This window comes from Anabrus simplex, chromosome 6, assembly GCF_040414725.1.
Source record: "Anabrus simplex isolate iqAnaSimp1 chromosome 6, ASM4041472v1, whole genome shotgun sequence".
In the NCBI taxonomy this organism is placed as follows: domain Eukaryota; kingdom Metazoa; phylum Arthropoda; class Insecta; order Orthoptera; family Tettigoniidae; genus Anabrus; species Anabrus simplex.
In genome coordinates this window covers 164,299,215-164,443,393 of record NC_090270.1, presented here as the reverse complement: position 1 = coordinate 164,443,393, position 144,179 = coordinate 164,299,215, and the positions used below count along the sequence as shown (strand labels likewise).

General features: G+C 39.8%; 1 long non-coding RNA gene across 3 annotated transcripts; it reads left to right on the top strand.

Moving 5' to 3' along the window:
* The first annotated feature begins 50,870 nt into the window (after nt 1-50,870).
* LOC136875608 (uncharacterized) lies at nt 50,871-135,639 on the top strand. Of its 3 annotated transcripts, XR_011018416.1 has the most exons (7): nt 50,871-51,125; nt 53,448-54,140; nt 76,013-76,125; nt 89,705-89,816; nt 89,904-90,002; nt 106,413-106,527; nt 135,528-135,639. It is a non-coding gene; the product is annotated as an uncharacterized lncRNA (long non-coding RNA). The 3 variants fall into 3 exon arrangements; XR_010860490.2 differs by having other exon boundaries at nt 50,871-54,140; XR_010860492.2 differs by lacking the exon at nt 89,904-90,002 and having other exon boundaries at nt 50,871-54,140.
* The last annotated feature ends 8,540 nt before the right edge of the window (nt 135,640-144,179 follow it).

Genomic DNA, 144,179 nt, shown 5'->3' with positions numbered 1-144,179 from the left:
CACATATGAGAACTGTGCTTATAAATTTGACATTAACACCAAAAGATACCGAAATGTTGGATGCCTTCGAAGGAAAGATACTTGGAGAACCATCGGCCCAATCTCTGAAAGAGGAACGGGGGTGATCTACGGAGCGGTGATAAGGGTACGGGGATCAGGAAGTCAACTAGGGAAGACATTAAAATGTTAGTGTTGAACTGTAGAAGTATTGTAAAGAAAGGAATGGAATTAAATAATTTAATAGATATATATTTACCAGAGTAATAGGAGTTGAATCATGGCTGAGAAATGACATAATGGATGCAGAAATTTTCTCACGGAACTGGAGTGTGTATCGTAGAGATAGGATAGGAATGGTGGGAGGGGGAGTATTCATTCTGGTGAAAGAAGAATGTGTAAGCTACGAAAAAGCTAAATATGACAAACATGAAATTCTAGGTGTGAGGCTCATTTCTAAAGATAATAGACAAATTGATATCTTTGGAGTGTACAGACCGGGAAAGGTAGCGCTGACGCTGATTCAGAATTATTTGATAAAATAATCAGCTATGTGGGAAACGACATGGAAAGGAATGTGATTATAGCGCGTGATCTGAATTTACCAAATGTCAACTGGGAAGGCAATGCGAACGACAGGAAGCATGACCAGCAAATGGCAAATAAGCTAATATGGGAAGGACAGCTGATTCAGAAAGTGATAGAACCAACTAGAGGAAAAATTATACTGGACGTGGTGCTGATAAAACCAGGTGAGCTCTATAGAGAAACCGAAGTAATTGATGGTATTAGTGACCATGAAGCTATATTTTGTCGTAGTTAAAAGTAAATGTCATAGAAAGGAAGGCCTTAAAAGTAGGTAAAAGTAGGACTATTAGACAGTACCATAAGGCTGATAAAAAAGGACATGAGGGAGTTTTTAAAAAGTAACTATGATCGGTTGAAAACGGTAAATAAAAATGTAAACAGACTCTGGGATGGTTTTAAAGCAATTGTTGAGGAATGTGAAAATAGGTTTGTACCTTTAAAGGGGATAAGGAATGTTAAAGACTCACCTTATTATAGTAGAGAAGTAAAGAGACTAAGAAGGATTTGCAGACTGGAAAGAAATAGAACTAGAAATGGCTGTAGAAGCAAGGAGAAATTAATGGAACTTACTAGGAAATTGAATCTAGCAAAGAAGTCAGCTAAGGATATCATGATGGCAAGCATAATTGGCAGTCATACACATTTTAGTGAGAAAAAAGGAAGGGTATGTATAGGTACTTCAAGGAAAAAACAGGTTCCAAGAAGAACATTCCACCGAGCTCGATAGCTCCAGTCGCTTAAGTGCGGCCAGTATCCAGTAATCGGGAGATAGTGGGTTCGAGCCCCACTGTCGGCAGCCCTGGAGATGGTTTTCCGTGGTTTCCCATTTTCACACCAGGAAAATGCCGGGGCAGTACCTTAATTAAGGCCACGGCCGCATCCTTCCAATTCCTAGGCCTTTCCTATCCCATCGTCGCCGTAAGAGATATCTGTGTCGGTGAGACGTAAAGCAAATAGCAAAAAAGAAGGACATTCCATGAATCATTAATGAACAAGGGAAGTGTGTATGTGAGGATCTTCAAAAGGCAGAAGCATTCAGTCAGCAGTATGTGAAGATAGTTGGTAAAAAGGATAATACCCAGATATAGGAGGTGACTAATGCTAAAGAAGTATTAAAATTTACATATGATAAAAATGACATTTACAATAAGATACAAAAGTTGAAAACTAGAAAAACGGCTGGAATTGATAAGATTTCTGGGGATATACTAAAGACAATGGGTTCCGATATAGTATCACATCTGAAGTACTTATTTGATTATTGTTTGCATGAAGGAGCTACACCAAATGAATGGAGAGTTGCTATAGTAGTCCCTGTGTATAAAGGAAAGGGTGATAGACATAAAGCTGAAAATTACAGGCCGGTAAGTTTGACATTCGTTGCATGTAAGCTTTTGGAAGGCATTATTTATGATTATATTAGACATGTTTGCAAAATGAATAACTGGTTCGATAGAAGGCAGTTCGGGTATAGGAAAGGTTATTCCACTGAAGCTCAACGTGTAGGATTCCAGCAAGATATAGCAGATATCTTGGATTCAGGAGGTCAAATGGACTGTATCGCGAATTACCTGTCTAAAGCATTTGATACGGTGGATCATGGTAGACTGCTGACAAAAATGAGTGCAGCTGGAGTAGACAATAGAGTGACTGAATGGGTAGTATCTAGTTGTTAATATAAGGAAAGATTTTCATTGGGGTAATCACATAAATGGGATTGTAAATAAAGGGTACAGATCTCTGCACATGGTTATGAGGGTTTGGGTGTGTTGTAGTAAGGATGTAAAGGAGAGGGCATATAAGTCTCTGGTAAGACCCCATCTAGAACATCGTTCTAGTTTGTGGGGCCCTCACCAGGATTAGTTGATTCAAGAACAGGAAAAAATCCAAATAAAAGCAGAATTAGAGTAGGCGAAGCTTTATCTGACCTTGTAGGAATTAAGAGGGGAATTCCACAAGGCAGTATTATTGGACCTTTATGTTTTCTTATATATATAAATGATATGAGTAAAGAAGTGAAATCAGAGGTAAGGCTTTTGCAGATGGTGTTATTCTGTATAGAGTAATAAATAAGTTACAAAATTGTGAGCAACTACAAAATGACCTCGATAATGTTGTGAGATGGACAGCAGGCAATGGTATGATGATAAACGGGGTTAAAAGTCGGGTTGTGAGTTTCACAAATAGGAAAAAATCCTCTCAGTTCCTTTAGGGGATCATTGTAAGTATCTAGTTGTTAATATAAGGAAAGATCATCATTGGGGTAATCACATAAATGGGATTGGAAATAAAGGGTACAGATCTCTGCACATGGTTATGAGGGTTTGCGGGGGTTTGTAGTAAGGATGTAAAGGAGTGGGCATATAAGTCTCTGGTAAGCCTCCAACTAGAACATGGTTCTAGTGTATGGGACCCTCGCAAGGATTACTTGATTCAAGAACAGGAAAAAAACAAATAAAAACAGCTCGATTTGTTCTGGGCGATTTCCGACAAAAGTGTAGCGTTAAAAAATATTGCAAAGTTTGGGCTGGGAAGACTTGGGAGAAAGAAGTCGAGCTGCTCGACTAAGTGGTATGTTTCGAGCGGAGAGGTCATATGGAATGTCATTATTAGACGAATAAGTTTAAGTGGTGTATTTAAACGTAGGAAAGATCACACTATGAAAATAAAGTTTGAATTCAAGAGGACAAATTGGGGCAAATATTCGTTTATAGGAAGGGGAGTTAGGGATTGGAAACAAAGGGAGATGTTCAATAAATTTCCAATTTCTTTGAAATCATTTAAGAAATGGCTAAGGAAACAACAGACAGGGAATCTGTCACCTGGGTAGCTACACTAAATGCAGATCGGGATTGATTGATTGATTGATTGATTGATTGATTGATTGATTGATTGATTGATTGATTGATTGATTGATTGATTGATTGATTGATTGATTGATTGATTGATTGATTGATTGATTGATTGATTGATTGATTGATTGATTGATTGATTGATTGAAGGTACAACCGTGAATTGTACACCATTTACAAGTTTCGCCTATTAGAAGACTAGTGAAATCAACCAGATTTGGGTGGGCCGGTTACGTAACACGGATGAGTGATACGGAAATACCACGTGTATGCATCAGATTTTTCCAGTTTTTGTGGTAAAGATAGCATCTAATTTTCAAGGGAAATTCATTTTTGTTTATTCGGCTTGTAGGCCTACAGACTTCACCCGTCATTCAGCTAATTTACGAATACCATGCCAGAAAAACAGCTTGTCTTTTGCGGAAAACCATTCGTCGAGCCATTTTCCAACTTCCTCGAAATTGCTGAAGTACTGCTTTGCGAGTGCGTGCCCCATTGATGCTAGGAGGTGATATATGGCGCGAGGTCTGGGCAGTACGGCGGGTGCGGAAGGATGTCCCATCCAAGCGATTTCAAGGTGTCTTTCATTGGTTTTGCTGTGTGAGACGGCGCATTGTAACAATATAACTTTGCCATGTCTTCTGGCCCATTCCGGTCGTCTTTGGATCAATGCGTGATTTAAATTAATCATTTGTTGGCGATAGCGTTGTGCATTAACAGTTTCGCCGGCAATTGCTCGTCTTCGCGCTTTTGTGGTCTACCAGTGCACGCACTCCCTTTCACAACGAAATCACCGCATTTACATTCTCTAAACCATGTCTCACATGTTCTAATCGATGGAGCGTATTCATCACATTATGTTTCTACCAGCAAACGATGACTTTCCACAGCCTTTTTCTTTTGATAAAATAAGAAAAGCAATCCGTGCTGCAAATGTCTTTTTTTAGGCACGAACTTCGACATGATCACTGAACGATGCAACAGAGACGCTAGTGTTTGGCGAACTCAATCTTCTTCTTCTTCTTCTTCTTTTTTTGGCTTTACGTCGCACCGACACAGATAGGTCTTATGGCGACGATGGAACAGGGAGGGGCTAGGAGTGGGAAGGAAGCGGCCGTGGCCTTAATTAAGGTACAGCCCCAGCATTTGCCTGGTGTGAAAATGGGAAACCACGGAAAACCATTTTCAGGGCTGCCGACAGAGGGTTTCGAACCTACTATCTCCCGAATACTGGATACTGGCCGCACTTAAGCGACTGCAGCTATCGAGTTCGGTAGGACTCAAATCTAATGTCAGACGAACAAACTGACGTACGTGTCAAATTCATACGCTGCGTACTGTTCGCTGGCGCCATATCATAAGTGAAACCGGAAAAGACTTATCCATACACCTGGTACACTCGAAATCTTTAGCATCGTGGCCAGATATATTCATTTCAGGCAAGAGATCAGTACAGCCCTCAGAACACCCAGTACCTGCTTACACACTCTCTCTCATTGGTCAAATCCATCAGAGGCGTTAGCACATGCACACATCTGCAAAAGTGAGGGGAGGTGAAGATGACGGAAGTACGAGGACATCTAACATGAATGAAACACACACGGAGGGGAAGGTACCTGCTTCCCCGCCTGCCCACACGTCCCACTGGCTCGACAATGAGGGTTGAAGGAAATGAAGGGAGGAACCACACGCCTCCTTCAAGATAACAGACGTAATGTGTATGTCAACTCATTGAGGGTCAAATTCTCCGGTTTCTGTGTAATTCTTGCGTGCGAGGTCTGGCTGAAATGTTAGCGGTCTCATTATCAAATGGCATCGCGCTCAACCACTGTAAGAAAGAATGACCCTTATTTTTGTCAATATAGGCCCCGTAAAATACTACTACAACAACAACTAATAATAATAATAATAATAATAATAATAATAATAATAATAATAATAATAATAATAATAATTGTTATCCTCAAAAACCAAAGTAAAAATAACGTGGCATTAAATAATTATGATTATCAGAGACGCAAGGGCGTTTGGAAAATCGTTCCTATGAAGTTATTGTCAGCGCTAATCAAACAATGAAATGCCATATATCGGGGTGGGATTACATCGTGCACATTTCATCGCAATTAAATTACAGGTAATTAATTGTTTTCCTTGATCAGGAAAAGTTAGTTTAGCCAGAATGTTTAACCATAGAAGCATCTTAATCACTACCCGAAAAAATGGAGTCACACCTCCTGGAAGGCGAACACATGTAACGTGGTCTTGGTTACTTCTCCTTCATTCTCAGGTTTGGCCAAAATCTTCGCCCTAACGTTACCTGTTTCCGCTTTCCACCCAGAATTCTTGTGATCGAGATTGTACCTCAAAAGATATTGAATGGAAATCTAGGAGGTCAAAGAGGACAAGGTCGACCAAGAACTAGGTGAATGGATGGAGTCGTTGAAGATCTCCGGTAAATGGGCTATAGAAATTGGAAAGCTTCCGCGTTGGATCGAGATAAATGGCGGAAGATTGTTGAAAAGCCCAAAGTTTACAATGAACTGTAGAGCCATAGAGAAAGAAGATACCTCTTTCAATCCCATGGTAATACAGTGTGATGTGAGAAGACAATGAGAGAATAAAACAATTTCAGAACGATACACAACTAAAGCCATACCGTATCGTATCCGTTTTTCATATACTCATATCCCTTCCCACATTCCTAACAGCGATACTGTAAATAGTCTATTCGATAGTCGGTTGTTAACATTGCTGCATCAGGAGCTATGGACAGTTGTGAATCTTGATAACTTACATATATGGCTCTGGAATAGTTCTAAGCTGGAAGTATCGTCGAGATTCTCGTCAACAAACCTGGATCTATCCGTTGTTAAAAGTCTTTTGAGCTCGAGTAATGAAACTGCGTAGAAACTAAGATCAGTGTTTGGTAAGTTAATGGAAACAAAGTGAATACAATTCATCGGAAACATTTAAAAAAGTAATGATACCTAGTACCATCATCTTCCTAGCATTTTACCCGCATTGGCGCAGGGTCCACTGTTCGGCTCGCTCATCTCCACTTGATTCTATCCAGTGCGTCATTCTGGTTCAGGTGCGCATAACGCAGGTCTTCTTGCATGCCATTAACCCAGCGTTTCTCGTGCCGACCGCATGATCGATTCCAGGCACAGAGAGATGCAGCGCCATCTTTATAACAGAAATTTCTTCGGTGCGGAGAGTCATACCAATGGAGCCTAGCTTCGCGCATTTTGTCCATGATCGGAGCAACCTCCAAGCTTTCCCGAATGTGCATATCTCTGTGTGGAATAGTTCCCGGGCATTTTTATGGTGACCGAATGATACGTAAAATGTACTGTACGTGCGAAGAAATTTATGAGTATATGGCTTTATAACTACATGTCGTTTTGTTTTGTTTAGAATTTGCTTTACGCAACAACGACACAGATAGGTCTTATGGCGACGATGGGATAGGAAAGGCGCAGGAGTGGGAAGGAAGCGGTCGAGGCCTTAATTAAGGTACAGCCCCAGCATGTGCCTGGTATAACTACAAATAAACCGTATTATACAGAGTTAGGAAGTAACTGAGTACTGAGTAAAACACCCAATTATTTGCAACGAATACCTTTTTTAAAAAGTAATTATTATTTGTATTCATTACTTTTCACAAAAAATAATTTTTACTAGTAATTTTCTTTCTTTCTTTCCCCACCAGTGTTGGTTTTTCTCACGAACTCAGCGAGGGTTCCCCCCCCTACAGCCTCAAGGGCAGTGTCCTGGAGCGTGAGGCTTTAGGTCTGGGGATGAAACTGGGAAGGAAGACCAGTACCTCACCCAGGCGCCCTCGCCTGCTATGCTTGTGGGGGGATGGGAAGATCGAAATTGATAAACAAGGAAGAGGAAAGATAACGGCCGTGTCCTTAAGTTAGGTACCATCCCAGCATTTGCCTGGAGGAGGAGTGGGGAAACCACGTCAAACCACTTCGAGGATGGCTGAGGTGGGAATTGAACACCCCTCTACTCAATTGACCTCCTGAGGCTAAGAGGATCCCGTTCCAGTTCTCGTACCGCTTTCGAAATTTCGTGACAGAACCAGGAATCGAATGCGAGCCTCCGGGGATAGCAGCTAATCATACTAACCAGTAGGCTACACCACAGAGGCGGACTACTCGTAATTTATTTCTTGAAATAAAATTGTAATCATTATATTGTACTTCTCATCGAGTTTGGCAACTTTTGGAGCCCAATCACTCTTAAGAGACCACGCTAAGGATACGTTGCTTACTCGCAGCTTCTCATGGCTCCTGACTGAGATTTAGGTAACCGAGTCTCCACATGACCGATAACGGAGCCGGAAGTAACATATGACGGCGAAGGGGTTAAAGTTCTCCATTCTCCTATTAGAATAAATGTTTTGAGTTAGTTGGCCCTCATAGTAATGAGAACATGAGTGAGAAATACAAATTTAGTTTGGGAGCAGTCATTTTGAAAGTCCCAAGGTATCATGTTCAGTCACACCTGGTGATGACAGTCATTTTATCTCTTTATGCTAAAAACACTCAAAATGAATACATGTGCTTTTATTTGCAAACGTTGATACCACTCCAGCCTCATGTGAAGAACGATGTCACTGATTTCCTGTGAGGTAATCGTAATTTTACAAATTAAAAAATTACTTTGTAAGTAAAATATTTCTCTGGTAACTGTAATTCAAAGTCCGCCTCTGTGGTGAAGTGGTTAGTGTGATTACTTACCACCCCCGAAGGCCCGAGTTCAATTCCCGGCTCTGCCAAAAAATTTGAAAAGTGGTTCGAGGGCTGGAACGGGGTCCACTTGGCCTTGGGAGGTCAATTGAGTAGAGGGGTGTTCGATTTTCTCCTCAATCTTGTTCAGCATAGCAGGTGAGGGCGCCTGGGTGAGGTCTTGGTCCTCCTTCCCAGTTGTATCCCGCGACCCAAAAGTCTCACGCTCCAAGTCACTGCCCTTGAGGCGGTAGAGGTAGGATCCCTCGCTGAGTCCGAGGAAAAACCAACACTGGAGGGTAAACGGATTAAGAAAGAAAGAAACTGTAATTCAGCCCAGTTATTTTGTACTTTTCCCATCACTGGTGTTATATTAGACAACCAGTTTAACCGTGACCTCTTGTTTTTGGCTGTCTGCGAGTTCCCCTCACGCACTCAGTTCATTCTGTAACAGACACATATTGTTCTTAATATGATCAGTGAATGCTGTACTCTTAATTTTTTTTTTTTTTTTTCCAGAAAGTGAATCAATGGAACAATGGATGCAGCAGAATGGTGGAGGGTAAGCAACTTCTTATTATATTTTAGACTGGCTGTAGTTTTTTACAAATGCAGCAGTAATGCCGTCTATTGGAAATAAGTGGCAGCCGAAGAGAAAGAGCGTAGCTCAATTAACAACAGTCAATGTAATATTATTGTTGTTTAGTTTTATAGACTTACGACATTGTAGGCCACCGCATTTAGGGTTTTGTCGGTGCAGCAGTATTAGGAGACCCGCGTCCTTTATTTCCATCTCTCTTCATGTTCGCCTTCATAGCTTTTGGCTTTTTTTTTACAGGAGTCCCGGGTTCGATTCCCGGCAGGGTCCGGAATTTTAACCATAATTGATTAATTCCCCTGGCATGGGGACTGGGTGTATTTGTTGTCTTCATCATCATTTCATCCTCATCACGATGCGCAGGTCGCCTACGGGGGTCAAATCAAAAGACCTGCACCAGGCCTCTTCGGAGATCACACGCCATTTCCCCTTTCTGGTATTACTTTTCTTCGTATTTTCTTCGCGATAGTTATCTTTATTATCTTCCTGATCAATATGGGCTGATGATCACGTAGTTATAAAGACAGTCTCACGACAATCATTGCCATTTAATTCGGTACAATGACAATTGAATAATATTTCCTTGCCAGCGATTTTCGGCATTGATAGCCTTCGCACTAATCGGAAGTATCTCTTTTCACAGCCCGCATGATCAAGACCAACTCCAATCCTCAGACCTTTTAATGCTACTCTCGATCGTTCAAAGATGGCGAATCGAGTAGCCGGATATGTTGGAAATGTGGGTTTGTTTTGGTTTGTTGTTATCGTATGTAGTCGGTGTAATTTTATTAAAGTTGACGATAAATATTAGTTTCTTTGTAGAATATAAGCGTGCAACTGTATTTATATGAGCCAGTGGACACTTAAAATGTGTAATTATACGCCGTAATGTGAGAATGTATTCGTTTTGATCGTGTTGTGAACCAGGTTTAAGTCTACTGGCAATGCCTCTCATAAACTGTTCTTAAATTTTCTGCGGAATAAAACATTAAGAGAAATGGATTAGGAATATATATCGTGATTATTTTGAAGTCGATGACAAAACTGCAGTGTGCATACATCATTTTGAGAATAAGTATGAGGTTAGGAAATATTTTTCTCTAATTCCAAACGGTGAACCTATTCGTGTTCTTCTAAAAAATTAATTTACATAGAATATAATTGAAATTGTGATATTCCATCAATGTCTATGTGCTTCAAAGTGTCGATTGATTTAGATGCAAGTGTATTTTACAATAATCTATGTTTACCTGAGGAAATGTTTGGCTGGATCTTGGAACATAACTTATAAGTGTGACAGATGGAGCAATCTGTATACTGTTGCACAGAAGAAATATTGACTTGAAGGGATTAGCTGGGTTTGTAACGCAGAGTTTTACACTACCAACACCTTCCGATTCATGCTGTGGTTATCTGTTATCAAGCAGACTACACCGAACTGAAGCTCGTCCATGTAGTTAAATATCAATATTTAGAGTCAATAGAGATTTTGTACTCATGTTCTTTAATGGGTAAAATCCTATTATAACTTTAGTGTCTGAACGTTTCATTACTAAGGTTACCGGTACCATCATTGTGTGAAGTGTAGCTATGCCATATGTCAACATTATGTTAGCGTTACAATTCTGGGTTAACATAATTATTTCGGGTGTGGGTCAGACGGTTAAGGTGCTGGCCTTTTATCCCAAGTTGGCAGGTTCGATCCTGGCTCAGTCCGGTGGTATTTGAAGGTGCTCAAATACGTCAGCCTCGTGTCGGCAGATTTACTGGGTCGTAAAAGAACTCCTGCGGGTTCTAAAATGAAAGCTGCTTTTATTTCTCCATTGCTAGCAATTTATTGGAGCTTTTTTACTTTCTTGTCTAATTCCGATATGTATTTATTGTTTAGTCAATTATTTCCCCCTTTAATTTACTTATCGTTGCTTCTTAATGTTCGATTTATTGTTCTTAATTGTTTAATACTTCCTTTGCCTAAGGAAGGAAATGAACATTGGGTATTTATCTCACGAGTATTGAACTAACTGGCTGTGCACTATCGAACAGTATCTCAGCCAGTGGCGGCTGCTCTTTAAGGGCACAATGGTCACGTGCTCCCACTCCCGTCCTCTTATAAGATATGAGCCTCCTTGCTTTTCATGTAGAAATTAAAATGAGGAAATAATCGAAATGTATTTACGTCATCATGGCATAAATACAGCCAATTACATGTATCATATGCTTCTATTCTGCTAGTCCCAGTGCTAAATTCAGCAGCAGAGCATAACCCCTCTGTGACTGAAGGAGCAATGTATAAAGAAACCTTTCCGCTATTTTGCCGCTGGCGATGTGGTCGAGGGAGAACACTATCAATATTACAGGAGCCTCGGTCACAAGCTCGATGTGTCCGGAGCTCACTGCTGGCACCGTAGGTGTTGGCGGATTGGGGGTTTCTAAGGGTACTATCTCTTCACCCAGGAGTGCTTTTCGAAGGCTGCAAACTTGCTGTTGTAGTCAATGTGTTAGTAATTGCGAAAGCGCTGTGATAACATACCCATGTACAGCAAAAAATGGTGTCTGTGCATTCCCAGCTCAAGTAATCTGCAGCCATCACTATGTTGTCTAATGTGTAGGTTACTCCATTTTCGACAAATAAATATCGCTATATATTATGGTATATCATAAATTTCGCATTTCGTTCATTCATTCATTCATTCAGATTCTGATAGTTTTGTGAACTTTTTTTTGATGTTTTATTACCATATAACTCCATGTGGACACATTTTATACCTTTCTTAGCAAACATACAACGAAACGTCACTGCATGAGTCAAACATGGATGATTTGCGTGACGCCATTATGCCTTTCAGTGCATAGTTTGCAAGCCTCTGTGAAGTTACTAACCACAACTATAATCCTCTGTTTGTAACTACTCGTAGTACAATAGCCTTATCTTTAAATCGTTAGAAACTATCTAACAAATACTCGTGATTCTTATATTTTTCACAGACTTCGAAATGTCTCCGACAATATTTGTTCTTGGTCTCCCTCTATTTCTCTTTTACAATCTGCTTGCCTTAATTAAGGTGCAGCCCCAGCATTTGCCTGGTGTGAAAATGGGAAACCACGGAAAACCATCTTCAGTGCTACCAATTGTGGGGTTTGAACCCACTATCTTCCGAATGCAGGTTAATAGTTACGTGGACCAAACCGCACAGCCACTTGCTCGGTCCATTATTCTCCATGGTAACCTGTCGTTCTCCATCCGCTTCACATGACCCCACCACCGAAGCCGGCTAATGCGTACAACTTCGTCAATTGAGTTCATTCCTAACTTAGCCTTCATCTCCTACCAGTGTTCCAGCCTGTTTGTAGCAGTGATTAGTCTCGCTGCTTTCATATCTGTTACTTCTAACTTACCAATAAGATATTCTGATTCCACCCATCTTTCACTCCCGTAAACCAAAGTTAGTCTGAAAACAGGCCGGTGTAAAGATGGTTTCGTCCGGGAGTTGACTTCTTTCTAACATAATACTGTTGATGGTAAATAGCCCGCCTGATGGCCATGATCATTAAGACATTGAAGTCTAAACGGTCTGACATTGAGGTTAGCCGGTTCAAGTCCCGTTGGTCGAAAAAAATTCACCATCAGAATGTTGGCCGGCAGAGTGGCTTGCGTGCCAAAAGCCTGGATTAAATTTCAAACCTCTCCGCAGTGCTCGTATGGATGGGGACGTTAATCCTTGAGCAGACCCCGTGGTGCTATTCGACATTTGCTATTTTACGTGCCGGCACCGGGTTTCACCCTCCCCCTTCCTAGTGTCATATATCACATTCATTCATTTCATCTCATTAACTCCTCTGAGGTTGACGTCACGAAGGGCATCCGGTCATAAAAACCCGCCACGACAGATTCATCTCACCTCACCTCATACCCGACCCCGTACAGAAACTGGACAAGGGTTGGACAAACAAACTGTTGATGGCAAATGCAATTAGCAACAAAATTCCGTTTATTCTAACATGATCTTTGAATTTCTTGACGCTTTTGTGTTGAAGATAGTTTTCTTGGTGAGTTATGTTCTCAGATATTTCATTCCTTTCAACTTTTCTCTATTCGTGTAATGTACATTGCATTATGTTTATGAAGCGACAGCTTCTTTTTCTCAGATTATACATCCTGTGCAGTTAAATGTTGTAAGATCAGTATGCTATCTATATCTTGTCTTCCACACTTCTGTAATTATTTGTATCTTGTTTCAGGTCTGTTACAACACCAGTTGGTAAGTATTCATTTTACATCAAATTTATTATAAGATGGCACGAGAGAGAATCAAGTGAGCATTTACTGTAATTAAAGTTGATTCAAGATATAATGGCGCTTCAAGAAAAAGGTAACAAGAACTCGCTTGGAGATATAAGCAGATGTAAAAGTTTCAAACAAATTTATTTAAAAACCACCATTCCAATACTTTAAAATCTCTAAATCTAAGATACAAATACTACATACATGTTAAAATGGGACATGTTTCGTTTAGGCTTTGTAAGCATCTTCAGCCATACTTAATCTAAAGCTAAGTCAGGGCCCTGAACTGGGTTTCTCATTAAAGTATAATAATACAAGATAAAACAGTCATAAAGTCTAGTTTGTGGAAAAAGCAATACTTAAATGCAAATAAAATTAAATAATGAAATTGTCATAGTATTATATGTACATGGAAAGAATACTAGTGTTCATCTAAAAATGTACACGTTAGTTATTTGTAGAACTAGACAGTCATCTGATCTGACATACATTTGGATTGTACAGATCGCTTGACATTAATGAAGCGTGGATTAATTAAAAATGTCGAAAAATAAAACCTCGAGCGTTGTTGACTGAGAATCAGGTACCTAGAATACAGTAGAGTTGTGACTCCAAGTGGTTGCGTAATAAGGTCAAAAGGCGCTTGAAGCATCAGTATAGAAGTGTTGTGTCTCCTTCTAGAATAATCTTTATAATAGATTGTAGTCGCGAGCTGTCTAGCGTAGATTCAACAAATAGGGTGTTCAATAAAGCCTTAGATGTGGGAGAATTCGCAATGTAGCGCGTGTTGAAAACTGAAATGTGTAAGAAAATAAATGTAAGTTTTGAAGCATAGAGAACATTCTATTAATGAGTGGAAGTTTAACAACTCCAGCACAGCCAGAATGTTTAACCATAGTAACATCTTAATCAGTTCCCGAAAAAATGGAATGTGGGTGTGACCTCTTGAGTGCGTATCGTCGCAGGCCACACCTCCTGGAAGACGAACACGTGCGACGTTGCCTTGGTTACTTCTCCGGTTGGACACTCATGATCACAATAATTCTGGGTGGAAAGGGAAACGGTAACGTTTGGGCGTAGACTTTGGCGTTAAGTCTAGACTGTATGGAGGATTTTGCCATACCTCCCACTGCAGCAGTTCGAATGTTGGTGGGCCGTGTGAGGTATTGCACCATGCGATTATCATGCGTTCGGTAAGCTGAAAAGGATCTCGGTAGACGACGATTCCGAAACGATCAGGAGGTGAAAGCAGCTATCTCCAGGTGGTTACATAGCGCATACGCCTCCGGAATAGAAACGTTGGTTGACCGTCCCAAGAAATGTTTTCAGTCTCTTGGGAAATACGTGGAAAAGTGAACTTACGTTGTATGTTGTCATAGCCGTGTTAACCTATGTGTAAGTGGTTCCATAAATGGCCATATCTTGGAAGTGTAACTTACTTTTCGATTCGCCCTCGTAGCTAGCCTCTAAATGCCAAGAGAGAGTTTCATCGCAAGTAAGGACATAGATGTTTACTATCAAAGATTAAAGTACAACAACAATGTAAATACATCTAGCAGGTAAATACACAATATGCCTTCAGATGAATAACATAATTGATATTATTCCCCGTAAGCATGATTGGATTGTTGGTGAGTTTATCAGATAATGTAAACCCAAACAACCACAAGGCACAGCTTATCCGCCTTAACTCCGTATTATATTACAAATGTTTCTGAAGCACCACTTGAATTGTAATAGTGAAAACTCTAATTCATTACGTACATTATACAAGTATTTGAGGTTGTAGGCATGACTCTTTGTTGTATCCGGTTAAATATATATAAATTGCAATGAACATAAATCACTTATTTCTAACAACGTAAATTGAAAATGAAGTGGATTTCTGCCCTCTCTCTTCCATTATTTTCTATCTCCATCTCAAACTCGGATATCGCAGCAATGATCGCGAGTGACTGGGAGAACTTCGCCCAGCCTTCACGGCCTGTGACGTAGTCACGTCACTGTGGTTGAATAGCATACGTCCATCGTCTGCCTGCCCGCCCGCTTAGAGTGCTGGGCGCCCGCGAGACGAAATCCCCAGTGTGAGCACCTCTGAGCTATTATGCATGTGCCCACTGTTCCATTTCTGCCACTTGTCATAGAAATATGGACCGAACGTATTCACATGTATATACTGTCATATAAAAACGTAATACATTGGCTATGTAGCACAGTCAGCACAAGTACTTTATTGTTAAAATATATACTAGAATAATACTTACATTTTTTTACTGTCATTGTCTAGAATATCACAATATTCAATATCTTACTGCTTCATGGAAACGAGATTAAAACACTTAAAAATGCTTGATCTGTTGGGCAGGTATGTTTGCTTGACATTTTCCTGCGCATTGCCTGCCTACTGTTGAAAATAAACATTTCCAAAAGTTTCTTTGTACGTTCGGGTTTAGGAACAGTGGAACAAAACCGGTTAAAAAAGACTAGTAAGAATTTTGTTAAGAGGGACAGATAATCAGTATATTAGACTTTAGATATTGCATACCTTTTTACCCGTTGTTGTTTCAGTGTGCTCTACATATATATTTTAATTTTAGTTCCAGGTACGGCGTACGGATACGTTGCTCCATCGTAAGTAACTGGTAGTCTGTTGAGGTATGTACAGTCCCTCAAAAAAGAGCACACTCATGGTACTGTGTTAAGTCCTTCGCAGGTACTCTTTTATCAGAAACAATTGATCCTATAGATATAATGTCCTTTGTGGGTATCCACAGGGTTTGTATTTACATGGGAGCTGAATTATATTTTGATAATAACTAAAATTAAGTCTGATAAAATATTAAATGCGAGGAACACACATCATCATGCGCTCATTCTTTCTTTGAGTGATTCTAATGGCAAGACATAGTGCTGGGAACGGAGCGACGACAACCGGCCTTCTAGATCCTTCTCTATAATTCGCTGACACTGTAATTCTTCGAAGGATCGAAATTTTTCCTCGTTTTCCTTCGTTTGCGCCAAGAGGGGATCTTCATTCAGTAGTGTATCACCTCAAAACGATGATCACCACCTTCTCCTCCAGAATTTTATTTGGCATTGATATGTATATTGGTACAGCTCATATCACCCCCTTTTTTAAGGTGTTAGTGGTATCAGAAAGTAAGTCTGTGCTTTCAAACACACAATTAATATTTGCTCTTTCTTTTTCAGGTTGACCTTGGATGTTCGATGAAATAGATTTTTTTGCGCCTATGTTATATTTTAACCATCATCAATTGACCTCAAGAATGACCGTTTTCGTAAAGCAGATTCTGTTATATTTTACATAATGAAATAACTCTTTTTCGGTGTGCCCATGTTACATTTTGACCATTAACAAGTTACCTCAGGACCGATCATTTTTCGTAAACCTGATTCTGTTATATTTTATAAAATGAAATGAAATAAAAAGGAAAAATAGTTTAGACCATGAAGTCTTGTAATTATTGTATGTGGGAAAAGGCTGACTTCACTGCCTTCTAGGATGACACACCAAGCAACTTTTGTAGTTTTACCACGTTTTATCCTTAAAACAATAATACCTATAGCCTCTTAGGTTGCTCCCAAACAAACAGGAAAAAACATTGATGTAAATATTTCCTCACAAGGTTCATAAAATCTATGTTCGTTATTAAATTCTCGTTGAATTCTTTTGAAGGAAACTGTATGGAAATACAAGTTTGCATAGATAAACTATTGCGTTTAAAGACTGTAATATTGCAGAAAAATAATACGTTTCCCTTTGCGAAGAGCTAATGATAGTGAATATGTTGTCAATAAATGAAACTCAATGTTATACCAAGGGGAACTGCAACTCTCCCACAAAGTCACTTGAATGTTCTTCAGAATAGTTCAGTTCAGATCAGTTAGTTCGTCTGAACTACTCGATGCATGAAGCTGGAGTACGCCATTCGGAAAGCTTCGGCTTGCTCCGTAAGGCCTCGGAATGGAGCCGTAGTACGTCCCGTCAGCGGCTAACGTCGAGTAGGAACTTCTAGCCTCAGCATCTTTGACGATCAAGACCTACGATAACGAGGTTAACTTTCTATTTCATCGCTATATATTTAAATCCACAGTAGTAGCATCTTTGGCGACCAAGGCCTACGATAACGATGGGTAACGACTACTGTGACGTCGTGATGTAACGTCACTTCCGTCACACATTTTGTCGCGTTACGTTACACATGTTTTCGGATGACCCTCAGCCATAAGACATACTCATGTCAATATGAGAAGAAAGTTATACACCAAAAACAGACATGTCTTTGTGCCGCAACCTAGGTTTATAATATGTGCATGATAAAGGAGCGTTTTAAATTACAAACTATGCAGTGGAAACACTCGATCTCATACTAGTCAATGTCGAAACTACTGCTGATCTCCTTATTCGCTTTATGGGGAAGTGTGGTCTGATTAAGATTTTGTTTCATTAATCATATGTTTATTACAGCCGAACTGGCCATTTCGTGTGTGAAGTACATGAATTTACAAATCTTATTTACAGGTCTTATTCAGTACAGAATTTCACCAGCGACTCTGTTCTCATCTTACAGTTTGGCACGTGGTATCTCTCACATTGGGCCGGCACCGTGGTGTAGGGGTAGCGTGCCTGCCTCTCACCCGGAGGCCCCGGGTTCGATTCCCGGCCAGGTCAGGGATTTTTACCTGGACCTGAGGGCTGGTTCGAGGTCCACTCAGCCTACGTGATTAGAATTGAGGAGCTATCTGACGGTGAGATAGCGGCCCCGGTCTAGAAAACTAAGAATAACGGCCGAGAGGATTCGTCGTGCTGACCCCACGACACCTCGTAATCTGCAGGCCTTCGTGCTGAGCAGCGGTCGCTTGGTAGGCCATGGCCCTTCAAGGGCTGTAGTGCCATGGGGTTTAATCTCTCACATTGGTCACCGCACCTTGTGCATGTACATTTCGTGCCGACCTCGTAAAAACTCTGGATGTTGCACAGCTTGTGATGAAAGCTGTCCACTGAGAGTCTTGTCACGGTGTGGCGGAGTTCGTATCCTCCCTGCGTCCATTCACGGCTTGTCATAGCGACAGTAACGTAGAATTCCTCCCATATCGTGCGTTTCTTCTCATGCAGTTCCCTCAGTAAGTCCTGGTAGGCTAACGTCGCTGGTAGTAAGAGCTTCAGTCGTAGTTGTTCTATAAAGAAGGGCTCTCTGGTTAGTTCATACACGAGCCGAGAGGGTGTGTATTTGGAGAGACGAGCACCCTTTTCAAGCATGTTGCCTTCAGCTTCTCTATAATTTCGAAGTTTGTATTCTTCAGACGTGTCCATATGTTTTCAAGTCCGTATATTACGACAGGTTCAACTTTGAGTTCGAACAGTCGTAGGGCTGTTTCCAGAGAGAGTTTACCTATTGACTTGATGTCACTTATGGCTTTCGTCGCGGCGCTAACTCTGTCGTTTATGTGACGTGTGAATACGGTTCCCTGTGCCTAAGGCTGCTCGTCCGCTGGAAGCGACTACGCGCGATTACGAGATGGAACCGCGTCCACTGCAAGCGATCTCGAGCGGCCGACTCACGCGATTATAGGCGATAACAGGCGACAAGCGATGGATCCCACTCGAATGGGATTTGCCGCGTGTAGTCGCCTGTACTCCACGGTTCTTGCAAGCATCTGGTTGTCTGCGGTCGTCATATGCAACATTATTTTCATCATTACTACATTTGTCATGGATGTAGATAGTGAAAAGTTGATAAGTGCGGTTTGTGGAAGAACACCACTATGGAATATGAAAGATAAACGCTATCATTCTCGAGATATACAACGCAAACTATGGTCGAAGGTTGCAGAGGAAGTGGGCGTTGATAATGGTAAGTACTCTAATTAAATTATTTATTTATTTATTTATTTATTTATTTATTTATTTATTTATTTATTTATTTATTTATTTATTTATTTATTTCATTTATTTAATTTATATAATATGCTGGACTGAATAGCTCAGACTGTAGAGCGCTGGCCTTCTGAGTCCAACTTGACAGGTTCGATCCTGGCTCATTCCTGTGGTATTTCAAGCAGTGGCGGTTCGTGACATTTTACTCTGGCAGGGCTGTGTTGTCATCTATTTCCCCTCCCCAATCGGTCCTGTTTTCACTGACCAACACCACGATACTTTTATATGAATAATAATAACAATAATCCGATGACACCGGCTGAATATAAATCTGCTTTCACTACATTAATTAATTAATTAATTAATTAGGTACACTACAATGGCATTTATGAACACACAGTAATGAACAGGCTAACAGCTAATGCAATTCCGACTATTATAGCACTGCACTGTTTCACTGATCACAATCACAACTGATAATAACAACATTCTTGAAAACAAATAAACAGTGCACTCCCTAACTTCTATCTCCTTGCTCAAATTTCAAAGCATGGCCACGTATTTAACAATTTGACCACCTTACAAATAGTGCCGTCACGTTGCGGTTATGTTCTGAATCTTTATTTTAGCTTCTTTATAGAAGTGAATTGATTGAATAGTCAGTATAATGGAATTCATTGTTTTGTAAAATGTTTTGGAATGAACCTCTAACATCAATTAATATAAGACGTGGGGGAAAAAAGCCTAGGTACATTTTAAAGTGTAATAATTTACAGAGTGAAATAACGTTAAATGTTTCTAAAAGGCGGCGGAGTGGCGCCCGAAAACCCTTCAGGCACGAACCGCCACTGATTTCAAGGTGCTCAAATACGTCAGCCTCGTGTTGGTAGATTTACTGGCACGTAAAAGAACTCGTGCAGGACAAATTCCTGGACATCGGCGTCTCCAAAAACCATAACAATGTAGTTACTGGTACATAAAACAAATAACTTTATCATTATTTATATTATTTTTATAATTTCAATACGGGAACATATGCAGTTTCTGTTGTAATATAAAATGAAATGAAAAAGAAATGAAAAAAGCAAATTTAAGTAGTAACATTACCTAAACATTTTCAATTATTCTGTTCGTGTTCACAAAAGTATGCTACAAATTTGTCTCTGATCACATAAGCAGTGGTAACACTTCTATTTCGCCTAGTGAAGCAAATCTGGTGGGTGCACCACTGGTTTCCGATTGCGACTGTTGATGTAATACTGTCACAGCTTGTTGTTCACCTTCTTTATCGATGACAATATTATGCAGCAAGCATATACACTTAACAATCGCATCGACGAAATCGGGCTCAACCTCAATACATTTCTGCAGTATTCGCCACTTGGTGCTGATAATACCAAATGCACACTCTATAACTTGTCGTGCTTTGCAAAGACGTCTATTAAAAACTCCTTGTGATGGCCCTAGTTGTGATGCTGGAAATGGTCTCATCAAGTACGTTGTCAGTGGATACGCTTCATCCGCCAAAAGAACATGTGGAACTTTAATATTCGTTCCAGGAAGTGGAGCAAGCTGTTGATTGCGTAGCTCACCTCTTTCAAGTTCCGTAAAGTTTGGAATTGGAAAAAATACCACCGTCACTCTCTTTGCCGTACGCGCCCACGTCAATAGTAATGAATTTGTAATCGGGCCCAGCAACGCCTTGTAACACAATGGAGAAGTACTGTTTGTAATTTCTGTACATGCTGCCGGCATTATATGGATTTCGTATGCGGACGTGTTTCCCATCGATACAGCCAACACAATTCGGGAATTTCCACTTACTCCAAAACCGTCCCACCGTGGATTTCAGTTGGTCATCTGTAGGGGGGAATGGCATATGTGCAGCGACTAACTGTTCCCAAATTACCTTGCATGTTTCTAGAACTATTCTGCCCACCGTTACATCTGAGATTCTAAATGAATAACCCAACGTCTTGAATGAAGATCCTGTTGCCAAGTACCTGTAACAAAAAATAAATAAATATACATTATATAAAAATATAACAACATATTTACCTGATAAATAATTTATTTTTTCTGTAAAAATTAAGGCCACATACCCTTCTCTTGCATCTAATCAGACTAAGATAAGGCTACCTAAATTTATAGAAACTATAACAAAATTATTCATAGTTATTATACCATTGAAATAGTGTATACATAATTAGTAGTAAATAACTAACATACAGTACATAGGATAAAACATACAAATTAATGCAGTTATTGGTGTTTGTAGTTCTTGTCTTATGGCAATCCCTGAATGGGAAAAGCATATTGTTTGTTATCAACGAGTAAAAATAAATAAATAAATAATAAATAAATAAATAAATAAATAAATAAATAAATAAATAAATGGTCCATTTAAATAGACGGAGGTTGCCCAGTTGTACTTCCCATGAAAACATTACTCATCACTATTCCATTTAAACCTGTTCTCCTATAAAAATAGTGATTACATGTCGATAACAGAAAATAATCAAGAATAGAATGAAAATTGTATTTATCTGTTTATCAGCGCATTGACCAAAAATGGTCCTGTTTCTCTTTGTTTTAGTGGCAGAGGTAAAGAAGAAATGGAAGGGGCTCCGTGATACATTTCGGCGAGAGTACAGAAAGGCCTACAAGTCTGGAGATGAAGCACCGGAAGATCGTTCCTCTTCTTGGCCGTTCTTCAATCAAATGTTGTTCCTGCGCGATATACTGGAACAAAGAGATCTCAAAGGAAACATTGGGTCTCCACAACAAGTGGCTTCGCCTGAGAAAAATGACACCCTCAAAGATGTAGACGATTTTGCTTCACCGTCTCTTGAAGAAGAAGACGATCAAACACCTACTTCACAAGAAACAAACTCAAGTGGAATTGATCCGGAGCAGCGTAGCTTATCTGCTGAACAACCAAAACCGGGGCCTTCAACAGCCAACATCAAACAGAGGAAGCGCAGGAAAACGAATGATAAGAAATTTGATGACAACGACGAGAAGTTCCTTGAAATAGAGAGAGCGAAATTACAGTTATTTGTTGAAAGTAAAGCCGTTGACAGCGATTACCAATTTTTGGTAAGCCTCCTTCCATATATGAAGAAGGTTCCTGAGAATCGCAAACTCACTGTGAGAAATAAACTCCAGCAAGTTTTTATAGATGAGGATGAATTACGTAACACTTCTCCGCATACATACACACCATCCCCGTCGTCCTGGACCATTGAACCAATACCCGAAACAAGCTCACCCAACGACACTCTCCAAGCGGGATCCGGCTCCGTAGATGTGGGCTTACGACAATTGTTTGGCCACTTTTCCGGTGCATCATAACAGACTTCGTGTTAAAGTGTTTAAAGTGATATGTGGTGTGGAGGTACAACAAACTAAAAAGAGAGTATGATTGAAAACAACAGAGACTTTTCAAATTAGATTTAAAGGTTTCATATTTCTGTTTAACCCTTTTTACTTTTTTCTTATAGATTGTGTGCTTTTTCTCTCGTTTTTGTATGCTACACTGATAAATTAAATTGCATACTTAATTCGATATTTGATTCTTTAATAAATATAAATAAAATAAAAAATAAAAAGCAAAAATAAATATAAAATAAAAAATAAATATCAACACTTTTTAATAACTATTCATATCACTTACCTTAGAGTCACAGTTAAACGTTCCTGAGGTGTTATTGTCTCCCTGAAGTTTGACGTTTTGGCTATTTTGGGCTATATTGCATTCAAAATATAGTGAAACGTTTCTGGACGCATCCGATAATCAAAGAACTTCTGGGGGTCTTTGTCCAAATCATTGTGCAGATGATGGAATTCTCCCATTGGCTTCCTTTTAGCTAGTATTGGGTTTACCCAGCACCGATGTCTTCTTTTGCGATTTTTCCTCCGACGCCTCGTCAGGTAGGGACTCTCCAGAATGTAAACTAAATCATCATCATCCATCTCACAGACTATTTAATACGTTTAATAACTTGACAAACGGAAACACACACAGACCTGTACGGAGTACAGATGCCAACTGACAGCCGCGCGTAGTCGCCTCTAGTGGACGACCCCAGTCACGTGTAGTCGCTTGATCAAAATCGCCTGTAATCGCCTGTAGTCGCCTCATCACGTAATCGCGCGTAGTCGCTTCCAGTGGACGAGCAGCCTAAAGGGAAACTCCCAGGTACTGAAAGCTGGTGACTGACTGGTGTCTCGCCAGTGTAGAAAGTGCCAGGTATTCCTCCTCTTCTCAAGGTCATGGAGACTCTCTTCCCTTCATTCAATGCCAGGTCGTTTTCTTGTGCACACTCCACCAGCTGGTTGAAGGTTTCATTCCAATGAAATAAATGTTTCCATTTGGGGATAGCCACCTCTTTAAGGGAATCACGAAAATACGGAATGAGAGAATAACATAGGCCTATATTTAATTCAAAATGATATTCAACATTGTTTGCGAAAACGAGTTATGAGATGGTATCTTCACGGCAACCCTTAAGTTATACGAGGACAGCAGTCCTTTCTTTTATTTTTTGGATTTTCTCTCTCTCTCTCTTTATTTTTCTTTTGTTTGCTAGTGGCTTTACGTCGCACCGACACAGATAGGTCTTATGGCGACAATGGGATAGTCCTAGGAGTTGGAAGGAAGTGACCGTGGCCTTAATTAAGGTACAGCCCCAGCATTTGCCTGGTGTGAAAATGGGAAACCACGGAAAACTAGGGCTGCCAACTATCTCCCGGATGCAAGCTCACAGCCGCGCGCCCCTAACCGCACGGCCAACTCGCCCGGTCACTTTCTTTTCCCAAATACCGACTTTGAATATATATATCAGATGTTTATTTATATTTCCATTTAATTTCTCAAAGGGGGTGATAATAACTGTGCTTTGACCATTTTAAGACAACAATTGCCGGACTGAGTGGCCCAGACGGTTGAGGCGCTGGCCTTCTGACCCCAACTTGGGAGGTTAGATCCTGGCTCAGTCCGATGGTGTGTGAAAACACCTCAGATTCATGTCGTTAGATTTACTGGCACGTAAAAGGTTTCTTGCGGGACAAAATTCCGACACCTCAGCGTCTACGAAAACTGTCAAGAAATTAGTCAATGAAACGTAGAAACAATAACAGTCACAGCAGCACCGCCGCAATATATGATACTATACCAGAGTCAGACCTCTTCCATTTCTATCTCCGATTAGGTTTAGAGAGTACGGTTGCGTAGCTGTACGTCCTTATAAAACAATAATCACCGTGCCAGCATTTTCCGGGCTTGTAGGCCGTGGTCCAGGAGCGAGTGACTGTCCCGACGTTTCACCGAAGACTGCGTTCTGCATTGTCAAGTTTTCCGACTGACTTCGATAGCAGCGAAGCTTTCAGTGGAATGAAGTGCTATTTTCTTCCGGGGGGATGGGGGGGGGGGGCAAATCAGCTCCCCCGCGTGGCAATCAGCTTAACCTACATTGCCTCCGACATGCTATTAGTTTCTAAGAAGAAAAGATATAGCAGGGAAGAGTGGGGAAGATACTGCAATAGTACCTGCCTGTTTGCACGTCAGAGGTAAGACCCCTACAAGAAACAAAAAGCAGGTTAAGCCCACGCAAGGCACCCCGTCTTCCTGTTTGACCCCTGTCTTGATCTCAGGCTCTTCTGATAGTACATTTCTGAATTTCATCCTTGCCTTTGTGTCTGTTAGTACCTGACTTATCAGACTTAGTGTGGTTTTGTCTAACCAGCTGCTCTTGAGGATCATCTCCAGCGTCTCTCTGTCTCCAGAGTCGTATAGCTTCTTAAAGTCCAGAAGGTTACTGCCGTCTGTTCTTCTAGACCCTGTGTTCTAAAAGTTATTTTAGAGTGAAGATAGTCCTTTCCTGAAACCCGCTTGGTAATCTCTTACTGTACTTTCTAGCCCATTTTGCTGCTCTTTCCAAGAGAAGTCTTGACAGCACTTTGTAGCGGACTTCTATTAACGATATCCCTCTGTATTTGTTTGCGTCTCTCTTATCCCCTTTCTTTCGTACTAGTACTATGACAGTATTCTTCCATCCTTCGGGTAATTTCTTCGTCCTGCAGATCTGGTTAATGATCTCTGTCAAGTGGTCTATCGCCTTGTCGGACATTTATATAATTTTGAATTTTATCAGTCAATGTTCAATACAACGAAAAGGATCGAGGCAAGAATATGATTAGTACGATACCAGATTTTTTTTGCAAGCTGCTTTACGTCGCACCGACACAGATAGGTCTTATAGCGACGATGGAATAAGAAAGGGCTAGGAGTGGGAAGGAAGCGGACCAAAGTACTAAACTGTGGCCAAAGTCCAGACGCTAGTGAACCCGAGCCGCACCAGGCAGTGACAAGGACTGATCCCCGTAATAACTGACAAACGCAAGGAAAATGGTTATGACTGCATGACACATATTCCTAACTAATACAATCTCTGGAATTTTCCAGCCCACACCCTTACATGTGTTATCAAAAGATGTCAGGTTTTACATGTAGACTTTTTCTCCGCCTATGTGGTTTTTCCCTGACCCTTAATACCACGCCTTAACAGCACTTTACCAACACAATCCTTGCCTGGTGGTGGGGGTGGCTGGGCTGAGGGCCCTGGGGGGGGGGGGTTCATCCTCAGTCCGTGGGGGTTGCGAATTTCGTTTGCCTCCGCCTGATGGGCCTTGCTTTTAGCCCTTTTTGCCTGAAGGGCATGCGGGACCTGAAGGGTCCTTTTTGCCTGAGGGACCTGTTCCTGAGGGACCTGCTTGGGCTTTAGGGTCCCCACGCTTGTCACTCTTTTGTCGTTTGCCTTGAAACGCGGCTGCGAATTCCCTGCGGCTGGGACATTCGTTATAGTTAGCTGCATGTTTCCCTCCGCAGTTGGCACACTTAGAGTAAGTGGGTCGCTGCCGTGGGGGCAGTCGCGAGATAAGTGGGAGGCGGCGCATATGCGGCATCTGATATTCAGTCGGCAGGCCGCCCCTGAATGCCCGCGCCTCAGACACACTCCACATTGGGGGCCATTGGCTGGAGGTCGTTACGACTCGACCGACACCAGCATATTCGAGAGCACCCGCATTCTCCTCAGGTTGTCTGCTCCTGGGGTGTCCACCACGGCAACCAGTAAAAGGCAGCCTTTGGCTGGCTTATTTCCTGTTTGCACCCGCAACACTGTTAGAGCGTGGATAACCTGGGCTTGCATCCTCCGACTCATATGTGTTAATTACAAATCCCTTCACTGTAGCGTTGGACAATATCCTTACAAAGTTGATATTTAGCCCGTTCAGCACTCTGATAGCGATTTCGTAGCTGTTGAAGCTGGACATGTGTAGCCGGACTGCTTCGTGGGCATCTACTCTCGGCCTGGAACAGTAATAATTTCTCTGCTCATGTTTCATCTTTTTGATAAGCGTGTTGTTAGTGTATACCGTTAGGGGTTTGGGGGGTTAACCCTTTACGGGTGCTTGCTTTTGTTGGTTGTGGTGGTTGAGTCAGTTTCTGCTGTGTCTGCCTCGTGCGTGTTGTGTTCTCTGGCTTGGTGGGTGGCGGCTGAATGGAGCCGATAGATGTATCGGTAGAGCTATCGGCTCGTGTATTCGGTGTTTGAGCTCCGCCTGTATGGGCCTGGCGGCTCAGGGCCTTGGGGTCTTTCCCTTTCCCCTTTCCCCTTCCTCCTCTCCCCCTTCCCTTAGCTTCCCTGAAAACGTCACCCTGGTTTCCCGGCTGGGTCCCGTGCGCGCGTAGCTCCTCTCCCTGAGAGCTTTCACAGTCGGCCTCCCGGGATGTACCTGAGAGGCCAATCACCAGTTGAGCCTCGTCAAAGTCTAAGTCCAAGTTGCCCGCTTGCTTGGGGGGAGGGGTTGGATTGTAGATGGTGCCATCCGCTGAGTCCGTCTCTTTTTGCCCTCCTTCCTTTCCCTGTGCGCCGCCTCTTCTCTTGGGTTGGTGGAACTAGGTCCCGCATTAGCGGCGTCCGGCTGGCTGACCACTAGGTTGGGTATGAGGGTGCGGTTTGTACTGGGGGAGAGGTAGTCTCCTATTTGTGTTTCCCTTCCTCAGTCACTGACTCAGAGGAGTCATGTGACTGCTCCTTCCCATGTGTGAGCTCCGCCTCTTCGGGACTTAGCCCTGCGAACTAAACCCATAACACATTGCTGTGGAGAGTGTCTACACAATAACATATTGCTATGTAGGATGCAATAGTGTAAGCAGACGGTGTCTGTTCTTTAAACACGCGGCATGTCTCTTCCGGCCTGGTACGTTACTCAGCACAATCTTTTCTGAACACTGACCTTCCTGTATTTCTACTTACATTGCAAACCCAGCTATCTTGTTACCTCCATTGCCGTGTCCTTGAGCACACTTCCTCCCGTTTCATTGTTACCTCCACTGCCGTGTCGCTGTGCACTTTTTCTCCTTACGTTTCATTGCTATTGTCCGTTCTTGAATTCCACTGCCTCGCTACACTTATTTACTTTTATCCACACACAGTTCACCTCCTGCTAATTTAATACTTGATCACTCTTATTTTAACTGCAAATAATACACATCCTCGACTATTCCCTTTAGCTTAAACAATATACTTGCTGCTACTGCTTGTTTTTTTTTTTTTTTTTACTTCTTGTCATTACACCTACGTCCAGGTTACTCGTCTTCTCCCACATTTCTTTCAGGCTCAAGCTCCTCCCTTTTACCAAGCCACCTCGTGCTTCTGTCTTCTCCCTTTCACTCCGTTTATGTGCACTCGCCACGTCTTGTGGTTTCTCCCCCCCCATTCACTCCGTGTTTCTTCCTTTCGTATCTGGCACCGAACTCCGACCTCATCTCCTCAATCATCGTCTTGTACTCCCTCCTCATCTCTTCACCGATAACCTGTATGATCTTCTCTACCGTGATGTCTCCTTCTCGTTGCGAGCTCTTTTCTAATGCCCTATTTTCCTTGGTTTTTCCTTTGTTTCCATGCCCGTTTTCACCAACTATACTATCTGTAGTTCGCATTTCTTCCACTCTCTTCCCCATTACCACTTCCTTCTCATTCTGCTCCATTTCACGTAATTTCGTTACTGTCCAATATTTGGTCCATTGACCATTGGTTACCAACCGTTGATGTAGGCTCTTAACCCTTGCAATCGAGCCCGGACCAAATGTCTTTTCAGGGTGTTTATATTCTTGATCCCATCTCTTCCCATATCTCTTTTAATCCAAATTTTTGCTCCCTGTATACAACCCGCTCCTCTTATCACTATTTCCGCCATCAGGGTGGAAAACAACTTCATTTTTATCGGTCTGTTACCCCGTGCTTTACCTACCCTTCCCACATCGTCAATATCAGCTTCGCTAAAATTGATTTTCATCATTTTTTGGATAACTTCCACCACTTTGTATATAGTCAGCACTTTGTCCTCACCTTTTTCTTCCGGCACCCCATATATGAATAAGCATTTATTCCTGCGTTCTTGGTTACCATCTTCTACTGCTGACTTCAACTTTACCATCTCTTCCTCCATCTTCCTTTTTTTCGTCTTGAGTGATGTAATTTCTCTCTCGTTAGTTTCCACTTTGGTCATTGTTTCCTCCGTTTTTCCCTGTATCCATCGCCTTATATTTTCAAGTTCTTTTACTTGTTCCTTCATCACATTTTTAATCTGTTCAAACGGGCAAACTTTTTCTACAACTTCTTTGACCACTTTTCTTATGACCTCCACGTCTTCCCAGTTCATGTTGCCACTGTGAGTCGGACCGGGATTTGTTTCCACACCCCCTATAATTAACAGTAGCATAATCACCGCTGCCACCTGTATTATCTCACCCATCATTCTCGTTTCTACTTTACCTCCTTCACTCCAGGCTGTTTCCATCTTCCATCTTCCCTGCCATCTTCCAATAACCACCCGATATTGTTCCACACCAATCATCTTCCTCTTCCCTCCCGTCTTTCTTCCCACTCACCGCACACACTGCGCTCCCGCTCTACCGGCACTGTCAGCTCCGAACGTCTGCTTCCGCCCGCTGCTGCTTAGGTAAGACTGACACCAGATATTATGTTGGACCTAATTAAAATTTAAAATGCTTATAGAAAAAGTTGGCAAAGGTTTTGGGACCCAACTGATCGAGCCGAATACCGCGAACTGGCTCGTGAAGTCCGCAAACGCTTGCTGGAGCGTAAAATTGAAAAATGGGAGGAATTCTGCCGCAGCCTAACTGAAAATGAATCAGACCACGATTTCTGGAGGGTTAATCGTGGTCTGAATCGCCCTACCGCCCCCCCTCCCGCGTGCAAGTCATGGCCGCAATGGATTAGCGTTCTCCCCTTACGATAAAGCTGAGGCTTTCGCTGATACCATTGGAAGTCAGAGTGTGCCTCACGATCATTCTGACGATGACGATGACGATAACGAACGACGGACCCGTGAGGTACACAGGAAGGTCTCAACTTTTAAACAACAATGGACACCTGACAGTGACATTAACGACGTAACTCCTGCAGAGGTAAGCAGAGTAATTAAATACCTCAAGGAGAATAAGTCCCCCGGGGATGACAGAATCTCTAATAAAGAAATTAAATCACTGCCATATAAAGCAGTTCTAGTTTTGGCTACTATTTTTTCGGCTTGCTTCCAAACGGGTTACTTCCCCAAGGCTTGAAAGGTCGGCAAGGTTGTCATTCTTCCCAAACCGGGGAAGGACAGATTATTCCCGAAAAATTATAGACCAGGTACTCTGTTATCCCACATTTCAAAATTATCCGAGAGACTTAATCTCAATCGCCTCAATGCATACCTCTGGTCACGTGACATACTGCGACTGGAACAGTTCGGGTTCCGGTCGAGACGCAGTGCTCCACCAGCGGCGCTGCGCCTTGTCCAGTATTCTACAAGGTCATTTAATTTACGACGTACCGAGCCAGCGGTATTTTTTGATAAAGGAAATGCTTTTGACACCGTCTGGCTCGAAAATTTAATAAATAAACTCCTTGATTTGTACATTGTTCCAGGTTATATGGTCAAAATTATATCTTCAAATTTATCTAATAGAAAGTTTTACGTCTATATTGACGGAGAGAAATCCACCCTTCGGAGGCTCCGGGCCAGAGTTCCACGGGGTGGAGAAATTTCACCAATTCTGTACACCCTATATGTAAATGACCTTCCATATCGCCAGGGAGAAGAAGTACAACAGTACGCGGATGAAATAGCTGTTTACACCTCTCGAAGGAGAAACAGAGATGCCGTCTCCGCATTGAACTCGTGGATTTCGTTGTTGTGAAGTGGTGAAATCAGAATAAAATCAAAATAAATCCAGACAAGACCAGGCGATTGTATTCTCAAAGAAAAGCCCTACAGTTGATCACCTTACTATCAGCAATGTCCCACTAACCTGGACCAATAAGATAAAGTATATCGGCCTAAAAATGGACAAAAGTCTCACATGGAGGAGGAATATTGAACAGGCCCTGCAACGAGCACCAGCTCGCGTGGACGCCCTAAAAGATGTCAAGATGACAGCTGTCAAAAGCATGTGGCTTTGTTTACAAACAATAGCACGTCGCTGCTTTATAATAAATATATCTCTTCCACCATCAAGAGAAATATTTAACAAGCATGTATTAGGCCCATGCTGCTGTATGGGTGTGAGGCCTGGTGCTATATCCCTAAAATTCTCTTTTCAAAATTAGAAACTTTGGATAGGGACTGTCAAGATGGCAGCAGTGAGGTTAGGCGCTGTTAAGATGGCAGCGATGAGGTTAGCGACGTCCCTTGTCCGAAAAAGTGAGGTTAGGATCGTCAAGATGACAGCTGTCAAAAGCATGTGGCTTTGTTTACAAACAATAGCACGTGGCCGGTCACGTGGTCAATGGGGTCAATGACCTTTGGCCGGGGTCAATGACCTCGGGTGCTGACTCAGCAGAAAAAATGCTCACGAGGTGGCTCTCAATTCCCGTTGCGCATACTAAACCTTACTTTGAGCCTGTTACGGTTGACTGTAGTGCTGTCTCCGATTCATCATTTTCCGGCTCGGACACGTTTTTGATACTCGTCGAGTATTTCTCCTGTTGCGCACTCCACAGTTAAATCTGCTTCGTCACAACCTTCGAGCACCGTAACGAGTCCTGTAACACCAAGACGATTTCGTCATTCTCGATAGGCTTACCTGGCGAATACAGCAATCCGACCACTTCCATGATAGCATCAGGGCCGTCGCGTGGTATGTAGGCGCATTCTATGATTTTTCATTATTTGTTCTTGTCTTTGGTGCTTTTTTATCGTCTTTAAACGAACTTCAAACATTCAAAGGCATTCGCGTGGGTTTTGCATGAGCAAATAGTGTCAGAATTTCTCTAAAGACTAAGTTTTTTGCAGTGTCATTTTATTTTGCTAGAATGGCGAGAGTGTTCAGCCTTTTCTGTGCCATTGTAGAGCGCAAATAAGTTTTTATAAGCTTAAGCTTACTAAAGCTTCGTTCGGCACTAGCAGCTGTCACGGGTATTGTTAGTAACACTCTTAATGCGACCCACAAGTTTGTATACAAATCTTTACTGTTTGTGTTTCTTATCATAAACAATGCTTCTCTTGGTGTGACTGTGTTCTTTCCATGATCCAAAATCGAACTTACATGTCAAAGTTCAAGATACAGTTCAATGCCGTTGGTATCAGACACTTTGGTTGTTTTGTCAGTTAAATGTCTTTCAAGGTCCAAATAACTTTGTTTTTGATCTTCTTTTCCTGAAAGTTGAGCATTATTTCTCAAAAATCCCCACACTTGTTGGTGTTCTTTCAACGCAGTTGACCTCTTCTTAAGTGAGTTCAAAACTTTATCCACTAATGGATAAAAAGCTTCTGTCATAAAGGTTTCTTCAGGTGACGGTTGCACTTCCTCAGAAGACTCATACAAAAAACGCGTTTTCGTTTACGAATCCTTTTCTTGGTAAAAACAGGTTCGATTCCAAGTTCAGCAACTATTTCTTTAGCGGAGATTACTGCGTTCACATATCCATTCTCTCTAAACCTGTTCTAAAACTCCAAACACTTATTGAACTTTTCAGAACAGTCACTGATGTCTACCTCTTTCCCTTGAATGCTTTTACTGATCAAATTAATTTCAAAAAGAATGTCATTCCACAAGATCAAAGTTACGATGAAGGAAATGTCTTCCATCTGATTAGTCAAAGATTGAGCTTCAGAGGCAGTTTGGGGGTCATGAATTTTGTCGCCTAACTCAACAAATGCATCCCTAACTTCCGCGTATTGGTATCTAACAGCCGGAATAGCACTTATGAGAGATTCCCAACGCGTTTCACACACTTGCTAAGTAAGTCGCGTATTACACACCAGCGTTTCGTTGAACTAGAGAAGATGGTAAAGAGTCGTTGTAAAATACCAAATAAAGATGTAGACTTAAGTGATGATTTTGCTCCATCAGCAATTACTAGGTCTAGGCTATGGTATCCACAAGGAATGAACACAGCCAAAGGGAAGTTGGCCAGTACACCGGCTTGAACTCCTTTATGTAGGCCTACACCTGCCATGTTGGCGCCGTTGTCGTATCCTTGACCACGAACGTTTGTCATGTTCAAACCACACTCTTCAATTTCTTTGAACAGCAAGTCAGCGAGAGCTTCTCCAGTGGTTTCTTTGGCAACTCGATAGGCTATAAAGCTTTGTTCTACGTTGATCTTCCCATCATCATATTCAGTGACGTAGCGAATCGTTAATGAAACCTGCTCCTTGTGACTTCTGTGTGGAGTACAATCAAGGATAACGGAAAAATATCTGGCTTCCTTTATTTTCGTCAAGATACTTTGCTTTAATGAGTCGCCTAGTATAGTTATTAGGTCATTTGGTATTGACACACTTAATAAATGAAATTGTGTTTCTTTGTTAGTTATACGTCGTAAGTGTTCCATTACAACACTATCAAATTTTCCTAAAAGTTGCACAGTCCAAGAAAGTTTCCATTATTTCTTGTGAAATCTTTGGAAGATGACCCACGAAAAGCCATATTGTGCTCTGCTAGATACAAAGTAATTTCCACTAACCGTCGCAATACTTCTTCTGAACGCTGACCCTCAGTTTCAATTTGCTTCATAATGTGCTGGTTGATTGATGTGTCTCTTTTAATTTTTTTTTTCTGTTTCAAACAATGTAGCCATATATTTGAATTGGTCTAGTGACAACTCATGGGATTTTAAACGGTCTGCCAATTATTTCCAGTTGTTAAAACCCATTGCTTGACCAAAATGTGACTTTGATGAGGCATTAAACAATCTACAACAGAAACAATAGAGAGAATCTGACTTTTCTGAATTGATATTTTTCTCCATTTTCCAAAACATGATACCGAAATTGGTTTGAAAAGTGGCTATTTTCGTAATTTTTTGGGTAATCACGGTCTTCTTTAGAATATTCAGTGGGCCCTTTCAAAACAAACTCATCACGCTGAATGTGCATAATATGCGCTGGCCATGTTGCAGGATCTAAAGTAATCACCGGCACCTGCTCCGATTCGGAAATATTTTCAGTTTCAGTTTCAGTGTCTGTTGACAGTTCCATCACTATTTTATTGCTATTATCTCTGTCACGACCACTGTGGTCACGATCACTTGTAACTGTATCATCAGTAGGGGAAGGTACAGGTACAAATTCAGTGTCTTTGGCCTCTTGACTGATACTTTGTGAGGAGGAACTACAGCTAGGTGCAGACGCAGACTACTGGTCTCAGCCGCGGCAACATTTTGTGTTGTATTAGTTTTATAAACCGGTCGAGCTGGCCGTGCGGTTAGGGGCGCGCGGCTGTGAGCTTGCATCCGGGAGATAGCGGGTTCGATTCCCACTGTCGGTAGCCCTGAAGATGGTTTTCCGTGGTTTCCCATTTTCGCACCAGGCAAATGCTGGCGCTGTACCTTAATTAAGGCCACGGCTGCTTCCTTCCAACTCCTAGACCTTTCCTATCCCATCGTCGCCATAAGACCGATCTGTGTCGGTGCAACGTAAAGCTACTAGCAAAAAAAGTTTTAAAAATTAGTTAGTTTTGGTACTTTGCTTAATAAAGCCTCATTCGCTAACTCACTTTCCTTGTACAATGTCTTCCTTTGCGCCCCTGACAAATGTTTCGACATAATACTCGAGTTTTCCACTAATTACTATCACTATGCGCTTCACAAGAACATCGTTCAGTATTCATAAAGCTCGTAACGCACGGAAGAATAAACTATTAGCAATTGACGCAAACAGCGACGGCGTGTCTATATCAATGTCACTATAAAACCAAGTAACCAAGACAAGTGTGAACTGTGTCCGACGCGCACTGCGGGTGGGGAGGGGTGTTGATGTCGACTCGCCGGCGCCGATAAGTCACGATCCTACTCCCACCCTCACCACCTGCTACAACAGCGGACAGCGCTGCTCAGTATTCACAGTTACTACTGTACATTGTGCATAGAGAGAATTTGTGCGCACTCAGCCATGCATCCATTGGGTTATTGTATAACACAGAGACCAATACATTCATCTATAGAATTAGACTACAAACGCATAAAATATATATTTTTTACCCACGGCGGCGCCCCTCCGATCGCGGCGCCCAAGGCGACCGCCTCGGTCACCCCACCCACGCGGCGGCCCTGCATAGCATCGATATGCTTCTTCATCGAGCCGCCACGATTGTGTATTACATACGACTTACCGTGATGTGAGTATAATGGTGTGTCAGTGCGCATCCAGTCTACTGCAGTGACGTTAGGGTACGTCCAAGATGCACGCTGGTCTTCTGAGTCAGACAGTCGGCGCCGAGTCGACATAAGTATGACCTGTGTTTTTAAGCGGGACTGGCCATAATGCACCTGCGCGCAGGAAGCCTGCGTACTGGTAGTCTGACTCAGATATTTACCGGAATGATTCGTTCATTCTGGTTTCAGACAACCTGCCGCGCAGGCTGTTGATTTTCGTGTTGAGTGTGGTAATTTGCCCAGTTCTTCGTAAGCCTGTGTTCAAATTTTAATAAAATAAAACAAAACGTATCCGAACTCATTCTGAAATATTCAAAAATCTGTTTTCGTCGACAAGTAACTGTGGAAAAAGGTGTTTGTACTCCCCGTAAATATATCTTAATTCATTTATTGGATGTATATCAGTTCTCATTCGTTTTAACTTGGTTGTAACATTGTCACTTAGCAGCAATAGAGCTGCAGCCTGTTCTCTTGTTAGTTCCATGCTACACTGATCAGTTGTATTCCATATCTTTTCTTTTGTGGCAGCTCTGTCTGCGCTGACAACCAGCTTTCATAATGGCCACATCCCACCTGCCACTCGGAGTCAGACATTCAGCGCCGACTGTCTGACTCAGAAAACCAGCGTGCATCTTGGACATACCCTTACGCTGGGAGCAAAGTAGGGAAGGCGGTAACATTTCTCGCGCTGTGAAGAGAGCGCATCGTTCAAAATGTATTTATTTGCAATCGAGAGACCTCAAATATGTTACTACTGTCAATTTATGTAATGAATGCCTTATACATAAGCGTTATAACTCTAGCAGTTTGTAATTTTTGACATTTTCTTGGACGTTTTTCTACGTGAATGTAAGAGAATGTTCTTCTTGTTTAATTGTTTTAAGCGAATTTAAGATCTTGTGCGCGCTAAGGTTAAAATCACTTCTCGAGGAATTTTCACTGCTGGCGGTAATTGCTTCATGATTCTCTCTGTCAGTTTGTCAAACATGCAGGGTTCCCCGCAAAGTTAATTACCGTGGAGGTCATTAAATTCTTTTTCCAGTATATTTGTAACTTCCAGTAAATCGTCACTGGGACTCATTAAATTTCCTCTTGACACACATTGGAGCCAGTCTGGTTGTTTGTGTGTTGCTTCTGGCTGCTGAACAATTGTGCCTAAGTAGGATTACTTGTTGCGAAACTGGTGAGCGATATAGCCAGCAATGTATTTCAAGCCTTCCTGAGTAATTGTTCCTTTTGGTAGCATATCTTCAAAAGCATCAAGCACATTTGCGTGTTCTGGAGTCATATTAAAATATGCCATGTCCATTTCGTTTACACTCTGATATTCAGACTGAACGAAAATATTAGCATTAATTTCATCTTCTTCGTATCTCTGTCCGTTTTCATCATCCAAGCTTTTGCTTAGCTGAGCCAGCATGGTTTGTGTAAAGCAACAATCGCCGTCGTTGCCATCATCATTACGTAAATTGTCACAATCATGAAGTGGTTTAATTAAACACGATTCGTTGTTGTCCACGGTGTTCTTATTCTGAGTAAACACAGCAGCAGAATGCTTACTCAGAATGTACCACTTTAATCTATGTTTGAAGTCCAAGGGACTTGGATGATCATGAGGACCTCCCATTCCTCTTATATATGAAAAGAAATTTTCAACAACGTCCTGTTTCAAGCGATATGATAATATATACTCCAGGCTGTATTTAGAGACCAGGTACCGATACATTTCTATCAGGGACGCATTGTTCAGTAGGATTCCTATCTGGAAGGGTAACAAAGACTTATGCTTTACAACAATCATTGCTAACACTTGTTCCGTCACCTTGCTTAAAAGAGCAGTCTGGTTTGTCAAATTTGTGCCAAAAGCATTAACACCCGAATGGGCTCCAAATTTTGCCCACGAATTGAAAAGATCGAACCAGTCATTGAACAGCTGTACCAGGAGAGCAACTTGTTTCCAGTTAATATCTGGCATCAAGCCGTGGCTGCCACAATATTCTATCGCTTTTAAGACTGTCCTAGACAATAACTGAGCATCAGGTCGTACCTTTTGTCTCTGAGATCCAGACACGTCTAAATGGTACCTAGTAACCTTGTGAGCAAGTGTTATTTCACTACTTGATGGACACAGCAATTTTTCAAAAGGTGATCTGTCTATTACTGCGCCATCCACATTGAAACCTTGATCAATAGATGATTTCGCACAAGCTTCAGTAAATGCGGCGCATCTGCATAAAAATTATTTTCAGTGACTCTTCACTAGGATGATGTACAAAACACTGCTTATTGTATGCAATATTTAGTCCTGAATAAAGTTTTATATTCTCACCACCCATATCAAAAGTTATGGCAAGAACAGTGAAACCGATATTGTACAATTCTACCAGTATTTCGCGCAAAATTTCTTGTGTCATCGCCTGATCAAATTTGTAATAGATGGGTTGTTTCCATACTTTAACTAAGCCTCTTGCTATAACAGTTTGACAAGTCTTGTGTGGTCCTACTCTTTGTTGCAGTTTCTTCTGGATGCAAATTTCATTCGATATATACATTTCATCAAATACCAGAACAGTTAAACGCTCCTGTCTATTTAATTCCTGGGCCTTGGTTTTCATTAAAACAAACACATCGCGTAGTATACCCTGTTCTACATTGAAACATGCCGCCCATGTGCGCAATGTTGAAGGAGCAGGAAATGGGTAATGATGTGCTCTTAGGTAACGGCATGCCTTTGGACTAACACTTCGCAATGATATCGCTGCTGCTATATCGTCTGAAGTCCAACGAATTTTACTTTCACTTTTATTTTCACGGTTCATTTACACTTTTATTTGCCCTGGAGAAAAGATACCGTATGTCCGAATATTGAAGCTATTCTCTCAGAAATGTAATTTGCCTGTTTTAGTTGTTGTAGTCATTCCCCTTCATTCTTCAATAGCTGTTCACATTTCTTCCGTAAGTCACTATTTTCTCTTTCCAACAGTAGGATCTTGCTTCTCAAACCTTCCAGTTCGTTAGTACCATTGTAGTCCTCCTCTTCCCTAAAATCAACATAGATACGTTATTTATTCTTTCAGTTGAAAAGAAGTGGGAATGTTACGTTTAAACATGTATTTATTGTACTGTATTTCTTCACTCACCTGTTCAAATCAGCAGTCAGCGATCTTAGAAGCTCAGCTACATCCTTATGTCGATTTCTCTGTTTTGCTCCCTCAACCCTCCTGTCATTATTAGGAGTTAATATATTTCGTGCTAGTGGTAAATTCTCAGTGCGAACTGCATCCGGTTTTAAATTACGGCTGTTTTTATTCCAATGATTTAGTAGTTGTTGTCTTAGAGGGATTTCAAAGCACGTCGTAGCAAAATGAAGCGAGCAAACTCGACCTTAAGTTACTTTCGTATTCATTTAATACAGCATATATTGATTAACGACAATAATTTATCATATTTTATAAATACGTACCATGTTTCAAACTAAATATGTCATTGCGCCGACATGCGTTTTCCCACAGTCTGCCAAGGTCTTCATTTATGTCTGATCCTTTGGTTTTTCTGGAGTAGCTTAAACAACCTGCTACTGCGCAGGCCGACATTCTCAAAAGTGTGATCCGTGTACATTAACGAGAATGCTAACAGAGCTTCAAATTATATATGGCACGTATTTCAATAGATAACGCAGTTTTATCACACAAAAGATACAACAGCGGCAAGCCATGTGGCCGTGGAGCCGGTTTCTCGCAGTGCTCCCCGCGTGACGTCACCTGTGCAGAAGCAACGGGTTTTACTCACATCACGCAACTTACGACGTAAATACAGCCTGCTGCCGAACGTGGATCTCTCGTATTTCTTTTACAAAGTTTTCCATGCATCGTACGCGTTTTCCAAATGAGCAAAATGAATGAAATGGCTATCGTCGACACCTAACGTAATGTACGCTATAGCCTTGTTATTCTTTTTCGTGTCATCATTTTCATCTTCGGGTTTTGGCTCACTGACAACTTCCCATAAATCGTCACGTACAAAAATAGCTCGCATCTTTGTTTTCCAAAGTACATAATTGCCATCATTCAGCAGTGCGATATTTAAACTTATACTGTCTTGAGTCATGTTGCACAATTACAATACGTTTTATAGAGAAACCGTAATCTACTCACGCTGTTGAAAATGAATAGCGGAAACACACATTTACCAAGAGCACAAAACAAACAACTATGTTGTTTAAGTTTTAAAACATACACAGAGAATATACATTATACATAGAACAATGAAAGGTGGAGTTAGTCCAGCCGTTGCCTATGAGATACTGAAGGCCGGTTATTATTATTATTATTATTATTATTATTATTATTATTATTATTATTATTATTATTATTATTATTATTATTATTATTATTATTATTATTATTGTTGTTGTTGTATGGTAACGTACACAAAACAATACAAAGATAAAATATACATGAACAGTAAGCACACAATATTATATACATAATTACAAGATATACACATTATAACATTGAAAACAATCATGCAAGCAAAAGGGTTCAAACAGTTTGATCTAAACTCTCTAGCCATTGTATGGCCTCGGCAGAAGCCACCACAAAGTCCTAGCTGGATCCAGCGAATGCTCTTCCATTGCATTCGGTGACAATATGGTCGATAGTCTGCTTAACTGCACCACAGTCACAGGCTGGACAAGATCTCATACCCCATTTAAACATCATTGATCCACATCTTCCGTGGTTAGTACGGACTCTGTTTAGGGTTACCCATGTCTTGCGGGACAAATCAAATCCAGCTGGAAGATTCTTATAATTGAACAATGTCTGCCATTGAGTCAGACCTACGTTGTTCCACTCTTGTTGCCAATCAGTTTTTGGATTGAAATCCCTCCTAACAAGTTCCTGTGCTGTTTGAATAGGAGGAGATCTTGATTGAGGCGGCTGAATCTGACGTTAACGTCTTCATGGATGCGGAGATCAGGATTGGTTAATATCTTGTTGTATTCTTTAACCAAGTTATTCAATCTTCTAATCCTAGGAGGTTCTATGTGGCTGAGCACTGGCAACCAGAAAAGAGGAGTAGATTATACTGTGCCACTTATGACACGCATTGTTTCATTCAGGACCGTTTCCACCTTTTTAGCATGAGAACTGTTGATCCAAACTGAAGAACAGTACTCAGCTGTGGAAAGCATCAGCGCCATAGCTGAAGTACGCAAAGTAGATGCAGAAGCTCCCCATGTGGAGCCAGCAAGTTTGTGGACAGTGTGGAGAGAAGGTATTGTGTATAAGTTCTTTAAACTGACAAAGTGTAGTCAAATGTCGCGTCTGATTAACAATATGCTCTCAAATAGAATTATCCAGGTAGTCATGCATACAAATTAGTGATGGGACATTCGATTCATTTTACTGAATCGATTCATTTGATTCCGTTCACGTTACTGAATCGATACAGTGATCTGATTCACGGCTCACTGGTCACCGCTCCTACTGCATCTGTGTAGTATGTGCTGGTAAGACAGCAGCAACAGCATTCAGTGCTCGCAGCTGCCATCTGGTCTTCATACAATGAACTCCTTTCTTAGAAAAAATGCTAGTTACTCTAATACATCGAAGGTTTCCGGCGACGCAGGGTGGGAAAGGTTAGGATTAGGAAGGTAGCAGCCATGGCCTGAATTAAGGTACAGTCCCAGCATTTCCTGGTGTGAAAATGGGGAAACTACGGAAAAACCATCTTAACGGCTGTCGACGGTGGGATTCGAACCCACCATCCCCCGAATGCAAGCGCATAGCCACGCGATATTAACCGCACGACAACTCGCTCAGTCATTTAAAAAAAAAGTATTTTTCTATCAGCTGAGGATTTTTTTAATCGTCGTATTTTGTATAGGCTACCCGAGATGTACAGTAGCCCGCTGGTTTTCTGATTCAACATACTGTTATTGCGTCTGTCCACATATGATTGAAGTCTTGTGCAACGATGTGACATATGAACTGAGAGAATACTGAGCCGTTCTTCCAAAATATAAAACAGGTACTTTTGAGTGGTCATGAGCATGACTCATAGTCATAGGATAGGCTAGAGTCGAGTTTAATTGTCAAATGTCAACTAAGTTATAATACTAAGATTCATTAAACTAATAAATAGTATAACCTAATAGCCTACCTACTTACTAGCTGCTTCAGAATTATGTTGTGACTACCTTTTTAACACTGCAAATAAATCCATCTATTATTTAAACCTCCCTGTAAGAAGAGGACAGTGAATGAAAATGGGTATTATTTTCAAATGAGCTGAGCTCGAGAGTCCATTATAGCATACGATTCTTTCAGTGTAGGATGGCTCACTGTATGTCTCGCTGCAGCGGAAGCTCGGCTCTCCGCGTGTCCAATGAGCCGATAAGGAGCCGTGTGTATCATGTGTCTCACTGAGCCGCGCTCGTTCACGATTCTTTCGATGTGCCATGATTCAGTGTCTCGCTGCAGCGGAAGCTCGGCTCTCCGCGTGTCCAGTGAGCCGATAAGGAGCCGTGTGTATCATGTGTCTCACTGAGCCGCGCTCGTTCACGATTCTTTCGATGTGCCATGATTCAGTGTCTCGCTGCAGCGGAAGCTCGGCTCCCCGTCAACGTCCAGTGAGTGCGCCACTCAGCACTGTCCGCTGGGAGTAAGCTGAATCGTGTGCCGTGAGCTCGCCGTTCCTGTGAATCGATTCACTCGGACACTTAAATGAATCGATACACTGCTTCGAATCATTCATTCAGTAGCCAACACTATTGTGGATGATGTTGTTGCGTGACCTTAATTTGGCTGCTACCTTGGTTAGATGTTTCCTGTATGATAGCGTTCGGTCGAGAGCAACTCCGAGATATTTGGGGTTGGCATTGTGAGGGAGAAGATTTACATTAAGTGACATTTTCAAGGTGATATTCGCTTGCCGGTTATTTAAATGGAAGAAGCAGGTTTCCGTTTTACTAGGGCTTAGTTTCAAGCACCATGTTTTGAAGTATGTGTACAGAACATTCAGGTCTGCATTTAAAGTTCTCTCTGTCACATTAGCATCCACATGCTGACTAATTATTGCCAGATCGTCGGCATAAGCAATTTGGCGAGAGCTCGTGACAGGTATGTCTGCAATATACAGGTTAAGCAGTAATGGAGAGAGAACAGATCCTTGAGGTAGACCATTGTTAAGTACCTTTATTTTGCTGTGATTTGTATGCATGACTACCTGGATAATTCTATTTGAGAGCATATTGTTAATCAGACGCGACATTTGACTACACTTTGTCAGTTTAAAGAACTTATACACAATACCTTCTCTCCACACTGTATCATATGCAGCTGTTACATCAATAAACATTGCTCCACTCTTTAATAGCTTTTCAAAACCTGTCTCAATATGTGTTGTCAGAGCAAGCACCTGATCTTCACAACTACGTTGAGGTCTAAAACCAGCCTGTTCGATTGGGATGATTTTAAAAATTAGAGGACCTATGCTATTGTAGATAACCCGTTCCAAGAGCTTAAAGCAGACACTCATTAAGGCAATTGGTCTATAGCTTTCGACAGAATCCGTAGGTTTACCAGGTGTTAGGATAGCTAGTATCTTAGTTCGTTTAAACTCTGAAGGGAGTTGACTTGTTTGGAATATGTTTGAAAAAACTTCACTATCCAGTTCCTTACATTTTTTCCACAGTGCTTCAAAACGTCTGGATGTATACCATCAAAACCCGGAGATTTTCCGTTTTTCAATTCATTTTTCGAAGTATTGGACCCCTTTCATTTGTTTTCTTCTGATTAGTGGTTACCCAGTTGTACTTCTTTTTAAAACAATAATCACCACCACCACTTTGTACTATATAGCTGCATAGGTTATCAATAAACTAGTTAAGAGTAGCTAGGAACACCACTCTTGTTGCACATGTGCAGAGTATTTTTTTCCTTAGAACCCAAAGAAATGACCATATGAATGAATAACAATAGTTACCATACAAAATTTAATGCACTCAACTCAAGAGGCATTCAGTGTTTGTCAACATACTGGGATAACCTTTTAGAAACGCAGTATCGGTAATTACTTTCTTAATAAAGAAAACAATGAAGGTAATTTACTACAACTGTCTTTTAGTACTTTAAGTACAGTACTTCAAGTTCAGTATTTCATGTACCGGTAATCATAATATGGCACAGGTACTGTAGAGATTTGTATGTTTCTGGCAATAGATTACGTATTTGACAGATGATATTAATACGAAACACAGTAAGACTAAGTTATAAGGAAGTAAAAGAGTAGGATATAAGCTTTTCTGTTGATTCTTGTGTCTCAAGACAGAAAAAAAAAAAAAAGAAATACAGGCTCTGTTAATTATCTTTCTATTCAAATAGCTGTGAATGTATTCAAGTCATTTAAGTGTTATACAGTTATATATACATGAACAGTAGATGCCCAATTAAATTCTATATGAAAAATAATTGGAATTTAATTTTTAATTCAATGTACGGTACCGAAATCCTCTGAATTCCAATACACTTGCCTTTGGTTACGCTCGTTTATAGACCCAATATGGCGGCTCCATAAGTAGCATTCGTGACTTGACGCCCCTAGACAGACCTTGTATAGAACTAAACAGAAACCTGAAATCTAGCGGCCAAACCATGCACACGGTTGGGCCATCTTTTCAGCGAAATAGAGTAGCTATGTCCCGGCCTTGTATATCTCGTAGGCAATGGTCCAGCGCCGCTGTATGACTTGACGAAGTCAAAGATGGAGGCTATTTATGACATCTAAAGAGAAGCGTTTTCTTCAAATACCAATAGCATTGGTCCCGCAAACTGTGTGTAGCGAGCCCTCAGGTTCGAGTCCTGACTAGGTCAGATTTTACTAAATCTGAGGGCCGGTTCAAGGTCCACTAAACCTTGCATGAGACCAATTCAGGAGCTATCTGACAATGGAATAACAGCACCGATCTATAAATCCAAGAATTCGTGTTCCTTGAGAAAGAATAAGGATCGAGGCAATCAGACGATCATTAGGTGAGGGTACATCAGCACAAAAGTGAGGAAAGCAAAATTGAGGTAGTTTGGCCATGTAAAGAGAAGGAGGGAAGATTATGTAGGATGGAACGTAGTGGAAATGGCTGTGCCTAGTAAGAGGAGAAAGAGAAGACCAGAAAGATTAAGGCTGGACTGTATAAAGGAGGATGATAGAACTGAACCTACAAAAAACATAGTCGCAAACAGGACCGATTGGGGGAAGTTAATCCGCTTTGATTGAACTGTGTAGGCTACACAAACATACGAACTGTTTTTAAAATGTTAATTGCTGGGCTGAAAACTATTGGCTCAGGCGGTTGAGGCGCTGGCAGGTTCGATCCTGGTTCAGTCCGGTGGTATTTAACGTTGCTCAGACACTGGCGTATCCAACGGGGGGGGGGGCAGTGGGGCCGCCCCCCCCCCAAAATGTTTCCTGAAACTAGAGCGAGGATCAGCCGTTGTTTTACGTACGATACGAACAACTTAAAACTTACGCCGAAATGACGAATTAACGTAGCGACAAAGAATCTACTAGCAGGGCTCAATACGCCATTCATAATTTTCCATATTTGTACTGCTTGAATGAAAGGAAGACTCGTAGGATTGTGATGCGCGGGGATATTTCACTGTAGAGGCCTCAGTATTGGGAATGTGTTGACAAATGCCAAAAGATGAGGAAAGGGGCAATTAGCCAGGGATTACTCAGTAGGGGGCCGGAACGTGACCACCGAGATACCGGGGTCCACAGCCAGAAACAGTTGAACAACATCGTGTCAGCTTTTGCAGATCAGTTCCAGGAAACTGGGGTTGTACCGTGGTTGAAAGATGTGCTGTGTTTAAGTTGCAGCGTTCGGAAGACTGTGATAGGATTGTGAGCTGCACGTTAGTTTCTCATTTTCATTCATTTTCATAATAACTTTATTTGTCACTAAGGGCAAAATAATGTGCATCATCGGTAAGTTATGATTTAAAAAAAATTCTAATAGCAAGACAGATCGCAGATGCGTACCTTAGTTCTATTTTGTCAAATGCCCGGGGACTGATTGGAACCTCAAATGGCACCATCAAAAGTGCATGTAACTATCTTGTAATTAGCGGACGTGATAACTCAGTTCCAATGGTTCTATCTTCTCAAAAAGATGGCCGAGGCTTGAGTCGCAGTCGATGCATGAAATATTTTTAAAATGGGAAGTCACGTTCTATTGATACAGATTCTACTTAAAACACTAGGTCGCGTGCCTTACCTTTCTTTAGTATTTTTGAGTAATAACCGCATCATTTATGATGGTGTATTTTGAGTATCAACCATTCTTCTGGCTTACCTTGTACCTTAAATGGTGAGTGGATGCAGTGGCGTACCCACGAAATAATTTCAGTGGCCAAGTCTAGGCCAGTAGCGTGGATACAACTTTTCCATGGAAGGGGTTGTGAAAATATGTTTTATTTTGTATTTAGAATTTGCTTTATGTCGCAGCGTAGGTCTTATGGCAACGATGGGAAAGTAAAGGGTTAGGAGTGGGAAGGAAGCGGCCGTAGCCTTAATTGTATGTTGTATGTTCATTCTTCAGCCCTAAGGCTGGTTGGATCCTCAACAGCCCCGCCATCAGCTGTCATTAAGGTGTGAAAATAGGAAACCACGGAAAACCATCTTTAGGGCTGCCGACAGTGGGGTTCGAAGCGGATGCAAGCACACAGCTGTGCACCCTTAACTGCATGGCCAACTCGCCCGGTAGATATGAAAAGAAAGCCGGTCCTACCGAGTGCGGTGACGGATCTTCTCTAGTTATTGATGGTTTTGATTGTTGCCATGTAATTATATCCAACAATCGAAATCATAGCTTCTCGTTGTTCTGTACTCTAAACCGGCTGCATTATTGAAACTGTTCGTAAAATTGATAATATCGTTCTTCGTTTGTGAGGAAGTAGAATATTCATTTAATTTTTTTCTAAAAAAAAGAACCACTTTGGTTCGACGCCCCGTGAAGGTGACTACCTGCCAGGTCGTAGATATTTCGATCACGGGAGACTCATGGCCAACTCTATTGCACCCACAAACAAGGCTGTATCTTCGATTCCCGGCCAGGTCAGGGTTTTTACCTGGATCTGAGGACTGGTTGGAGGTACACTCAGCCCACGAGCTTATAATTGAGGATCTATCTGACGGTGAGATAACGGCCCCGGTCTAGAAAGCCTAGAATAACGGCGGAGAGGATTCGTCGTGCTGACCACAGGACACCTCATAATTTGCAGGACTTCGGGCTGAACAGCGGTCGCTTGGTAGGCGATGGCCCTTCGGGGCTGTTACGCCATGGAGTTTGGTTTGGAAAAGTGTACAGAGAAGGAAGCGACACCCCTGCAAGGCTCTTTAGCTTCCAGCTAGTTCTTCCGTCCGGTCTCGTGCATTTAGGACAGTTGGAAAACGTACGCCTTAATAAATGGTCTTCATAAAACCTGTGTAAACATACTAACTGAATCTATTTATAGCAATAATCACAAACGCCTCCTTTTCATGTGGTTCAGTTGGTTGAGTCGCTGTCCTTCTGAGTCCGAGTTCGCAGGTTCAAATCCCGACTTTGGTCGGTGACCCTCAAAACGGTGTTGAAATGGCAACAGCTCCATGTCGTTGGTTTCTGGCACGTTAATAAAAATTATACATACGAATATTAGCGTCATAAAACTGTAACTTAATGCTACTATATTCTGCACCCCAGGCTTGCGAGGGAAACGAATTAACAATTCGCTTTACGTCGCAACGACACTGATAGGCCTTATGGTGACGGTGGGATAGGAAAGGCGTAGGAGTGGGATGGAAGTGGCCGTTCCCTTAATTAAGGTACAGCCCCAGCATTTGCCTGGTGTGAAAATGGGAAACCACGGGAAACCATTTTCAGGGCTGCCGACAGAAGGGTTCGAATCCACTATCTCCCGGATGCAAGCTCACAACTGCGCTGCCCTAACCGCTAGGGAAGCTAATAGGACAAGGTAAACACTCCCTAGCATATGTTGTGACATATATTTTTCTTTACCAACTAACAAAATATCTATACCCATAACCCTTACATTCTATATTTACTTACTTATTTATTAGTGCTTTTTTTACAGTGGCGAAGTTAGGGCTCGAGGCCCTCTCGTGTACTTAACCACATACTAATCAAAATCTTAAATAAAATACTGAGATACGTAAAACAGTTAAAACTACATAAATTAATAGTTTTAAGAATACATTTAAATACATTACTAACTAAATTAATGTTAAAACTAATTAATATTGAAAAGTGCGGCTGCATGGCTAAATGGTTAGCGAGTTGGCCTTTGGTCACAGGGGTCCTGGATTCGATTCCCAGCAGGGTCGGGAATTTTAAACATCATTGGTTAATTTCGCTAACACGGGGGCTGGGTGTATGTGTCGTCTTCATCATCATTACATTCTCATCCCGACGCGCAGGTCGCCTACAGGTGTCAAATAAAATACCTGCACCTGGCGAGCCTAACATGTCCTCGGACACTCCTGGCACTAAAAGCCATACGCCATTTCATTTCAATATTAAAAACTCTTAAAAATGACATCCTCAGGCACGCACACATTCAGTCAGCTGTCCTCAGCGGGTAGTCTCGGAAGGTTTAATTTAATTTCGTGTGGCTATTTCTAGCCGAGTGCAGCCCTTGTAAGGCAGACCCTCCGATGAGGGTGGGCGGCATCTGCCATGTGTAGGTAACTGCGTGTTATTGTGGCGGAGGATAGTGTTATGTGTGGTGTGTGAGTTGCAGGGATGTTGGGGGCACAAACACCCGGCCCCCGGGCCATTGGAATTAACCAATGAAGGTTAAAATCCCCGACCCGGCCGGGAATCGAACCCGGGACCCTCTGAACCGAAGGCCAGTACGTTGAACATTCAGCCAACGAGTCGGACGTCTCGGCAGGTGACCTTAAATCTTAATAAAGAGCTAGTTTCTCTGACCTGAGCTGACAGGGAATTCCATAATGTGACGCCGATCACCACAAATAATCTATTAATTGTATTTGTGCGGTGCAGTGGAATAGAAAGAAAGGATCTAGAACGTGTATTTAAGTTGTGAAATGATGATAAAAAGGTGAATTTGGAAGAAATATACAGTGGCTGACTTTCAGCTAACACTCCTAAACACCATCGTTAAAGTGTGTGGCTGCCGACGTTTATCAGGCTTCAGCCATGAGACAGCCTGATAGTATGGGGTGGTATGAACATCGTACGCGATGTTGTAAATAAATCTCAGGCAGGAGTTCAGTGCTCGTTGAAGTTTAAGTTTTTCTTCTCTCGTCATATCAACTAATGCAACGTAACAGTAATCAAGAATACGGTAGGGGGAATGAGTGTCTGTGTTAGTTTTGCCTTTAGCTCAAATGGAAATATATCCCTCTGCCGTTTAAGAGGGTGAAGCACTCCAAAAGTCTTTTTTTTTTACGTATTTCTTTCGTGTGACCAGAACAATCAAGTGTTTCATTCATAATTAAGCCAAGATTTTTAACCGCTTTACTGTGGGTAATAATGTTCCCATTCAGTAGGATAGGCGGGATTGCGACATTGTGAGCAGCTCAGTAATTTTCGTGGTCCAATTATGATTGCCTGAGATTTTGTGGAGTTTAGTATAAGAGAATTTCGTTGTGCATATATACTGAGTCATCAGAGGTCATTGTTAATATCTTGTCTTGCAGTGTCGATATGTTATTTCCTGTCACGGATGGTATGTCATTGATATAAATACAGAAAAGTAAGGGCCCTAGAATAGGGTACTGTCCTGCGGGGTACCACTAAGTTTCATTTTCCATTTAGAGGCCTTGTCGTTTACTGTTACACGCTGTTGATGGTTACTCAAATAATAACTAAGAAACTTAAGCGCAACCAGGTCGAAATTTAACAGTTCCATTTACTTTATCATAGTCGGAATTTCTATAGTGTCAAAGGTGTTACTGAAGTCAAGAATGATAAGTTTAGTGAGCAGTCGTTTGTCTATAGCGTTTCTTCTTACCTTCAAACGTGCTGTCGCGGTACTGTGACCCTTCTTAAATCCAGATTGCAAAGGGTCCAAAGGAGCATTTTTATTTAGATATTCCAGAACTTGCTCATATACTAAACGTTCAAAGGCTTTAGAAAGCGCAGGGAGTATGAACACAGGACGAATGTCATAGAGAGATTGTGGGTCTAAACTCTTAGGTACCAGTATAATATTCAATATTGTCTGTTTTCCAGACAGTAGGGAAAATTCCGTTTAGTAAACAGTAGTTCAGTATGTGCGTCAGTATAGGCAGGACAGCACCAATAATGTTATGTGTAAAAGTAATAGGATTATCATCTACACGCGTGGCCTTTGATTTAATCGAGTACAAAGCCTTTTTAACCTGATTTTCTGTGACACTGTGAAATGTGAATGGTGGATTGGCTGGAGGGGAGATCGGTGATTCGGTGCAGTTAATTGGGGTAGGTTGAATATTTATTCTACTAGAGTAATCGTTCAGTTCGTCAAGTAGAATGTCAGGAGTTGTCTGGCTCTGTTGATGTTTTCCTATTCCCAGAGCTCTAAATTAGTCCCATGCGCGATTGGAATTAAAGTTGTTAGCTAAATTCCGGAAATATGCACATTTTTTATTTCTGATTAAGTGCTTTGTGCGAATTCTTAAGATGCGGTAAGATTCGAAGTCTGTGTCATCTAAGGTTTGTTTATAATGTCGAAATAACGAGTCACGGTGGGCCATCATTCTCTTGGTTTCAACATCCAGCCATGGAGAAGGGCGAGAAACCTTTATTCGACGTGTATGTGTGTGTTTCTTTGCCGCATTAATCGTATAAAATGTCACTTCTTTATAGCTTATCACATGACCATTATTATAATAAAATTACCGTATTTATATTCTGGCTTGGGGACTTGGTGTTTGTCCCAACATTTTCCTCTTCATATTCAGACAACATACTACACTACCAGCCACCAAAGAAACACACAACAGTGATTACATCCCTCCATATAGGGTTGCGTCGGGAAGAGCATCCGGCCGTAAAACAGGGCCAAATTCACATGTGGGGGACACAGTTCGCACGCGTGACCCCACATATGTAGGAAAAACGGAAGAAGAGGAAGAAGGATGATGATGATGATGATTACTATTAGCTTCCGGAATCCGCAAGAATCCACCACTCTTACTTGGATCCAAGGACACTAATTTCCTTTTTAGGTATTCTATACCACCTAAACTCTGGAAGTTTGGTCACCTATCAAAATAAATGCCCCCCCCCCCCCAAACTGAAATCCTGGCTACGCTACTGTGCTCAGATACGTTAGCCTGGTGTCGGTAGATTTAGTGGCACGTAAAATACGGTAACTCACGCGGGACAAAATTCCGGCACCTCGGCGTCTCTGAAAACCGTCAAAAGGAGTTACTGGAACGTGAAAACAATAACATTAATATGTGAATTAACCGCACATGAGCCATTGGCTGCTATAAATACATTTTTCAATGTTTTCTGTATCCGACTATGATATAGTTTGTTGTAGTTTCGATGCCTATAAGTACATTTGGCTGGCAATAAGAAAAGATAGGCCATGTGCCACTCCCCCTGTGGGTGGGGCGGTAGAATAACACCCACGGTATCACCTGCCTGTCGTAAGAGGCGACTAAAAGGGGCCTCAGGGGCTCTGAACTTTGGAGCGTGGGTTGGCGACCACGGGGCCCTCAGCTGAGTCCTGGCATTGCTTCCACTTGCTTGTGCCAGGCTCCTCACTTTGATCTATCCTGTCCGACTTCCCTTGGTCAACTCTTGTTCTTTTCCGACCCCGACGCTATTAGGTTTGCGAGGGCTAGGGGGTCTTTCGTTTTCACGACCTTCGTGGCCCGTGTCTTCCTTTGGCCGATATCTTCATTTTTCGAAGTGTCGGATCCCTTCAATTTTTTCCCTCTGATTAGTGTTATATAGAGGATGGTTGCCTAGTTGTACTTCCTCTTAAAACAATAATCACCACCACCATGTGCCACACTCAATTCAAATGTCAACAGGGCCTATCCATCTATAAATCAGCATGTTGGAAAATATATATCCGCGTTATATGGCTATCCTGGTGTATATACGATCTCCATGAAATGATTTCTGTTTGCCCCTTGAATGTGTATATTTTTACTTTTGTTTTTGTTGAATCTCGTGTTGTTTATAAACAATGTACCTGTAGTTTTGTTTTGAAGTGTTGTATCGTACAGATGTGTTGATTTAATTGTTTGGTGCTTTATTTCATCAAATAATATAAACAATGCCACGCCTAAGGACGTTTGCTATTTGATAAGTTCAAGGGAAACCAGAACAAAAAGTTTCAATGTCGTGTGAACCTAACCAAACATTTCGCAGTTCTTCCGAAAATAAAATTATTACCTTCGAGCTGGTACGGAGAGTGATACTAGTTTCTGTTTAGAATGTGATTTGGAGGTGGGCATTTTATCGGAACTGGTAAGGCAGTCGGTCAAATGTAAACAGTGTGACAGTGATAACTGTAAGATCACAGAGCAACTGAAGAGTAGGAAGATCTTCGCTACTCATTTATCTTCAGGCTGTAGTGTGTGTAGTAGTCCAGCATCAAAAATTGGTAATATATATAAGACTGCCACCTACGAACTAGTGACAAGACCACTATATCCTTTGGAGGCCAGGCTAATTAAAAGATCATTGGTATGGATAGGTTAGGTCCAGCTAGTGACAAGACCATTGGGCTGGATTGGTTAGGTTTGACTAGTGACAAGACCGTTGTACTGGGGGCAAGCAAAGCCCCCAGGTTAGAATTACGAAGCGGCCCCCAGGCATCTAGTATCCGATGGGACAACACCATTAGTGTGGATTGGTTAGGTCCGGCTTGTGACAAAATCATTGGTCTGGATAGGTTAGGTCTGGCTAGTGACAAAACCATTGAGCTGAATAGGTTATGTGTAGCTAATGACAAGACCTTGGGCTGGATTGGTTAGCTTTGACTAGTGACAAGACCTTTGGGCTGGGAGCATACGCGCCCAGGCTTGTAGTATCCCGTATGACAACACCATTTGTCTGGATTGGTTAGGTCCAGCTAGTGACATGACCATTAGTCTAGATACTTCTATCACATACACTGCAAGATATTATTGTTACTCTGAATGGCACACTTTTCTTATTTTCACAGAATGTGGTAACACTGTGGCTGCTGATCATGTGACTTCTGTTGGGAAAAAAGTTACTTAGACTTCTTCACAGCCCATCACAGCTGATCAGAGCTGGCCAGTAGCAACAAAGAAAATGGTGGCATTTCATTTTTCATATCATTAGTTCAGCTCGTGAGCCAACATTTACACAGACGCGTAACGACTGTCGTTTGTTTCCTCGCTCGCGGTCATCTCAGAAAGGATGTTCTCCAGCAGTGCTCTGTGCTGCCAACCTCTGTACTTAGGAATTATGCTTCGATAGCTGGTGGTGGTGATTAGTTACACCATTGTTACACGGACAAGATTCTTGCCGTGTGGATGGTTAGGATGGGATCTGGACAGTATTCTTGCCGTGCAGGCGATTAGGATAGGATCTGGACAAGACCATTGGTCTGGACGGTTAGAAGCCGCTTGCGGCCCTAGGCCTCTAGTTTCGTGAGGAAACACAATTGGTCTGGACCGTTAGAAGCCGCTAAGCGGCCCTAGACATGTTACATTTGCTTGCGCTTTTATTGTGCTGCAGTTGGTAACAGATTATGATTAACTTTCTTCACGGGAAGGAGATCATGTGCCACTTTACATTGGCCAATAGGAATACAAGTAACTACTTCAGAAATGAAAATGGCATGTAATAATCTTAATTAGGTTATAAAAGTAAATATACTTCTTGGGGCAGGATGGTGGGTTCCTGGACATCGCAATGATCACATCTCTCCTCTGAGACACTCTCCAAGTAAGACTGCAGTAATTTCCACGTACTTGTAACATTAAAAATATGTTGGCTTTTTCATTTCATTGCTGTCTCGCTTTCAATTTTTCTGTATGAGTAAGAATACTTTTTGGGGCAGGTTGGTGGGTTTCTAGCAAGCAAGGGGAAGGATCTCTCCTCTCTGCTACTTCAGATATTGTAAAACATTACTTTTCATTACAAATGGTTCCTAACTGCAGCCCATCTAATGAAGCATACCCAAAAATTACTTCTAATTTAGTGAAAAATGACTACATTATTAATCTGAGGTTAGTGTACAGATTGCGTAGAGTTGATAAGAGTATAAAGACAGTACAGATCGTCGGTAGGATAAGGGAGTTACCTCCTGCTCATACACATTTTAGTACTACAGTAGACTTTTATTGGAGAGACAAACATAGTGAAAGCACTTCACTCATTGCACACGGAGACTCGGCGGAGGGTGATGATTCTTTATTTCTTTTCTCTGTTTAGTTCACAGGATTGCTGATAGAAGCATCTTTACGAACTGCACAGGAAATGTTACAACGTTACATGGAATTATACTAAACTGTAGCGGGAAAAATTAAGGTTGAAACTGTTGTGGTGAAACAAAGGTTTAGTTGTTGTATTGCTATGGCTTTATTTGGAGGGTGTGAGTTGAAAATTAGTTGTTTTAATTGTTTGGAGGAGAATTTCAAGGAGATCTTGAATGTTTATCACCGCACGGTTTGATTACGAGGGAGAGGAGCTGTGAGAAGTGTGGAGGGCCTACAAAATTAAGTGTAGTAAGAAATACAATTATTTTCAGGTGCAGTCGGCGGGTAGGAGGGGTGAAATGCATCTGGAACATGAGGAAGAACACTTTCTTTGAAAATCCCGGCTGTCTTAATATCAGCTGGGTTCCTTTCTAGTTTTTTTGGTAAGCTGCAAACCCTCTTCTTCAGTTGGAGCTAGGTATTGCAAGACAGACTGTTATTGATTGGAGAAGCTTCTACCATGAGGTGTGTGTGGCGTGGGTGGACAAAAACGAAAAGAAAATAGGAGAGGCGGGAGTGGTCATTGAAATTGACAAGAGTAAATTTGGAAGATCCGAGTATCACAGGGGAAGAACAATTACGGGCAGTGGCTCTTCGGAAGAGTGGAAAAGGAGAACTTCAAGAATTTTTTGTTGTTCCAGTAGAAAAAAAAGATAAACAGACGCTGTTGGCTGTTATTCAAGAATGGATATTGCCTGAATCCATCATCAGCTTATAATTGTTTCGAGGATGAGGGAGGAGTGAATGAGTTAACAGGGTTAACAGGCATCAAATGCTGAGTGGCGGAGTTTCCGTTCACACCCAAAATATTGAGAATAGGTCTGACTCCGGGAGCTACTCCATCCCGGCATTCAGAAGAAAAAAAGGCTATCTCAAATTTCTCCTTAAGCGTGCTTTCCACGTACCAGAAAGAATGCACCATTTCTTCTGAGATGCTGGAGAACTCTACCCTCCCCTGCATTAAGGTAGGTTTTAAATATTTATTACATTACATTTACTTTTACGCAGACAAAGGTAATCCCAAAAATGGGTCTCCTACTTTTTTTATAAATACATAGACAATGGTTTACATCATTTTACAGCTTGAACATTTACATATTTTTCTACATAATCACCATTTCGGTTGATGCATTTTTATAGACGCTGCAACAGTTTTTGTATGCCCGTGTCATACCAGTTTGCCACCATGCTGTTCAGGAAGTTGTGAACCTCATCCTTCACTCCGTCGTCAGTGCTGAATCGCTTTCCAGCCAAATGTTCTTTCAACTTAGGGAACAAGTGATGGACACTGGGCGCCAAGTCAGGACTATAAGGTGGCTGGGTAATGATGTTCCACTGAAACTGTTGCAGGAGAGCAACAGTTTGCCAGGCGACGTGTGGGCGAGTGTTGTTATGGAGAATGTTTATGCCCTTGTTCAACATTCCTCTTCTCCGGTTCTGAATTGCCTGTCTGAGTTTGTTCAGGGTGTCACGGTACCTGTCGGCGTCAGTTGTGGTCCCAGCGGGCATAAAGTCAACCAACAATACACCTTTTCGATCCCAAAACACAGTTGTCACGACTTTACCGGCAGACTGTGTTTGCTTGAATTTCCGCGCCTTTGGTGAAGAGGGATGCCGCCACTGGCGTGATTGTTGCTTGGTCTCGGGTGTAAAGTGAAACGCCCAGGTTTCGTCACCCGTGACAGTTGAGTTCAAAAAGTTGTCCTGTTCGGCTGCAAAGCGTTGAAGAAATGCACGGGAAGAATCAACTCGTTGCCACATGTGGTCTTCAGTCAGCGTGCGTGGCAGCCATCTTGCACACACCTTTCGGTATTTCAACTTTTCCGTTAAAATTCTGTGAGCGGCATTTCAGGAAACCTCGGGAACCAAAGTGCAGAGATCATCCAGGGTGATCCACCGATCTTCGCGCATGATTTGCTCAACCTTCACGACTATTTCGACGGAAATTGACGATCTCCCGCTCCTTTGTTCGTCGTGAATTTCAGTCTGACCGGCTGCAAACTCTCTACACCACTTACAAACATTTTTGACATCCATGCATGACTCACCATACACTTCCATCAATTGGCGATGGATTTCAACCGGTTCAGTACCTTTTGCACTCAAAAACCGAATAACTGCGCACACTTCGCACTTGGCGGTAACATCCAATGGGAGCTCCATTCTCAACGGCTGCCAAGCCAAGACTGAATGCCTCAGCGCGGCGTGCGCATGTTTATATGTGAGCGCAGAAAACACTCTTCACAATATTGTGACCAACAGCAATACGAACAGAGTTCTGTATTTATTAAAAAAATAGGAGTTATTTTTGGGATTACCCTCGTATATGTGTGTGTTTAGTATGCACCATGTTCAAGGTTACATCCTCTAAATTACCTCTTTTATTGCCATTCGGGCAGTATGCGCCGTGGCGATAGAAAAGAGCCTCTCAAAGAGAGTGCAGCTCTGAAGACTTTCTGCTAGCAATTTCTGTACTTTTAATGGCAATAATTCTTGGAGTTTTCTCATGGAATGTAAGGAGTAAAAAACTTTTTCTTTTTTCAATTTGCTTTACTTCGCACTGACAAAGGTCTTATGGCGACGATGGAATAGGAAGGGCTTAGGAATGGGAAGGAAGTGGCTGTGGCCTTAATTAAGGTACAGCCCCAGTATTTGCCTGGTGTGAAAATGGGAAACAATGGAAAACCATCTTCAGGCTGCCGACAGTGGGGTTCGAACCTACTATCTCCTGGATGCAAGCTCACAGCTGTGCGCCCCTAAATGCTCGGCCAACTCGCCTGATAGTAAAAAACGTACTGACATACGTATTTATGTTGTGCTCATACCAGCTGTGATGTTTGTCTATAAGATGTCCTCGGTTTTTGCTTTTGTCTTTGCAGTAAATTGCAAAGAAGTACTATTGGCTGAATAGGGATTCTATTAAGCTATGCGTGAGCTTTTTGGGTTCCTATCAGAATGCATTGTGATTTCAGTGTATTCACTAAGTGTGTGCTCATTAACTTACGGTTGTCAATTTATATATGCATCTGAAGTCTTTGCTCATGTCATTTATAATGGCATGTGGGTCTCAAGGATGAACATGTGCATAGAATTTGCAAGTCTTCTGCTCAGATGTGATAGTTACAATGCCTTATTACTTGAGGTAATCCCATAGCAAAAATATATTGCTATTACTTTTCAAATACGGTACCGTATTTTACTCGCATAATTTTCCCCCTTTTTCCTTAAAATTTGGAGGTCAAATCTCGAGGGACGAAAATACTTGGATATTATGCAATGACTACACAAAAATCAGGCATAAAATTCAGATGTACAACTTCAAAAGCTTTCTTTATTTATCAAATTAATATTTAAAAGCAAATACGGTAACTAAAATAATGCAACATTTGAAGAATTATTGTGAGATTTTTTCAAACACCGTGTCGTGTTCAAGTTTAAAGGTGGCGGTAGTAGGCCCTACAGGTCAACTTGTTCTTGGAGTCAACCCTAGCAACATAAACATTGTATTATAAATATCAGACATAAAAGGCAGAGTTGTACATGTCCAGTGCGTCATCCCACATGACAACATCCTCGGATTCATCCACTGCATAAATATCTCATTCTTCTTGAAACGCTTCGCGACAGTGTCTTCCATGATCAGATTCCAAGCTCAAAGAGTCCAAGAGCAAATTGTTTAATGCCTGGTTTCTTAATGCTGTCCTTTTTTTTCCCTCGTAATTTTGAAGGAACCAGATGTCGTTCATTCCCCATAAAACTGGTGGAGATAATTTTTTAATGGTTTATTCACCGAGATGTCTCGCGGCTGTAAAATTGATGTTAGCCTGCCCAGTATTATGATGAGAGCGGTGTTGAGATGGGACATCTCATTTTTAACTGGCTCCACTAAATGGCCATGAAAACTGTCCAGAACAGGCATTGATTTTTTATGAAGTAAAGGTCCAGGGTGTCGATCCCACACAACTTTTATCCAGACTTTCATTACATCAGCTGACATCCATCTTTGTCCTACACTCTGAACGACAATGCCAGCTGGAAGATTGCACTTTGGCAGAGTATTTCTTTGTACCCTCTGTCGTAACTGCCAACATGACGGTGCACCATAATTTCTCCGCGCCTGATGTTTTAATTAATACACCAGACACACTCTTCATATGCACTGTTATACTTTGCAGCATATTAAAATAAACAGTATTTTGGTCAGCGTGTCCAATTTGAGAAAGAAGAAAAATAATTTTCTTATCTAAGTTTGATGGTTTATAAATTTGATGGTACCGGGCGAGTTGGCCGTGCGTGTAGAGGCGCGCGGCTGTGAGCTTGCATCCGGGAGATAGTAGGTTCGAATCCCACTATCGGCAGCCCTGAAGATGGTTTTCCGTGGTTTCCCATTTTCACACCAGGCAAATGCTGGGGCTGTACCTTAATTAAGGCCACGGCCGCTTCCTTCCAACTCCTAGGCCTTTCCTATCCCATCGTCGCTATAAGATGTTGATAACATACGAAACATGTACCACTTTTGACCATTAAAAATTGCCTTAAGCAATCATTGTATCGACTAGGTGGAAAATAAATACTTAATTGTGAATCTATTGAAGTGCGATACGGACCATGAAGCTGATTTTATGTAGACCTATCTGTGTCGGTGCGACGTAAAGCCCCTAGCAAAAAAAAAAAAAAAAAATTTGATGGTTCCGCAGCCACGCAGCCACTGCCTTCCCAATTCTAGCCCTCTCTCACCCATTTGTCGCTGAAAACCTTAGAGTATTAGCGCGACATTAAACTAGTAGAAGAAACTTTCTCAACTTTGGGAAATTTTCCACACTTTGGGCCACGAAACTATCAATACATGGGTTATTCTTTCTGAGTCCGCCAGTAGCAATTTCATTTTGGTTCTACACCAAACTTTCTTCCCATGTACTTGATTCCATTATTTGCTGCAAAATAAACAACTGTAAGTTAAAACTGCGTGGTTATAACTACTATTCTTTTGTCTCATTTTGCATGTCACTTTACAATACACTCACCTTGCTGCTATAAAAGACTGAATGCAGCTGTTTGTTTTCTTATCTCTGGTCCCACCCAGAGGCAGACCGGTATAGTGGGTAATTGGAAGGGATGGTTAATGGCATTTGGCTTTCCATTCGCAGAGGTGCCTGGAATCCAGGAAACAGTCTTGTTAGTTACAAGGGGTGTCGAATTTCTTACCAATAGTGCTAGCAGAAATTATACGGCATGCAAAAAATGCTAGAATAATGAAATTCAGAAAAATGTCCTAAAAGTCTCAAGGGAGCAATTACGTGTACAGGGCGGGGGGAGGGTGTTATGTGAGTAAATATGGTAATAGTGATGAATTGACTGGAGCCTACTCATCATAATCCATTCATGATTAGTTCATAAAAATAGATAAAAAACAAGTTTTTTTTACAACTGGTTTTACGTTGCACTGACACAGATAGGTCTTATGGCGACGATAGGACAGGGAAGGAGTGGGAAGGAAGCGGCCATGGGTTTAATTAAGGTACAGCCCCAGCATTTGCCTGGTGTGAAATTGTGAAACCACAGAAAACCATCTTTAAGACTGCTGACAGCTGGGTTTGAACTCACTATCTTTCGAATGCAAGCTTCAGCTGAATGCCCCTAACCACAGTTTAACCTTTTATATCAATTCATTAGTTATATAGGCCAATGTCTTAATCCCTCGGTGTACTGCACATTTACCACATATAACCAGGGTACATCACTACGAAAGGCAGTTCAAAATATATAGTTATCCAGCCATGAAATACCTAAGTTGCAACACTTCAGCTTTTCCATGTCAAGGAAGATCAGCATCTTAATATTGTATTTCGGCAAGTGTTGTAACAGAAATGGTGGGCTGGCTCGTATTCAACTATGTAATCGTTATACCAAGAGATATTTTTGCTTACGATATTACGATATTTAAAATAAATTAGTTCTAGAACTAGATGGGGCATGATTAGTGCACTAGCTTAGCTCCTTGCTGTATACCCGGATGGTTAAGTTTCAAATACTGGTAGATCGCAGGTTGGAATTTTCACCTGAAAAATCTTGTGGCATCAGAAAGGACACCTGGCTTTAAACCTTCGGCCCCAAAAATAACCGGGATGAGCTGAGGATAGTTTAGTTCTTTGTTCCAGCTTAATTAACTAAATCTATCTATATATATAAAATAACTTGTCCTGACTGACTGACTGATTCATCATCGCAGAGCCAAAACTACTGGACGTAACGAAATGAAATTTTGGGGATATATTCATATTAAGATGTAGGTGCTCGCTAAGAGAGGATTTTTGGATATTCCTTCGCTAAGGGGGTGAAAAGAGGGGTGAAATTTTAAAATGAGTGTGTCTATATCTCGAAAGTTTAAAAGTTTACAGATGTAAAAATTGGTATTTAGAATCTTCTTTAAAAATAAGGAAACACGTATTTTTTTGTTTTCAGAAAATCCCAATAGGAGGGGTGAAAAGGGGTGAAAATGGGGAAAATGGGTTGAATGCCCTTAATCAGTATACCAGTACTTATATCTCAGAAACTGAAGATATTACAGACCTGAAAATTGGTACTTTTGATCTCTTTTAAAAATAAAGAAACACGTATTTTTTGTTTTTGAAAAATCCAATTAATGGGAGGGTGAAAATGGGGTGAATTTTTAAAATGAGTGAATCTATATCTCCAAACTTTTAAAGTTTGCAGATGTAAAAATTGGTATTTAGAATCTTCATTAAACATAAAGAAACACGTATTTTTTTGTTTTCGGAAAATCGCAATAGGAGGGGTGAAAAGGGGTGAAAAAGGGGTCGAAAGCCTTTGATGAGGCTACATATATTTCAGAAACTGAAGATATTACAGACCTGAAAATTGGTGTTTGGGATCTCCTTTAAAATAAAGAAAACACGTATTTTTTTGTTTTTGGAAAATCCAATTAATGGGGGGGTGAAAAGGGGGTGATTTTTTAAAATGAGTGTATCTATATCTCAAAACTGTTACAGTTTATAGATGTAAAAATTGGTATTTAGAATCTCCTTTAAAAATAAAGAAACACGTATTCTTTTGTTTTCGGAAAATCCCAATAGGAAGGGTGTAAAAGGGTGAATAATGGGTTGAATGCCTTTAATGAGGCTACTTATATTTCAGAACCCGAAGATATTACAGACCTGAAAATTGGTATTTGGGATCTACTTTAAATGTAAAGAAACACGTATTTTTTCGTTTTTGGAAAATCCAAATATTGAGGGGTGAAAAGGGGGGTGAATTTTTTAAAATGAATGTGTCTACATCTTAAAACTTTAAAATTTACAGATGTAAAAATTGGTAGTTAGAATCTCCTCTAAAAATAAAGGAACACGTATTTTTTTGTTTCCTGTAAATCCCAATAGGAGGGGTGTAAAAGGGTAAAAAATGGGTTGAATTCCTTTAATGAGGATACATATATCTCAGAAACGGAAGATATTACAGAACTGAAAATTTGTATATGGGATCTCCTTTAAAATAAAGAAACACGTATTTTTTTTAGTTTTTGGAAAATCCTATTAATGGCGGTTAAACAGAAGTGACAAATTGGGGTGAATTTTTTGAAAGATTATCTTGGGAACGTAAAATGTTACAGACGTAAAAAGTGGGTGTTTGGAATCTCCTGTAAATGTAAAGAAACATAGGTGATTTGTTTTTGGAAACTCCACTTAAGGGGAACCCAAAAGGGGTGAAATTTTAAAATGAGAATTTTTACAGTATATCTAAAAAACTTAACATGTTACAGAAGTGAAAAATGGTATTTTTATCTCTATTAAACATAAAGAAACGTGTATTTTTAATTTTCGGAAATACCATTTGGGTGGAGGGGGGGGGGGTGAAAGTGACTGAAAATGGTGTTGAATTCTTTTAATTAGGCTACTGATATCTTAAAAATGAAGATGTTACAGACGTGAAATTTGATATTTACAATCTGCTTTAAAAGTAAAGAAACACGTATTCTCGGAAAATCCAATGAAGCGGGGGGAGGGGGGTGAAAGAATTGAAAAATTAATTGACTTTAATTGTATGAGAATATATACATCTAATCAAAACTAAAGTTGTTACAGACGTGAAAATTCGTATTTGGATCTCCTTTAAAAACAAAGAAAAACGCGTTTTGGGGCGGAAGGCATCTTGGGGGGCGGGAGTGTAAAGGAGTTGAATTCCTTTCATGAGGACACACAAATCAAAAACTGAAGAAGTTAGAGTCGTGATAATTGGTATTTAGAAGATCCTTCACTATTAAAGAAACAAGTATTTTTTGCGGGAAAATTCACTTAGGGGGGGGGGGAGTAGTTTGAAATGAAGTGACAAAAGTAAATTATATTTATGGGGATACTTATATCTCAAAACTGAAGGTAATAGACGTGAACATTGGTGTTTGGAATCTCCCTTAAACATAAAGAAACACGCCTTCTTTTAATTTTTTTGGGGGGGGGGGGGGAGGGGGCAGTAAAAACTAACGGCGGTGGGGTGTAAAAGGAGGTGAGGCCAATTGATTTTACTGTTCTTAATGTACTTATAAGGATCCTCCGTTGCTCAGGCGGCAGCGCGCCGGCCTCTCACAGCTGGGTTCCGTGGTTCAAATCCCGGTCACTCCATGTGACATTCGTGCTGGACAAAACGGAGGCGGAACAGGTTTTTCTCCGGATACTCCGGTTTTCCCTGTCATCATTCATCCCAGCAACACATAATAGTAATAATAAGAAGAAGAATAAGAACAACATTAATAATAATAATAATAATAATAATAATAATAATAATAATAATAATAATGTTCCGGACCGTCGTCAAATGTGCGGACCGCGCTGGAAACGGCTCCTGGACGGGTAATGACTAAGAATGCAGCCGGCCGCGGGTTCAGTGCAGCCAAGGCTCCCAATAAGACACCACGCCGGATCTCCTGAAGGATTTTATCCAGATTAAAAATGATTATAGGAATATACGGTATGTCAAAGATTTACGGACCCAACTGACCGGGAAGAATACCTGAGCCTAGCCCGGGAAGTACGAAATCGATTGCTGGAAAGGAAGATAGAAAAATGGGAGGAAACGTGCCGTAATCTAATAGAAAACGAGTCAGATCGGGAATTTTGGTGGATTCTCGCTGAAAACGTGTCAGATCGCGAATTTCGGCGGATTATATATCTAAAACAATAAGCATTCAATTATAAATTTCAGTATAATACCGTAGCGAAGCACGGGTACCATGCTAGTAATAAATAAAGTAGCTTGTCCTGACTGACTGACTGATTCATCATCGCCGAGCCAAAACTACTGGACGTAACGAAATGAAATTTTTCGGATATATTCATATTAAGATGTAGGTGCTCGCTAAGAGAGGATTTTTGGATATTCCTTCGCTAAGGGGGTGAAAAGAGGGGTGAAATTTTAAAATGAGTGTGTCTATATCTCAAAAGTATAAAAGTTTACAGATGTAAAAATTGGTATTTAGAATCTTCTTTAAAAATAAGGAAACACGTATTTTTTTGTTTTCAGAAAATCCCAATAGGAGGGGTGAAAAGGGGTGAAAATGGGGAAAATGGGTTGAATGCCCTTAATCAGTATACCAGTACTTATATCTCAGAAACTGAAGATATTACAGACCTGAAAATTGGTGTTTGGGATCTCCTTTAAAAATAAAGAAACACGTATTTTTTGTTTTTGGAAAATCCAAAAAATGGGGGGGTGAAAATGGGGTGATTTTTTAAAATGAGTGTATCTCTATCTCAAAACTGTTACAGTTTATAGATGTAAAAATTGGTATTTAGAATCTCCTTTAAAAATAAAGAAACACGTATTCTTTTGTTTTCGGAAAATCCCAATAGGAAGGGTGTAAAAGGGTGAATAATGGGTTGAATGCCTTTAATGAGGCTACTTATATTTCAGAACCTGAAGATATTACAGACCTGAAAATTGGTATTTGGGATCTACTTTCAATGTAAAGAAACACGTATTTTTTCGTTTTTGGAAAATCCAAATGTTGAGGGGTGAAAAGGGGGGTGAATTTTTTAAAATGAATGTGTCTACATCTTAAAATTTTAAAATTTACAGATGTAAAAATTGGTAGTTAGAATCTCCTCTAAAAATAAAGGAACACTTATTCTTTTGTTTTTGGAAAATCCAATTAATGGGGGGGGGGTGAAAAGGGGGTGATTTTTTAAAATGAGTGTATCTATATCTCAAAACTGTTACAGTTTATAGATGTAAACATTGGTATTTAGAATCTCCTTTAAAAATAAAGAAACACGTATTCTTTTGTTTTCGGAAAATCCCAATAGGAAGGGTGTAAAAGGGTGAATAATTAGTTGAATGCCTTTAATGAGGATACATATATCTCAGAAACGGAAGATATTACAGAACTGAAAATTTGTATATGGGATCTCCTTTAAAAATAAAGTAACACGTATTTTTTTATTTTTTGGAAAATCCTATTAATGGCGGTTAAACAGAAGTGACAAATTGGGGTGAAATTTTGAAAGATTATCTTGGAAACGTAAAATGTTACAGACGTAAAAAGTGGGTGTTTGGAATCTCCTGTAAATGTAAAGAAACATAGGTGATTTGTTTTTGGAAACTCCAGGTAAGGGGAACCCAAAATGGGTGAAATTTTAAAATGAGAATTTTTACAGTATATCTAAAAAACTTAACATGTTACAGAAGTGAAAAATGGTATTTTTATCTCTATTAAACATAAAGAAACGTGTATTTTTAATTTTCGGAAATACCACTTGGGTGGAGGGGGGTGAAAGTGACTGAAAATGGTGTTGAATTCTTTTAATTAGGCTACTGATATCTTAAAAATGAAGATGTTACAGACGTGAAATTTGATATTTGCAATCTGCTTTAAAAGTAAAGAAACACGTATTCTCGGAAAATCCAATGAAGCGGGGGCAGGGGGGGGGGGGTGAAAGAATTGAAAAATTAATTGACTTTAATTGTATGAGAATATATACATCTAATCAAAACTAAAGTTGTTACAGACGTGAAAATTCGTATTTGGATCTCCTTTAAAAACAAAGAAAAACGGGTTTTGGGGGGGGAAACCATCTTGGGGGGCGGGAGTGTAAAGGAGTTGAATTCCTTTCACGAGGACACATAAATCTAAAAGTGAAGAAGTTAGAGTCGTGATAATTGGTATTTAGAAGATCCTTCACTATTAAAGAAACAAGTATTTTTTGCGGGAAAATTCACTTAGGGGGGGGGGGAGTAGTTTGAAATGAAGTGACAAAAGTAAATTATATTTATGGGAATACTTATATCTCAAAACTGAAGGTAATAGACGTGAACATTGGTGTTTGGAATCTCCCTTAAACATAAAGAAACACGCCTTCTTTTAATATTTTTTGAGGGGGGGGTTGGCAGTAAAAACTAACGGCGGTGGGGTGTAGAAGGAGTTGAGAACAATTGATTTTACTGTTCTTAATGTACTTATAAGGATCCTCCGTTGCTCAGGCGGCAGCGCGCCGGCCTCTCACAGCTGGGTTCCGTGGTTCAAATCCCGGTCACTCCATGTGACATTCGTGCTGGACAAAACGGAGGCGGGACAGGTTTTTCTCCGGATACTCCGGTTTTCCCTGTCATCATTCATCCCAGCAACACATAATAGTAATAATAATAATAAGGATAAGAATTAGAATAGCATTAATAATAATAATAATAAGAATAATAATAATAATAATAATAATAATAATAATAATAATAATAATAATAATAATGTTCCGGACCGTCGTCAAATATGCGGACCGCGCTGGAAACGGCTCCTGGACGGGTAATGACTAAGAATGCAGTCCGGCCGCGGGTTCAGTGCCGCCAAGGCACCCAATATGACACCACGCCGGATCTCCTGAAGGATTTTATCCAGATTAAAAATGATTATAGGAAAATACGGTATGGCAAAGATTTACGGACCCAACTGACCGGGAAGAATACCTGAGCCTAGCCCGGGAAGTACGAAATCGATTGCTGGAAAGGCAGATTGAAAAATGGGAGGAAACGTGCCGTAATCTAATAGAAAACGAGTCAGATCGAGAATTTTGGTGAATTCTCGCTGAAAACGTGTCAGATCGCGAATTTCGGTGGATTATATATCTAAAACAATAAGCATTCAATTATACATTTCAGTATAATACCGTAGCGAAGCACGGGTACCTTGCTAGTAATAAATAAAAACATTAACAAATGGCTGTCATTATAGCCTCATTGTTACATGATTGAGCACTGGAGTAATCATTATATTCAACTAATTATGTTTGCACTCTCCGTTATTGTAACACAGAACTATGTTCACTTGCTCTAACAGTGTGGTACAGAAATCACAAGCTACTATCACCATTGTGACACTCTGTACAAACAATACACATTTAAATTTAGCTCTGGTTAATTTGACATTGAATAATGTGAAAATTGGATAATTTGAATGAGAGTTTATTCCCCTTGAAATTCCTATTCTAATCAGTGCAAAAAAAAAAAAAAAGTCATATTTATTTCAAATTCTTGAAGCTTCAATTTGGATAATTCAAAGTCAAGATGTTATTGCAAGTTCATTTTGTAATGCTTCAACGAATCAAAACCTTCAAATAATTCCCAATTCTCTATTTCTGTTGTAGCTTCCAAGTTATAATCAGGTAGTCACTATTGTTAATGGACGTAACCTTTAGGCCTATCTCTGCAACTGTCAATGAATGTACATTAGGATCAGCATGGCCTAGAAAGTCGCTTTTCTATGGGCATCTGCACTTGGCCACTGGAAATCTTTCTCTTCCCACATCCCAAGGTCGTCAACCTTGGAATGTGAGCCTTTTATCTCTGACAAGGGAACATCGGCAATCGTTAAGCCGCCGAAGGCGATGAAACTTGGAAAACACATTGAGGTACACATAAAAAAGATGTCGGCATCAATTTTGGGAGCCAACATTCATTAGGGCATTAACTACGGGGCCTAAAAGTTGCAACATTTCAAATTCCGCGCGATCAGCGATGAATACCTGCTGGCCAATGCTAAGCCGGCACACTGCGTGGCTGGAGACACGCCTCTGCACCTCCTCCCCTCCCCACTCCAATTGGTTCACCGCCGCATGTTTCTCTTCTTCCCGCGCTTGCCGGCTGCTTAGCTGTTGAACGGGAGCGGCTCTGTACTTTGCTTCTTTTCGTACTATAATTATTGAAATCCTTTAAATAATGTTCCGTTTCACACATAATGATAATAAATAACCTAAACTAATATAGGCCTACCCATATTTTATTCAAATGTTATATTTTCATTCCTGCTAATTCCAGTGAGTTGTCACATTCGTGGGTACAACTCCGAATTAAGTACCACCGGGCGTGGTCAAACGTGGAATGGGGTACCGCGTCCTACCTACGCTTGAATTATTATTTACTTCTAAAACGCCTTAAAGCTGTCGGTAGTGTCCTTTAGAGTGGACATACATATGGAATAAATTAAATCACCCACCACTAAATAAATCACCCACCTTTAAACAACGTTAAATACCTTTTTATGCAAAAAAATTACGTGCCCAGGTAGAGGATCTCAATGAGTGTAATGGGATTCGGTACCTCGGCATATCAAAACCTTGTTATAGGTCCAGATCTTCTTTTTATGTCCCCTTCCCCCCGCCCATTTTGTGTACGCTATCAGTTGTGTCATAACGAAACGACATCGCAGACGACAACAACAATTATAAACTCTGAGTTTGAAACTACTGGTATTTTCCGTATTGCATACTCTGGTATAAGGAATAGGCCTATAGGTAGAATGTTTTTATTTATGCTTGTACTGAACAATTTATTTATGTTTTGTCGTGACAGGCACAACACATTTCAATTGCAGGAATGGTTGTCGAATATAAATAAATTTAATGCATAGGCAACTTTGATATGAGTATGACATGGAATGTAGTAAAGTTTGACGTAATAGGAAAAGCCTTGAAAAATAAAAAAGATCTGCATTTATATATGCAGTGGATATACAGTAATCATAGGCAGACCTGTTTACCGGTACTTTTGCGTTATAGCTGACGAAGGTCTATGTATTCAACAAGTACCTATATTAAAGTATTACACTAGTCTTCTGGGTATAATGGCAGTTACTTACGCAAAAGTTAAATGGCCATTGTACGAACTGGTACAACAACAAACAATTACAAGGCAACACAATAAAAGACTCCGTATATATTACATCGTGATTAATTAATTTTATTATGTTCCGTATTGATATCTACCATATATCATAGAAAGATATACATTACATCGGGCAAATTCCCCATCAATAACTGATAGTAAACAAAAACAATCTTTGGTCTATTCGAAAAATTAAATAATAGTGAAAAGAAAACCGAAAAAAAAAAACACAATTAACAACAGGCACCATACATTTTCTTTTGCTAATTGCTTTACGTCGCAGCGACACAGATAGGTCTTATGGCGACGATGGGATAGGAAAGGCCTAGGAGTTGGAAGGAAGTGGCCATGGCCTTAATTAAGGTACAAGCCCAGCATTTGCCTGGTGTGAAAATGGGAAACCACGGAAAACCATCTTCAGGGTTGCCGACAGTGGGAGTCGAACCCACTATCTCCCGGATGCCTCTAACTGCATGGCCAACTCGTTCGGTTCAAACGTTTTCATAAACATTTCAGAAAACGTAAACTGACGAATACAATGTGGAAATTACAAAGGAGAGATATGAGGAAGGCTGATAGAGTACGCAAAGTGTAGCACTGGTTCTCTTCGACAGCTAAGCAGCCGGCAAGCGCGGGAAGAAGGGAAACATGCTGCGGCGAACCAATTGGAGTGGGGAGGGGAGGAGGTGCAGAGGCGTGTCTCCAGCCACGCAGTGTGCCGGCTTAGCATTGGCCAGCAGGTATTCATCGCTGATCGCGCGGAATTTGAAATGTCGCAACTTTTAGGCCCTGTAGTTAACACCCTAATGAATGTTGGCCCCCAAAATTGATGCCGACATCTTTTTTACGTGTACCTCAATGTGTTTTGTTGCGAGCTGTTTGTGCTTACCTTACGTAAAAAAATTCTCCCCTTCGAATTGGTGCTCTTTTCTCCCTCTGCTGTTACGAACTGTCGGCTTCCCGGCTGCTTGTACTACTGCTGTCACTGCTCGCCTGCATGGCGCATCCACTCTGATGTCACGCCTATAGTATGTTCTCGATCTACCCCGCTGGCATATATATATGGCCTTGTGTCGTTCATTCGGCAGGTCAGTTGTGGTATAACCTTGTTAAAGACAGTGGGAGCTGGAACTCTGTACACGGCTGGACCGTGTCCATTTTACTTGTAAACTTCGTGCTGGACTTCTGTCAAGGGTGAGCAGACACTGTTTCTTTCTATCATTTAACGTGTCCTACCTTGCTGTACTTGAGCTTCGCCGTAGTAACAAAAATTGAACTTTGGTCCCTTCAGGACACATCTGAGTATTCGTGCAGTGCAAATGTTCTGCCTTTTGGACATTTATATTCCTAAAATGTGGTGTCAAATGGTGTACTGGACAGCTGATCTAAAATTCTAGCCCATACACATTCCTACCTCCTGAGATGAACTTTTGCATCGCGTCTGTTAGTGCTGGGGACTTGGCGGCTTGATCCTTATCCTATCCCATTCCTCTGCTTCTTATTTCCTTGTTTTCTTTTCTTATCCCATCTATCTGTTAACTTTGCGTAAAAATGGTGTTTGATCAAAAGATGTGGTCTGCTAATTTAATTTGTATGTTCATCGGTTAGCTTCAATTTTATTATCGCCTCTGCGCATGCATGTGTGTTTTAATCCCTTTTGGGATCACTTGTTAGAATTCCTTTTTTTTTCTCTCTAATCTACCAAAAGGATCACTCCCTGGATTGGAGATTGGTTTATTTCTATTCTGAATCTCTAGAATTGTTTGGCATGAGGTTACATTTTTTGATGTCCTATTGTAAACATTGTATCAATTTGTGAGCTTATCTAGCAAGTGTATGACACTACCAACTTTGTATTCTACTGGCACGAGCCTGAAACTTTATTTGATGTACTTCCCTTCTAGCGTATTGTGTAATATAATGCAAAGAAACTGATTTCAGAATCTATGGGTTCCCTCCCCCTTTTTCTCTTTCCCCTAATTGAAGTGTCGGAACATATGTCCAAAGGTTGTAGTGATTGGTGCTTAGGAATTTGATTATGACGATGTAATCAAATCTTGTATCACCTACGTGTTTTAAAATCAAGCTTAATGCTTTTGTTACGCCATATGCTAGTTCATACTATTTGTTCTGATGTAAAGATAATTTGTTACCCCTTTGATATTGGTATAATATATTTGTTATTTTCAAACTTGTTTTCCAAAATTCTCTTTCACGAGTTCCTTTCCCCTATTACTTCTGTTATCACGTGTACCTACCACGGCAATTCTCTTGGGTAGCGGCCCTTTAACTTCTTTATGCACATGTATGGAGCTCTGAATTGCACTGTTTACAGTAATGCTGACACGATGTATTGAACTGTTATATTCTCATGTTGCACGCTTCTCGGCACTCTGCGCGCTTGTGTGCTGTCAGTTCTGAGTACTTTGATATCTTGTTGTCTAGTATCCCGATCAAGGGCACTCTCCTAAAAACAAATCTCAATTACAACGCTATTTCTAGCAAGTTGATAGTAAGCAAAGACACTATCAAGTACAAAGAGCGTTACAGTTTTCCAAGTTTCATCGCGATCGGCGACTTAACCATTTTACAAGTGACTATTCTCATTTTGGTTCCGTATTGAAGTTGACGTATGTCTCAAGTGTTATTACAATATTATAAGTCCACCTGTTCAATACAATACAATATGATCCACTATTTCATATGGTCAAATGTTTTTTATACATAATACATAAAAGTCAAAGGTACATGTTTCACCCTCCTTAGGGGCATCATCAGCCTATATCAATCTTAAAAAATAATAATAATACATATACTTATAAATTATAGGTTAAAATGTTGAAAATGGTTTCGTAAAACATTATACAATAACATCTAAAACAACGATAATGCACCAAAGTATGTTAAAAGAGTGAAATTAACAGTTTGAAGATTAAAACGTGATTAAACATGAGAATTTGAGAGTCTAAAACTAAAATGGATCCATATTTTTATAATATCATTAAGACTGTGAAAGCCTGTGAAAGCGCTGCTGTAACAACCTGACGTACTTAATACGCTCCGTACGAAAAATCCTGAACATTTATTCCAACACATGTTTCAACGGAATTATATATCAACTTGACCATCTTTTAGATCCATTCGACTACCATAATTTCCGAACTCTGCTAGCTTTGACATACGTTTTATCACAAGCATCGCCTCTACAGAAGTTCCATTTTCTTCTTGACTTTCAGATATCCCAATCATATACATTTTAAACTTGTTTATTACATTCACACTTCCGTTTTAAATAACTGAAAGTGATTTTACCACCTTGGATTCAACTTGGGAATTGAAGAACCATCCCCCCTTTGATGATTGTTTTTATACTCAAGGCTTTCACAGTCTTAATGATATTATAAAAATATGGATCCATTTTAGTTTTAGACTCTCAAATTCTCATGTTTAATCACGTTTTAATCTTCAAACTGTTAATTTCACTCTTTTAACATACTTTGGTGCATTATCGTTGTTTTAGATGTTATTGTATAATGTTTTACGAAACCATTTTCAACATTTTAACCTATAATTTATAAGTATATGTATTATTATTATTTTTTAAGATTGATATAGGCTGATGATGCCCCTAAGGAGGGTGAAACATGTACCTTTGACTTTTATGTATTATGTATAAAAAACATTTGACCATATGAAATAGTGGATCATATTGTATTGTATTGAACAGGTGGACTTATAATATTGTAATAACACTTGAGACAGACTTAACCATTGCCGATGTTCCCTTGTCAGTGTGTTCAAAATGTCAAAGCATGGTGTATATAGTAGGCCCTAGTTTAATGCTTGCAAAAAAGTTGAAGTGCTAAGAGAAGAGGAAAGAGGAGTAAAGACTGAAATCGTCAAAGAGTATGGAATCTTGCCTAACACGTTGTCATACATTTAAAAAATAAAGGCAGAATCATGGAAAGCTGGGCTTTCCGAAAGGGAGGAAAGAAGAAACGAATGAAAGGTGATGAATTTCCCAATATTGAAAAGTGTGTTTTAAAGTGATTCAAACAGTCCCATGATCATAACGTTTCATTAGGCAGCCCATTAGTGCATGGTTAAGCAGAAGAAATTGCTGAAAATTTAGGCATTTAAAGCAAGCTCAGGTTTGTTTACTGGGTTTAAAGAAAGAAATGGCATTTGTTTTCAGAATGTGTGTGGTGAAAGTGCTTCAGTTAATGATTTTTAAGTGCATTCCTGATAAAACATTTACATTTAAAGGGAAAAATGCAATGGTGGAAAAAGCTGCACAGAAAATGTAACCGTTCTAGTTGGAGCAAATATGGATGTCTCTGAAAAGTTGTTGTTGCTAATGATTTGGAAATCGGCAAAACCAAGATACTGTCTTCCACTACAGTACAAGGCTAACAATAAAGCCTGGATGACTAGTGAACTTTTTGAAAATGGGCTTGTAACGCTAGACAGAAAAATGTATGGGGCTGGCAGGAAAATTTTGCTCTTTATTGATAACAGCACAGCTCATAACAAGACTCTTAAACTCAAGAGCATTAGAATAGTCTATTTTTCTCTCAGTATGACATCAGTTGTGCAGCCGATGGATCAAGGAGTAATACACAATTTAAAACATTTTTATCGATGGTAGGTTGTTATTAAAATTCTGGACAGTGACAAAGAAAAAAAAAAAAAAAATTAATCTATTAAATGTTACTCCAACATTAAGCAAAGCTTGGAAGCAGATCACGGAGCAAACAGTTGGTAACTGATTCCATAAAGCAGGTTTCAAAAAATAAAGAAACCAATGCAGAATCTGTTCCAGAAGAACTAGAAATGCACTCGGAACCTGAGCGATGGCACGAGGTAGCGACTGATGTCAGTTATGACATGTATTTCGCTGTTGGCATTGAAGTTGCAGTATTTGGAAATCTGACAGTAGATGAGATTCTGCAAGCAGTGCTACAAAATTCCAATCCATCTGATGACAAAGAGGAGAGCAGTCATGACGTTATAGAAAAGCCTGTACTGACCACTTCTGAAGCTTACAAAATGGTAGAGTATTTAAGAAGATTTGTTGAAGCTCAGTCAAATGATTATGATGACACACTTCAAGATTTAAATGAAATTGAAGATTTTGTCTATCATGTAAAATTAAACAAATAGACAGAAACAAAAATCACTAAAATTTTTAGGTGAACAATGGAATTATTGTATTGTTACATGTGCTAAATTGTGTGTTTACAAATACTGTAAATGCTTTTGTTTTATTACTGTTTATACAGTATATTTTTGTATGAAAATATGGCAGGTTTTAAGATATGGTAGAATGCATAATACTGTAATAATTATTCATTACAATGAATTTATTTTGTGTAAATAGACAGTACTGTGCTATATATTCATTAAAATAGTCATTTCTGGTTAATTCAGATTTTGAATAAATTAGTTTTTTTCTCATTCCCCTTGGACTAAACCATTGTCTTTAAACAGAGGGGTAAATTACTGCAGTAAACCTCCCTAAATATGTTGGTGTTCATTTGGTCACAAGTAATTCGTCTGAGACTGCAAAAAATACATGCAATTATATTTTGTACAGTTCTTTGAAGTTTTCCATATATTTTGCATATCATTGAATTTTGTCAGAAAGTTTCTTGCCAATGTGAAAGATAGTATGTGTTTTTCAGTAAGTAGGCCTGTAGGGTAGCTAACCTTTATTTTTCGTGTTCATATCTCGTCTTGCCCTTTTAGTGAAAAATGGAAGGCTATGTATAGGTACTTTAAGGCACAAACAGGTTCCAGGAAAGACATTCCAGGAATCATTGATGAACAAGGGGAGTGGTACGCAAAGATCTTCAAAAGGCAGAAGTATTCAGTTAGCAGTACCGGTGTGTAAAGATTGTTGGTTACAAAGATAATATCCGGATAGGGGAGGTGAATAATACTAAAGAAGTATTAAAATTTACCTATGATAAAAATGAAATTTACAATAAGATACAAAAATTGAAAACTAGAAAAGCAGCTGGAGTTAATAAGATTTCGGGGATTATACTAAAGACAACGAGTTGGTATATAGTACCATATCTGAAGTACTTATTTCATTATTGTTTGCTTGAAGGAGCTAAACCAAATGAATAGAGAGTTGCTATAGTAGCCTCTTTGTATAAAGGAAAGAGTGATAGATATGAAACTGAAAATTACAGGCAGTCAGTTTGACATACATTGCATGTAAGCTTTGGGAAAGCATTCTTGTTTGTGAAATTAATAACTGGTTCGATAGCAGGCAGTTCAGGTTTAAGCAAAGTTATTCCACTGAAGCTCAACTTGTAGGATTTCAGCAAGATATAGCAGATATCCTGGATTCAGGATGTCAAATGGACTGTATCGTGATTGACCTATCTAAGGCATTTGGTAGGGTAAATTAGATCATAGGAGACTACTGGCAAACATGAGTGCAGTTCAATTAGACAAAAGAGTGACTGAATAGGAGGCTATATTTCTAGAAAATAGATCTCAGAGAATTAGAGTAGGCAAAGCTTTATCTGACCCTGTAATGATTAAGAGGGGAATTTCTCAAGGCAGTATTATTGGACCTTTATGTTTTCTTATATATATAAATGATATGAGTCAAGAACTGGAATCAAAGATAAGGCTTTTTGTGGATAATATTATTCGGTACAGAGTAATAAATAAGTTACAGATTGTGAGAAACTGCAAAATGACCTTGATAATACGAGATGGACAGTAGGCAATGGTATGATGATAAACAGGGTTAAAAGTCAGGTTGTGAGTTTCACAAAAAGGAAAAGTCCTCTCAGTTTTAATTACTGCATTGATGGGGTGAAAGTTCCTTTTGGAGATCATTGTAAATACCCAGGTGTTAATATAAGGAAAGATCTTCATTGGGTTAACCACATAAAATGGGATTGTAAATAAAGGGTACAGATCTCTTCACATAGTTATGATGGGATTTAGGGGTTGTAGTAAGGATGTAAAGGAGTGGGCATATAAGTCTCTGGTAAGACCCCAACTAGAGTATGGTTCCAGTGTATGGGACCCTCACCAGGTTTACTTGATTCAAGAACTGGAAAAGATCCAAAGATAAGCTGCTAGATTTGTTCTCGGTAATTTCCGACAAAAGAGTAGTGTTACAAAAATGTTGCAAAGTTTGGGCTGGGAAATCTTGGGAGAAAGGAGACGAGTTGCCCTACTAAGTGGTATGTTCTGAGCTGTCGGTAGAGAGATTGCGTGAAATGACATTAGTAGATGAATAAGTTTGTGTGGTTTCTTTAAAAGCAGGAGAGATCACAATATGAAGATGAAGTTGGAATTCAGAACAAAATGGGACAAATATTCATTTGTCGGAATAGGAGTTAGGGATTGAAATAACTTAGCAAGGGAAATGTTAAATAAATTTCCAATTTCTTTGCAATCGTTTAAGAAAAGTCTGCTACCTGGGCGACTGCCCTACATGCAGATCAGTGGTGATTGAAAAAAAAAATCTTTATGAACTTCTTTCTTCCATTGACTTATATACTCTAGCGTTCTCATGTTTTTCTTATCTGTGTGTAGCCTATGTGAGCCTTTTTGAATCAGAGACTCCCAGTTTTACTTGGGAATGCCTTGGCATGTTGGATGCTCTTTCTGAGCCCAACTCTATGTAAAATATGTGTACAGCTATTGTGCATTTCTTTGGTAGTTAGCACTGTAGTGTGTTGTTCTCAGTAAATGGGGAAAGAAATATGTATGGTATTAAGACAAATATATATGCACCCATTTCCAAGGCCAGAGTAATTAAACAGGTGTAACTAAAATGTCTGTGCCTACCCAGCACTGAGTCCGATACCACACTGAAGCAAAGACCATTATGCTGACAATTCAACTAAAGAACTGGACATTCTAGTGGTCTTATACTTTCTGTAAAATGTAAAACATGTACCTATGACTTCATATCACTAGTATTGTTTTGAATTGCTGTAGAGTGTAAGATATGTTGCAAATCACAGAAAATTTCTTAGTTAAATGATTCTCGTAAGTTCCTTGGCAGACAGTAGATGATGGGCTATGAGAATTCTCCCTTTTATGAGTCTTGTAGTTCTTTAATATAAGTACCCATCTGTTGACTAGGTTATGATTTCGTACTGGCTGAGTCGTAGGATGTATAGTTTAAGATTACTATTGGCATACTTTCTTCTTTGTAACTATGCATTTAGCCCAAATAAGAACATTGGAAATGTACAGTTATTTCAAGCACTGGTGCTATTAGCAAGATGGCCTGGTACAAACAGTTACAAAAAATACCATTATTTCAGATAAATTATGTGTAGACATGTGATTTTGCTCGTTACACATAACATCGTGGACAACAAGCTTGTGTATTGGTGTATCACAGTGACTCAGACTCAGCAGATGAACATGTAAACATTGAAGGCTTACATACTGTGAACAGCTTCTGAAAAGATAATCCAGCAAAGAATTGAGAACTGTTTCAAAGTACTTAAGGTCTGACATGGGCAATATTTACCCTACAGAATTCTTCTTGCATTAATGAAGTTGTTATACATGTATTCAGGGATGACATTTTTACCCGGGCAATAGGATGTAGCAGCCTGAGTTTAGGGTTTATTACCAATGTATTAATGAATATTGTGGTGAAATATGTAATAAGTATATTTTATTGCAGTGACCAGAGAAGTTTTTACGGAAGGAACTCCAAAGGCGTAAACGAGAGACTACGGAGCCGGAGTATGTTCCTCGTCAGCATTATAAAGGGCCCAGCATAGTGGCTGATCACAGGTATGGGAAACATTCATACAAGGCATCATATTCTTTATATCGTGTAATGTGCTGTATTACAACATGAACATCTCCTTTCTTCCTCAGTAGAAATCCCAGGAGACCTTGCCAACATGTTGCCTGTGATCTGATCCATTTTCAATACTTGTTCAGGCTATGATGAGAACTTCCTATTCTAATAACAAGGTGTAACGAATAGCAATTTACATCACATTACAAACATATAAAAAAACCAAAACTTGAATATCGCCTTCAAAACGAACAACACCAGTTCCAAATTAAGCAGACTTACATTAAAACAATAAATGTTCGCAATTCGGGGTTTATAAGTTAAAATGCAATCAATGTAATGCTAGTTACATTGGTCAGACTGGAGGAAGTTTCTTAATTTGTTGTAAAGAACATGCCAACAGCAATAAAACACAAACGTTTCTATGAAGGGTGAGGACATGACTGAATATAACAATTCATTTTCATCCATAAATCAAAATCTAGTAGCCAATAATTATGCTTTCCCAAATATACTTCAAAATATTCAGATTCACCTTGATCAAAGAAAGAACTCTGACTTCACCCTTAACAAAATGTCAGAAGAAACAAGCATCCTTTTAGTGAAATAACAAAAACCAATACATTTACAACAACAATATGATAAATCCTCAGCAACACACAACAAACGAGCTACTCCCATCCCTCTATCTCTCCTCTCTTCCCCTTCTGCGCTGTTTCCCCTCAGTAGGAACAGTTCAAGGCAATCGCCTGTCAGCGCTCACTCAAACGTCAACATTGCGGAGCCCGCTCAAAGAAGGTAATGAGCGTGAGTATTTGGCTCTTCATTTAACCAACTGTCCATCAGTACGCTATCCAATTTCCTTACTCCTTTTTCTTATCTTTTTTTTTCTTTTATTAAATTCTATCCACTTAAAGAAGAGAAATTTACGTCAATAACACAAACATCATATTTACGTTCCTTATTGACAAAACATAATCCAAAATATTTTGTCTGACTACAAAGTCTGTCTAATAATGTAAGATTTAAAAAAACCTTCCAGAATATATATACATAACGGCATTGGATCTGCACTCATCAAAGTAGGCCTATAGCCTATGATAAACGTCGCAAAACCTTTTTTCACACAAGAATTTTTTTAGACTGAAAAACAAGGCAAAATTTTAATGTTAACAATGTAAACATTTCCAATAATCATGTTTTCTTGTCTAACATGTTTTACTTCTTGAATTTAGATTTAAATGGCTTGTATTAATTTTGTATTGAACCAGTGGACCAACACAAATAAATTCTTATGAAGAATTATAAATTTCAAGAGTGTTTTACAAGACCAGTACAAGAGACATCCCGACAACAAACGGGCAAGCTCTTGACTTCACAAGCTTGTGATCCATAGATCGAAATGCGCCTCCGTAGTGGTTTTTGTGGATGTGTTTTCATGTTTAGTTTGTGAGTCATTTGCATGAGAAGTACATTAAAGATATGTGTGGAAATGTGTGTTTGATGATGATGCTTGTTGTTTAAAGGGGCCTAACAGCCAGGTCATCGACGTAAATTAATATGAGTTTGACAATATTGGTTGACTAATGTGCAGATTGTCATCTACTTCTCTGTGGGAAATTGGGTGAATGTTTCAAGAACTACGTTGGTACGGATATAACTGGTCATAAGGAGTTTTAGCTGTTTTTGTTTTACATTAGTGTGACGGATTGTGATAAAGACAATATCAAAATCTTTTACACTCGTCTTTGTCGATATATTTCTCATCTGACCTTTATAACAGGAATGGAGAATACTGCGGACCTGTACCTGTGAGAAACAGCAACAGAACGAAGAAACTATGGAGATGAGATCCCAAGCTTGTGAAGCACTCTCGAAATACTGACATTTTATTTTCTTATTACTGGGTGGCAGTTGTGTCTCACAGTTTGAACCAGTGAAATTTCTCGCCGTAGCCTGCAGTATGAAAAAATGGATCAGATCAGTGGGGACACATTGTCAAGATCTCCTAGTAAGACATTAAAATACTGTATAGTGTAGCCAGTTACAAACATTCCTGAGGGATAAGATAAAGTTAAGGATACCACAGTATATCCTGAATGTTTAAGATTCTACCTACTTTGTCTCTCACAAAGTGTTGTAAACTGGGCTTATAAAGGTAAGGCCTGCCTGTAGTTCAAGGTATTGGTTTTTTAGTAACTGAGTATGGAACTGAAAATAAGCATTATCAAGACTAAAGTCATGTCAATTGGGAAGAAACGTACGAGGATTAAATGTTGGATAGAAATACAAGACTGGAACAGGTGTATCATTTCAAGTGCCTATTTAAGATCTGTACTTTCCCCACATGGTAGTATAATAACTGAAATGGAATCAATGAATAACAAAGCAATGCTGTTTAGCTCTCAGTTACGACCAGTGGTATACTGTAACAAGGAAGTGAGTTCTCGGACAAAATTATCTTTACATTGGTATGTATTTAAAATAACTTTGGTGTGCTTGAATGAATTTTGGATGGACTCAGAATTATTCATAGGTTGGAAGTGACAAAATAGACAAGGAGGCCCCTAGCTAAGCCTGGTATGATTCCATTTATTTGTGCCAGTCTCCTTACTTTCATCTTTCCGATAGGATCTTCCTGGGTCAACTCTTGTTCTCTTCCATGGCCAATGACATTAGGTTTGAGAGCATAGGGCTAGTTACAAATTGGCATTTCTAGAAACTTTCTTTTATCTGGAGAGACTTTTAGGCTGAAAGCTGGTACAAGTAGGTGGGAACAGTGGCAAGAAGACAGTCAAAGTGAGCAGAAATTCTGACTTAGGAATTAACTCGATAGGTGAAGCTGTAGTTGTATGCATCAGTGGAGGGAACGTGAGATGTGTGGAGGAGGATAGATTACCAAGGATAATAGTGTTCTCATACCTCCTGGGGGGGTTGGGTTGGTAGAATATATATCCCCTGCCTGTTGTAAGGGTTGACTGAAAGGTCTCTCAACTTTGGAGCATGAATTGGTGACCACAGGGCCCCTAGCTAAGCCTGGTATGATTCCATTTATTTGTGCCAGTCTCCTTACTTTCATCTTTCCGATTGGATCTTCCTGGGTCAACTCTTGTTCTCTTCCATGGCCAATGACATTAGGTTTGAGAGCATAGGGCTAGTTACAAATTGGCATTTCTGGAAACTTTCTTTTATCCGGAGAGAATTTTAGGCTGAAAGCTGTTAGGCATAACAGTCTATAATATGTGTATGTGGAATTTCTGTGTCTCATTCCTTTTTTGTTGCTCCTATAGTGCAAGTTAAAACATCTCCTTTGTGGCCATTTGGTGAAGTCTGACAAAACCACTTATTTAAATGTAAAAATCCTACCTTCCAGGGATCATATTCCAAATTAGAACAGATTCTGTTCACACCAACTGAAGGTTAACTCTCCATTGTTCCCTTGGCAAGTAATTTCATCAAATGCTAATACAATGGAACTTTGTAGAACATTTTGGAAGGGACGGAAAAATTTGGGTGTCAAAAGTGGGAAAACATACTACCGAGAAAGCTATACTCTATTTACAACGTGTAAAAGTTATTTTCAAAAATTGTGTTATAGATGTGCGTGTGAAGTAGCCGATCTTAAGAATTAACTACATGCACTACTACAGTCATAACATAAAAATAGGTTTGTCAGTGACTTACAGGGGGAATAAATAACGTAAAAATGAATGACAGTATATGAACTTTAATTCTGATAATATATCTTACCTCCCAGTTGAACACGAATATTTACACTTGTTTGAAATACATTTGTGTGGTTGATTGCTTTCTTTCCATTCTGTTTAACAAGTCATTATTTCATCATCAGCTTTAAAACTACACATGTATTGTTTCACTATGCCCATTGCCTCCATCACTTTTGACGCTGTGTGAACTCTCTCTGGATCTTGCTTATCATCACTTTCGTCCTGCACTGATGCTTTTTCCATCTTCTGTTCTTCAAGTATTTCATATATTGTCATAGTTTCACATAGTGGAACATCGTCATCAACCTTGACGTATGTTTTGAAAGTGACCTCTCCTGCTATTCGGCACCATTCTTGACTCTGAGAAAAATCATCTAGAGTGACGTCATCAGCGCGAACACAATAAACATACATCCATGATACTGTATAGGCTTTTGGGCTTATGTCGTGTCAAGAAAATAAGGTGAAATTCTTTATATTTCGCAGATAACTGTTCTCTGCGACATCAGAAGAAAATCTCGACTGTCCACAAGAAAAGCTTCTTAAACAATGACTTTGAAATTTTGACGTTATAATAGAAGTGGAAATGGTGCGTTCATTCGTCACCAGATGGCTCCCCAGACGTGGTACAGCGCTAGCAATGGCAATGAGGAACATAAAAATTTGGAAAACTCTGAGACGAAATAACAGGAGTGAAGGGACAGGGAAGGGAACTACCTACGTAAATCCTTAATGGCTGGCAACCAGGTATTACTTAATTGATAGCCAGTGTCCCTATTAAAATTGTTAGGATTTCTACGTATTTCCACAGTTTCCCATATAATCCTGGACCTGTAGTGTCTAGTGTAGGTAAGAGCTCTAGAATCTTGGAACATGACATCATGACCTGACGATAGAGTGTGCTCAGCTATTGCCGATTTGTCTGGCTGGTTGAAACGAATATTACGTTCATGTTCCTTGATAACGGGTACCAATGGACCGGCGTGTTTGGCCGATGTATACTTTACCGCGAGTACAGGGAATTTCATATACCCCAGGATGTAAAAGTGGGGATAATGTTTGCCAGCCATGAAGGATTTATGTAGGTAGTTCCCTTCCCTGCCCCTTCACTATTGTTATTTCGTCTCGGTGTTTTCCAGATTCATACGTTCCTCATTGCCAGATGTTCCATTCCAGGCTTGTGTCAATTTCATACACCTGTCAATGTCATATGTTACGTACACATGTTATGTGACCCTCTTAGACTGATTCTGATGGTTTGGTCAGCTTCCACTTCGAACGCTAGCACTTTGCCACATCCGGGGAGCCATCTGGTGACGAATGAACGCACCATTTCAACTTCTATTATAATGTCAAAATTTCAAAAAATCATTGTTTAAGAAGCCTTTCTCATGGACAGTCGAGATTTTCTTCTGATGACGCAGAGCACAGTTCTCTGTGAAGCATAAAGAATTTCACCTTATTTTCTTGACACGGCATAAGCCCAAAAGCCTATACAGTATCATGTCTATAAGTAGGGGCCGTGAAAGCATCAGTAGAAACCTACATCCATCCCTCACGAGAAGAAAACGCCAGCTACCCTTGGGTGACGCTTTTACAGCCTTATATTAACTAAGAAGCTTTTCCCCTCTCAAAATTTCTGTATACTCTGGTCCCAGTGTATTTGAGTCATAATAGTGCGACAATCAGGTGACCAGTAACCAGCAGTTCCGAATAGCGTTTCGCCCCACAGAATCCCATGCAGTCTTACTTATACTTCTGCTTCATGCACCGTATTATGCCTTGGTCTAACCGCTGTAGCTTGTACAGTTTGCTGGGAGGAAAATGATCTTTATGTTCCCCAATTAGAAACATTTGGGGAATGAGCAGGAGACTGATCAATGCAGACTACAGTTTTCCTGTTTCTTACGCCAAGCCTTGGATCCCATGCACATAAGAAATTTTCAAATACTGTGGAAGGTATCTATCCTTTCATGTTAGAAGTGCACTTGAATGGAAAAGATCGCTCATTCTTGTAACATCGTGGATTGCGTGCTTTTCCAATAACCCTTGGTACCAACTTCTCGGTTCCACTTTCATTATGGCACAGGAGAGCTGTAAGCTTTCCTTGTTAAGTTTGCCACCGTGACACTTTGTGCCCTTACATATCCAGGGTTTTATCTGGAAGAAGATGATAAAACAATCCCCCTTCATCTGCATTTAAAATATCGTCAGGGTATAGTCTTTCAAAATCACAGGAAGCATGGTAGTTTTCCATGTTTCATAGTTTTTCTCAGTGTAGTGTCATTATCCAGGTCAGCAGCTTCGCCTTGCCTACATCTATAAACTAGGTTGTGTCCATTCTTGAATATGTCAATCCAGGTATTAGATACTTTAAAATCACCGAGTCCCATCTTCTGTGCAATAAGCGTTGCATGATCTTGAATCATGGTATACTTGGGGACGAAACATGATGGCTTCAGTTCCTGGAAGCGAGCTGGAAACCAACATTTAATCACACCCTGCACCCTGCTGAGTTAATGAGTTCTAAATGATCCTTGTTTGGTGTGGCAAGGTTGCCAGATCGCTCTGTTCAGTCTTTACCTTTTCTTTGTGTCAAGTGCAGGAGACGATTTGGCAACTCCAGCTACAGTAGACGTGGTAAATTCTATAAGCCGCTAATAGACAGCGGGCTGCTGCTGTAGAGTAGTGGTGTGTGGAGAGGTCACTGTGTTTGTCCCCAAATACTGGCACGTTTGAAGCTCGTGCTTGCACAAACCACTTTAGAACAGCTTCTTCTAATTCTGGAAACTGAACTTGGCGTCTACATTTTCTTTGATCACTTTACCCTTCTTTAAAAGTAGTTTCTATCAGTTTACGTTTGGTAACAATTGTATTTAAAGTTGACAGAAGAATATTTAACTTCTGCACTACATCCACATGCTTCATATTTGGATTCTGACCCACTTCTTGAAGGATTTGTAGTTTTTCACTGTTTGTTACTTGCCTCACTTTCTTCCTCTCCATTGCAAACATGTAAATAGTGCCCAGATAAAACTAGCCAAGAACACTATATCACTATAAGGCAAGCTATCATCACTGTATGAATAGATTACACTACAGGGAGCACACTCGGTGCTAAACTGAGCTGAGCTCTCGACTGCTACCATGTTAGCTTAGGCAGTCACTTAATCTTGGCCCGATCTAACCCGATGCCGCTCGAATGAGGTTGTTGGCAGTTACAGGAAGATTCATACTGTTTCAGTGGAACAGAAATCGAAGTCATAGTACTTAATGAGGAATAATGATGTGTGTATGATATTAGAAGTGAAGATTACCACAACAGAATTCAACGAGATGATGCTTTAAACAGCAAATGAATGCCTATCTCTCTCTAATGCTGTACTATATGCAGAAGTGAGAAGGTGGCCGTCCTCTCGACTTTTTTTCCGAATGCTAGCGGAGAAAACCGAACATGTGTGACGTCATGAAAGGAGTCTGTTAACGCTCCAGGGCATGTTCCAATGTTTACAACATAAAATGCATGGCAGCAGCTGTCTGTAAGGGTAATTAAGCATTCTCTCTCACCCTAACACACATCGCATCATTAACATGCGAGCGTGTCACTGGCTGCAAGTCAAACTGGACTGACAAATGCGAATGGACTGGCCAGTATGTTGAATAAAGGATGTCCAAATTAGAACGTAGTAAGCAGGAGGGCCAAAACATGCTAAAGCAATAGTTTACATAAAATTTAGTGCTTGGGACAGGGACTTCTAGAATTCAGTGTGATTAACAGGAAAACGTGTTACTGGGGAACGTAGTAACAGGATTCCACTGTAGTACACATAGAAACCAGGGCTTTCGTTAGAATATATGAATTAGTAGTACTCACCCAATGTTTCAGCATTCTCCTCGTGGATTCACAGGGTTGAGTTTCTGTCGTCATTTTCCTTTTCTGGAAATTGAGGTTATCTGCTAAACGTCTTCCCGATGACAGCCAAGTCTTCCCACGTTTTAGTGTATATGGCTGTGGGTCGTGTAGGATTAATAACATTAAGTCTGCTTCTTGTTTCACTAAAAGATCCCTTGTTAATGGAGTAACAATTTCATTCATTGAGCTGAAGGCTCGTTCACATGAAGCCATGGACACTTCAGTAGTGTTGACGGCTGAAAAAATGGGGAGGAGATCATCTATTTTGCTTTTTTTTAATCATCTTTATTGTAACTTCATTGTACTGTCAGTAACCTCTAATTATTTTCCTTGAGTTGTGAAGTTGACCTCAAATATCTGACACTTTCCTCTCTATGTAATACGTCTAAAATTACTGGTCATTGACTTGGATACAACACATTTAAGTCATCATCCTTCTTTTCCTTTATTCAGCTTCTGCTGGCAGGCAGGCCCATATCATATTCATTACGCCCCTGATTGGAGTATTACAAATGATATGATGTTTTATAAGATAATACGTTCATTTGTTCCCCGTCTTAATGAACTTGTTTCTTCAGACGACTTATATACTCTCGTGTTCTCACGTTTTTATTTTCTGCGTGTATGTGAGCCTTTTTGAATCAGAGAGTCCCAGTTTACTTGGGATTGGCCTGGCATTCGGACGCTTTTTCCGATTCCAGACCAGTGTAAAATATGTGTGCAACTATTACGTATTTCTTTGGTAGTTAGCACTGTAATGTGTTATAAATAAATGGAGAAAGAAGTATATGCAGTATTAAGACAAATACAAACACACATTCCCCAAGCCAGAATAACCAAGCAGATGTAACTAAAATGTGTAAACCTACCCAGCATTGAACCCGATACCTCACTGAACAAAAAACCACTATGCTGACAATTCAGTCAAGGAACTGTGACATCGAAGTGGTCTCTTTGTTTCTGTAAAATGGTACCTATGACTCCTTATCACTAGTATTGTTTTGAATTGCTGCAGGGTGTAAGATATGTTGCAAATCACAGAAAATTTCTTAGTTGAATGAAGCACTCTCTTAAAAGGCATTGTTGATTGACCCTGAGATTCTCATAGTTCCTTGGCAGACAGTAGATGTTCGACTACGAGAATTCTCCTTTTTATGAGTCTCGTAGTTCTTTGATCTAAGTACTCATCTGTTGACTAGATTATGATTTTGTACTGGTTGAGTCATAGAATATATAGTTTAAGATTACTATTGGCATACTTTCTTCTTTAAAACTATGCATTTAGACCAAATTAGAACACTGGAAATGTATGGTTATTTCAAGCATTGGTGCTATTAGCAAGATAGCCTGGTACAAACAGTTACAAAAAATACCATTATTTCAGATGAATTATGTGATTTTGCTCGTTACACTGAGACTTTCCTAAATCGCTGACTAATTTTTGAAACATATTAAACTGCTTTTATATTGAAAAATCTGAATATCTGCATTTAACATGAAAATTATGAAAATTAACATTCATTAAATAAAATACACAATCGTCGAACCCTGGACTCACACTTACTTCTTACCTGCTTACTTACACATACGTTATTTGAAGGGCGCCAGCTACCACTCAGTGCAGCAATAATAGAATGAGAATCTTGACTATCTCTAGGGTGTGGGGTAATAAGCTTACTTTTGACAACATACCAAATAAGTTTTGGGAAAAGGAGATTGGCGTTCGGTTTCCCCATTAATTTTGAGGTTAAGATATTTTACTGTCATTGAAATAAAACTATGAATTCGTTTGATAGAACAAAATATATTCTTTAAATAATATATCAAAAAATAGTGAGTCTTGTTGCGATAAAACAGATGAGAATATGAAATTATGACATTGCAACTGAAAGAAACTAGGCATGAATTTGAATTCTTCTTGACCGGACATTTAACAATTTATACAAAATATTTCCCTCACTGATTCACTTGACTGTGCCTTCAACACTTTTAGTGTAATTATGACGTATTCCTTTGATCTGGTGTTTACTGTAGATGTGTCACGCCTAACTTGGTGATACATCCTTGTGACTGTTTCTTCTCCATATCATCTGACTTCTTTGTAAGTCAATATGGTATTACTTCATTGCAGGTGGTATCCCTCTCTGAATCCATGGTAAGCCCTTGCGTCCGTATCTTCAACTAAGTGACCGACCAACCTTTGGCCTCACTCTCTCAATGACCAATAATTAATGGCTCACTGAGTCTTTTCCATCTCTCGTTCACACTTGTTGACTGACCGACTGAGGCCTCTTCATCCAGTAGACTTCTTCACTGTTCAGCTTCCGTTTAACTAATGACTGATGCTACAATATGCAGCCTCCTTTTATAGACGTTCGTTGACACAGCTACGCAATCTCCAGAAATAACAGTGACATACTCCCACAACGCCTCAAGCTGTTGCATGTAATGGTGAAATCCCCTGGGGCGGCTGAGTCTCTGAGCAGATTGCTAAAAGCTCACGATGACGTAGCCATGACGTGGCAATGACTTGGCAGAATCGCCAGTAGTATAGCAATATAACAACGTCACATCCACATCTGATACATCGAAACTCTCACTGTACAGGTATTTAATGTTAATCTACATACAGTATACGTATATATGCATACACTCAATTACAAATACGCAAGCGACAAGCATTGCATAAGGGAATTGAATAATAATTATAACAAAATAATGGTAATCTCACAGATAAAATAATAATAATATGGACATAATAATAATAATAATAATAATAATAATAATAATAATAATAATAATAATAATAATAATACAGATATTATCTTGTAACGGGATTTGAACTGTTACAACACATAACATCATGGACAACAAGCTTGTGTATTGTAGTTTCACAGTGACTCAGACACAGCAGATGAACATGTAAGCATTGAAGGCTTACATACTGTGAACGGCTTCCGAAAAGATAATCCAGCAAAGAATTGAGAACTGTTTCAAAGTACTTAAGATCTGACATTGGCAATATTTACTCCACAGAATTATTCTTGCATTAATTAGGTTGTTAAACATATATTCGGGGATGACGTTATTATTCAGACAGCAAGATGTAGCAGCCTGAGTTTAGGGCCCGCAACCAATTCAATTCAACAACCAATTGTTGTAATTAGGATAGGCATAATTGCAGTTTGGAATTGTGTAGTTCTTGCGTATTCCTTTAGATATTCAGTAATTAACAGCAGTTTTTATCCTGTTAGGGGTTGTAGGATAAAAAATAAAGTAGTATTGTAGTGTAGTCGTATAGTAATTACCTTATTGTTGTGTGATCTTTGAGTACTATCCCAGACAATATATCCTCCATTCATTTATTTTTTGCAAATAAGTTATTTTAATTTTTTCCGTAAAAAATGGCTAAGGAGCGCGAGTGTACGAACTGTGGGTGTGGCGAGGCTTTGAGAGGTATGAGGGAGGAGTTGGAGAGTTTGAGGGAGATAATTAGGATTCTCACAGAAGACAGGAAGGACTCCCTCAAATAATGTACAGGTCACAGTAATTAAAGAGTTAATTTGAAAATTTAATGAATAACCATAATTGGAATTAAGGGGCTGAATAGTGGAAGTTAAATGAAGAGTGTTGACACTTACCCCTTTGACCGCTGAGATGTTAGTTTACATTGAGAGTTTTAGAGTAACTGGCAGTCGCCAAGCTCTTACTACGCGTGTTGTATTTGTGGAGTCTTGGTGGAGGGGGCTGAGCTTGAGAAGGCGTGGCTGAGGGCCCATTCGCTGCGCGCAAGGAGGAGTTGTCGGCAGTGGGAGGAGGGGAGGGGGGTAGGTGTGTGTTAGATTGGCGGGCGTGTTTACGGATTTGGTGCTAAATATTTTGTAAAACTTATTATTCAGAAGGAATGGTTTTTGTAATAGAATTGAAATCTGTTCATAAAGAGGACTTTTGTTATCTATTACGTCATTTAACTTCTTGTCTTTGTTAAACTGTTGATCTAAGAAGATGTATAAGTTTTCGTATTCTGTCATGAGCTTACCTTTTTCAATTCTTTTTAAAATTTGTAAATCCTGATCTATTGTAGTAAATTTGTGACCTGTTTCTTTCATGTGGTTACTCATTGCAGAGAACTTATTATGTTTTTGGGCGTTATAATTTTCTGCATATCTAGTTGAAAAACAGAGGCCAGTTTGACCAACATAAGAAAAATTACATACGGAGCATTTGAGTCTATATATACCCGAGCTTGAATATTTATTATTGGTTGAATTGACTGAGTTGTGATTAAAAAATAAATTTCGATTTGTATTCTGCGTTGTGTAAGCGTTTTTACCTCGTGTTTTCTTAAGGGATTGGTGATTTGATGGATTTTTGGGTTGGTATATGTGAATTTTGCGAATTTCGGTTTGTTGGGTTTTATTGGAGAAAGGTTTGTGGTTAATTTTAGTCCGACTTTATTAATGATTTTGTTGATCATATCTAGATTGAACCCATTGAATCTGGCTATTTCTTTTATGAAATCTAATTCATTTTTTAGATTATTCGGTGAAAGAGGGATTTTTAATGCTCTGTATACTAAACTGTAATAAGTGGCTTGTTTATGGGAATTTGGGTGCAAAGATTCGTTTTTTATAGTTGTATGTATGAATGTTGGGTATTCAGCCCGAAGGCTGCTTTGATCCTCTGCAGCTCTGCCAACAGCTGTCATAAACAGCCTAGGCACCACTGAAGTGGCGTACTAGGGAAATGAAAAAGAAAAATGAAATGGCGTATGGCTTTTAGTGCCGGGAGTGTCCAAGGACAAGTTCGGCTCGCCAGGTGCAGGTCTTTTGATTTGACTGCCGTAGGCGACCTGCGCGTCGTGATGAGAATGAGATGATGATGAAGACGACACATACACCCAGCCCCCATGTCAACGAAATTAACCACTGATGGTTAAAATTCCCGACCCTGCCGGGAATCGAACCCGGAACCCCTGTGACTAAAGGCCAGCACGCTAACCATTTAGCCATGGAGCCGGATACTAGGGAAATGAGGAGTGAGGTAGTTTCCTGTTGCTTTCCTCACCGAGCCAGCAGTTGCTATTACATATCAGTATGCCAAGCCCACTGAAATGCATGCACCAACCGACATGAGCAATATTTTCTCACCATTCATAACAGGGACTGGCTGCATAAGGAATGGTATTACTAGTATCACTCATACCTCAGTCATTTTCATATTGTCAAAGCCAAGGATGAGACTGAGACAGGTCAGTGAAAGTAACAAATTTGATATAGCCCATACCAGAAGACATAGTGCACTGTAAACACTACATCTTGCCAGCAAAGGCATTTTTTTAAATAGTTATTGGAGTAAATGAAGGCTTGCGGTAAATTTGGAAATCAAATTTGTTCATAACTCGCGTGATTTTGATGGGTGATGATGCCTACTATTGATAGGCGAAACATGTACCATCTAATATATTAATTTCATGTCAACAGTTTTGATAAGGACAATGTTCTAATTTTTTAAAATTGTATTGTATTGAATAGGTGGATGAATAGTAAAACATACAAGTGTTATTTAATAAGTGGTATGTTCCGAGCTGTCAGCGGAGAGATGGCGTGGAATGACATTAGTAGACGAATAAGTTTGAGTGGCTTTTATAAAAGTAGGAAAGATTACAATATGAAGATAAAGTTGGAATTCAAGAAGACAAACTGGGGTAAAGATTCATTTATAGGAAGGGGAGTTAGGGATTGGAATAACTCACCAAGGGAGATGTTCAATAAATTTCCAATTTCTTTGAAATCGTTTAGGAAAAGGCTAGGAAAACAACAGCTAGGGAATCTGCCACCTGGGCGACTGCCCTAAATGCAGATCAGTATTGATTGATTGATTATTGAATATTATGGTAGAATATGTAATAAGTATATTTTATTGCAGTGACCAGAGAAGCCTTACGGAAGGAACTCCAAAGGCGTAAACGACAGATTATGGAGCCGGAGTATGTTCCTCGGCAGCATTACAAAGGGCGCAGAATGGTGGCTGGTTGCAGGTATGAGAAATATTCATACAAGACATCATATTCTTTATATTGTGTAATGTGCTGTATTACAACATGAACATTTCCTTTCTTCCTCAGTAGAAATCCAGGGAGACCTTGCCAGCATGTCACCTGTGATCTGATCCATTTTCAATACTTGTTCAGGCCATGATGAGAACTTCCTGTTCTAATAGCAAGGTATAACAAATAGTAACTTACATCACATTACATAGATTAAAAGAACAGAACCTGAATATCGCCTGCAAAACAAACAACACCAGTTCCAAATTACTTTATAATATGCACACTTTTAATGAAAACAATAAATATTCACAGTTGGGGTTTAAAAGTTAAAATGCAATTAGTGTGATGCTAGTTACATTGTCCAAACTGGAGGAAGTTTCTTAATTTGTTATAAAGGACATATCAAGATCAATGAAACTGAAACTTAAAGTTTTCTGCAATGGGCGAGAACGTGATTGAATACAGTAATTCATTTTCATCTATAAATCAAGATCTAGTATCCAACAAATATGCTCTCCTAAATATACCTGAAAATACAGTAGAACCTCAATTCTCCATTTTTGTAGGGGCCATGAAAAGAAAAAAGTACAACACAGGAAAACAGAAAATCCGGGAATGAATGTAAACAATTACAGAAATGAAATATGTATAATTATAATCTTACAAACACTCCTAAACTAAACCAAACTTGAGCCCTAATGGGCCTTTACCTGCCAAGCAACCGCTACTCCGCCCGAAGGCCTGCAGATTACGAGGTGATGCATGGTCAGTATGACCAATCTTCTTTGCCGTTATTCCTGGCTCTCTTGACCGGAGTCGCCATCTCACCATTAAATAGCACCTCGATTAAAGGTATCACGTAGACTGAGTGGACCTGGAACCAGCCCTTATATCCAGGTAAAAATAAAAAGAAATGCCTGACCTGGCTGGGAATTGAACCCGAGCCCTCTGAGTGAGAGGCAGGCAAATTAGATCGCGTGACCGGCTTCAGCCATTAATTACCAGTGAAAAATGAAAACCTACAACCTTTTTTTCCAGTCATTGACCGGGTCAGGGATGTAATGAATGAAACATATATGGGCTGTTATTACAATGGGGTCGCCACTCCCAAGGTGATTTATTAATGCGTGATAAATGCTATGAAATGATAATGGAGAGTGTTGCTGGAATGAAAGATGACAGGGAAAACCGGAGTACCCGGAGAAAACCCTGTCCCGCCTCCGCTTTGTCCAGCACAAATATCACATGGAGTCACCGGGATTTGAACCACGGTATCCAGCGGTGAGAGGCCGACGCGCTGCCGTCTGAGCCACGGAGGCTGTTAATTACCAGTACGCGAGTTAATTATCTCAATAGTTTATATTCAGTTTTACCAAGGAAACTTTGTCAGTATTCCATGAAAACTTCTTTCAGTTCAGCAACTTTGATCATCCAAACTCTTTGAAAAATCTACTAACGCCAGGCCACACAACAATCGACCACAAGTAATTTTTATTTCTCTAATTTAATAAAATAAAGCACATTAGAAACAAATGCACCCAACATGATGGCGAAATCCCTTCTTTTCTTAATCTTCCATTGTAATTTGGTCACCGGTGTACTGTTCGTAGTAAGTTTCTGGAAATCTTGTACCGTGTAAATTAGGCCTACATCAACAATTACAGGTTATGTTGGAACTTGAGAATATGGTTTCAAATGTAAGTATTGATTCTCAAAAGTTTGCAAATGCATTATATTCACTTCTGCCCATCACTAATCACAATCAAATTGGAAAGAGAAAAATATATCATCAAAACTTAAGAAATTGCGGTTCTTCGTGACCTTGAGCTCAGCTGGAAAGCGCGCTCGCTGCACAGGTCAGTACGAGTGAAAAATGGTACAAAACTTTTTTAATGTAACATGCGCAAATAAAACGACTGCAGTTGTTATGACATTTTGACATAAAAATGTAAAATTCCCAGTCTTATATTAGGACCATAACAGTAATAGTCAATCCCAAGACCTCCTGTGGCTTTATATATGTAAGGTGCAACATCTGTTCAGGTCTTGATAACATAATCATATACGATAATATTAAAATACTAGATTTGTGTTAAGAAGGAGCAGTTTCAATTCCTGCCTGAAAGCTCAGTGACTATACAGTGCTCTGAGGGAAGTGCCAGCGATACAATCAAAACTTGTTCCGTCTTCAAGTAGAGCTGTCGAAATGCGCTGTCTCCTTCCAATTGATGTGGCCACTGTCTGCTTTATGATTCCCGAGGATTCTCTAAACAATACCACCCGAATGGGATGCTAAGATGGTCCCTTATGCAAGTTCACTGCAGGTTGCTTTTTCAGTACAGTAGACTTACAGCTCTAATTATCACGCCAAGAACTATAAGTATGCCTTAGAATTCCTTTCATGATATACAGTTTCTTGAAGAACGCTTGATCGAGGATTTAGCGTTGATAGGACTGAAATTTGTGGACGGTTTATCTGGGAAATTGTTTCTTCGGTGAACGTATAATGTGGGATTTTTCTTTAAGGAAACTATGTCCTTTACTAACGTAGCTACTTTCACCTTTAGATTAAAATAGATGTTGGCATGTTTGTTTGCCTGGCTGGCTTTAAGAATTATTACATGTAATAAATATCATTTTTGGTCCGTATTGATGATATTAGATTGAAATAATAACATTAAGTTATTTATTAGACCACCTAATCAATACAAAATCGTCTTGGATGATTTACATAAATATGTAAATATGTAAATCATCCAAGACGATTTTGTATTGATTAGGTGGTCTAATAAATAACTTAATGTTATTATTTCAATGGCTTTAAGAATACAAGAAATCAGCTTCACTTCTCATATCAAGTCTTATTTACATTAAATCAGTAAAAGTAACAATATAATTAATAATATGAACCCTTTGTACGAAGGAGTATTAACACATTTCGGAGCATTAGGCATAAAAACACAGAGTATAAAAGAAATCAATCGAACCTCCATCCTCCCGAATATCTAATTCCCCTACCCCCTCTTCTGAAGCTATTGAAACTTTGACCATAAGCGACACACCTCCTCCCCACTCCACAGCCTTGCCTCCCCCAAACAAGAAGCAGGCTTCAGAACGTACACATCGTTATTTCTCAAGACGGAAAGCTGCCTCAGTTGCCCCTAAACCCCCTCCAAGGCCACAGTAGGTTGCCGTAATAACAAGGTAAGATACCATTCTTTTAAATACGACGTTCCCTTGCGCAGATTGTATTACACACTAATACAAAAGCCCCCGAGAAAGGCAGCTAACTGTGCTAACCATTACGTTGGCGGACATTCTTAACTACAAAAACCAGATGTATAGTATGACTGATGCATGCTTTAATTGCGTAGGTCGGGCACGAAACTATTCCCTGTTTGTACAACGTCATCAGATCTGCTGTAGGCCTGTGCTACGGGGGCGACATTACTTGACTACGAAACACAGATGTATCGCATGACTTTGACGCATGTTTTCACTGCGCTGGTCGTATGGACGAAACTATTCACAAATTTGTGTGATGTTATTGGAGCTGCAGTAAGGCTTGTACCAGCTTTGAAGCGGAATCGTTATTGTTCTCTGAGGGGTCTTGTATGCAAGATTTCTATTTTTCACTTTCTTTGTTCCAAAAAGCCAGGTGGGGGGGGGGGGTCTAATACACAAGTAAATACAGTATCTCCTCGTCGACTAACATGAAGCATTGCATGTCATTCAGATGTCTGTTTATCATAGAACAATTAGAGTGAACGTCCTTCACAAACATGAAAAATTCAGGTGTTGCAAAACCTTTTTTTGAGGTGCATGTTATTTTGTAAAGAGGTAATAACTTGTATTTTCCTAATGTTCCAGTGTTTTAAAAGTTACCCATGTAATTTACATAATGTAGAGGTACTAATTATAATAAACCGCCCTTAATTATTACAGATTTTGCCTCAGTATTAAGGAGAAATTATTATGGAAAAGCAAAATTATCACAGAGAGGAATTCTACAAATAATGGAATATGTCAGTTGCGCTTGTTTCTATGCACACTAGTTGACCAGCATACGTTTTCAAACAACACTTTCATTTGTTGAAGAAACTGGGAACTTATTCCTGAGTTTCTAAACACTAACCCATAGTTTCTGTTACTGTTTGTAGAAACTGGCTGGCTAAGAAAGAAAAGAAACCCGTGGTGCAGCAGCCCCTAAGGGGCATGGCTTACCAAGTGGCCGCTACTCAGCCCTAAGACCTGCAAATTACGAGGTGTCATGTGGTCAGCACAATGAATCCTCTCGGCCATTACTCTTGGCTTTCTAGACTGGGGCTGTCATCTCACCATCAGATAGCTCCTTAATTGTAAGCACATAGACTGAGTGGACCTCGAACCGGCCTTCAGGTCCTGTAAAAATCCCTGACCTGGCCAGGAATCGAACTTGCAGCCTCTGGGTAAGAGGCAGGCATGCTACCCCTACGCCGTGGGGCCGGCAGAAACTCGCAAGCTCACATGCCGATTTCAAGAATGAGGACCCTAATGAACACAGGCGTTAGTTTGAAGAGTGATTGACTGTTGGCTTGCTGCGAGCAATGCAGTTCACTTTTATTGATTGTAGTGCTTCTTGTAGTGGCTGTGTGTGATGGGATTACTGATAACCCACTTCTGAGATTGGCACTTGATGATAAGTTCTAACTTGTTTGACTTATGATACATTTAATTCAAGTTCTTTATGCCATTGTAAGTGTTCCTGCAAAATATATTTCAAGATGATGATTCCAGAGTATGCTAAACATACTCGAGCCTCACTCTCATGTGAAATCTCCCACTAAATTTAACTCAGGAAAAACAGGAATATCCCAGGGAAAGTACAGGGAAAACAGACTTAGGTTACTAGTGGGCACACTGCATTTGTTGTAGCTCCTTCATGTAAACAATAGTTAAATAAGTACAGTAGAAGTCCATTATAGTGATAATTCATAATGGCCTAAAAGTTATTCGCTATAACGGATTGTCGTTATATCAGAGTTTTCGTGAAAGTCAGGGGAAAACACACACATTAAAATCATTATAAAATGGCAATCAGTTTGTTCAAAACTTGCATTTTTGCAGACTTCTGTACTACAGCTTACTCGTTAGTTATCTTCTAATTCCAAGACAATGTGAACGCGTATGTTCAATTTCAGTCTGAGAAATTGGAGTAGTGTCATTCCAGTGGCTTCTGTGGTAAACGTTTCGGTTGTCTTATTCAAATTGCATCATCTAACCTAACTTAACTTCATGTGTATCATGAAAATATATTTCAAGCACCAGTAAAGTAATGGTAACATTTTCGCCTAAATTTACACAGGAATAGCCTTTACAAAATTTAACCAAACACAAGAAAATGCAGTGAAATCTCATTAGGGATTTCCTCATGAAGACAATTTCTCACTTAGCACACCGTAAATTCGAAGGACCGATTCACGTCACATTAAAGCTATTTAAAAATACCTCGCTTGTCGCGTCAAATTTTCACTATTACTGCTTAGCTCGATCACATTATTCCTGGCCTTGAAAATGTTCCTTGTCATCCCTTGTGAAAGGAACATGATTTCCAAAACAGATTTAGAGTTTTCGTCTCAGGAGGCCGGTCGGAGAAAGTTGCGGTAAAATGAGAAATGGCCTTGAAGTCCTGAACTTTACAGGGTAATTTACACCTTTGGGAAGCAAGCAGTTACCCCCAAGAAAGTTCAGTTTTGCTCTCCAGTTTTCATTGATATTGCTGAAAAACCCACAAAGCCTGTTTGTTCTATATTTTGCATTCCATTCAGAAGTTAGAAATTTATTTGGTGTTGAGTGATACGGTGAAAGGTAGCAATTATTTGTCGTGTGATAGCCTACACTACTCCAATAACTACACATTTCATATGTAAAATCAGCCTTGTCAATACTTAGAGTTATTTATTGAATTATTTATTTTCACCTAATATACCGTACATGTTTCCAGGACCTTATTGTCCTCTTCCTCAGTGGTTTTTCTCACACTGCCAAATATCTCTTGGACCTATTCACTTATTAAAAAGCATCAATTTTATTCTTAACAAATCTTCTTGTAACCTTTACCACATATTTAGATCTAAACATCTCTTAGTTAATATTTAACGTGTGTTATTAATAAAATATGTCATATATTAGAACTAAACTACACTATTCTATTTACAATCTTAATAAAATGTCTTTGCCTTGTCTGTTACCTACAAATATAATCAGTTTATTAAAATTAGCATCTCTTAAAATTTAGTAAAATCTTTTAATGCAGAGTTTTCATCAGTTAAATGTTGTGGCTACTTCCATCTGTCCTCAGACACTCCCTAGAGTGGTAGCTCCTCACTTCACACTAAGCTATAAGAAAATCCATCTCTAATAGAATATTCTAACTTACTCAGAGAAATTTACAATTGACTTACTGATCTGCTGTTGTCCATACATAAACATAATTGACCTTGATCTTAACCTCGGGCAACATGCCTGTCAGTTAAACATCGATATCAGGATCAATATCTACTCCTCATTTAGCATATTGGACAATGTTTATTTTTGACACCCGAATCTGAAACAACCAAAAATATTAACCTTACTCACCTATAATGTAGGATTATGACAGGAATACTTCTGTGTACTTTTTGTCAGACTCACTCTATCGGTTGCTCTATTTAAAGTTTAGTGCATTCACTTTGCCCTTGACCTCCTTTGGTGTTATCCGAATCAAAACAAATATGAAACTGTTCCCTTGAAGTGGCGCGCATAGGGAAGCAGGGTTGGTAGAGGGGAACTTGAACACTACTGAACGTAGCTGATTTGAATAAGAGGGGAAACTAGGTGGGGAAGGGGTGGACGCTCGTGGATACTGATATTGTAGACTATTTATTTATTTCTTCTCTTCTTTCTTATGTATCCTCTTGTTAACATAAACAGTATAGTAGAAGTCCGTTATAGCGAGAATTCTTAACGGCGAAACATTTACTCGCTATGGCGGATTGTTGTTATATCCAATTTTTTGTTAAAGTCGAGAAAACCCCCATACACATTAAATTCAGTATGAAATGGCAATCAGTTTGTTCAAAATTTGAGTTTTCGCGGATAATATCCACACTGCGGATTACTTGTTTGTATTTTTTCAAAATCTGATACTACGTGAAAGTGTGTGTTTAATTTCATTCTGGAAATATATATATTATCGTATTTCTCCGAATCCAAGATGACTCCCACTTTTTCCTTCAAAAAATGTTAATCAGGCTTAAAAAGTCCGGGACATAGAAGATAAATTGAGTAGGTTGCAGAAGGAAGCAGAATGTGCAGGTCTCATGATCAACACAAACAAGACCAAAGAGATGAGGATTAATTCAGATATCATGACCAGCTTGACAGTAAATGGAAAGGAAATTGAGCAAGTTGAATCCTTCCTCTACCTTGGAAGTATAGTTACAACGGATGGGGGGACCAGAGGAAGATGTTCGAAGCCATATCCGGAAGGCAAATGGTGCGTTTGTCCAGCTCTATCCCGTGTGGAAGAATAGAAACATCTCCAGGAAGACTAAGCTTCGCCTCTTCAACAGCAATGCTAAGTCGATTCTTCTATACGGCTGTGAAACATGGAAAGTTACAAAACAGATCAATAACCAGCTACAGGTGTTCATAAATAGATGTCTGCGTCGCATAACAAATGTGAGGTGGCCAGACATAATCTCTAATGAAGATCTTTGGACCATGAACAATCAGCAGCCGATTGACATCCAGATCAAGCAGAGGAAATGGCTCTGGATTGGCCACACGTTAAGGAAGCCGGATGGAGCTGTTGAGAGGGCAATGCTGGACTGGAGCCCTCAAGGCACCAGAAAGCGAGGTCGGCCAAAGAAGACCTGGAAGAGGACGATCGAAAAGGAAATCGCAGAGGTTGACAAGACCTGGAGCGAAGTGAAGAGAATGGCCAGGAACCGTACTGTGTGGAGAAATTTCGCCAAGGCCCTATGCTCCAGAGGGAGCAACAGGAAATAAGTAAGTAAGTAAGTCAAGGCTTAAAAAGTACTTTGTAAAATCATTTGAATGTCTTTCTTATACAGTACGCATTTTTAGACTGTAGACGCCGATCATTGGCTTTAGTTATGCCGTATTTATTTTGCGGATGTACAATTATACTTTATTTCAGTGGGTTTAATAACCATTAACTTACAATTGGCATCATAATATCGAAGGGAACTCGTTGAAAATTTGCTGGTAATACACATTCCACGCGTCTCTACAATACGACGATTCATCAGGAAAATATTCTTGCTTACTATAAAACTGTTACTTTCACTCAGCGTCAGATATAACTGGTTGCTGCTACACGCACATCTTGCTTGCCAGATTGGGCCATCTTCAGCGGCTAGCGATGTGTAGGTCTTAATCCCAGACTTTGAAAGTCAACGAACGAGTTTATTGCACTGCGGTATGGCAATTCTGCCCATGTATTTTTGTGCACATACCTCACAATTTTGTCTTCGACTTCTTTAAAGCGTCGTTGTTGCGGGCCACTGAATGGATTTTTTGTGCAATACGCATTTTTAAGCTATCTTTGTCTTCACGGTAACGCCGAATATTGGCTTTAGTTAGGCCTATGCCGTATTTTCTTGCGGCTGCACAATTATTATACATTTCCAAGTGTTTAATAGTCATTAACTTAAAATTGGCATTATAACATCGACGAGAACCCGTTGAAAATTTGCCAGCAATACATGTTCCACGTATCTTTACAATACGATGATCCATCACGAAAATATTCCTGCTATCTATAAAAATTTTACTAAGCGTCTGCTACTGAGTAGCCGTGGCCTTTCTAAGCATTCGAAGGCTCGCATGTTTTGATGCCATTCTGGAGATTTGAGGGGATAATAGAATGTCATTCTCTCTTCACTATTTCCCGAGATCCATTGACGTTACACATAGGCACTGTACGACCGGTCGCCACGGCTAGAGATGTAGGTAGGCCTATGTTAAAGAGGTGGTTGTTTATTGTTAGCGGGTTTTTGTGCACGCGCGCGCGGGATTGAGAAGAAACAGTGTGGTTACTGCGGTAGTTGCCAGTGGTGTTCATTAGGCCCTACTATCAGGCCGTGAATGCAAAACGACCCTTGATTTTTCACACGAGATTCTGAGAGAAATACGTTGTCTTGGATTCGGAGAGATACGGTATCACTCCAGAGGCTTCTGTGGCAAACGTATCAGTTTTCTTCTTCAAACATCATCACCTAACCTAACCGTATATGTATCATGAAAACCTATTTTAAACGCATGTAGAGAAATGGTAACCTCCTTGCTAAAATTTGACATGGGAATAGCTTTCGGAAATTCAACTAGAAGCGAGAAAATATGAACTATCCTCTTAAACCAGTGATGTACCCTGCCATATCTTGAGGTGTATCACTTACCTACTTCAGTATACGGTATACCATAAAAATAAAGACTGAAGTAAACGATCTCTTAATTTTAAACGAGTTAACAGCTGCTGTCGGCCACGTTATTGACGCCTTTATTACGAAAACGTGTTATCCTCTTTCATTTCAAATTTTCTTTTGAGAACAGCAGTCGACGAGTATTACAAATCAACTCTAATATCGCCTTCGAATGTTGACGAGAGAGCTCGCAAATACACATAGCGCGAAAACTATACCGTACCGAAGATGATCGATCGCATTTTGTGGCAAACGTTTCAGTTTTGTTATTCAAGTAGCGTCTCATATCCTAACTTATCTGTACTATATGTATGATGAAAACACACTTCAAGCGGAGTCCGACTCGTTGGCTGAATGGTTAGCATACTGGCCTTTGGTTCAGAGGGTTCGATTCCTGGCCAGGTCGGGATTGTAACCTTAATTGGTTAATTCCAATGGCACGGGGGCTGGGTTATGTGTTGTCTTCATCATAATTTCATCCTCATCATGACGCGCAGGTCGCCTACGGGAGTCAAATAGAAAGACCTGCACCTGGCGAGCCGAACCCGTCCTGGGATATCCCGGCACTAAAAGCCATATGACATTTCATATCATTTCACTTCAAGTGGAAGTAGAGAAATCATAACCTCCTCACTATAAATTTACATGATAATAGCCTTTCCGTAATTTAACGGACGCAAAAAAATATAAACTAACCTCGTAATCAATGACGCATTCTGCCATATTTTGAGGTGTAGGCCTATCTCATTCTTACTTAATTGCGGTATTTAGCATTAAAATTAAGCGATCGTTGTTCAGTGTTCATCTTTAACGAGTTAACAACGGTTATCGGACACGTTATTTACGCATTTATTATGAAAACATGTTCTCCTCTTTAATTTTCCTCGCGGAAGAGCAGTCGACGGGTATTACTAATCGACTCCGACATTGCCTTCGAATGTCGACGAGAGAGCTCGCTGGTGGGCATAGCGAGAAAACGATACGGTACCGAAGATCGATCGCATGCAGTATAATGGCTGGGTGCATAAATATCGGCAACGGAAAAAATCGAGCGCGCAAAATCGCTCGTAATAACGGATGCGTTAGTGATAGGGTTCTCTCTGTAACTGAAGGCTAATCTTCTTTTCCTTCTTTTCCTACCGCTTTTTCCCACACCTGTGGGGTCGCGGGTGCGAACTGGGTCGCACTTGTGGATTTGGCCCTGTTTTACGGCCGGATGCCCTTCCTGACGCCAACCCTATATGGAGGGATGTAATCACTATTGCGTGTTTCTGTGGTGGTTTGTAGTGTGGTATGTTGTCTGAATTTGAAGAGGAGAGTGTTGGGACGGACACAAACACCCAGTCCCCGAGTCAGAAGAATTAATCAGAAGCGATTAAAATCCCCGACCCGGCCGGGAATCGAACCCGGGACCCTCTGAACCGAAGGCCAGTACGCTGACCATTCAGCCAACGAGTCGGACAACTGAAGGCTAATACACAGTTTAATATAGGAATTTTGAAGGGACAGGCAAAAGTTATCGTTATAACAAGGTTCTCGTTATATGCCACACTTGCTATAGCGGACTTCTACTGTATATTCTTCTTGTTCAATGTCTCATTTAAATTTAATTTGTTTCTTTCCTTCTCTGCTAAATAAATTCATAATTTTTCCACGATGTCCATAAGCTTACCTTTCTGCACTAAATGCAATACCCTTATTTCTTCCTCCACATTTGTAAATGTATGATTGTGCTCGTGCATGTGTTCTCCCATTGCCGAAAACCTTGTATACTTTACCATGTTTACGTATCTTCAAGTTCCTTCCCGACTCCGATATACCAACTTTTGCACTTTTGACATGTTAAACAATATATTCCCAAATTTTGATAGCTATTAACTATTAATTCTTTGTGAATTGAACAGAATTTTGTTATTATTATTATCGGTTTTGAAATCAATTTCTATCCCCTGTTTGCAAAATATCTTCACTAATCCATATGAATGCCTGTTATTAAACGTGACCCACCTCAGTGCTCTTCTTCCCCCCCCCCCCCACCGTTCCTTAACCCATTCCAGTCTGGGCCTTAATATCCCTTACAAACGTTCTGGACTGGGCATTTTTAAGGATTTTTAAAACATTATATATCTGTACCTGTAGGAGATTTTTTCTTTGTGCTTGTTTGAGCATCTAGTTTTGGAAAACGCTGTTTGTATCATGTCAACTATCATTTGAGATTTTAAAATTGTTTATATATTATACCATGTTATGCGAATGGAGAAAAGGTCTGACTGATAACTAAGCAAGAACAGTTTTCTGAATTACTGTTATATTTACCCTATTTTGCTAATATAAAATGTGCATTGCAATTACAAAACAACAACAATAATGAGTACAATATAAAAATAATAATTTTTCTGGTAACATTGTGATCTGGACGTTATCTTCCTCGGACCCACGGTCCAAGCAAAAGTGTTTTGAATACAAATTTTAGAATTTTGGGATGCTAGAAATATCAGTTTTACAAAAAAAATAAAAAAATAAAAAAAAAAATAAAAAAAAAATACGACATTGAATTTGAAACTATTTACTGCCCCAATATCGTATGTAACCTGTAGGTTACATACATAGGTTTGTGATGGAAAAGTATGGGATATTTTCTTTGTACAATGTTGGGTACTTTAAAATGCACTAAAGTTAAACATCAGTTCTCTATATTGAAATACCTCAAAATAAATGGAGAAAAATAAACTTTCATACAACAAATTTAGGTACACAGGTCAAATACAACAAATCATAACTCATGGAAAACTTTGTAGTAGTTCCGATTTGCATTCATTCACAGAAACACCTTACAAGTGGAACACATGACCCTACATTTAGGACTGTCACACCCTGGCAGACGGCAGCGGGAAGGCTTCATATTTCCGGGATTTCTGGCAGATGATCAGCATTCTTTTTGTGGAGGCTGTCGTGAGGCAGAGATGTTGTTGCCTTCCTTTTTTGGGGTAAGATTCCAAATGTGGTTCTGTTTCTTTCATCTTTCTCTTCCATCTCAGCTTGTGACTGTGAGTTCATAAGTGAGTGAGCCACCTCTACTCGAAAGGCCAAAAAGTTAAGCTTCTCCCTCTTGGACGTTTTTTCTGTAGCTTCAGCTCATCTATGTTCTATCCACAAAGCAGCCAGAACAAAATCAGACAGGTGGAATATCAATCGTATGGTCCATTTTTTGGTACGAGCAAGAATTTGATACGTTGCTATAACTCAATCTAAAAAATTCACTCCTCCCATATTTTCATTGTTTGAGAGGGCAATCTAAAAAAATATATTCTTTTGTTTTCCTGCACCAGCGACGACACTGACTCACTGGCTGGGTTCCTCTTCCTGCACTTCTCATTTCAGAATCAGTCCGAAGCTCATCAGTCGGTATTTTTTTTCAAAGTTCCTGTGCCTTGTACTTCACACTCAGAGTGGAGAATATCCAACAGATAAACGGAAGTGAGAAATCTGTCCATGTATACCCCTACTGCTGAGCCAGGTGGTAGAGATATACATAATCGAATTACCACTTTTTCACCGACATCCAGATTGTGTAATGCAGCATCATTCAGATAATATCTCTCTTTCCTTCATACAAGAAAAAGTCAACTGGTATTCCATCTGGAGCAGCAGACAAAATTTTTCAGGCCACATGGATTTGGCTTTCCTCTGACAAACTGACATGTAACTACCTGCCCCCAGAATGGTACTATTTGTTCATTAATGGAATATTTGTCACTTCGTGGGTTATCTAGGCAAGCCTGCTGAATGTTTCTGATCAGTGGTTTCAACTTCCAATACTTGTCACTCAATTTTTCATTTGCATCCACTTCTGTGTCATCTACAAGTTTCAGGTTGCTCCTTATCTTGAAATATCTTGCCCGCAGTCTGTGGGACCCGAGTCTTCCTGGCCCAATACATTTGTATATGGGGATATTTCTAATAGGACATAATAATGGTGGCAGCAAATAGTTCCTCATCTCTTCTACTGTGGCATCCAAACAAATCCCTTTGTCACGTAGGTATCTGCGGTTTGTAAACTCTGTCATTGTGGCAAATATGTTGCTTCCAACATATCTGTAGAATCTTGAGAGAGGAGGGAGTATTTTTGGCTTCTTTACAGGTTCTGGTGGAGGTACAGTGGAACCTCGATTATCCGTTTTTGGAGGGACCACGGAAGAAAAACATACAATACAGGAAAACGGAAAATCCGGGAACGAATGAACCATCAACAATTTGGCTAAACATCACAAAAATGAAATATGTATACTTATAATCTTACAAAGACCCCTAAACCAAACCAAACTACAGCCTCAATGGGCCTTCTGCCTACCAAGTGACCGGCCTCGGTCTGAAGGCCTGCAGATTACGAAGTGACGCATGGTCGGTGTGACGAATCATCTTGGCCATTGTTACGGGCTGTCTAGACTGGGGCCACCATCTCACCATTCAATAGCTCCTCAATTAAAAGTAATATGAATGAACCTGGAACCAGCCCTCATATCAAGGTAAAAATGCCTGACCTGGCGGGTAATCGAACCCGGGCCCTTCGGGTGAGAGGCAGGCAAATTAGACCGCAGGGCCGGCTTCAAACATTAATTACCGGTACGCTACTTAAAAATCTCGTAACTTTACATTCAGTTTTACCAAGGAAACTTCGTCAGTTTTGCTCTGAAAACTTCTTTCAGTTCAGCAACTTTGATCAGGCAGAGCCAAACTCTTCAAAAAATCTAATACCGTACCCGTAAGGGCAACGACCACAAGTAGTTTTTAATTCTCTAATCTAATGAAATAAAGCACATTAGATACAAAAGCACACAACATGATGGCAAAATCCTCGTTTTTATCTTCCATTGTAATTTGGTCACTGGTATACTGTTCATAGTCAGTTTATGGAAATCTTGTACTGCGTAAATTGGGCCTACATCAGCTTTTCAAGGTTATGTTGAACTCGAGAATATGGTTTTGAATTGTTTCGAATGTAAGTATCGATCTTCAAGTTCTTGAATGCATTAAATTCAATTCTGCCCGTCACTAATCACAATGAAATTGGAGAGAGAGAAAAATATCATTAACACTTCCGAAATTACAATTATTCGCGACCTTTAGCTCAGCTGGAAAGCGTGCTCGCTGTACAAGTTGGTATGAGTGTGAAATGATACAAAGCTTTAAATGTAATGTGCGCAAATAAAATGACTGCAGTTTTTACAACATGTTAACACAAAAACATTGAAATTCCCGTTTGTATATTAGGACGAAAACAGTAATAGGCAATCTCAAAACCTCCCATGGCTTTATGTATGTACCTAAGGTGCGACATCTGTTCTGGTCTCGATATCATAATCGTGTACGATAATATTAAAATACTACTGTAAATTTGTGTTACTTAAGAAGGAGCAGTTTTGATTCCTGCCTGAAAGGCCAGTGACTATACAGTGACCTGAGGGATATGCAGAAAACCTGTTCGGCGGTACACTCGAGAAAAGTAAAGAAAATACTGTAAACATTTAACCCTGGCCGTAATGTAGACGTTTTGCAAGTACAAAATTTGACTAAATTCATTCTGTCTTCAAGTAGAGCTGTCGAAATGCGCTCTGTCTCCTTCCAGTTGTTGTGGACATTCTCTGCTTTATGATTTCCACGGATTCTCTAAACAATACCACCCGAATGCGATGCTAAGATGGTCCCTTATGCGAGTTCGCCGCCGATCGCTTTTCCAGTACAGTACTTCCTCAAATTACGACAATGACGAGATGTTAACACCAAGATCCGTAAGTATGCTGTAGCCGTCTTTTCATGAGATGCAGTTTCTTGAAAAACGCGTGATTGTGGATTTAGCATTGATGAGACCAAAATCTCTGGACGGTTGATACAGGAAATTGTTTCTTCGAGGAACGGATAATGCAGGATTTTTACAACGTGATTTAATTAGGATGCTTGAGGGACCACGTAATTTGAACGAATAATATGGGAAAACATATTTTCTGGGAACATATAATTGAGGTTCTACTGTACTGGGGGAAATGGTTCAGATACCCTTGTACTGGACACTTCCTTGATCATTTTCTCCTTTGCTATCTTCTTCATCCTCCTCCTGAACATGTGTCCCGCCGGGGGTATAGGAAGTAAAGTGACAAAAGTTCTTTCATCCTCATCGTCAGAAAGATCTGATATATCGAACACGTCCCCATTGACAATTTCCAGAATTGCATTGGAATCTCAAGGCCTTAAAAAAAAAAAAAATTATATAAAATATTACTTCAAGTGAGACCCACTGTAACCTATAGGTTACATCTTGACAAGATATGCCACTGTTCGTTACACTTTGCCGATTCCTATAAAATTATTCATGAATTACGTATTAGTGAACTTGTAGACTCATTACTACTCTTTTTTAGAATACTAGAACTATTATTATAACTGGAAAAGTGTACTTACTTTCACTGTGATGAGATTTCCACCAATAACTTGAGGACTCCATTTTGTAAACATTCATTGTGACCAACTGTGGTGAGATAAGTGTCTGAAAGTCAGCATAGCCGTTTCCGCACTCTCTGAGATGGTATTGTAATCATTAGTAGCGGCCTGCACTGCTTGGCGACCGAGATAAAAAAGTGGGAACCTATGTAACCTATAGGTTACGCGGGGCCCGAGGAGGTTATTGAATAGCCTAACACTAAGAGGACTTCTTTTATGCCAATATCAGTATGATAATTTTCATCATTATCATCATTTTCCAGCTGACCTCCAAGTGGGGGCAGATATGGTTCCTCTCAAATTTGTCCTGTTTATCCACCTCCAGTATGGAAACTGAAAATAATTTATACCCAATTCTTCCTGTGCCAGACTGATGGAAGTTTGCCCCAAAAAGGGATTCCTTAACGTAGCAGAAAATCTATGCTTGAACTTTGCCAGAATGAATACTGTTAGATGGCTGATCTCAATTGTGTTGATAATTACAAATTTTTATTTAATTTAAAAAAAAAAATTTGTAATAAAATTATAATAATTTCATCATTAAAATTGCTTGTGTCTTAAAGAGTTGTCGCTTTACATAGCTTGAGTTATCTGTATCTGATTGAAATATATTCTCCCACAGCTGCTCTGACTACTACTGGATTCATTGAATATGCTGCCATGAATACTTGGCTGCCTCTCAGGAAGTCAAAATCTAAGAACATGCTCACACTACTGCTAAATAATTGTCTGTTAAGGTAAGCCAAAAATTGTTTTAAACATTGATGATGATGATGATGATGATGATGTTTGGACATCTTTTACACGTTGATGAGCAATTAGCATGCCAGAGTTATACATAACTATTGCTATTGTGCTCATAGTCTCAAGGCCTCCAGATGTATATGGTATCTGAACCGTGGCGACATGACTTCATTTTAAAAGCCTGACATACATTGGCTGGGATTTGATCCATGGCCACTTTTGTGAGAAGTTTGTGGCAATATCCAGCTGTTATGGCCCTCTCTCTTCAAAGGCTAATGTTAAATGAAAAAACCGGTATTCCATATCGGAAGAGTTACATGTGTATAATTGGAAATGTATTATCTCATCATAGCATCATTATTTTTTTGAATAATAAGGTGTTTTTCCATGACTGGGATAAGGAGGCATGGGCAATCTCTTTAAATTGCAAGCCGAGTGCAGAAGATCTTTTGTCTTTAGAATGTAACTGATCTGTGGACAAGATTAGTGTTGGAAGGTGGTGTTATTTAGTTGGTCCCCACTTAATAGTAATCATAATGAGAATAATTAAAGTTCAGGAATGATAACCAGATGTTGTACATAGAATTTCTCTATGTTGATGGTAGACATCTTCTGTGATCTCTTAGCTGCTGCTGTGAAAGAAGGAATAGGTCTGACAGATTATCTCTCCAGACATCAGCAGAGCACCAGTAGCATTTAGTATACCAAGCGAGTTGGTCGTGCAGTTAGGGTCACGCAGCTGTGAACTTGCATTCAGGAGATAGTGAGTCATTTTATTTCACTTGTTTCATGCATACATTTTTTGTTTCCCTCTGACTAGCTATCTATTTTTCACACATTATGTTTCAATTCAGAATTACCTTCCTAATTTCTAGAATGCCCATGCCTGCTTTTTCATTCAGCATGTAACAGGAAAGTCTGTTTTATTTGATTTCATAAGTCTTTACCAACAGCAGATAACCTATACCCAACTTGAAGTAATAATAAATAATTCTTTCAGTGCTGTAGTGTACTATGTTACATACTGTATACTGTACAAAATTCAAATGGCTCAAGCATTGAACTTTTAAAGCAGTATTGATGAAGGAGAAAAATAGTAAATACATGTACTCATAATGGTTCCATTGACTTCATTTGGGTTGGAAATAGATACTTTATCTGAACTATTTCATTGTTTTTTGTTGACAACATGTTTTTAATCATTATTGTTTAGACATTTCTAGATTCTTTTGCTTATTTTATATTTTAAATCTCTCTTTATAGGAATTAATTTATTATGACTATCTTTTATATCTCAAATTAAATAATTTCCTCATCAACTAGTGAGCATATGCAGCATTATCTGCACAGTTTGATCCAGTAGACTATACTGTAGTAATAACTTCAAGTTATCAGTATCAGTCGTACAGATTCATCCTTCTTGGGTAGCCAAGGGTGGACAGCTGAACTTCTCTAAGTATACTCAATTCCAGATTGTTTAAAATTATGGCTGAGCGAGGAACAAAACCCATTCCAGCTGGGTGGGAAACTGTTAAACTAAACTTCTAGGAATAAGCCTTTAAATAAAAAATATTTTGTACAAAAGTGAACTTCTGCCCACCATAATGGAGTTTAAAAGTTTACTATTCTAAACATACCATCAGAAGTTTCCAGGCACGTACAGTAAAATATATTTTGACCGCTTTCATTATGCTCTGTATAATACTGTGTTTACAGTGTTTAAGAATTTATTTCAACATCATTTGATGCTAACAACATTGTCTGTGTGCATAGCATGAATCTTCATATTTCTAATAATGTACTGTATCACTAAAATTTAGTTTATTGATGACCGAGATCGATAGCTGCAGTCGCTTAAGTGTGATCAGTATCCAGTATTCGGGAGATAGTGGGTTTGAACTCCACTGTCGGCAGCCCTGAAGATGGTTTTCCGTGGTTCCCATTTTTGCACCAGGCAAATGGTGGGGCAGTACCTTAATTATGGCCATGGCCACTTCCTTCCCACTCCTAGCCCCTTCCTGTCCCATTGTCGCCATAAGACCTATCTGAGTCGGTGCGACGTAAAGCAACTAAAAAAAAAAGTTTATTGATGTCTAAATGCTGAGAGAAAAAATTATATCTATCCCATCTATTTATCAGCTATTCTCACAATCAGGCAAAATTGTCAAATGACACACTGCTCAAAAAATAAATTTGATCACTTTTTTTATATACAGTAGAACCTCGATTATACATTCTGGAAACTACGTTTTCCCATATTATTTGTTCAAATTACTTGGTCCCACAAGCATCTTAATTAAATCACGTTGTAAAAATCCTGCATTATCCGTTCCTTGAAGAAATGATTTCCCGGATCAGCCGTCCAGAAATTTCAGTCCTATCAATGCTAAATCCTCGATCACACGTTTTTCAAGAAACTGTAGCTCACGAAAGGACAGCTATGGCATACTTATGGATCTTGGTGTTAATGTCCCATCATTGCGGTAATTTGAGGAAGTACTGTACCGTAGGCTACTGGAAATGCGATCAGCGGTGAACTTGCATAAGGGACCCTCTTAACATTGCATTCAGCTGATACTGTTTAGAGAATCCTTGGAAATCATAAAGCAGAGTGTGTCCTCAACAATAGGAAGGAGACAGAGTGCATTTCGACAGATCTACTTGAAGACGGAACAAGTTTAGTCAAATGTTCGCAGGTACTTGCAAAACATCTACAGTACATTATGTCCAGGGTTACATGTTTATTTTTTTAATTTTTTCGAATGTATCGCCAAACAGATTTTCGACACTTCCCTGTATAGTCACAGGGCTTTCAGATAGGAATCGAAACTGCTCCTTCTTACGTACATAACAGAAATTTAGTATTTTAATATTATCGTATACGATTATGTTATCGAGACCAGAACAGATATTGCACCTTACATTCTGTACATAAAGCCATGGGAGGTTTTGGGATTGCCTATTACTGTTTTGGTCCTAATATAAGACTGGGAATTTCACGTTTTTGTGTTAAAATGTTACCATATAAAAACTGCAATCGTTTTATTTGCGCACGTTACATTTAAAAACTTTATATCGTTTTGCACTCTTACCAACTTGTACAGTGAGCATGCTTCCAGCCGAGTCAAGGTCGTGAATAACCGTAATTTCAGAAGTGTTAATGATATTTTTTCTCTTTCCAATTTGTTTTGATTAGTGACGGGCAGAATTGAATATAATGAATTCGAGAACTTGAGGATCGATACTTACATTCGAAACCAAATTTTCGAGTTCAACATAACCTTTAAAAGTCGATGTAGGCCTAATTTACATGGTACAAGATTTCCATAAACTGACTACGAACAGTATACCGGTGACCAAATTACAATGGAAGATTTAAAAAAAAGGGATTTCGCCATCATGTTGGGCGCGTTTGTATCTAATGTGCTTTATTTTATTAGATTAAAGAATTAAAAACTACTTGTGGTCGATTGTTGTTTGGCTTGGCGTTACGGGTATTAGATTTTTCTAAGAGTTTGGTTAATCAAAGTTGCTGAACTGAAATAAGTTTTCAGAGGAAACTGACAAAGTGTTCCAGGTAAAACTGAATGTTAAGTTTCAATATTTTAAGTCGCGTACCAGTAATTTAAGGTTTGAAGCTGGCCCTGCGGTCTAATTTGCCTGCCTCTCACCCGGAGGGCCCGGGTTCGATTCCTGGCCAGGTCAGGCATTTTTACCTAAACATGAAGGCTGGTTCCAGGTTCACTCATTCTACAATTACCTTTAATTTAGGCGACCCCGGTCTAGAGAGCCAGGAATAACGGCCGAGAGGATTTGCCACACTGACCATGTGTCACCTCATAATCTGCAGGCTTTCGGATCGAGCAGCGGTCGCTTGGTAGGCGGAAGGCCCACTGGGGCTGTAGTTTGATTTGGTTTTGGAGTGTTTGTAGGATTATAAGTATAAGTTACATATTTCATTTTTGTGATGTTTAGCCAAATTGTTGATGGTTCATTCGTTCTCAGATTTTCCGTTTTCCTGTGTTGTGTGTTTTTTTTCCATGGTCCCCCCAAAAACGGAGAATCGAGGTTCCACTGTATTCATACCTCCCTCCATATTGAAGTGAAAACAGGCACGTAACTGAAACAAACTTTCTCCTTTACAACAATTTTGAATTGAAATGAAAAGTGTTATTTGGACACTCAGTGCGTGTCGTCATTGCACAACATGTCATAAACAAAATGGTCTCAGTGGTAATTGAGTGTTTTAATGAGTATTGCCATCCCTCACATAGATAACAGCTTCAACAGCTTCACATCGTCTTCTCATGTTTCTGACCAAGGCACCACATGTTCATTTGAGGCAAACTTCCTCGCTCTTCCAAAAAGAAAGAAAAAAAAGGGGGGGGGGGGGGCATTGTCAAGGATTTGTAGTTTTTGGGTAATGGATATCTCGCACGGATGCACTGCTCCAGTTGCTCCCAGATTTGCTCAATCAGAAGTCTGGACTTCAGGATGGTCACTCCATTTTTTGTTGCATTTGGTGCTCTTGCAGGAATTTCCGAACAGTGTTGGCATCATGTGCTCTAGCATGATCATGCACAAATACTGTGTTTTCTGCAAGTTGCCTCATGAGGTATTATATATAGCACTAAGATCTCGGCAATGCACCGTTGAGTAGTTAAGGATCCATTGTGCATGATCAGGATATCAGTTTTCATGTCAGGACTTATGTCTGGCCATGTCATAACAGATCCACCTCCATAAGCAACTGTAGATTCTACAGCTGTCAGATGTAATTGCTTCCCATGTCTTCTCCAGATTCACTGATGACCATCTGAACCATATAACATGAAACGGGATTCAACCAAAAATGACACAATTCGTCATTGTTTTAACTGCCAGTGCAGATGATCTCTAGCGAACTGCAGTCTCTTGCCATGATGTCTGTCTAGGGCAGATACTAGTGTGTCGAGCTTGTAGATGTACGAAATGATCCTGCCCTGGGTTGTTTCCTTTGGCGACCCATAACATTCTGGCAATGTACCTCTGCAAGTAACCTTGTTGAAGCAATGTAAGTGCACGAGTGGCTTCACTCAGTGACAGCTGCTTCTCCCGTTGTCTACCTCAGTCTGCACAATCAGCCATGACTTGTAAACCCTACACCCCACACAGACTACCTTCATTCATACTTTCAATTGAGGCACGTGTTCCTTTCAACTGACAGTGACACCTTCCAAACATCGGGATGACATTGGAGTCCTGTGTTATATAAACAGAACATGTTATTGCTATAGTAGTCCAATCCCTATCCCACTGTGCCTTTGTACAGTGTAGTTAGGAATGTCAAAAGACGTGACCATTTATTTATTATTTTTCTGTGATCAGAGTATTTTCTATAGATATTAAATTGTTCATTTTGTAGCAAGTGATATTCATTAGCAGTAACAAAACCCCCATTGTCATGAGTTTATATTTTAAATTCATTTTTAAGGATTTAACTTTCTGTAAGTACTACTGAGCATAATGTGACCCAAGAAATGCAACAGTTCAAAATCAACATATTGGGATTGAGCGAAGTAAGATACCCTAACCTATTTTTTAAATAACATGCTATTTGTTCAGGGCGTCGACTTATAGAGATCTTTTGCCCCTACTTGTACCGTGTGATATGAACCTGCATGTAATTGGAATGGAGGAAGTGTAGAGTATTGAATGTGAAGAAAAGAACGTTACGGATGGCACAAACACCCAGTCCCCAGGCCAGGGATATTAATCATTTACTATTAAAAACCCATGACCTAGCCAGGAATTGAACCTGGGGCCGCTGGGTGACAGGTGGACAGGTTGCCCCCTACACCGCGGGGCCAGACTAGCCTAACCTTAGGGGAACTCTTCAGTGATAACTGTCACCGAAATAGAATTGTAATAATAATAATAATAATAATAATAATAATAATAATAATAATAATAATAATAATAATAATGTTGATGATGATGATAATAATAATAATGCCATCTGGCTATCTGCTCGTCAATTATTTCGACGTTCTGTTTTACTCTAGGCCTACTAGATGGCAGAGTAAACCAGATTTCTCTTGAGTGTCTGTAGCTGAGTTTTAATGGATTTTGTCAGGTAAACACCAAATGTGCCACTAGGGATCTTTTACCTGCCAACTTCATACGACATGGAGTGTCAAAGGGACTTTTTCCGAACTTCAAAAATCCAACTGCCTCTGTCGGGTTTGAACCCACTATCTTGGGATCTGGAGGTTGACACACTACCACTGATCCACAGAGGGAACTGCCCCAACTACTGATAAGAGTGAAGAGGAACTGTAACAGTTCTGTAATGAAATTGAACAAGCACTGCATTCTACAAAATCCAGGGATATCACAGTCATCATGGGCATTTCAATGCAAAACGTGGAAAAGAACATGAAGGAAAATATAGGATATTTTGGACTGAGAATATAGAATGAAGGAGGAGAAACTATGGTGCAGTTCTGTCAAGAAAATAGTACTATTAGTTTGCAGCACTTTTTATATTGTATTACTAGAATGAAGATTGTACACCTGCAAAACACCCAGAAGATAACATCAACAACATTATTCTAAATCAAATTGATTTTCTATCGGAATTCCATCATGGCAGTGAAGCTTGACTCCATGGCTAAATGGTTAGCGTGCTGGCCTTTGGTCCAGAGGGTCCCGGGTTCGATTCCCAGCCGGTTTGGGGATTTTAACCTTAATTGGTTAATTCCAATGGTTCGGGGGCTGGGTGTGTGTGGTGTATTCAGCATTAGAAATCATTCTAGGTAGGACCTTAACCTTAACAGACATGCAGGTCGCCTAATAGGTCGTCTATGAGAGAAAGACCCGCATGAGGCCTCTCTGGAGGCCATATGCCATTGTTATTATTATAAGGCAGTGAAAATCTATTGTGGAACAAATATATAATCAGATCATAATTCACTAGTTGCAAGATTCGAAATGAAACTTAAGAATGTACTCCCTAAGCAACATAAGTAAATGATGGGTATCTCTCAGAATGAAAAATGGAGCTTCTTCATGGACATACTTCTGCGTACAAGTCGAGAGATACTGAAAGAATAGAGAGGTACATAATCATGAACAACCAATGAAATACTGCAATTAATGGAGAGGAAAAGACTGCAAATGGTATACAGAAAGGTACAGTGAGGTTGAAGAGCTAATATTTTAGAAATGGTATTCTATATATAAGAAAATCGAAGAACTGGTTGACATTAATTTAATAAAGGGGAATAAATTGTTTGACAAAAATGGCAGCATTATACCTGATACTAGAGAGATGTCCCGCTGTGGGTGAGGGCAGTAGAATATCACCTACGGTATCCCCTGCCTGTTGTAAGAGGCAACTAAAAGGGGCCCCAGGGGCTCTTAACTTAGGAGCGTGGGTGGGCGACCTCTGGGCCCTCAGCCGAGTCCTGGTATTATTTCCACTTACTTGTGCCAGGCTCCTTACTTTTATCTATCCTATCTGATCCGCCTTGATCAACTCTTGTTCTTTTCCGACCCCAGCGGTATTAGAACATTCGTGGCCTAGGGAATCTTTTAGTTCCACGCCCTTCATGACCCTTTCCTTTCTTTGGGCGATACCTTTATTTTTCAAAGTGTCGGATCCCTTCCATTTTTTCCCTCTGATTAGTGTTATATAGAGGATTGTTGCCTAGTTGTACTTCCTCTTAAAACAATAATCAGATGAATGTGGACTGGATGTAAAAATTAAAAAAAAAACAGTTTTAGGCTTATATGCTGGTGAAGAACAAATGTGGCTCTGAGAGCAAAGAGCTGAATGTGGCTCTTGCCATTGACTTGGAGCTAACTCGTGTCAGGCTTGCTATCTCGTTGTTGAGTCACCGGCTGTGTAACATGAAGGAAACATTTAAACAGAGGTTCAGCAAGTATCGCTTGTTTTGTATCAAATTTTATTTTCATCTCCTTTTATTACAGTTAAATTCTAGATCAAGCTTTTATAATACAGTCTAATCTTAAGCTGAAGGAAAAATGTTGCTTGTGCCACAATGCTATCAGCATTTTACATAAGCTTCTCATATTAAAGATTTCCTGTTTTGTTCAACCTGATAGTTCAAGTAATAAGCACGTTCAGGATAACATACTTCAGCAAAAGAGCATTTTCTTTAATGAAGTTTACCAAGTTCTAACTACGAGTGAATCTATCTGATTACATGAAATAAACTTCATCGTAAAGCCTGTATTGTTGTAAGTAATTACTTGTGCAATTCTTGATCATACACTCCACCTTTAAAAAACAAATTGCCTGTCTTTATTAAGACAACATTAAAATTCAATACATGTTTCCTCCTTTATCAGGACACCATCACTCAAAAAATAAATGAAACCTTAAAATTGTAAGAAGGGTATTGAACATATTAAGTATAAAAGTTCAGTAACGATTGCGTCCAGGGAATCATTCCAGAAATTCATTAGCAGTAAAATAATTGATGTGCTTTCTAAAAACAGAGTATATTAGATAAGAAAACCCAAGCACTTATTCTCAAAACCAATAAATCTGGTATTTTTTTATTTTCATTATGTCCAAAGTATTTAAATTTCCACAGTCCTCTGATTAATCTATCTGAAACCCAAATCAGTGATGCCAATGCGGTTATCTCAAAAACAGAAAGCACTTTGCAAAATCTACCGATTGAAAATCAAATTGAATTTAGATTCAATATTAGGAAAAACCTATCTAATTTATGAACGAAAAGCATAACTTCAGTTCCCCCATTTCAGTAAAGAAATCGGTTCATTGAATCAGAAAATTAAGGATAATGACCTAATCCTGACGAAAGCAGACAAGGGTAATGCAACAGTTATTATGAACAAAGAGTCGTATATCCAGAAGACAGGAGCATTCTTTGCTGGGCATTCTTTTAAGATAGTTCAAAAGGGTCTGACTAGTGGTATTCAAAGGAATCTTAAACAAATTTTCAAACAGTCTTCCTTTATTCTTAGTGAGAGGAAATCTCAAAAGTTGATCAATATGAACCCAAGTATCCCTACGGCTAGGGCACTGTCAAAAGTACATAAAAAGGATATACCCATTAGGTCCATTGAAAACTTTAAAAATAGTCGAATGTATAAGACCTCCAGATTTATTCATTTAAAAAAAACTATAATTTTACGAATAAGTCCATCAAAAATTCAGTAGAGTTTTGCAATCTGACCAAAGAGTTAATTGCACAGCTGAACTCTAAGATGCACTCTTTCATTGTTAAGAATATGTTTTCGAATATCCCATTGTTAAAAACTATTAAGCTGGTTAAAGATCATTTTGCTAAAACACAGCAAGTTAAGTAGACAAGAGATAGAGGAATTTATCAATATACTAGAATTTGTAACTTCCAATACAGTAACTGTTTTGCTTTTAATGATCAGATTTACAACCAAAAAGGTCTCCCAATGGGTGCCCCAGCTTCAGGGATCATGGCAGAGATATTATGGATCATTTGGAAAGTACTAAAATCAACGACATTAAACTTTCTGGACGTGTTACTTAAACGGTATGTTTTCCATCATCGACCACATCACGAATGGGGAAGAAGTATTCAAGCAGTTGAATAAGATCATCAGAATCATTATCTAAAGGCTTTGCCTTGTCGCTGCAACCATTGATCTCTTCTCTCTGCGATCCTTTTCATCTCTCCAAAACCTGGGCATCCCATCATCTCAACTACCTCTTCAATGATCTTCTTCCGTGGTTTCGCTCTGCCTTTCTTTCCCATCACCTTGCCTTCGAACAAGTTCTTTATGAAGTCATTATGCCTGAGAATGTGACCAAAAACTGATGCTTTTCTCCTTTTTATCATTGTTATTAAACGTCTCTGGGTGTTTATTTCTCTAAGCACTGCTTCATTAGTTTTCTTCTCAATCCAGCTACTGTAGTTCTTGTCATCTTCCTCCATAGCCACATTTCCAATACCTCTAATCGTTTCACGTTCTCCTTGAAGAGAGTCCATCCTTCACAGCCATATAGCAGCACACTCCAAATGAATGTTTTGATAAACAATTTCTTTTGTTCACTATCTAAGGATTTATTAATTAAGAGCTGCTTCTTCTCCTCAAAAGCTTTCTTACACAGGGAAGTTCTTCCTTTTATTTCCACAGTGCATCTGTTGTCATCGGTAGTAACTGATCCTAAGTAGCAGAACTTGTGCACCTGTTTTATTAAAATATTTCCAATTCTGAGATGTGCTGGTGGCTTCATTTTAGATTTGCTTGCAACCATAACATTAGTCTTGGAAATCTTTTAAGATGGATGTTAATTTGTTGAGCATGATCTGCATGTTCTTCTTGTTGTCAGCCAGAAGTGCGATGTCGTCAGCAAGTCTAATACAGTGTACAGTTGTTCCATTTATTTTAATGCCAGGTATTTTTGATTTAAAAATTTTCATAGCCTCTTCAATGTACAGATTAAGTAGAAATGGTGATAAGGAACACCCCTGTCTTACTCCTTTCCTGATCCTCACCTTGCATTCTGTTTTATTTCTTTCAATGATTACTCTTTGATTGATGTAGAGGTTTAGTATTGCTTTTCTGTCTTTCCAGTCCAAATGAATATCCTTCATAATTCTGAACAATCTTTTCCACTGAACATTGTCAAAAGCTTTTTCCAGGTCTACAAAAGCTACCTATATGTGTATGTATGTATTTCTGTTAAGCTCTAGTCTTCTCTCCAAGATGGTTTTAAGTGCTATAATAGCTTCTCTCATTCCTACTCCTTTCCTAAACCCAAAATGATCATCATCTAGATTCTGCTCAATTTTCATTTTGATTCTATTTTTTAATATGAATGTAAATAAGATGGTCCCACAGATTAAATTCACGTCAGAAACTGAAACTGAATTTTCTGGAAACCCAAACAGTCAATGCCATTAGATGAAATTCTGTGCATCTGGAAGCTCATTAAAGAGCCACATTTCACACTCTAATCCACAGAGCCTTTGATATACCTTTGTCGGACAAAGATTGAAAGAACGAATTGAATATTATTTACTTCATCGCGGGAAAAATGGTTTCACTAGGCAGTGTATTGACAAAATTATTAGGAAAGTGAGAATAAACTGGTTTCAACATTAATTAGAGAATCCAAAAAGAAAGAAAGTAATTATGTAATTTTCACTTAAAGTTATAAGAATATATACAAAATAACAAATATTTTTAAGAGACGCGATGTAAGGGTATCCTTTAAGACAGTTAATCATAATTCTCAGCTTTTCAACAATCATCACACGGTTAATAAGGTCAAGGATAAATATCAGCAATCTGGAGTATATAAACTTAATTGTAATCAATGTCCAGCAAGTTATGTGGGGCAGATTGGACGCAATTTTGCTATTAGCAGACTGGATGCAACTTTGCTATTAGATACAAAGAACATGTTAATGCCTCAAAATATACACTGAGACCTCATTAGTGCATTCCTTATTAACACGTTTTCCCGCTTACCACGTCATAAATTCGAAGTCCGGATTCTCATCATATTAAAACTATATAAAAATACCTCACTCATCGCATCACAAATTTTCGCTATTACCACATAGTAGTATCACATTTTTCCTAGACTTGAAAATGATACTGTATTTGTCATCCCTTCTGAAAGAAATGTAATTTACAGTTCGGGTAAAAGCCATCGCCACAGTTGTGTGATTACAGGAAAAGGCCTTTGTGAACTTCAGAGGTGCCAGTTAGCAGCGAGATTGCTGAATAGCAGAGTGAGCCTGTTTGTGCTTGTATTTCGCACTCTATTCAGAAGGTAGAATGTATTTTGTGTTGAGTGGTACAGTGAAATGTAGGTAATGTTTGTCGCGTGATACGGTAGCCTACATCTGGATTAGAAACATAATCTTGTGAAATTGACTAGTGTGGTGCATATTTGTCTCGTGATAGCCTAGTTATGGACATGGAAAATGTGAAATTCATTAATAACTCAATGAAGACAAAATTAAAGTCTGTCGGAAAGTGGACTGGCACAAGTGTGCAGAGGTCACAAAATGTTGAAACTTGCACTTTCGAATTTCGACTCGATCACCCAAGTTGGTCAGAGTTTTGTTCTATTCAAAATGACGGCCAAAGTTATTCCTCGCAGTTGCACATGATCAAATGTAACCTCCAATTCACTGTCTTAAGAGTTTGACCAGAAAATAATGTTTAACAACCCACTGTTCCGAAATAAAAGGCTTCTACTGACATTTGTTTTAGAAAGAGTGTGATCCGCAGAAATACTTTGATATTTTTGTTGGCCCCTGTTCATATGTTTTCATATTTGTTGTCTGGTGTTTTTCACACCTTTCAGTGTACCACTACTTGTTATTTTATAATCCCCACCAGAAAAGGTTTTCATATTTGTTCTCTCTTGTTTTCACACCTTTTAATACTTTACTCTCATCTTTAGAAATGGTAGATAGGCCTATACTTTTCAATGTACCCGCGGATACACGACATAAAATACCCTCATGTCGAAAAAAGTCGTATCTAGTGTTTCCATATCCCTGCTGGATAGTTTTTATTTGTATATTTGTATATTCATTAGTACGTTTTCTCACTTAACATGTCCTTTTTTTCCTTGTGCCCTGCCGAAACATCTTAACGAGGTTTCACTGTAATCTATTTTCAGCCATGAGCTCCCACTTGGTTGATTTTAATCATTCATTCACCTCTTTGGAGCAACGTCTTTGGATTTTATATTTAAGTAGGAAAGGTAATTTCCTTAATATCTGTGAAAACATCTTTATAAATTTTGATCAGAAATGTAATCCCTCTTACAATTTAAATGAGATTTCAGAGGAGTTAAACATTCTTACTGAAGAAATTACTGATAAATTCCTCAAGCTAGGCTCCTCATTAGGTCAACACTCTCTCCCTCCCCCCTCCCACGCTGGGTCAGCCCCTCCTAGATAGCTCGCCTCCCAAACGACTTCCCAGTACAGCACTTAGTTAGGCGCTGGAACTCAAGGTGAGCCAGGCCGATTCGGACAGGGCAGAACGTGAGTAGCCGGATGTGCCAGTACATTACTTAAGACTTGAACCGTGTGTTTGGTCTCCTCCCGCCTTAAAGGACTTGGTTCCTGTGCTGTGCTCCTGGCGAGCTCATTGAAAATTTACTACCATCATTGTGCGTATTTCTGAATGTCCTAGGCATTGATTGTGTAATAAATGTGTCTCTCCCTGTTCCTCACTTATGGCTCCATGGACAAGGAATTCTTTCCGTCCTGGGGCGTCCCTCCGTATTTGCATTTCTTTCGTATGTCGATCGTCTGCCATGCTCCCTCGCGTGTACTTACCCCCTCCCGGCTTCTCCGAGAGAGGGGCGTGATGACGTTGGTATCGGGACCTACCCCTCCCGGCGAGCCAGTGTGCCTCGCCGGGCGGTGGTCCGTCTCACTTACCTGCTGCTCTTGGTGGAGAGCACTACTCTTGGGTCGAACCAAGGACCGTGAGAGGGGCATGGGAGGTAAGATCTACTGGTTTGCTATGTGTTGGTAGGATGATGGGAGGAACTAGGAACTTGTACAGTTATGTAACGCCATGTATCTGGTTGTAATTGATCAGGAACGGCTTGGTGCCGAGATATTTTGTGAAAGTAACGTAAAGTAACTTAAAGTGTTGTACGTTTCTTGTAACATGAAAGAAAGATTCCAGAATGTTCTGGACGTGTAGTCGGGAAGTATGCGTGTCATTGTGAGTTCACTGATAGTAGAGTTTTCCTTACCTTGTAACTGGCGAGCTGTATATACGTTGTAGCGCTGTAGTGATTAGTAAGACATTCATTTGGTACCAAGGTGCGCAGCTTACGTTATGTTAAGCCTTTTATTAGAAGAGTGGAATTCCTCTTATATTTTACAAGGATGAGAAATGGAAACGGGTTAAAACCCTTCTTTAGTTATGTTATGTTGGTTTTCGTGCGCTTCCGAATTGGTTTGTTTTACTGTGTCTATGAATAAAGTTGTTGTCAAGCTGTTTGAATTGGGACTTGACATTATCCTCTGGGTTGGACCCTACATTTATGTCCAGATCCCTGGCCCGCTCTCCTTTGGGTCATCCTGCCGGGGGTACACCACAGTGGTGGCAGCCAGGAGCGTGGTTCGATCTGGATTTCCTTTTTTTTTCATTTACTTGCGAAATTTGAGCTCCCAGAGCTCTCTCGTCTCGGTGCTTGTAATTTTGCCTTGTGTGTTGTATCATTTACACGATGTCTGCTCGCGACATTATTTATCCGGGAGCTTTGCGGAAGGAGGAATTGCTGTATGAGTTAGCAATACGTAATTTGGAATCGAAAGGGACAGTTAAGGCCGATGAACTCTTGTTGAGGAACAATTTACATCGGAATGTCTCAGCGGCCTGTTATACCGAAAGCGAGGTCACGAGTTCGGTATCCCTTATTGAGACTAACCTCTCTGATATCGCCTCAGTGATGGATTTTCTGGAGAGCGACGTCGCTTCGCCCCATCAACTTAAGAGAGTGCAGGGTCGTTTGATGCATTATGTTCATCGTGTAGGTGATTTGCTGTCATTAGAATTAAAGGAGGAGGTGTTAAATCAGGTTCAGGATTTACAGGTCAAATCTTCTACACTTTTAGAGAAAGTTGAGACTTGGCTAGCTGACCCGTCCATCAAGACTAAGCCAGTGTTACCTTCCACTGCGGCGGTGGTAGGCGAGTTAAACCAACCCACTCCTGACCTTGGGCCCGACGGGCAGCGAACTTCCCTCGAGCCGCATTTCTCATCTTTAGAGCGTTCTTCAAAACAGACTACGAGGCAACAGCCACCTTTGTCGCCGCAGGTTTCACCATTTTCGAGTATTCCTCACCCATTGAATAACATGCTGAAGGACAGCCCGCGCTACTCAGTGAATTCGGCGAGTGATGTGGTTGCATTTCTTCGTTTTCTTGTCGAATTCTTGGATCACGCTCAAGTATTTGGGTTGACGCATGCACAAATTTTACAGGTGATCTATCCGCATACTGTTGGAGTTCTTTCTGATAAGATTGTTAATGCTATATCGGAACAATTATCGTTGCATCAGTTTCATGCCCATATACTAACTCACTTTATCCCCGCTAGGGCTCTTAATTCTTTGGTGCAACAATTCTACTTTCGTGTGCAACGTTTAAATGAGACCTTATCAGAATTTATTTCTGACATTAAATTTTATGCCAGGGTATTCGCACTTGATTATACGGAGGAGCAGGTGGTTTCGACTATCGTGGAAGGGATTACTCCGTCGTATCGTTCTTGCTTGTGTTTTGTGTCTCAGCCTCGTAACTTTGCCGAGTTGGAAGCTATGGTCGTCTCGGCGGAGGGCATTCGACATGCCGACTCGCTTCGCGATCCTGGTCTTTCTTCTGGCCGGGGTGTATCTGAGCGTGCTGTTACTCGTAAACCCGCCCCGTTAAAAATATGTTTTGGCTGCGGCGCGTCTGATCATCTCCGTAATAAGTGCCCTTCTCGATCTCTTCAGGCACAAGGGCCTAGCCGTGGTTCGAGTACCGAGGGGCCGCCTAGGGTTTCGAAGGTTGTATGTTTTCGCTGTGGGACCCCGGGTCATGTAGCGAGGGATTGCACGAAAGGGCCGAAAGGTATCTGACTAGACCGGCAAAAGGCCAGGGACAGGCTCATTAATTCGCCGTCGCCTAGTCAAAATCATCGTACGACTCCAGGTGAACGTTTGTCATCCTGTCCTGCCGAATGTTTGCAGATAACGACCGAGAATAAGGGGGTAGCTCCATTTGTCAAGGCCGAGATTAATAATGAGCCAGTGACGGCACTCTTAGATACTGGAAGTGTTGTTTCCTTTGTAAGCGAGAAGTGGTTTGGTCTGCATAAATCTGTGTGTAAATTTCCCGTCGTCCACCCGGTTTCCTTTTCCTGTGTGGCTGCTAATTCTTCTAGAGTTGAAGTCTTGGGAGTTGTGAAGTGTAAGATTCGTGTTGCTAATTTTTCGTGGAAATTTCCGTTGTATGTGGCCAAAGATTTACCGTGTCCTGTAATCTTTGGATCTGATTTTTTCGCTTACTCAGGCTTGGTTTTGGATATACAGGAAGGGTCCTGCTGGTTCAAATTTTGTCGTGATGTTCGGATTCCTGTATTGCGGTCTAACTCGAGTTCTTCTTTTGCCGTGGTGCCCTCTGAGGACGAAAAGGGCTCCGATCTTAGCCATTTGCCCGAGGATCAGGCCAAGAGCATTAGGGAGTTGTGTGATGCCTTTCCCGAGGTTCTGACGAAAAATTGGGGATGACTAACTTGTTGGAGTACAAGATAGAGGTCTCAGATTCTATTCCTGTTAGGAGTCCGCCCTATCGTCTTTCTCCCCCAAAAATGCGAGCATTGAAGGAGATCATCGATAACATGTTGCAGGAGGGAATAATTCGGCCTTCCACGTCCGCTTACTCCTCACCCATATTTCTCGTGCCTAAGCCTCAGGGAGGTTACCGTCCAGTTTTGGATTATAGGTCATTGAATAAGAAGGTGATATTGCAATCTGTTCCGCTCCCAGACTTGCATTCCTGTTTTTCGTGGTTCAGAAAGGCTAGGTATTTTACCGTCCTGGATTTGAACCAGGCATATTATCAAATCCCTTTGGCAGAGGAGTCCCGTCATTTGACAGCCTTCGCAACCGACTGGAACCTCTACGAATTTTGTCGATTGCCCTTTGGCATTTCCACTGGCGCTGCGGTGCTTAGTAGGCTTCTAGATCAGTTGTTTTCGGATATTAAATTCAGTTATCTTTATCATTACCTCGACGATGTCGTCATCTATTCGGAAACCTTTGAGGAGCACCTTGACCACCTGCGCGAAGTGTTGTCTAGACTGCGTAACGCTGGCCTGACGGTTAAATTGTCGAAGGTTTCCTTTGCAAAGCCGCAGATGTCCTTTTTAGGCCATATAGTGTCATCTAATGGAGTTTCAGTCGACCAGTCTCGCACCCGGGCCATTGATGAGTTCAGACCCCCACAGGACGTTAAAGGCGTCGCCCGCTTCATCGGGATGGTAAACTTCTTCCGTAAGTTTATCCCTAACCTTGCTAAGCGTGCTGGGCCTCTTAACGCCCTCCGGCGTAAAGGGGTGAAGTTTGAATGGGGTACTTCACAACAAGCAGCCTTCGAGGATCTGAAGTTGGCTATAACTAATGCTCCCATACTTGCGATGCCCGATTTTTCCAAAACCTTCATTGTTCAGACCGATGCTTCAGCCTCGGCGGTTGCAGCTGTCTTAATGCAGGAATCCGACCTGGGCCGGCGACCTGTTGCTTACGCTTCCAGGACCTTGACTCCTCTTGAAAGTAAATATTCAGTCTATGAGTTAGAGGGTTTGGCTGTGTTGTTTGCCCTAGAGAGGTTTCGAATGTATTTAGAACATGTAAAATTCGAGCTTGAAACCGATAACCAAGCGTTGAGCTGGGTCCTGGGTAAACCTAGGAAAACGGGCCGTCTAGCTCGGTGGGCCATAAGAATATCGGCGTTTCAGTTCGATGTACGGCACATTCGAGGCTCGGACAATGTTGTGGCCGATTCGCTTAGCCGCATGTTCACTGGTCAGCCTATTCAGGATGATGACTCTTCTGACCCTGAGGTCCTAACTTCTTTACCCCTGGCTGGAGCGATCTTGACTGATGCCCCGTTGTTATACCATGATCTTGCAAAATTCCAAGTGGAAGATCCTATCTTAGGGCCTATTGTCCAGCAGTTGAAAGAAGGCAAGATTGTTAACCCATATGTGTTAAGAAATGGTGTCCTTTGCTGTCCCTCCCGCTCTGATCACAAGATGAAAGTTGTTGTTCCATCGGTATTAGTACCTATGATATTTAAATATTTCCATGAAACTCCCTTGGCTGGTCATCTGGGAGTGTTTAAGACCAGGGAGAAAATTCGCGAAAACTTTATTTGGAAGGGGCTGGATGCTGAAGTCCGTGAGATGGTCAAAGCGTGTAAGATTTGTAGGATGAGCAAGCCTGCCCTTAATACTCGGGTCGGCCTGTTGTCTTCTACCCAGGCTACGCGACCCATGCAACGTCTATTTATAGATTATGTGGGACCCCTCCCCAAGTCAAGGACGGATGGCAATAGATTTATATTTGTTTGTGTCGACGGCTTCACTCGTTTTTCTTGGTTTTTTCCGACGAGGTTAGCCACGGCAGAGTCCACCATAAGGTGTTTAAAAACCATATTTTCTTCTTTTGGTCCGAGCCAGTACTTGGTGTCCGATAATGCGAGGGCGTTCACGTCGAATTTGTTCAGAAAGTTTTGCTTTAGCCTGTCCATTACGCATGTGACAACGTCCCCGTACCACCCCCAACCCTCTTATGCAGAGAGAGTCAACCGCAATTTGCGGGCCGCTCTCATCGCCTTCCATCATGACGATGTTTTGAGATGGGACACTTCGTTGCCATGGCTGGCTTTCGCATTTAATTCTGCTGTACATGAAGCGCATCAGTTTTCTCCTGTGTCTCTTATGTTCTCCTTCGTTCCCAACTCTCCACTCAGTAATCTCTGGAACATTGATGAACTGTTACCAGAGAGGATTGACCCCCTTAACATCAGGGCAATTTGGAAAAAGGCTAAGGAAAACCTCAAGGTGTCCTATGAGAAGAAGAGAGAACGTTACAATGAGGGGCGCCGACCGACCGATCTCGCTGTAGGAGATAATGTTTTTGTTAAGAATTTCGTGCCTTCCGGGAAGCTCGCTCCTAGATTCCGTGGACCGTATGAAATTATGGATTTCTTAACGCCGGTCACCTTGTTGGTAAAGGATCCGGAGACGGAGAGAGTCTTCCGAGTTCATCTTTCGCAAGTAAAGCCTGCTTAGCGTTTCAGCTACGGGTACCTTGGTTTCATGTGGTATGAAGCTTTAACTCGGTTATCCGGAGAGTTTTGACTCATTTCCATTCTTGTCGGAGATATGCTCTTCCCTTAGTTAGTTTAAGTTTGTTCTTCCCTTTTTAAGAAAAACAAATCTGGATGTATTATTTATTTATTATGAATGATTTAGTGTGAGTCCTCCCGGAGTCCTATCGCACCCGTACTGCTCCCATGCCCCCGGTCCGGTCCCCTACACTGCATTGGTCCCCTGTACCCTGTACCGGTGGATGGATATCTTTCGACATCTTTGCTGGCCTTCTGCTTTATTTTACAGTGGACTGGAGTATCCACCTACGCCCACTGCTCCATGAGAAGGGCCCCTCGTGGCTGCGATTCCTGGCGATCATTGACTCCAGCCGCCGTGTCTTACGGCTACCGAGTTCAGAAGGATTGGGATTTCCAGCGTCTGAGTTGCCTAAGGAGGCTCCGAGACGGTCCGCTACTGTGGCCGTTGTCCTGCATGCATGCCGCTCAAGGTTTGGTTGGGTTGTATCCCAGCTATGATGGTTGCCGGCCCTGATGGCCCACCTTTCCCCTGGCGATTGCTGGGGACATCTTCATTGAACTGAATGTTGCCATATCCCGGGATATACTTGTCAAAGACTCGCTACTTCATTGTGGTGTACAGTAAGAAACTATTTTTGATACAGCAAGAATGTAAAGTCAGAGATAGGCTTGGCAAAGACTCGCTACTTCATTATGGGGTATAGTAAGAAAGTAATTTCAGTGCTAATCTTGGCAAGAACTCGCTATTTCGTTTAATGTACAGCAAGAATGTAAATTCAGAGATAATCTTGGACTCACTACGTCATTTTGGTGACCAGCAAGAGTATTAATTTTATATATTATCTGGGCAAAGACTTGTGTCTTCATTTTTATGTGCAGCAAGATGTTACTTTTGTATATAGTTATTTATTGTAAAGCAAGAACACTATTGTATATCCAGCAAGTATTCAAGATAATGAACTTTATGCGGCTGATCTTTATGGAAGGAAAACACTTTGGTCAACCCTGGGTTGGTGTTTTGGGGGGGAGGTCTGAACCGTGTGTTTGGTCTCCTCCCGCCTTAAAGGACTTGGTTCCTGTGCTGTGCTCCTGGCGAGCTCATTGAAAATTTACTACCATCATTGTGCGTATTTCTGAATGTCCTAGGCATTGATTGTGTAATAAATGTGTCTCTCCCTGTTCCTCACTTATGGCTCCATGGACAAGGAATTCTTTCCGTCCTGGGGCGTCCCTCCGTATTTGCATTTCTTTCGTATGTCGATCGTCTGCCATGCTCCCTCGCGTGTACTTACCCCCTCCCGGCTTCTCCGAGAGAGGGGCGTGATGACGTTGGTATCGGGACCTACCCCTCCCGGCGAGCCAGTGTGCCTCGCCGGGCGGTGGTCCGTCTCACTTACCTGCTGCTCTTGGTGGAGAGCACTACTCTTGGGTCGAACCAAGGACCGTGAGAGGGGCATGGGAGGTAAGATCTACTGGTTTGCTATGTGTTGGTAGGATGATGGGAGGAACTAGGAACTTGTACAGTTATGTAACGCCATGTATCTGGTTGTAATTGATCAGGAACGGCTTGGTGCCGAGATATTTTGTGAAAGTAACGTAAAGTAACTTAAAGTGTTGTACGTTTCTTGTAACATGAAAGAAAGATTCCAGAATGTTCTGGACGTGTAGTCGGGAAGTATGCGTGTCATTGTGAGTTCACTGATAGTAGAGTTTTCCTTACCTTGTAACTGGCGAGCTGTATATACGTTGTAGCGCTGTAGTGATTAGTAAGACATTCATTTGGTACCAAGGTGCGCAGCTTACGTTATGTTAAGCCTTTTATTAGAAGAGTGGAATTCCTCTTATATTTTACAAGGATGAGAAATGGAAACGGGTTAAAACCCTTCTTTAGTTATGTTATGTTGGTTTTCGTGCGCTTCCGAATTGGTTTGTTTTACTGTGTCTATGAATAAAGTTGTTGTCAAGCTGTTTGAATTGGGACTTGACATTATCCTCTGGGTTGGACCCTACATTTATGTCCAGATCCCTGGCCCGCTCTCCTTTGGGTCATCCTGCCGGGGGTGCGGCACAAGACTAATTAGCCAATTTATTTTATTTTTGCTTAAGATTATTTCTATGTTTAGGCCTACATTATTATTATTACAGCTCAACTCTCAAAGCAACTTATGCAGTTCAAATCAAATATTCCACCTCCTTGTAAATTTGCTTACAAAGCAACCAAGGCTTGCATCACTCTGTGCACATTACAGACAATTACACAGCAGTCAACAACGAGTGCATCAAGTATTCATTCATCACACAAACAGGCTCACCTAAGATTTTAATCCATGTTGTTTTAAATTCTGATGTTTTAGTATCATTATGACATGACGTTCCATACGTCGTATTTTAGCTGGACACAATCATTTTTGAATTTTTATACTTAATATGTTCAATATCCTTGTTAGAATTTTAAGGTCTGTACATTTATTTTTCGACTGAAGATGTCCTGCACTTGTCCCATTACTTAAAAAGAAAAAACTTATCATTGCAGTGTCTAATGAGTCAAATGCTCAAAATATTTTAAAATATTCTCCATCAGCAGATCTTCAGAAAATTAGAACAGGATGTGAGTGAAACACAATTTGGATTCAGAAATGTGCTAGGAACAAGGAAAATGTTGTTCACCCATAATGTGCTATTACAGAGGTGCTTGGAAGTCAACCAACCAGTGTTTTCTTTTTGGACAATATTTGTCATGACTACCTCATACAACTGCCCAGGAGGAAGAATTTGGACATAAAGGACATTCGAATCACCAGCAACTTTCATTACAATCAGACTGTTGTAATTAAGGAAGGGAGGGTTTTTGCTGATGGCATAGAAATAAGGCATGAGACAGGATTGTGTCCTTCCATCCTCCCCCCTCCTCCCATTATTATTTCCATATTTAAGTAGTTCTGAAGGAAGAAATGGCAGTTATCAAAGTTAACGATTAACTAGATAGCAACTTATTAACAACTACCAAAAGACTGAGTCATGGAAGCTAGTGAGCAGTTGGCTTAACACTTAATGTCAGCAAGACTCATTGTATGATAATATGTACAATACTACATCTAGGTAACTTGATGATCAATGGAGAAACAGTACAGAAAGTATCAAAATACAAGTATTTAGGCACTAATTGTGAATGATGACAATGACTGTACTGAAATAAAGACCAGAATATACCAACCAGAAACTGTATTCAATAAATTGAGCAAAGTGTTCTGCAGCAAGGACCTTAGTCTAAATCTAAAGACCAGATTTGAAATGTTACATCGTCTTGGTCTTGTTCTGTGGAGTGGAAACCTGGGCTCTGAAGAAAAGGGAAATGAAAAGGTTGGAGGCTTTTGAACTGCAGACTTACAGAAGAATATTGCGATGGAGTTGGATAGCTTGGTTCACAAATGATGAAGTAATGAGACAGGTGAGGAAAAGAAAGGAAGCCTTAAATTCAGTCAAGGGCCTTTGATGTTAGGCTCCTTAAAACAACAAGCATCATCAAGCATCATCAAATTCAGTCAAGATCAGAAAGCTGTAATCCTTGGTTATGTGGTGCGAGGATAGGAATATCACCTATTACAGTTGGTCACTCAAGGGAAGATACAAAGCATTAGATCACACGGAAGAAGATACATTTCTACTGTAGCACTACTGAACTATTGTGGGTTGCAACATCTAAAGCCCAGATCACTGTGGCTGTTGGCAAACTTTTGAGAGAAAATGGCACTTGAAGAAGATGAAGTACTGAGACTTCAGAAGAAATTTAGTAAAAGATTTTATTAATCCTTTACAAGTCCAACTTTACATAGTAGAGAATCCTGTGTTTTATGTTTTTATAATGCCATATTTAACAAATTTTATATCCAAATGGACTTACTGTTTTTAGCTTGAAAAATGTCCTGTTATTCATCAAAATGAGTATATGGACATAAAAATAAAAATATGTCATGCAAAGATAACATAAGCACAAATTCAAAATTCTTTCTATTTTTTTTAAGTTTCACTGACACTGTTTGACTATGAAATAACTTTTAGATTTTACATTTTCGCCACATCCATGGTGTCTGAATAGTGCCACCTCAGATTCTATTCATCCATAGATTTCAATTTTGGCCTGAGGTTTGGAATAGGTTTTCAGTTGAGGTAGTTGAGAAACTACCTGATATGAAAGGCAGTGAACTTGGTCAGGAAAGCCAAGTAATGAGGCTGAAGAAGATAACATTAACCAAACAACTGAGTCATGGAAGCTAGTCAGCAATCGGCTTAACACTTAATGTCAGCAAGACGCATTGTATGGTAACATGTTGAACACTACACCTAGGTAGACCGAGCTCGATAGCTGCAGTCGCTTAAGTGCGGCCAGTATCCAGTAATCGGGAGATAGTGGGTTCGAGCCCCACTGTCGGCAGCCCTGAAAATGGTTTTCCGTGGTTTCCCATTTTCACACCAGGCAAATGCCGGGGCTGTACCTTAATTAAGGCCACGGCCGCTTCCTTCCAATTCCTAGACCATTCCTATCCCATCGTCGCCGTAAGACATATCTGTGTCGGTGCGACGTAAAGCAAATAGCAAAAAAAAAAACACCTAGGTAGCTTATATATATTCCAGACTAGTATGTTGCCGGCCTCACAAAACTCCAATATCGGGAGGCCATTTGACTAGACAGCAGTAATTTAAGCAGGTCAAAGCTCCTGATAAGCTACGAGGCATGTTTTATAAGTATCGTTTTGATATAGAAAAAAAGTAATGCAATTTTTTAAACAATTCCTTTTTTACATATAAGCCTGTACTTTAAAGTAAGTTCCAAACATACTGTATTAAGACACTTGTCATATCATGAAACCAGCTTCTGAATTCCATCCTCATAGAAATCTAATGCCTGATGTGCCAGCCACTGGAGCACGGTCGTTTTTTAGGTCATCATCATCATCGTGGTGCCGATCTCCTAAATGCTTTTTCTGGTGCAGAAACAAGTGATAGTCACTAGGCGCTAGGCCAGGACTATATGGAGGAGATCAAATTGTTCCCAACCTAATAAAGTGATGAGGTCTCGGGTTCAAATAGCTGTGTAAGGTCACGCATTTTCATGAAACAAAAGAATCCCCTTTGTGAGCATGCCATACCGTGTATTTGGAATTGCACAACGGAGTTAACATAAGGTCTCATAATAAGTCTCAGCATTTATTGTGTCAACTCAGTGCAAAAAATCCACAAGCAACACTTCCTGCCTATCCCTAAACACAGTTTACGAGCTGAAATTGTTTACTTTCACTTCACTTTCTTGGGTGATGTTGAGTGTGTCCATTCCATAGATTGCTGTTTTGATTCTGGCATAACATAAGCCACCCGTGTTTCGTCGCCGGTGACAGTTCGACTTACGGACACATCACCTTCATTACTATACCATTCAAAGAAAGTCAAAGCACTGCCTACGCGTTTGGTTTTGTAAACTTCTGTCAGCATCCTCAGTACCCATTGTGAGCACAACTTCCAATAATCTAGCTATCCTCCCCACAATTTCATAAAGAACACTCCTTGATGCTTCTCGTCGTGGACCTTAGTACGGCCTTTGTTAAATGCTTTAACTCATCTTCTTACCATTCCTTCACTCATAGTGTGTTCTCCATACACTTCACTAATCTGCCAATGAATTTCAACAGCTTTCACGTCTTTTGCATTTAGAAAACAAATTACAACGCGCACGTTACACTTGGCGGGACCATTAATTGTCAGAGGCATTTTCAACATGCACAACCAAACGTAAATGCAGGTGAATACTTTCGTAATGATGTTTGTGGCTAGCCAACAAATGTACTACTGAGCGCATGTGCTCTGAAACACAACCGAAGCGCTGCAGCGGCCATATTTAAAAGTGGTACTTACTTAAAAGACATGCCTTCGTATGTTGACTACTTTACTTCCCCTCCCCCGTCTGAGGAACAATGGGCTAAGTAACATAATGACTGACGTATAGAATCTCTGGCATAGTTTTGTCGTTTTCGTTATCGAGACACAGTTGTGCAAGCTCTATGGACCGGTAGTGGGGTGTCACCTTCTCGACCCCAAAATCACAGATGAACCAGCAGAGGTGGTGAAATTTGTGAAGGGCAGAAGAAAGTACATTTGGCCCTCCACATTGTATGATGTTGGCATGTAATAAATCTGTGATGACACATTTGGTGTTTACCCAACAAAAGTAAATAAAACTGATAGATCGCCCAGTGGAGATCCGTTTCTCTACCATGTGGCAGAGTGAACCAGACATTAAAATTGGTTCACAGGCACCATAGATGGCATCAAATCAAAATGCCTGTACGTAGTATTTGAGGCAATAATAATATTCAGTAAGCACTTTACAGTTATAATGCCAATGGTTGTTAAGTGTTTGGAAACTTTTGACCGTCATTAAGGCCCTTTGATGATATACACTCCTTGACTAGCTCTTGGAATATTATTATTTAATGTGCTGTAAATGCCAAATTATTTTCAGTATTATTCAGTTGTCAGTATGAATTAGAAATCATGACTTTTGTACAAACATATGAGAAATCAGGTGGTCCTTCAAATCAGTTTAACTTAAAAGCTATGCCTCTCACTGTGACTTGGTTCAGGTAGATAATCTATTGTCTGTATGTGATATTGGACAGATGGGAGCCAGAAGTATATGCCCAATGAAATTCACATTTAAAACAGATTTGACTGTTAAGAACATCCCACTGTGAAGTATTCTATTCTGTATATACTACAGATCTCTGCATATGGTAAAGACTTGTGAAGAAATTAGTATGTTAAGTTTTACATAACTTGAGAGACATTCTATTTGACAAAAAAGAATCCACCATAAATAGAGTATAGTTTCAGCTTATTCAATGTTAATTTGCTAGTTATGACTTTCATATTTATTTACTTTTTGTAATATGCTCTGTACAGCACAATACTACTTAGTAGACTACTGTCAGAATTTAAATATAATGATTCCCTATATACACTACTGTAAACAATATGGTGCTCTTACTTTGTCATGCAAAATGGCTCTCATGGACTCAGCATTGCTAACACACAGGGCAAAAGATAAAATAGAAGTACAAGATTCCTTCTTATAGAAAATTGAGTTTGTAACATTGGTCTGTAAGGGAGTGACTTATGGTAAATCCCAGTCTTTATCAGGAACTCTCTGAAATTATTTCTTTAGAATGAGCTGGAGTTAGCTCCTTTAAGACGTAATTCCTTTGGGAAGGATGTTTCATTTTACGGTTTAATACATTGTTGTCAACAACTCGGCATATGTCTTCTGCAAGATCAGCTGCACAGAATTGTTGGTTAGGCACTCTCCTTCTACTCTGAATGTTGTGAAAGTAATCCTTGCCTAATTGGTTGGCATTTAAAAATGCATAAATACAGTAGATTGTGGACAGTTGTATTTAGTGGCATGTTAAGCAGCCCCTTTCCAGCGTAAAATTATGACACTCTAATGTCTCTTCAATTGGTATAGCGTTTAAGAAATACCAAACACACAGCATTATTATTTGCATTGTCCATGTGAATTCTGTATAAAGAATACCTTTTTTACATGACTCGATATAATGATCATAGAACCTCTTGCTTTATGTTGGTTTTGAACCATAGGAATGTAACTTTCTCATTTTAAAAAAAAATCTCACATACATCATCTAGGATTCAAATCGTGGCTACTTGGATGAAGAGCCGATGTCATTGTTGGTATATGTGTATTATTCTTCTTCTATTCTATTTGGGCCTCTATGGACCATGGAGTAACAACTTCATTATATTGGATTCGTGTTCATCTTCTTCCGTCCTTGCCTTTGATATTCTGCCAATATTGTCTCATTTGGTCGCTTATTAATTTCCTGCATTCTTCCAAGGTTTCCTTCCCTTGAAGCCTGGTATCATATATCTGAAATGGTTTCTTTCTTGAATATTATCCTGTTTCATACCCATTTTCTCCATATCTAAACGGGTTTCAGTGAGCCACCTTTCTTCCCTTCAGAGTGCACCGGGATCTTTCTTGTAAATCTTTCATGCTTCATTGTTAGGAGATGCCCATAAAACTGGACTTGTCTTTTCCTCTTAAATTCCACAGTTCATTCAGCTTCTTTGTACAGTTCATTGTTTGGCCTCATTCTTTGTTTTCCATTAACATAACTAAGCCCTAGAATCTTCCTCTCCTTCTTCTCTGTTGTATCAATCCTCTGCTTTTTAGCTCCATTACTTCAGTAGCATGCAGTCAAAATATGGAGTAAAATTGAATAGTGCTCTGCTCTCGGTGTGCATGTCATAGCATTTTAATATGTCTTAATTTTGTTCTTGAACTAATCAACTTCTTGGTGTACACATCTTTTGTTAATTGGTATGGGCAGGTCCACCTTTTGGATTCTCCCTTTGATTGCTTCTTTTTCTAAACCGTTGTATTGGATCACTTCCCCGAGATATTGAAGCTCCTAACTTTCTCTGTCTTTCCTTCGTCTGTGTTCATAATTTATAACCGTTAGGCCAGCAGACTGAAGAAAATTTTATGTTTGTCATATATTTCATTTTCTCAAATGAGATCTGTAGATTGGTCTTAATGGTGTCTTCTCTGAGGATGTTATTAGTCTCCTGGATAATTCAACATAATTCACAAGGATTGCCAGATCATCTGCAAAAGCTATGTGTATTATTATGGTGTCTGTTTTAATGTATATATTCCAGACTTTCTAGGGAGGTGATGAGAAATGAAACAGGTGAACATTAAAAAAAAAAAAAATTACAATTCCCATACACCTTGGAATACAAACTCACTTTCCTTCTAACACTGGCAAGTAGGGATGGGAATTCTTCTCGATTGAAAGTTTAGGCCTGCGATCCAAAAATGGAGTAAAATTGAATAGTGCTATGCTCACTGTTTGCATGTCATAGCATGTTCAATATGGGATTCAAAAACACTTTTAGAGGATCATATTTTTGTTTAATTTATTGTAACTTGAAACTAAGTTCTCTCTTGTTTTGTTATAATTTCCAGTTTTTATAACTACTTGTTTAGAAAAAGGGAATGAAATAGAAAAGAACATTGTTCAATCTATAAATGCAGTCTGCAAAGCGGAAGGCTACTATCAAATGCTTGACTGACTTCAAATGTTTCATAGCTTTTCAAATTGTGAATCATGTCCAACATATCTTTGCTTTTGCAACTAATACGCCGGGAATAGCATGTTCATACATTTCGTTTGGTAGCCATCAGTGTGCACAAAAAATACTCTGTATTATGGTCATTTCCATCCACCATAAGTGAAAAGTTCAAACAAAGTGGACTGATTCTGTGAGCTGTCTCAAGGGTTGACTGGAGTAAATCAGTCCTCTTACACCACATTTCTTCTCTTGTGTGTACATCCATGCAATTCGCTCATTTGCAGTGAATGAAAAACCAGTCCGCCTGCTGGTTCATTTGATTGAATGAGGCATCTTTGCATGCTGTCACGAGTGTGCCTACTCTTCTCGAGAATCTTACACGATACATCTTACCAATGAAAAGTTCTCATTTCGCATCCCTTCTTGCAAGTAATTAATGTGCAGGCAGATATTTGGTCATATACAATTTTTGTTTTTTAAACACCATCTAAATTTATTTTGCCCTGTGTGTCAGTGGTGATGTTTTGGAAAGAAAAAATCCTGTGGAAAAGATAACATTACATTGAGCCATTTTAAGTAGTGCCTGGAGATGGGCTTCATAGTAACATGGTTTATCTTTTAGTGAAATGTGTGTCTGTGGTGAGGTTTTGGAAAAAAATCATGTAGGAAAGATAACATTGAGCATTTATAATGCATTTTTAATGGGAGATGGGCTTCATAGTGAAATTTTTCAGCTGTGTTCTTTATTTTAAAATATAAAAAAAAAAAAAAAACACTAAGTCCAAAATGTAAACAAAGTGTCCTGAATGTTTGGTTGATCAGAAACACTTGTCATTCCATCTCATTGCATTATAATTGCTTCTTGTTAACTTTCCTACATTTGAAGAAGGTACCTGTTTAATTTATGTTTGTAATTTAATTTTTTTTTTGGACAGGAAACTCTACGATTCATAGAAGTTTCAACGCTGGGGCTGGACACTTGAAATGAGGTGTTGGACTTAGGGGATATTTTTAAGCACTTTTTTCAGCAAAAATCGAGAATTTTTTTGGAAATTGTCGTAAAAATTTTATTTTTTTGAAAAAATTGTTTGAATTGTTATTGGAAGGTTTTTTTATAAATTCATTTATTTTTTGAACTGTAAGTAATATTTATTTCTAAGTCCAAACTGTAAATAAACCTTTCAGATACAAAACTCATTAAGGATGATTTTTATTTAACTAACCAATATGTTACATGTAGGAATAAATATTCAGGATGTTTGGAAGGTAAGATAATACACAATGATTTAATTAATTTAAGTTCAGTTTATTTTTTATATTAGCCTCATTACAAAGAAATACATCACAATAATTATTCAACATTTGACAGTATAATTTTGCAACACATCTTCATAAGAAATTGAAATTGTCCAGTACATAATTCATAATCAGTGTGATATATTGACAATTTTTGATGAGAAATTCTATGACAAAGTGCTTGAAGTACTGTAAGGTATGGCAAACATTCTCTAATATGAAATGACTAAGAAAGCAAAGTATCTCCTATCTAATATAATCTTTCAATTGTAATTACAGTATTTGCAAAATGTAAGGGCATTTGAATCAAAGTTCTTAAACTTCAACTAAAACTGTCAAAATATGTTAAATAAGATACACAAAATATGTTTTTATAATTTCCTGCATGTATCTTGAGCCAGTTAATTATGAGCATTAGATAGTTCATAATCCTATGCAAGAACAGTTCAGAACTGACCTGAACAAGAAAAAAAAATTGGCTGAAAATTTATTAAGGCCTGAAGAGACAAGGAATTGTATTTCTTGGATAGTTCATACACTGCAGTTTATCAGCTCTTCTGTGACATTTTGACAGAATGCAAGCCAAAGTCATTTTTCCTAGAAACAGAAAAAAAAAAAATTTAAATTGTATGACATAGGCATTATAAATATCTTGCATTAAAAAGTATTAATTATAAGTATGTACATTAGTGCCCAAGAATTGGCCAGTCAAAAAAATACTGTAAATGTATACATTCTCTAAACAAGGATATTCCTCAACAGTGGGTAGCAGATAATCCTTCCACATGCAGAATACATTCCTCTTCCATTTTAGAGAAATTTTGAAGGAAAGCAATGGCCAATTTTTATGCACTCAGTTGTACAGTATACAAGATATTAACAGTCACAAAGTCCAGCCCCATGTCTAAGTGGTTAGCGTGCTGGCCTTTGGTCACAGGGGTCCCGGGTTCGATTCCCAGCAGGGTCGGGAATTTTAACCATAACTGGTTAATTTCGCTGGCACGGGGGCTGGGTGTATGTGTCTTCATCAATTCATCCTCATCATGACATGCAGGTCACCTACGGGAGTCAAAATGAAAAGAGCTGAATCTGGCAAGCCGAACTTGTTCTTGGATACTCCCGGCACTAAAAGCCATACGCCATTTCATTTATACAATCACAAAATTCATCAGGTAAAAAATGAACTTGTGTATGGCTTTTGTGCTAGGAGTGTCCAAGGACATGTTCGGCTCGCCAAGTGCAGGCCTTTTGATTTGACTCCCATAGGCGACGTGCACATCGCGACGAGGATGAAATGATGAAGACAATACATCCAGTACCCATGCCAGCGAAATTAACCAATGATGGTTAAAATTCTAGACCCTGCCAGGAATCTAACCCAGGACCCCTGTGACCAAAGGCCATTTAGCCATGGAGCCAGACAGTTCATCAGGTAAATCCACTGTAATGTTATGGGCAATTTGGTATACACTAAAATTACATGAACATTCTACCTAGTGTTTCAAGGTTAAATTTAGACTGCTAGGCACAAAAAGGAATATGCTCATCTTTGTCCATTGTCTCTCCATGACTCAGGCATCTGAAGTCATTCACATAAGACAACTTTAAACCCAGCTCCCTCTAATTATTTTGGTAGTTATAAGTGATTGGTTTCCAGTCATGGCTGTCATAGCCATGTAAGAAAGAAGTAGTTAAGTATTTGTGCCTAACAACCCATGGGCTAGTTTTAGGTTTGACCTGGCCCATAGCACAGATTAACACACACAAAACATTGATATTTATACAAAAGTTTTTCCTTCTGCAAAGAAGAAATGAACAGAAAGCATAAACAGGCATGCATTCCTACTACTTCATCCATTTTCCCTGGACATTCTGAATTCCTTGGCTTCTCCACAACATGGAATCCATAAAGTTGCAGAAATACAGTAGTCCTCATCCTGGAAGAGCTTCCCAGACCATGAGAACTTTATCCCACGAGTCTATTCCTGAGTAGGTTCTGTATGGACGCTGAGCTGTCTGTTTTAACAGAGACTATACATTCTGAAACATTCAGAGCCAGTTACTTGAGACATCTAAAATTCCAAATCACCCAAAACTACTGTGTGTGGTAGATGGTTATCCTGTTGGAAACTTTTTTGTTGCAGATGACATTGTTGAACAGAACAAAGAAACTGATATCTGGTACAAGGCACATGATCAATTAAGATAGTGGGTTCAAACCCAGAAGGTAGTCTGATTTTAAGGCCAATAGGAAGTCCATTCAACACTCCATATCATACATCAGCATGTAAAATATATTATTAATTATTATTATTATTATATTTGCGTTATGTCCCACTAACTACTTTTAAGGTTTTTCAGAGGCACTGAGGTACTGGAATTTAGTCCCGCAAGTGTTTACATGCCAGTAAATCTAGACACGAGGCTGATGAATTTGAGCACTTTCAAATACCACTGGACTGAGCCAGGATTGAACCTGTCAAGTCAGAAGTCCGTGCCTCAACCATCTGAGCCACTCAGCTCTGCTGTGAAAAAGATTAAACACATTTGGCATTTACCCAACTAACTTCTTTAAAAACTCTGCCATACATTCCTAAGCAAGATTCAGTATACTCTTTGCCATCTTGTAGGCCTAGAATAAAACAGCATCACAATTGATGAGCAAGAAGCCAGATGGCATTAAATTAGCTTGCACACAGTAGCTGAGGCCATACAATTATTCATCCATCCATCCATCCATCCATCCATCCATCCATCCATCCATCCATCCATCCATCCATCCATCCATCCAATCACCACTTGTCTGTATTTAAAGGCAGTCACCCGGGTGCCAGATACCTAATCAGTTTACCTGTTCTTACACAAATTCAAAAAAGAACACATTGACAGACTCCTACCAGTCGCTGAAATGCATCTGCCTTCTCCCAACCAACAACAGACAACACTTCACAGCATGCTTCTGTCATGGCCTCCTTCCCATCAGCCCTCCAGCTACAAGAATCAAAGGTTCATCCCTCTGTGGGTAAGTGGTAGTATGTCTGCCTCTCAATGTGATCATAATTAAAACCTGCCAGATGTAGGATTTTTGAAGTGCAGAGAAAGTTCATTCAATGCACCATGTATGTCTGCATCTGTGGTTCACCTTAAGATGAGATCATGATACTCTGACAAGATATGCAACTGAGAAGAGTTTGTTAGTAGTAGTAAATCAAATGTTTATAAGTGAAATGTTACATGAAATGAAAAAAAAACCATATATATATATATACACACACACATACGATTAGAGCCTCCGTGGCTCAGGCGGCAGCGCGCCGGTCTCACCGCTGGGTTCTGTGGTTTAATCCCGGTCACTCCACGCGAGTTTTGTGCTGGAGAAAGCAGAGACGGGACAGGTTTTTCTCCGGGTACTCCAGTTTTCCCTGTCATACTTCATTCCAGCAAAACACTCCAGTATTTCATTTCATCTGTCATCCTTAATCATTGCCCCAGAAGAGTGCAACAGGCTTCAGCAGCCAGCACAATTCCTATCCTCGCCACTAGATGTGGGCTTTATTCATTCATTCCATTCCTGACCCAGTCAAATGACTGGAAACAGGCTGTGGATTTTCATTTTCATATATGCATACCATTGCAGCAGGGTTCAGAAGAAAGCATGCTATTACTGAGCCAACTGGACAAACTGTTCAAAGTCATTCAGGCAAAAGCTAAACTGTTTAAATCAGTGTAAAAATACCCCAACTGTGCCATTTGATTAAGAAGTATTTATGTTATTCAGTTTAAGTCCCCATTAAAGGCTGGTCAGGTGGACATCAGTGTTCTCCCCAGAAATTTTTGTCATTCAGGTGGCAGGAATAAATAGCCAGGCAGGAAATACTACATGAAAAAATGAAAATGACAAAGTGTCAATGTATTCCTCTTAGGGCTTTAACATTGAACTATTTTAATGTTGTCAGGAACAAGACAGTAATTGGAACTCCTAGTGTTCTACTTCTTGTCCATAATCATGTAACACCAGGAACCATTTGATTGCTGTGCATTGCCATACGGGTTTGCAATGTCAAGTGGAATGTAATGCTTCCATACGATTCCACGCTAATACAGACCCTGCTCGCACACGACACTGCGTGATAGTCAAGTTAAACATTTAAAATTCAATACAATGCACACAATTATGGTGACAATAATGAAGATTTTATCTTTACAGTACAGTAGAAGTCTGTTACAGCAAGAATCCATAATAGCAAAAAGTTACTCGCTATAGCGGATTGTCGTTATATCCGATATTTTTATAGAAGTCTGAAAAACTCCCCATACACACTAAATGGCAATCAGTTTGTTCAAAACTTGCGTTTCTGCAGATGATATCCACACTAGGCTTACTTGTTTGTTATTTTTTCGAAATCCGATACTACGTGAAAGTGTATGTTATTTCATTCTAAAAAAATTATAGTACCATATATCTCAGAATCCAAGATAACCCCCCCCCCCCACACACTTTTTCCTGCACAGAATTTAAATCAGGCTTAAAAGGTGCTTTGTAAAATCATATGAATGCCTTTGTTGGACAGTATGCATTTTTAGACTTTTTAGACGCTGAACATTGGCTTTTGTTATGCCATTTTTTTCTGCAGCTGCACAATTATTCTTTATTTCCGCTGGTTTAATGACCATTAACTTAAAATTTGCATCGTAATACTGAAGAGAACTTGCTGAAAATTGGCCTGCAATATCTGTTCCACTTTCGCTCAGTGTCAGATATAACCGTGATTGGCTAACTTCAGCAGTTAGGCCTAATTGCGGATGTTGAAGGTCAACGAACAAGCTTATTGTGCCGCGGTATGGCCATTCCGCCCTTGCGTTTTTTGTGGGCATACCTCAAAATTTCATCTTCAACTTCTTTAAAGCATCCTTGTTGTGGACCACTGAATGCATTTTTTGTATAGTACGCACTTTTTTAGCTATCTTTGTCTTCACGTTAACGCCAAATATTGGCTTTAGTTAGATCTATACCTTATTTTCTTACGACTGCACAATTCTACATTTTTGAGTGTTTAATAACCATTAACGTAAAATTGGCATCGTAAAATCAACAAGAACCTGTTGAAAATTTGCCGGCAATACCCGTTTCACCTATCTTTACAATTAGACTATCCATTACAAAAATATTCCAGCTGTTCATAAAACACTATTTTACTAAGTCAGGTACAGTAGACACATTATAACTGCCACTGAGTAGCTGTTGCCTTTCTAAGAATTTTCATTAGTCAATGACCTAGATGTTAAGCTTCTTTAAACAACAAGCATCATCTAAGAATTCAAAGGCTCACATGTTATTTTTGCCATTCTGCAGATTTGAGAAACGATTCTGTAGAGGCTAATAGAACGTCATTCACTTTTTTCCCTATTTCCTGAGATCCAGTGACGTTGCACAACAGGCACTGTACAACCGGCTACTACTACTAAAGATGATTCCATTCCTCCCCTGAAGGGGGAGGCAGGCCTCTTAGACGGTGATGCCATCTCAGGCCGGGAGATTTCTTCGGTGAAGGAGACAGTCTGAGAAGGTGAGGGGGTTGGCAGCCGTGGCCTATACTAGGAACTGTCTGGGCATTCGCCTCTGCTCTGTTGGCCGGTCAGAGTGCAGAGCTGTTGGACCACGGACCAGCCGTGGCCACTTAAGGGCCGAGACCCATTCTGCATCTACCGACCAACTGATTGCTGCGGCTAGCGATGTATAATAAAGAGGCGGTCATTTATTTTCAACGAGTTTTCTTTGTGTGCGCGCACGCGCGTGGGTGAAAGGAACCAGCATGGTACCATGCTAGTTGCCAGTGGTGTTCATTACTGTTAGGCCGCGAATCCGAAGACCACTCTTGATTTTTCACACGAGATTCTGAGGAAAAAAAGTCTTGGATTCGGAAAAATACGGTATCACTCCAGAGGCTTCTGTGGCAAACATTTCAGTTTTCTTCAAATGGCGTCACCTAACCTAACCATATAAGAATCGTGAAAACATTTCAGATGTAGAAAAATGATTACCTCCTTGCTAAAATTTAACTAGACACGAGAAAATATGAACTATCACTATCTTATCACATCACATTCTATCGCACATCACATTCTTAATTTCAGTATATAACATTAAAATTTAGTGATCGTTTAGTCAGCCTTTATTTTTAATGATTTAACTGTTATCGGACAAGTTATTTACACATTTATTACTAAAACATGTTCTCTTTCATTTCGAATTTTCTTTACAGAACAGCAGTTGATGGGTATTACTAATTGACTCAGACGTTGCCTTTGAATGTTGACAAGAGCACTCGCTAGTGGACATAGCGAGGAAACGATACCGAAGGTGATTGCTCGCATGCAACATAATAGCTGGGCTGCATAAATATCTAAGAAAAATTGTGCGCGCTTAATCGCTCATAACGGAGGAGTGTGATAGGACTCTCTGTAACCGAAGGATAATACACAGTTTAATATAGGAATTTTGAAGGGACAGACAAAATTTGTCGTCATAACGGGGTTCTCATATGCTGTATTCGCTATAGCAGACTTCTACTGTATATAAGTTTTAATTTTAAGCACCCAATAGATTGAATATGTATTAATGTGATGTAATTTGCACATAATCTAGATTATGTTAGCCAGGCTATCTGGAAAACCAGCAGGGCCCAAAAATTTGTCGTCATAACGGGGTTCTCATATGCTGTATTCGCTATAGCAGACTTCTACTGTATATAAGTTTTAATTTTAAGCACCCAATAGATTGAATATGTATTAATGTGATGTAATTTGCACATAATCTAGATTATGTTAGCCAGGCTATCTGGAAAACCAGCAGGGCCCATTAAAGAGGTTCTAGGGAGAATACTGGACATAAGATTTACAGAATGATTCAGTTGTGTATTAGACATTTCATAAAATTAGGCTGCCTCGGTACCTGCAGTCAAAAGAATTATATCAGTACTTTTGATCAGAAAAAATTCCTGAAGATAGCTACAGAAAGACAATGATTCCATCACTATCCATTGGACATCAGCTTTGAACCTCCCAAATATTTAGAATATTTTCACTATTAGCTATATTTTTACTCAAAATCTAATATTGTCATCACACGGCCTTAAAGTTATGGAGAAGATCATTGAAGCCAGAGTAAGGGATATACTAGAGCCTATCTTAGAAGAGGAACATGGCTTCAGGGCTGAAAGCACAACAGATCTGATATTTGCTTTGAGGATCTTGGCAGAGAAACACTAGGAAAGAGGAAAAGACCTCATTATTGTGTTTATGGACCTTGAAAAGGCATATGATAATGTTCCTAGATCAACTATTTGGAAAAGTCTCAAAACTGGGTGTACCAGAGTACCTTATTAGGAAGATCCAAATGCTATATACTAATTGCAAAAGCTGTGTTAGAATCAGAGATGGTCACTCTGAATGGTTCAATACAACCAAAGGAGTACAACAGGGAAGTGCCTTATCACCTCTTCTATTCATAGCAGTTATGGATACCATTTTAAAGGAACTAAAAGGAAAAGGTAATAAAGATCTTCAGGCTCTGGTGTTTGCAGATGTGGCAATATGGGATAAAACAGAGAAGGTAGTGCAAAATAATCTGAATGCATGGTGTAGGAAGTTTGACGATTATGGAATGAAATTGAACCCATCAAAAATAGTAGCATTGAAAATCAGCAGACATAATACAGAATGCAACATAAAAATACAGGACTACCAAGTTGAAGTAGTACACCAATTCAGTTATTTAGGAAGCATAATGGCCAGTAATAGTAGAGCTGAGATAGATGTTACAGAGTAACCGAAGGCTCTTAACTTTTACAGTATCGTTAGACACCTATGAGATGAGAAGATCCCACAAAGAAAAAAATGACCCTGTACAAGTCATATTTCATTCCCATCCTTACATATTCTCTGGAAAACCTGCACACTAACATCAAAGGATTGTAGTAGGATTAAAGCCTGCGAAATTAAATTTCTTAGAACTGCCCTCCAAAAGACACGACTTGAAAAATGAGATCCGATCTAACCTAGGTCTAAATGAATCAATGGTTTGGGCACGTTAAACGAATTAATAGCACAAGGTTACCATGTGCTTATTTGGAAAAGAGAATAACAGGTAGAAGACCAAGAAGATGGATGGACCAACTGAGGGAAGACTTGGAGAGAAGAGGATGGAATTGGGAATCTGTCATGGACAAAATCTTTTTGAATAGGCAACTTTGGAAGACTCGTTTTCAAACACTCTACCCGGTTCGCTGGAA